Raw genomic sequence first — 144,179 nt, 5'->3', positions numbered from 1 at the left:
GGAAGTATTTTTAGTGTTGCATTGAAGAGAAAGCAATAATCATTCCTTTCCTGGGTTTGTTTCCTGTTGCCTTCTGAAGTCTGTGATTAGAGCATTACTGCAAACCCATGATGACAAGCCTGGTCATCATAAGTATAACAAATGTCAGGAAATTCAGTTAACCCCATATCCTGTTCTTCCTGTTAGATACATTTCTATTATTTTAGGTGAGTACTAGAAATTTTAGAACTCAGTTCAAGTATTACTTACATACTGTGGCCAAAAGTATAAACTGAATAAATTTTCTATAAGGCAATTTTGCAAAACTTTGAATTTTTGCAAACTGTTTGAACTAATAATTTTCCTTCCTGGAACCATGTATATTCAAACATACTCATCTGTAAAGATATTTATTGTGACAACAGCAAAAAAAATAGAAGAATTGAACTGCCCAGTGATAAAGCAATAGTTTAATAAATTATGGCAATAATAAATGTGCATCAATTAAAAATAATGTTGCATAAAACTATATTGATGCAGAAAGAGATTCTTAATCTATTAAAAACTTTAACTGCTATTACCAAAAACTAATGTGACCCCATGTTTTGTAAAATATAAAAATAAGACACAGTCATTGACAGAAAAATACTGCAAGGATATATACTAAAGTTCTAATAGTACTATGTCTAAATGTAGTGTTAGAGGTAATTTCCATTTTTTTCTCTTTTTCTCTAGGTGCATTTTCTAATTTTTTAAAAATGTATTCCTGGTTTTACTTAGAAAAAATAGCAGATTCTTTTTTCCAGCTAAAATATAACAACATAGTTACAACATTAAAACTTAGTTTACTAACATCATTGCATACTAATAAGCATTCAAAAGTAAGAGAAATAAAGAAAAATAAATTAAAATTAATAAAAATATACAATTTACATTTGTTCAGATTCAGTCAAATATTCAAGACATATTTTAGTGGGGTCAGGAATGAAAAGAGCATTTATACTGCTTCCAAAGACAACAGACAGGTTTATAGCTCTGGTACCATTATCATCATCATCATCATCATCATCATCATCAATTAACATTCACTGAATCAATTCTCTAGGGATATAAACCTATTTCTCAGAAATAGGGCACATCTGGAAGTAAAAGTCACTTCTTCAGAGTTCAAGAGGACTACTTAGGAATCTCCTGATTCAGAACGTTACACAATATCTAGTCTCCTGAAAGAGTTAATGTAGTTTCCAGAACAGTCCAGCATATTAAATAGTGTCAACAGAAAACGGCTGGATTATAAAACATAATTCCTGAACAACTGCACTGGGAATAGCATGGCTCAAATAATATATTACCTTTAAAAAAAACTGTTGCAGATGCCCATGGCTGAGGAGACTTCTATCCCAAGACACAAATGCTCTCAGAACACCTGACTAGGTACCAAGCAAAATTTAAGACATGAAAATTGAGATCCAAGGTAAATAATGTGCCAGAAAAAGAAAGAAAAATTAAATCAAATTTAAGTAAAAATTTAAGAAGTCTTCACATTATTCATTCAAAAAACAGTTTCACTCTCAAAATGTGTATAGGTACATAAATGAGCTTTGTGGCCTTTGAAGGTATGTCTTCTTCCATTTTTTTCACAACAGTTTTTTAGTTTAAATTATCTAGATATTTAATGAAATCACCCCAATTGAATACATAATGTGATTCATTCCCAAAGAATAATATCTAGGCTGTATTTTTCAAAAGGAAAAAGGAAGCTCCCAAATGCTCTATGGTAAATATGCAATGGAACATATTAGTTAAGAATATTTTATAATCTGTATGGTATGTAATCTGTACAAATATCGAATCACTATGTTGTACACCTGAAACTAATGTAATATTGTAAGCAAACTATACTTCAATTAAAAAATAAAATAAAATAAATAGATAAAAAATTTAAAACACCCTCAAACAAAAAAGAATACAAGGTCTAAAATCAAACTGCTTGGGGTCAAATTCCAACTCTGCCAATTACTTAACATCTTTATACTCCAGGTTCTTTACCTGTAAAGTGGGTATAATCATTAATTATAACACCTACTCATAGGTATACCGTGAGGATTAAGTGAGTTAGTACATGTAATAGCATTTAGAAAAGTGCCGGGCACCTAATAACTACTCAATGGTGTTTATTATTATTTGTTTGCTATAGTATATAATCATGGAAGCAAAGTAAGTCCTCTTTTAAGTTACCATCCTGAATAACTTTCTCTGGAGAGGAATCAGTGTCTCCTATCAACTAATGTGGGGCTTTTGGTGAAGTACCACAGTGCTCTTCCCTAGCTGTCTCCCATTAGCACTTTCCCCTTAATTCCAACAAAGCCTAAGTCATGCTTTTGAAATCTACACATCACTAAGCACAGAGAGAGAGGAATATGTTGAATGATAAACTCAAGATTCAAAATAATCATACATCAGAAAGCTGAACTATAAGTACTATGACAGAATGTCTGGTTCCATGGAAAAGTGCTCCATTATTTTGCTTCTATTTTTTAAAAGTACCAAGAAATTCAGGGGCCATTAAGAGAAATGTATACAACATAAATTATACCCTGTAAAAAATATATTATTCACTATTTAATATTTATTGAAACCATGCCATCAGTTCAAAGACTACACTGTGTATTTTCTACTTCACTTTCTGCATTCTTCTTTTCCAGAGAAATCAGACACTAGTTACTGGGAAGCACTCTTTTTACAGCTTGTTAGAAGAGGGATGAGACAGAAAGGAAAATTATTTATTTCCTTATTTCCATGTTTGTCCTTCACAATAATTCCTGACTGGAGACAAATACTGCACTGAGAACTTTCCTTGTGGGCAGCAGAGCAGGATGAAAAGAACGAGCAAATGGGAGCCTGTATAAGAATCTGTTTTCCATTTTTAGCTGAGAGCCAGTGAGTGAGCATCTTTAATTCTGCTTATTTCTTTGACCTCATTCTTTCCTTTGTTAAATTAGGGGCTCTGACCAGCTGATTTCTGAATTTCCTTGAGCACTATCTATAATTTTAAGAAATAAAAACAGTATGTATTTTCAGACACTCTAATATGAAAAAGCTATGACATCAAAATCACTTAATAACCTAGCTAACTCATTTTCAACAATGGGTCATCAGTTAAACCAAATGTTTCTTATCCAGATTTTGGAACAATGATCAATTTTCAACTAATATTGACTATCTGGGATTTTCATGGCCTTCCAGAACAGCACCAGGCTATAATTAATGAATGATATGATATGAGATAATATGATAATTATACATTTGCCCCCTTAAATTGAGCTAGCAAAACTCAAAACCTTTCAGATATGGCAAAAGGATCTGTTGAGAATAACTGGGTCTGTTTGGAAACAAGAACCATCTTCATTACCTTTAGCACAGGTACATAAAACAACACTTTTATGCATTAACTCCCAGCCCTTTATCTTAGCCTCTAACTTTCCCGTATGGCTTGCAAGCACATGCTTTACGACACGACCTGGATTCATTTTAAAGTACAGGATCCTGGGCTTCTTTGGTGGTGCAGTGGTTGAGAATCTGCCTGCCAATGCAGGGGACACGGGTTCGAGCCCTGGTCTGGGAAGATTCCACATGCCGCGGAGCAACTAGGCCCGTGCGCCACAACTACTGAGCCTGCGCGTCTGGAGCCTGTGCTCCGCAACAAGAGAGGCCGCAATAGTGAGAGGCCCGTGCACCGCGATGAAGAGTGGCCCCCGCTTGCCGCAACTAGAGAAAGCCCTCGCACAGAAACGAAGACCCAACACAGCCAAAAATAAATATAAAAATAAATTAAATAAATAAAAATGCAATAAAATTAAAATAAAACAAGTAATGTCTGCTCATTAAAAATTAGAAAACAGGTAAGTTTATAAAAAAAAAAAACTATACAGGATCCTCTGGAAAACAAATATTTAATTTTCAAGTAATCATTTAAAATTGAGTATAAATGATTCTTGAAATTCTTGAATTTTCCAGAGGGGGGGAAATGTACAGAGTTAAACTTTGTCTAGTTCCTAATTTTGCTGTGAGCCACTTCCAGTTAGAAACAATGCATAACCCAAAGGTATAGCATGTATTTATTGTTGTTGAATATTCAAGAGAGAAACAATGGAATCAAGAAGTCAAACTGTATTCCTTAAATATATACAATTTTTATTTGTCAATTATTTCTCAGTAAAGCTAAAAAAAAAAAAAGAAGAAATAAGATTGAGCAAATCACTTCTATCTTACTTCCCAGATTATGACAGAAATAATAAAGTTTTCAAAAAAGAAAAAATCAAGAAACAAGAAAAAGTATAAGATCTGAAGAATTCCTAAATAAAGAAAATATACTGAGCCAACTCCGGGGGGAAATAATAGCCAGAAAAAAATCACAAACAATGACAATCAAGAAAAAATGTTATTGATGTGGGAGAGGTCTGCAAGAAATTCAGAGCTAAGACTGCACAGATTAAAAACTGCTCTGAGATAGTTTTTAGGAATAATTAATACGGTAACCAACAGAAGCTCCTCCACCCCACTGGTTCCTACACCATCTTCCCCTTTACTGAGCAAAGGTCAAGGAGAACATATGCCCTTGAGAAATCAGGAAGAAAGGTTCTCTGAGCAAGAGAACGAATGTGCCAGTTAGCTACATCAGGGAACTACCACACCCCAATTACCCTCAAACATTGACACCTCACTCGCAGTCACTCACTCCCGTAAATTGAATGGCCTAATGGACAGGGATTTTTCAAAGGAAGAGATGAACTGACCATCAAAAATCCAAAAAGCATTTTAGTAAGCAGTGTGCCAAAAATAAAATAAACCCAACTCAAAGCATACCGAACTCAAGGAACTAACACCCATGGCAATCTAATTAATAAGTGTAATAATGACAAGGATCTTAGAGAAGATTGTATATATATGAAAAAAAAAACCTGTAGATCTCAGAAATTTAAAAAATACAACTGTCAAAATAATGAATAGATGAGCTAAAATAGTTAAATATACTCAACTGAAAAGCTCATTAGTTAGTTGATGTATTAAGAAAAAGATTTTTCTAGTAAACTATCCAAAAAGGCTGAGTATAGAATGTAGTAGAGCATCAGAAACATGAAGAAAATTTTTTAAAAATTAGAAATGGCTGGAGGAGTGTAAATAGGAAGCATAAGTAATTAGAAGGATGATAGAAAACAATTTCTAAGAACTGAAGATAACTCAGAATGATGAATGAAAAAAGCATATGTGTGTATGCATGATAGATATATAGTAAAGATCCATACACTGCGTATCAGGAGAATATTTGAAAGGATAAAAAAGCTAAACTAATAATGGTACCTCCAGGAAAATAAGTAGAATTAGAAAAAAATAGAAAGAATGAAGAGGGTCTTCAAATTACTTTATACGTATTGCTTGAATCTTTTATAATTAAAATGTCCACATGTATTACTTGGCTTAATTGGAAACATAATTTAAGAAAATGAATTAATACTATTTTTAATTGACTAATAATATTTTCAATGTTAACATAATAGAAAGTTTAAATTAATAATATTTAAAGTTAAAAGTATTTCACCTTATATTAAAATAAAATAACTAGTAATTTAAGTATAAGAAAACAATATGAAATAGTCAACAATATTTAAATTCATTTTAAATATATAAAGTCCCATAACTAAAAGGACTTTCAAAATTAGAGGAAGTCAGAGACACTTGGTCTTGCTACATAGTACATGCTTATAATGATATGCAAAAAAAATGGGTTTTCTGAAACTCACATTTACAAGTTAGGAATAGGAAATGCAACTACCACAGTCTTTCAGAGATATGTTGAAGATGGCGCCTCCACGTAGGAAAGGGAATGACTTAACGCAAAAGAAAGGATCCCTCAAGATAAAAATAAATAACTGGTATCAATTTCTCCAACAAAAATAGCTTAATAACAGGTAGGCCTGGTTTGCTCAGGAGGAAGTAACAGAGGGTTTGGATACCTTTTAGGGATAGAAGACATAAAAGACCATCCAGGCTGTTTGTGTATTATTTGACTATTTCACTTGCTAGCACTAGATCAACTTTCAGTGAGAGACAGGAGCATATTCTCACCCCTTAAAATTCAGGAATTAAAAGTGGAAAGAAAGACCCAAACCATTAGCCTCTGTTAGTTATAGTACCTGGACGCAGGTACTCAATAATATTTTTGGAATGAATGGATGAACTAGTTCTAATAAACTCCTAATATACCAAGACTGGGTTGTTATATGTTGATTCACAGGGAATGAGGAAAAATGTTTAATAAAAGTATATGTTATTTTGCTTTCAAGGTCATCTCCACCACAGACCAGCTATCAGATCCTGAGTACATAATTAATTCCCTTATTTTATTGCACTAATAATTGTCTTGCTTCCCCTATCCAGTTCAAATTAGCTGTTCAGATGAAGTGCATGTTAGCATTTTAAGTAAAAGGTATATTATCCAATAATATGAATCATTCCAGGACAATACCAGAATTGTCATGTAATCCTCTTTTAAATATTTCAACAACAAAACAGAAATTTTTAGATGACTTTCCTCCATCAGCAGTGAGTAGTCAAGGTAACAAGTACTGACTCTCCAAATATTACATCACTGCCATGTAAAGCCACATGCATTAGGAGACCTCCTTGCCTTTAACTTAAACATTAGGGTGAGCTACCACAGTGCACGTGCACATCCAGCATGTAAGTATGGATCAATTCCTAATCACTCAGGTTAACCGACAAGATTAAAAAGAAAGAACGAACGAAGTGGGAGAGGGGAATTTAACCAAGAGCAGTGGATTCAGTGTGCCTGGGCCACAGAGAAGCTGAGGGAGGTCAGGGAAGAGTAACGCTACCAGTCGAATCCAACAGAAGGTTCAAATCTAAGTTTCTGACGACTAATGCTTCATTTGCTCTCTATACACTAAGCAAGGAAATTAATCTCTTCTTCTTAGCAAAAGATTAGAAAATCTAACAGCTAATGAAAAGAAAAGGAATGTAGTTAGATCAGTAGGTAGTTTCTTTAATCCCATTGTAAACATACAAACCCTAGTTATTCTTTCACACTCATAAGTCTTCACATTTCGTATGGAAAATATACCTTTAGTTATAAAATAACTAAGTTTGAAAAGTAAGGTAGATGAACTTTGTACACAAGTGGAATTGAAACGGCACACAAAAGGCTTGTTTTGTATGGAATTAAACTTATTTTGTATGGAAGGATGTTAAAGTCCTAGTTAGTAATTCTAAAGAAAGTGATAATATATATTCACTAAATTTTGGTGAGTTTTACAGTATACAAAGATGCCGATTTACAGAGGTGACTAATAAAGTAATGAGTATCTCTGCCAACCATATGTAAAAATTCATGTAATATTATTCCAAGTATTAAGCACTCCTCTAAGCACTTCATATATATTTACTTATTTATTCCTCACAAGAACCCTAGAAAGTAGTTGCTATGATTATCTTCATTTCAAAAATGAAAAAATTGAAGCATACAGAAATTATACACTGAGTGTCCAAAAAGCAGCTGTGAAGATGTAAAGTCTGAATTCCAACTATAAACTGAGCTATTAACTACTGCAAGATATTTTGCCTCATGCATCATAAAAACCTGTATCCCTATTCACATATACAATTCACACTATAGGGCACCAAGAAGAATGTTTACTGAGGTAGGAAGGGTTAAGACTCTAAGAAGAACAGATGATCAAAGAGTGACTCCCTGTGAACTAAATAGACCAAGTATGGCTGTACCAGATATAAATAAGGTTATTAGTGAGACTAATATGGATGCAACAAGATTAGGCTGAGATTAGGATCCAAGTATTGACATACTGAACAGAAGACTTGGGTTGACATTTTTTAAAATTTATCTGAAATTCAAGTAGTTGCAAAAGATTAAATTTCCAGCATATTTTAACACTGAAAATTTTAAATAAAGGGTTAATTTACACATTTAAATATAAAAGAAATTAAAGTACCATATAAAATTTATACTTATAAATAAGTTTAACAGCCAGAAATTTTGCCTTGCTCTCTTTTTAAATTAATTTTCATTCTCACAGAATATTATTTTTATGTAATGTACTTATGCTTAGGAGACTTTTATTGATCACCCAATTATATTTTTCAAACAAGGTTCTAAAGATATATTGAAATTTACTACACTTATTTTATGTGACCATAAGTTTCCAAGTGTCTAAAGTTTCTTCAAGATTGAATTTTCATTACAATAATTATTAGAACACAGTTGAAAAATATATATATGTATTCAAATTTTTTAAGTAATTAATAAACCTAAAATCAATTTTCATTGCAAATGTATCTCTTAATGAGATGGGTAGAGCTGGGTTTATTTATTTTTTCAATTGGGTCATATATCTGTGGATATTACTGCTAGAATGAAACGGAATTCAGCATCAATTTTACTCTCACTTTTCATTTTTATAGATGTAATCTCTGAAAACCTTGTTCACATAAATAAGTAGATGGAAATTGAGGGAGTTTGATTATAGTAATGCCACTCAATTTTTAAAAATCCTTCTGAATTGAAGATTTAAAATTCCATAGTCTTCATCATTAAAAAAAAAAAAAAGTCATTGTTAGTAATCTAGCAGGTTCTCCTGCAGAGCAAAGGAAAGGAAACAACCTGACTTGAAAAAAAGTATTTTTACCAAGTCATCAGAACCATGCACGCTCTCACCACTAACAACAATATTTCAAATCCCCCCTTTATGGCTGCCCCAGTGTTTTATATCTTTGGGTCACATGTATGGAAAGATTCATATGTGAGGAGAGATGTACTTTCCTATTGTGAAAGAGGAAATCGGAAAAAAAAAAAGACTAGCTCTTTCATCTCTGGGATGTTCTCAAGGAAGATCAATTTTAGGAAAAACTAAAAAATAAAGTTAGAATCTGGAAATTATTTCCTTTAATACCACCAAAGTCTAGTACCTCTTGGGAAGTCTTTGTTTGCCCTCCGGATACACATGCTCCAGAAGAGAGACCACTGGTCTAATATGCAAAGGAATATTTAGATAGAAATACATTAATGTGCTTATTTATGAGTGTGTGTATGTCTGCAGTATGGGAGTGTGTGGGGCAAGTTACTTCACCAACCAGCCTCAGTTTCAGCTTCTGTAAAACTGGAAATACCTTTTTTAGAGTTCTAATGAGAATTAGATATAACGTGTGCCAAGAGCCTGGCACCCTGCTTGACAGAAACCAGACATTCCATAAACGCTGTTTATCAATTTTCATACAGCATTTTGCACTTGTGGCTCTCACTATCTAGAGTCCTTTTCCCTTGAATCATCTCAAGCCTGGCTCCTTATTATCACTCCATTATAAGCTTTAATATCTTCCTCTGACTTTCCTGAAAACCCAGTCTAAAGTAATCCTCTAATCACTTGCTATCCCATTTCTGTTTTCTTTCCATCATAGCTCTTAATGCTACCTGATATTGTCTTGTTTGTTTACGTCTTGTTTGTTTGTTTGCTTTTATTGTTTGTTTTTATGCACTGGAATTTGAGCTCTGAGAGAGCGGGATGTTATCTACACCTCCAGTGCCTTAAGCAGTGTCTGGCACAAACTTTGTTTGCTATAAATGATTGTTTAATGAATAAATGAGTCTGCCATAATAAAATACCACAGACTGTGTGGCTTAGAGAACAAGAAATTTATTTTCTCATAGTTTTGGAGGCTAGATGTCCAAGATCAAGGTGTCAGCAGGTTTGGTTACTTCTGAAGCCTCTCTCCCTGAATTGCAGATGGCCACCTTCTCTTTGTGTCCTTATGTGGTTGTCCCTTGGCCTGCATTGTTCTGTACTAATCTTCTCTTATATGGATACCATTCATGTTGGAGTAAGGCCTACTCATCTGACCTCATTTTACCTTAATTACCTATCTAAAGACCCCATTTCCAACTACAGTCACATTCTGAGATACTGGGGGCTAGGACTTCAACATATGGATTTGGGAGGGATACAATACAGCCCATAACAGTGAGTGAATACTCTGAGTTTCAGATTCTAACCTAAAGCAGCCAAACCATTAGTCCTGACGACTAATTTCAGGAACCTCTACTCACCAAGTAATAGTTAGGTGATGTCTGGCAAAAATCTAGTAAGCAAAGTACAGCCTCCGAAGTACAGGCTAAAAACAGAGCATACTATATCTACATAAAGTCCTATAAAAATGTTAATGCCAGCATTATTCATAATAGCCAGAAACTGGACACGACCCAAATGTCCACCTACCAGTAAAGGGATTAACAAACTGTGATATATCTATACAATGGAATAACACTCAGCAATAAAAAGGAATGACTGATATATGAAACAAACATGGATGAAACTAGAAAGCAAGATGTTAAGTGATAGAAGCCAGACAGACTCTGTACTGTATAGAACCATACACATAACATTCTAGAAAAAGCAAAACTTTAGGGACAAAAAGCAGATCAGTGGTTGCCAGGGACTGGGGGTAGGGAAGAAAATTAACTTCAAAAGAGTTCAAGCGAACTTTATAGAGTGATGAGAAAATTCTAAATCTTGATCGTGCTTGTGGTTACATGATTATATATATATTTGTCACAGCCCATCAACTATAATGCTCAAAATGAGTAAATTTTATTATATGTAAACCATACCTCAATGCAACTGATTTCTCAAAAATTGGAGCATATCAAGAATACTTGGAAATCCATGTTTTCATCAGATAGATTACCATAGGATTTTTGCAAATATCTTTTTCACATATATTTTGGGAAGAAAACAAATATGCACACATACAAATACACACACGTTTATAGTAAAACTAGGCAAATAGAAATGTAGATTTCATTTGTAAAGTTCTGGAGAGAGCTAGAGGAGCACAGAGCACTGTCAGTGTGAACCTGGAATTTTCCCTGACAGCTGCTGAGATAATGCCTCACGCATTTCCTCTTGTTTGAATCCCCAAATCCCAAAACCTTCCCTGAGCAGTCAGTGAGGATGTTGGAAGGACCCCTCCAAGCTATCATGACTCGTCTTCACTGACTGGAACAGACTTGAAGATTTTTATACATTTTTCTATTCCATATCATTTTAAAATTTCCTATTGAAGTGCTTCTCCCAAACAATAAAAAAATACTGATGCTGTAGATAAAGTAGCACTCAATGGAAATTAAAGCAATTTGAGGGGTTTAGAATACTTAAGCTCCAACTGGAAAAAAGGAAGAATTTGGGGGGAAAAATTGTCTAGAAGGACTATTCCATAGAGGACAGATGGAGAGGATATTTGTGTTTAATTTAAATGTTCCGCAAAAGTTAACACTTGCTGCAGCAAAGAAACACCCCCAGGTTCCTGGCAAATGACAGGAACACTTTATCCTGAATCCTCAGCAGGATCTGAGACCTAGGGATTTTGAATCCATCCGGAGCCAGAGTTCTCTCTTTGAAATGATGCAAACCAGGAAAGGACGCTGAGGAGACTTCCACACCTCCACTCCAAACATATGTGCAACCCTAATCCCCCAAAGTTTCATGTTCTGATTAATTAGAGATACCAGGTTTTCATAATCACTGACTGCTCTTTCTTTGGGGGCTGATTTGGTTTAACGATGCCTGACATTTCATCCACTACACTCTGAGCTTTTTTACAGCAATAAAAAATAACAGCCTCTCTCTCTGACAGCAAAGAAGGTTTATTCACTGCTGTCAAATAGATGAACAGTTATAGCTCTCCTCCGTACTAACTCACAGCACAATAGGTGGAACATCAAGAATAATTATATCAAATGGCCACGGAAACTGATTCACAGGATGTGCAGGTGAATGCTGTTTCACACTTGACACACTCTTGCGTCTTGTGCTGCTTCCATCAGCGAAGGGCTTCTCGAACCTTCCTCTGCTCCTCATTTGAGTGTGGAAAGCTGCCAGGAAGGTTCCTTTTGAAAAGCTGTGATCTAAGGGACCATACCCACCCTGGTCTTCGAGGACCCGCCTCGGGAAGTGGCCTCTTCACTGCCTCAATGGAGGCAGCTGCCATTAGTGGAAGCGGCACCTGGTGTCTGGGGCCAGCATGGAGCTGTTGAGATCAGCAGTAAGAAATGTGGATAATGGCACAAGTAGCCACCCAGGGGAGTCTTGAGGGAGAAAAAGGATTAATGACCTCTGAGACTTGTTCTTTTTCTACTCTCTTCCTGAAATGTCAAACCATGGAGCCAGTTATCAATCAAGAGGGTGAAATATATCAGTGGATGGGTTTGGTTTGCTACAATGACAGTCAGCTCCACTTTTGAATACTCTTTGAAAACAAGTTTTACTGTGCAATGCTGGAGAAAGCCAACAAATAATAAACCTGTCACAGCAATCACCAAGTGCTCTTAAATACGAAAGTCTCTTCTGTGCAGCTAGCTGTAAAGGGAAGCCATTCCCAAGCTTAAAAAATTGTCAATGCTTAATAATTGCATCTGATATGATTCTCATTTAGGGCTGCTTTTTGGGGTGACGATCTTCCACCCTCTCAAGGCAGGAGCTTCCTGCCCCCACTGGTCAGTAGTTCAGAATGGAAGCGCAGCCATGGGATGGAGGCCCAGCAGTTCTTTGAGCTCTATTTATTTTCCCAACTGTGCTACAGTTACACACCAACAAGTTCATCTTTTCGTTTAATTCAGAAAACCATACTGAATTGTGCTTATCGTGCATTTTTGGTGGCAAAATTTCAAAGGCAATACCAATCCATTTAATGAAAACCATAGGCCTCCGGGCTCTGTTCAGCACTCCTCAGCCCTGTGGCCCTCCAGGTGGCCTGCCTGTGCTTCCTCGTTTGTCCTCCCCAAGTAGTTCTTGTTATGCATCATCCCCTGAAGACTTTGTCCCTGTGTCTGTCCATTTCTAGCCTCCTCTTTAAAGTGATCAAACCAGACCTTGACAAAAAAAATTAAATTCTCATACAAACCCTGACTTGAGAGAAAGGAAGTCTCTATTAGAGAGCAGACTGCTGAGTGGACATTTTTCAACAGTATCTTGTCACTTTAGTGGGGTTTGGCTGGAACAAACTTTGTGGCCAGATTCTTCAAAGGAGGGCCAGGAAAGCTGCCTGCTGGGTACTCTGGTGGGTTCACTGTGAACAGGAACAAGTTGCTTCCACTAAGAAAAGTGCTGTCTCTAATCAAGGTAGAATTCCTAGGTATTCAGAAGGCTCGCATTTCCTAAGAGGAGCCAGGTCACACATTTTTTGGTGTTGAAACTAGTAAGTTACTAGATTTGGAAGTGACAGCTACAAGCTCACATCCCTCAGGAAGGTGTAGAAAGAGGGGTTTTGTTAAATGAGTTTTCTTCTTCTATGTTAAACTTTTCCTTACCTGCACTGTATGGGGGTACAGAGGTACAGAAAGCCTCTTGCTGGCTTCCCTTTTCTGTGATGCTACTGTGGGTCATCTCCAGCGTTCCTAGGGAGCATGTCCTTATTGAGTGTCCATTTGTAGTTATTTTTAGAAAACCTGTCTCTCCTGAGCCCCTCTGAAGAGAGCAGACAATTACATGCAAAGGTGGAGATTCGTTAGTGTGGTCAAGCAGCCATGTCCAAAATGGCTTTCTAGGGTTAAGAACAGATAAATCCTCCCAAGAAAGACATGGAACTAGATGGTCCATGGCTTCCCATCTAGTAACATGAAAACAAGATCCCCCAGACCCAGAGTGACTCCTCACAGAGACTAACTGCTGACATAACAGGATACCCTAATGGCTGTGTCTCCTAATTTATCATTAGACCATTTTCAGTGAATGGTTCAACAAATGAATACTCAACAACACTAACAACAACAAAAATGTGTTTCCCTGATAGAAAAAGTGATGTTACTTTGCCCAGACTTACCATGGAAACACTGGTTTATACACTCATTACCAAAATATTCATCTCATTAGAAGATACGTAAAATTGAGTTATATGTTATACCAAAACCATTCATTTTTCTCCATCACTACATCAAAATAATTTAATCAACAAATATTTTTAAACTGATTTTGTCAGTTGCTGAAGCCAAAACATATTTGGAGTCATACTTGAACTTTCTCACATCTAATCAGTCTAAAACCCAGTCAACTCCACATTCAAAATACACCTCGCATTTGACCAGTTGTCACAATTCTACCAATTCTACTTAGCCATCTTTTGACTATATCATTTTTAGTAGTCTCCCTGCTTCTGTCTTCCCTTCTTTAGTTCGTTCTCCACAAAGTAGAGATGTTGGTAAAACATAAGCCATATCATATAAGTTGTCTGCTCAAGCACTACAATGGGTTACCCTGTCTATTACAGAGGTTGGCAGTTTTTTTTTCTGAAAAGGGGCAGGTAATACATAACTTAGATTTTGTGGGCCATATGATTGATCTCACAACTATTCAAACTTGCCAATGTAGCAGGAAAGCAGCCATAGATAATGCATAAATGAATGGGTGTGGTTGTGTTTAATACAAACTTTATTTAAAAACAGCAGAAGACAACATTTGGCCTTGTTTGCTGACCCCTGGTATATAAGACCATACACGGTCGGCTTCAAGTTCCCTGTGCTAACAATCTCCTTCTTAATAACTCCATTTTAATCATGGTGGTCTCCTTACTGGTCCAGAAATGTGCCAAACACAGCCCCATCTCAGGCTCTTTGCACTTGCTATATTTTCTTAAAATGTTTAATTGAGATATATATTGTTGCATAACAAATGATACTAAGACTTAGTGGCTTAAAATGACAAAGACATTTATTTGCTTTCATGATTCTATGTGTAGACTGTTCTCAGCTGGGCATTTCTTCTTCTACACATGATGTCAGCTAGAGACGCAATTACCCAGAAGCTCAATTGAGTGGGAACATCTAAGAAGGTTTATTCACCTGCTAGCAGCTGATGCTGGCTGGTACCTGGGCACTCTGCTAGAGCTAGTTCTCCTCCACAAGGTTCCTCCATTGGACCTGAGCTTCTTAAAATATGGTGGCTTGGTTACAAGGGGGAATGTCCCAGGAATACAAAAGTAGAAGCTCCAGATCTCCTAAATTCCAACTGTGGAACTTACACAGCATCACTTTATTTATAGGCTAGTGGTCAAAGCAAGTCATAGGGCAAACCCAAATACAGGAGAGAAAAAATAGACTCCATCTTTCAGTGGGAGAAGTATCACAGAATTTGCAGCCATCCTCATTCTATTACAATGCCTTCCTTTGCTTGTACTTTATTTTAGGTCTTTATTCAAATGTCACCTCTTCAGGGAGGTCAGTTCTGGCCCTGCATCCAAAACACTTTCCATTTTCTTAACACTATTTTATTTCTTTCTGATTGTAATTGTTCATTGTATACCTTTATGTGTTAATTTGCTTATTTTCTTTTTCCCTACCACTAGACAGATGTGTGTTGTTTGTTCACTATTCTCTCACTGTTTCCTAAAATAATCCCTGACACAGAGAGGGCATTCACTATTTTGTGAATGAATGAATGGAAGAGTGCCAATTCTGTACAAGGCACTGTGCCAGCCATTAAAGATAAAACAATTCAATAGATAATGTCTGCTCTGAAAAACTCATAGCCTGAAACTGAGAGCCTGTTAATCTAGAATTGATTTCTCTTTAACTCCAATAATGTGAAAGAGAATCACAAAATTGTGTAATTTACAAGCAAAATTTATAGCCCTCAAAAATGAAAAGGGAATACTAAATATTTAAACAAGTGAGAATACACTGCTCTCCTCTCCTCGGCCAGTGGCAGGGGTTTCCAGGCACCTGCAGTGACAGGACTTCTGAAGCCATTTCAAAGTTCTACAGGGAAGAGTGTCAAGACCGATAACTACTTTCTGCCAGGGGTGTTGAAGGGGGTATTTACCAGATGGTTTTTATTTAAATACTGGAATTAAAGAATAAAATACTGATGAAAAATGGCTTACAAATATCTTCAAAATACAAAGTATGATCTATTTTTTAATCTACTTGCATGTTTTACCATTTGCTCTGATATCTATATCCTAAAAGATGTCAGGGAGAGAGTACTGAGACTGAGGAAATGTATTAGACCACACTAATATGTTGATTATTAGCATTAATATTTGGAATAATTCTATTTACTAAGTAGGGAAGCTCATACAGAGCAATACAAAACAATAGCAATAGTTAGCAAAATTATTAGTGAAACCTAGATATCCAATCATTCATCTCTCAATTCAGGAATTTCTTGACATTCAGAGTAAGAGACGTGTTCACTGTGTATATGCATTTTGGAAAGTTAGAATAAGATGATATATAGGTGTATAATAAAAAAGTGATGTTTTTCTTCAGGATTCAATTTTGTTCCAGTGTCTACCTTAGACCTTAAGTCACTGTTGTTGAGAGAGAAATTACCCAAACAACTATTACAACCCTGGCCATGTTGCTGCGATCTTTCAAATGGGTCAGAAGTATCTTGGGGGGCCTAGCCTATATTTTCCAAGAAAAGAGAAAGCTTATGGGATAGCAAGCATGGTTAGAATAGTGAGTCTTAGAGTACAGGTTACCTCGTATAATAAAGAGAACTCAAAGATAAAATGACTCGAACAAGACAGAAGTTTGTTTCTCTCTCGTAAAAGTCCAAAAGTTGGCAGGCAGCCTAAGGCCATTCAGTGTACTTTCTCCATGATACTATCTAGGTATCTAGGTTACTTCTATATTGTTGCTTCACTCACTATTCTTGAGTATGTCACCCTCACCTGCACATTCAAACTTGGATCACCATCACACTTCTGCATTCTTGTCCCGGAAGGGGAGAAAGGATGTGTGGAGGGTAAACAGCTTATTTTCATACACTCAATCTAGAATTTGCACATATTACTTCCACTTACATGTCTGTCTCCAATGTTTACACATACAGTTCAAAATGTAGTCTCCAGCTGAATGACCATGAGCCCCACAGCAACTCAGAGGATGACAGTATTAAAAGGAAGAAGGGGAGAGTGAAGACTGCAGAACAAGTAGTGTCCTAGACATAGTTGACTAGTTCTTCCAACCCCAAAATTAACAGATGAGCTTCCCTTAATCTGGATGAGATAGTGTTCTTAGGATCTGAAGAATTTAATATTGGTTTAATTATTGTTTCAGAACAGAAAAATAAATAGAAGGGAAATTACACAAGAAAAAATAACATTTTTTCCCTCTCAAAATGTGGAAGATAACACGAGTCATATACACACACACACACACACACACACACACACACACACACACAGTGAATACAGGAGAGAAGGTAGTCATTACTTTCTCTAGTGTCTCTTGATAACAAAAGAGATAATCAGGTCAAAAGCAATTATTCATTTTTATATCTGCAATATAAAAGGGGAAAAAAAACAAAAAATAAACAAAAAAAAAAAGCCAAGTGGAGAACAGAGATGACCAAATTCTCTCACCAGAGAATGATCTTATTTTGAACTCCCACTGAGGAACTGCAGAGCCTGAGTAAATTGAGTGATTATATATAATAGCCACATTTTAATGTTCTTGAATTGAGCACCAAGAACAAAAACTAAAACATTTTCCATTTAAGAAGATATCCAGAGATGATTGTGGAGTAACATCACTACTACCTACAAAATTTCATCTTTATAAAAGAATCTAAGGAGAGATTATACTTATCTAACAGAATGTTCAAGGAGAAAATGAAAATGAAAGAACCAAAGAGAATGACAAGTATAGTATGATGCAAAATATGTAATAAATGAATCATAAAAACTAATAATTAAAGCTGTAAAATCAGTCTCCCAGATATACCTCTGCATCTGTTGAATTAGTTTACTTTTTCATTTTGTTTTCACAATGATACACATAATTCCACATAAATGAAAAACTATTTTTGCACATAAAGACCAAAATACTGTTTATTAACTGTCATTAGATTTGTTCTAGAAGAAATTATTAAAAAAAAAAAAATCAAGACCCCATGTAATATTCTATTTCCCTTGGCCCTGGGAATTATGAGAAAACAAAAGGAGGGAAAATGTTGCAAAAAAGGACAAAAACTAAATGAATTTATATAAATTGTTGCCAATAAATTTATATTGCCATCATTCATTAAATAATTAGGGCTAAGATCTTTTAGGAATGTAATTTTTTTCTATAGTCATATGTTGATAGTCTATGTAAGAAAGGATTAACTACGAAAAATTATCCAATCATTAAAATTGATTAGAAAAAAAGACTTTTAAAACTAAAGAACACTGCCTAAGGTTTTTCTGCATCTCTGTGATGATCTTATTTGGAAATATTATAAATTAGTAAATAAATATGTGCTGTGTTGCTTTGTTTTATAGTAAACTGAGAAGAACTTCCACTGACCACACGTAGAAATTGACCCAAAGTGAGATGAGTTTAGACTCAGGAAATTAGACAAAGCTAAAGTATCCAAACTCAGAACAGGGATCGGTACTCTTTTGCTGTAAAAAGTCAGATAGTAAATATTTTAAGCCATGTGGATCACATACCTTCTCTGTCCTGTATTGTTATATTTTTTTTCTTTTTATAACTCTTTAAAAATGTAAAAACCATTATTAGCTTGCAGGCATAAAAAAAGGCCAAGGGTCTTGCTTGCTGATCCCTGCTCTAAATGACTAACCATGTAATGAGAATAATGCTCAGTTTATATCTCTTCTATGAACATGTAATTTCCTATAAACATACTTATATATTTTTTATGGTAAAATCCTCATGTTCATTGCTAGAAATTTATTTACTATCCTTTTTAACAAGACTCCCATTCCCTACTTTAACTCAACTGCTAATAATCAGGCTGGGATAGCCTTTGGTTTTACTATGAAAGTTTTATAGTTTACCAACATGCCAAAGCTCATACATATTTGTAACTGTATTTGTATTGAAGGAAAGATCAACCTATTATATGATACTGACAAATGTGCTGGGCTTTGCACAAAGCATATACATGCGTTATCACAATGCTATTTCTCACTAACATGCTATGAGGTAGCTACTTATAATCCACATGAGAAAACTGGGCCCAGAACAGCTAACTGACTTTCCCAAGGTCACAGAGCTACTATGCAGTGAAGCCAGAATTTGTATCTTTCTCCTAAATTTAAGACAAATCTACTCTATCTCTTCTTTGAAAATCCCCACCCACTTCCTCAGGAGTCTTATACTTTATGAACCAGGAGATAAACTAAATCTGGTCCTCACCTGTTTTTGTGTGGCCCAGAGCTAAGAATTGGCTTTATATTTTCAAATGACTGGAAAACATTCAAAATTCATGACATGTGAAAATGATATAAAATTCAAATTTTGGCATCTATAAATAAAGTTTTATTGGAAAAGAGCAATACTCATTCATTTTTGTGTTGTCTGTGTTGCTTTAGTTCTATAATGCCAGAGTTCATAGTTGGGGCAGAGACCATATAGTCTGAAACCCTAAAATATTTACTATCTGGCCCTTTATAGAAAAAGTTTGCCAACTACTAGCATAGATTACGACTTCTCTTTCTTTTATATCCAACCTATCCTTCTAACTAGATATTTACCCACTGTTCTTAATTATATTCAGGTCATTTCCATTTTTAAAAAAAAGAAAGCAATAAAAAGAGCCTTACTCTACCATTTGTTCTGACCACCAGCCTTACTCTCTCTTCATGGCCAAATTAGTCTGGAGGGTTTTCATTATTAGTCTCTCACTCACTCATCACCCACACCAAATTGTCTTTAGGGACTATCACTTTAACAAGTAAGCTTTCAATAACGTCACCACAGATTATAAATATACTAGGTCTCATCTGACTTGTCTGTTTGGACAGATTCTATACTATTGACCATTCTTTCATTCTGAAGCAAGTTCCTTTCTTTGCTTCTATGTGCAAAAAATGTGCCTGCTTTTCCTCCAGCTTCTCTAGTCACTCTTTATCTGTCTATTGTTCAGATCCATTTTCCTCTTACCAGAATTTAGTAGTGTAATTACTGAGCCTGAAGATTCAGGCTCTTGAGTCTTCTCTTTTTTCAAACTCTGCATCCTCTACATGATTCTTATACATTCACAGCTTCAATTCCTACCTAGAAGCAAACAACTCACAAATTTATATCTCCAGTTCAGACATCACTTTTTTTGCTCCAGAGTCATAAATCCAATTTGATATCACCCCTTAGTGACTTAAATGAGCCTTGACATATACAGAACCAAATGATAATCCTTCTGCACATACCCATTCTTTTTCCATCCCACCCTCTAATTTCAGACACTGGCACCATCACTCATACAGCTCCTTAAGACTAGAAACCTTAGTACTTGACACCATTTGACACCACCTCTCCCCAGCTTCCCATATCCAGTCCATTAGCAGATCCAAATCCTTCTGGAATCCATCTCCTTCTCCCCATTTCTCACTAGTCCCTAAATTCACATCAGCATAACCTTTTACCTAACCTGCCTCGGTGTACCCCTCACTGCTCTCAGGTCTCACTCTGGCTCCTTCAGCCTACTCTCTACGCTGCAGCCAAAGTGATCTTTGATTTGGTACCAGGACAAAAGTTTCCAGAGGGAAAGAAAAAAAAAAAAAAAGAATATTGACAAGATAAAAATCAAGTTGGCATCTGCAATCAGCAATGAGGAAAATAAGTTTTCAACCTAGCAAACTATATGTAGCCAAAATATTACTATTGTTCGATGGGAGAAAAAAAGACATTTTTAGATATTCTAAACTTATGATATTTATCTTCCAAATATTTTGGTGGAAAAAAATGATTACTTAATGGTTTATTCCAAGAATATTGAAAAAAATTCCAAGAAAGAAGGGTACACAGTATATCAGAAACAGTGGACCTGATTTAGATGCATAATGCCATCCAGGATGCCCACATGTGAACAGTCACAATACCTGGAAAGATCACTTCAAAAAGACAGTGGGGTTTTTAAAAATCAATTCTATGCTGAAGTAACAAGATGATGTTAGTGATAGTGTGAAGGCATATTATTATTCTGCAAAACAAGAAAGAAAAGATGTGATGAAAAACTCCAGGGAAAGCCACAATAAAACAGTACTAAAAAGACATGGTCCTCAAGAAAGAAAATAAAATGTGATGTGATCTTTAGAAATTAGCTAAGTGTAAAACATGACAAATTTTAAGAGGTGGAGGATAGTGGAAAGACATTGAGGGATGCTAAATTCTAAATTTACAAAGTGGGTATACTGCTTAAAGCTGCTGGATAAAGAAACAGATATTTGAATATATTTAATTTAAATATAAATATATTGATATTATAAAGATATCAAATGGAGAGAACTGACTAAAATTCTATCAAATAATGGCAGGAGAAGGAAGAGATGAGGAAGTGAGTGGGGGTCAGAGTAAGTGAGCTAAGCTTGTCATCTGTTGTAATAGTGATTTCCTATTACATATAGCTTTTAGTTGATGTAGTAACAAGTTAAGGTAGAAACATCATATGGAATATAAATGTGACTCCCAGGAGAAAATAAAATAGGTGAGCTCTGTGGAGTGGGACGGGAGCTAGATGGAGGAACTTTGCTCTTTCTTTTTGTATTCTGAGCTCCTTGAATTATTTATTTACTAAGTGAGTATATTACTTGTGTAATAAAAGAAGATAATTTTAAAAAGTAAACTGGAGTTTGAAACCATTCAAATATTAAACTTTAGAAGGGACAAAACTAAAAGTCCTGAGAAGGAAGAACAGAAGCCTCACAAAAATAGAGAAACTAAAAATAATTTAGAGAGATATTTATATTCTTGTATATAAAACATCTTGATCTTACTGCCAAACAAATATGATCCTTAATATATCTCTCATAAAAGAAATAATATGAGAAGGCTATTAAACTCAAGTCACACATACACTGGAGTTGGAAATATACAGAATTACAATGATACTTGTTATTTCACATCAAGCAACAACAAGTTCAAGTAATTCAAGTAAAACTATCTTCAGCGGACTTCTAACTGTGATAATATGAGGCGAGAAAATTTAAGGGTTATATATTCTTTGTTTTTTCACATCTTTATTGGAGTAAAATTGCTTTACAATGTTGTGTTAGTTTCTGCTGTTATGTAATCTCCATATATTACAGAGTTCAGTGTGAAAGTGCTCCCTCTGTCTGTAAAACACAGCCTGGCAGCACAATGTACAATGCATATCTATAATATTTAGCAATGGCAAGGCACTCCATAGATTCCAGCAGGTACCTGCATTCCTCCCACAAGATTTTAAGCACCCATTCCTTTCCATCTATGTTCTCATGAATATCTTATACCGTTTTACAGCTAAGGAGAGATAAAAGCATAATAATTATATTTAATTATTAGAATAGCTTTTTAAAATCACAAGTATCTACTATGGAATTTGAGGGATATTTAATGCAAAACTGAACATATCCTCCATAGTCATTTTCTTTTTGCAGTTATCTTATTTCAACATGCCCAGTAGTGATGAATCCATTTTCATATTACACAACCACAGAATCTAATATTCAAAAGGCCACCCAAAGAGCACAGTCTAAATCACACCAGGTACACAAATTACTTCTCTCTTATCCCTGAGAGATTGCTTGCACAGTTCCAGTGACTGGAAGATCACTTCAAAACACAGGCAGATTTACTACTATCAAAAAAGGCAGAAAATAACAAGTAATAGTGAGGATGTGGAGAGGTTGGAACACTTGGGCACTGTTGGTGGGAATGTAAAATGGTATAGCCCCAATGATGGTTATTCAGAAAGTTAAAAATAGAATTACCGTATTACCTTGGATATATACCCCAAAGAACTGAAAGTAAGGTCTTGAAGAGACCTTTGTACACTCATGTTCACAGCAGCATTATTCACAATAGCTAAAATGTGAAAGCAACCCAAGAGTACATTGACAGATGAATGAATAAGCAAAATGTGGTATATACATACAACGGAATATTATTCAGCCTTAAAAAGGAAAGAAATTTTGACATATGCTACAACATGGATGAACCCTGAGGACACTATGCTAAGTGAAATAAGCCAGTCACAAAAAGACAAATACTGTATGATTCCACTTATATGAGAAACTTAGGGTAGTCAAAATCATAGAGACAGAAGGAATGGTGGTTGCCAGGGGCTGGGGGGAGAGGGGAAGAAATGGGAAGTACTGTTTAATGGGTACAGAGTTTCAGTTTTACTAGGTGAAAATAGCTATGGAGATGGATGGTGGTGATGGTTGCACATTATGAATGTATTTAATACCACTGAACTGTACACCTAAAAACGGTCGAGATGGTAAATTTTATGCCGTGTGTATTTTATTACAATAAAAATTATAAAACCAGCCTGATTTATGGTTAACAAGCATTCTATCTTATATTAAGTTGAAACTTGCTTCAGTTTTACCCCATTAGTCCTGGTGAGATCTGACCATTAAAGCAACATAGACTAACACTATTTTTGCTTGCACATCACACTTCAAACATTCAAATTTAGCCATACCATATTGTAGGCTTCATTCAATGCAGTTAAATAAACTGATTTTATAATTTTGGTTCAGGGCATAATTTTGAAATCAGATGGACAAGAGTTCAAGTTCTATATCTGCCAATTACTAAGTATAATGTTTGGGACAGGTGATTAACCCTTTTAAGCCCATAATGTATAGAAATAATAGTAGTAAATGACATGTAAGTTAGTTGTGAGATAACACACATATAAGGCACTGATAAATAACTGAGGTATTTGAGTCATTTATTATTTTTATAAGATTAATATTTCACAGGGTATTATGAGAATGAACTGATACAACCCACAGAAAACATTTTGCCAATTCTAAAGCATTATTCAACAGTAATTGTTGTTTCTAACTATGTTTGATCCTTCAATTATAATGGTCAACCTAAGGTAAGACAATATTAAGCTTGTTTCACTCATGAACTAAGCATAACAAACTACTAGATATGCTGCATTTTCTATTTTTACAGATGCGTTGTAGTGGTTTATAACCAGGCATTAATTCTAAAATAACCTTTGAAAAAGATTTTTATCCTTAACATCTATTAATTCTATATATAAACTATGATGAAGCTGAGCCAGGCAGAATTGAACATTCAAGATAAACAATTCTTGACTATTCAATAACACGACTGTAGAACAAAAAATGCTATTGAGGAATGAATGTTATTATTTTGAGTGACTACTCATGAACTTTATGATTTTCAACATTAAGCATGCCATTTTGTGTCTCTTGCCTTGAAGCTGAATAGGCTAGCCACAGTCCATCGACACTGGAATAACCCAGAGGCCAGTAAATTGTAGCATTATGCAACTCATATCCCACAACTGAGAGTCAGCTTAAAGAAAGAGCAGGCGAGTAGAATTTCACCATAACATATTTTATCAAAACACAGTTCAGTTTTTTAATTAGTATTAATGAATTAATGTGCTACAAGAAAGATAGTATCCCATGAATCACCTGGAAAATTCATAGAAGCTACAAGTGTTTATTAGGAAGAAGGAAAGAAATGAATAAATGAAAGGGAAATACAGTGCTTTATGGAATAAATCTACATACAAAATGAAATCCCTTGTACTTTCTAGTCATAAAAGTGTAAACCATTCTTAAACAAGAATTATACTATGTAGTTTTACATTTAACTTAAGACTTTATTAATACTTTGTAAGAGTATCAGTATTCACTTCTTTGAGGCTTAAATATTTGTTTCCAAATCTGCAATAAAGCATACTAAAAAAAACAAAGCTATCAAATACAAAAACACATACAATCAACTTTCTTCTTATGGAGTTTATACTACAAAAGTTTCTGACTAATCAAATGAAATCAGAAGTGTTTAGTGACTAACTTAATACCCCTGGTATCATTTAGCGTGTTTTAACTCACTGATATGAACAACAGGTCAATGTTTGGATCACTGGCAATCATTATGTCATTTTTTGAAAGTTCAGAAATCTAAAAGCATACAAACTTAGGAACAATTGGGAGAATATTAGAAAACAAAATTATAATTTGGACCTTATTGTTTATATTAGTTGTATTATATCTTTTTTGATTGTGTTGTCTAGAAGAAGTGATTAAAGACAAAGGGCCTACAAAATAGACCCACCTGGAGGTGGCTTCATTATATTAGATTAAGATATTTTGCTTTGGAAGTCCTTTACTACATTATATTGGAATAAAGTAAGACATATATTGTAAAATAGAGCTTCATCCTAAATTAAACAAAGATGTATCGTGTGACTAAATTTATGAGCTATGTTTATTATTATGTATAACAGCTTATTCTCTTTGGCAGGCAGAAAAGTAAGAAAATAACTGGAAAATGATACTTGAAAGCACGTACACTTTTTCAAAAGAAAATTTTAAATAATAAAAATAAAAAATAGGCAACATTTATTGAGCACTTACTCTATTACATAAATTGCATCAAATTTGTATGCTTTATATGTATTATCTCATTTAATTTTCCCCCAAAACTATTTAAAATAATTACTTTTATTGACTCCTTGTTACAGACAACAAAACAGCATTAAAAAGGTAAAGTGATTTTTTCAAATTCAAATAGTGAGTAAACAGCTGAGTCAGGATTCAAATCCAGATCTGTCCTGAAGCAAAATGCAGACTCACAACTGTTATTATACATACCAGTGATTTTCAAAAATGAGTTGTAACACCAAAAGCAAAGGCAACAACAGCAAAAATAAACAAGTGGAACTGTATCAAACTAACAACCGCACGGCAAAGGAAACCATCAACAAATTGAAAAGGCAACATATGGAATGGGAGAAAAGATTTGCAAATCACCTATCTGATAAGGGGTTAATATCCAAAATACACAAGGAACTCATACAACTCAATAGCAAAAAACCACAAATAACCCAATTAAAAATGGGGTACAGGACTTAAGTAGACATTTTTCCAAAGAAGACATACAAATGGCCAACAAGTACGTGAAAAATTGCTCAACATCATCAGGAAAAGCAAATCAAAACAACAAGGAGATATCACCTCATACCTGTTAGGATGTCTATTACCAAAAACAAAAGAGGTAGCAAACACTTGTAAGGATGTGGAGAAAAGGGAACCCTTGTACACTGTTGGTGAAAATGTAAACTGGTATATCCACTATGGAAAAAGTATGGAGGTTCCTCAGGATATTAATAATAGAATTACCAAATAGTCCAGCAATTCCACTTCTGGGTATATATCCTAAGGAAATGAAATCATTATCCTGAAGAGATATCTATTCTTCTAAGTTCATAGGAGCATTATTCACAATAGCCAAGTTATGGAAACAAGTTAATGTCCATCAACAAATGAATGGATGAAGAAAATTCACATATAATGGAATATTATTCAGCCTTAACTAAGAAGAAAAACCTGTTATTTGTGACAACAAAGATGAAGCTGGAGGGCATTATGCTAAGTGAAATAAGACAGCCAAAGAAAAATACTACATGGTATTGTTTATATGTGGAATCTTAAAAAAAACAAAAACAAAAAACCCCCCATCAAACTCATAGAAATAGAGAGTAGAAAAGTGGTTGCTAGGTGCCGTAGGGTGGGGGAAATAAAGAGAGGTTGGTTAAAGGGTACAAACGTTCAGTTTTAAGATGATGAACAAGGTCTAAGGATCTAATGAATAACATGATGACTATAGCTGATAACACTGTAGTGTATAACTGAAATTTGCTACAAGAGTAGAACTTAAAGGATCTCACCAAAAAAGAGAAAAAAGTAAACACGTGAGGTCATGGGTGCATTAATTAACTAGATGAGAGGAATCCTCTCACAATGTTATACACATATCAAATCATCATGTTGTACACTTTAAATATCTTACAACTTTGTTTGTCAATTATACCTTAATAAAGCTGGTGGGGAAATGAGCTGTAAATCAATTTAGTTACTAATGACCAGCATTTATTTAAAAACATGAAATAGAGTAGAATCAAACAGAAACTATCAGAATGCATTGCAGAAGGGTAAATAGTTTCAAAAAACTTTTATTTCAGAAGACAGATGATAGGTTAGGTAGATAGATAGGCAGACAGGTAGATAAGAGGTAGGTAGGTAGATAGATACATAGATATACACAGATAGATGCACACTGACAGAATGGAGGTCATGTAAAGGCATTTCCTACTTTAGAAACACTGTGTGTCAAAACTTAGGTGGTAGAATAATAATAATAATAGCACCAATAGGCATTAACCCACTGGACTGTTTCAAGCATTAAATGAAAGAGTGGACAGTACCTGTGATATAGTGAGTGTTCAATAAGCTTATGATTAGCCTTCAGTAAAAATAAAAGCGTTTTTAGTATTTCCACCCCTACCACCGATAAAAGAGCAAAGGCTGCCTGCATCTTAAGAGTTTTACGAGCCTTAACGATCTTTCCATTTTATCTAATCTAATAGTTTCTAAGACTTAAACTCCACTATATAAAACAGATAAGTGCAGACTGGATGAAGTGAGGCACAGTTCTGGTCTCTGAGCTCAGCCTGCCCGTTTTGATCATCCAGGCATCAGGCCCAAGTTCACTTAGTGAGCTCCTCCCTGACTATCCAATCTATACCCGTACTTACCACTCTGTTTATATCACTACTTGATAATCTCTCTCTTCTTTTTTGAAAAATTTTAACCACCAGCAACAAATGTTAGGTCTTTGAAAGCAGAACCTAATATCTTATTCACTAGGTAGAACTGTGCCTGAAACATAATAGACTATCAATAAATACTTGAATACATATAGACAAAATCAAGAAGTCAGTGGAATTTACTTCAGTGCCCATCCAATCTTTCTTCAGATCCTCGAGTCCTTGTTCTGGATCATCCTAATCCTCACTAAGAGATAATCAATATTATTTTAAGGTGTCTGCTCCTGAGTGTATAAGAATTTGAGGAGGAGGTTACCTCTGAAAGGCCTTGCAACCAGAGCTCGGGAGGGGCTGGCTGGGGACAGCCAGGCAGAGTCACCATTACCTACAGAGTATCACTAACTAATAAGTACTGAATCTCTCACTTTCCCTCTCCTTCTTTCCCAGTATTCTCCCAGTTGTACTGACAGTGAATCTGGGTCTTGTGTCAGAACCAGAAGAAGTGGGAGCACAAACAAGGGAAAAAAAGCTCTCATGAAAATATGACTCTTTGTGTTACATGAGGAAGTATCAATTTATGTGTAAATAAACATTACTTTATTTGTACATAAATCCCTTAAGCATAAGGTATGTTTTCTTATATTAGCAAGGAATGTCTGTTAACCAGGCAGTTGAAGAATCCCAATGCAGACTGTGAAATTTATTGAGATTCAGAAACGATGCTTTCCTGTATTTTCCAGTAAAAATAACATTAGGTTTTTTAAAAAGTACCCTTTTAACCAGAATATAACCCTTTATCCTTATTGGGGTAAGGGAACATTCAATTTCTTCATTTAGAAACAGTCTTACTCTCCCCTCTGAGCAGTATAATCTAGTTTTTAAAAGCTGGCCTAACCCTTGAATGGAATATGCAAAGATAGAGTACATGGGAAGATGAGAGTCTTAAAGGGGGCAGAATAAAGAAGACAAAAGGTCATTCAGAAAAATCACCTTTAACACTTAGGAGTCAGGCTGCAGGTGATCAGAGTGGCATGTGTGAAACAGCTCCCACTCCTCAGGGCAGAGCAATAAAATCCTGCTCTAAAGAGAAATGTCACAAACGTCTTACACAGACAAATAAACACTATTTTTTTGGTTTCTTCCTTTCTTACCTCCTTTCTTTCTTATCTTCTTCATTTTCACGAGACTGATCCTCCCCCCCACCTTACTTTCATTCTGAATTTAAATAGTCACTTAAAGATCTGTAATGAAGGGCCGCCCATCCCTGGAGCAATGTGCCATCTTATGCCTAGCTGAAATATTTGATGTTGTTCAGACATGACCCTACTATTCAATTTTTACAGATTCTTTTTTATCAAGATTATAATAATGAGTTCCATTCTAGGGCAAGCAAATAATTTGTCAGAGAGCATACTTTATTCCTCCAAGGAATAAACTCTTCCAAGCAAATGGGATCTCATTAACTAACTTAACTGAGAACACATATGCATAATGGCATTAGGCATTTCAAATGGCAAGGTGCCAATTCTAGATTCCAGAAGAATCTAAGAAATAGCACATTAGCCTCTCTGCCAAATTTAAACCACATACACTATAAAATAAGAACACAGAATACAACAGCTATGACATTTTAGTTAGTATGATGGTTAATTTTGTATCAATTTAACTGGGCCATGGAGTGCCCAGATATTTATATTTGGTCAAACATTATTCTGGGTGTTTCTGTGGGGACTTTTTGGATGAGATTAACACTTGAATAGGTAGACTGAGTACAGCAGATTGCCCTCCATAATGGGGGTGGGCCTCATCCATTCAGTTGAAGGCCTGAATAGATCAAAAGGTTGACCCTCACCTGAGTAAGACATAATTCTCCTGCCTAATGGCCTTCAAACTAGGACACCAGCTTTTCCTGATTCCCGGCTGTAACTAAGACATCAGGTCTTCCTGGATCTCCAGCCTGCCAACCTTCAGACTGCAGCTACACCGTTGGCTCTCCTGGGTCTCCAGCTCACTGACTCACCCTGCAGATTGTGGGATTTGTCATATATATATATTATATATATATATAATACACACACATCCTATTGGTTCTGTTTCTCTGGATAACCCTGACCAATACAGAGGGATAGAGTAAGTTATATTACAAAACATAAATCTTTTACTTCTGTTTAGATTTTCAAAAGATGGGGTAAATTTTACTTGGTAGTCAGTTTTGGTGAAGTTTCTGGATCCTCCTCTTTCTGTAATACTCCCTTCAATTTCTAATAGGTAACAGTTTAATATTTAGATATTACATTTTTTAAGGAAAAGTGAATATTCTCCCAGTCAACAGAGTATTAACAGTATCATTTCCTGACTCCTAGAATTTTAGTTGGAATGAACTTAAAAGAGAAGCTGATCCACAGCTTCTGTGTTTGGAAAAGAAAAGGGGCACCAAAAAGGTGAATATGTCTCCTAGGCAATACAGCTCATCAGAGGTGATCCTCAGGCTCAAGTGCAATACGTTAATTCAAATCAGAATTGTGCTGCTACTATGCACAGTTTGATGTTTGATACATCCAAATAAAATTTACAAACCCATCTGAACTCTACCCCATTTCAGAGTTCCATGACCATAAATGAGAGAAAAAAATAAAATTACGAAGAGAAATTCTCCCTTGGAACCTTTGAAATCCTCCCTCCCAGCAAAGCAAGGCACATACCCTGAGCAGCGTGAGATCACTGTCTCTGAAGTTGGTTAGAAATCTATTGATAATCTTTCATTACCTCACAAATGTGGAGAAACTGGGTTCTTGTGGGTATTGATTCATTTACTTCACCTCCTCCTTGGCCCTTTTTCATTTGGCGGGATTGATTTCCTTTCTCCATATAATTTCACTTGTCATATTCATGACTTGAGAATTGACCCCCTTCTCTTTGTACTTTCCTTTATGAGCCATATTTTTTTCTCTTAAACAATTGAAATGCACATTAATAAAAATTATTGAAGATGGCATTTATGAAAATGCTTGCTTTGGATTATTTTTTCTTACTAACATGAATTACTGTACTTCCTACACCTTTGAAGAAATATCAAATTAACACCAGCACTTAAATAGTGAAACAAAAATTCATGAGGTGTCCAACTCTAGCCCCATCTTAAACACACCCCAGCAGCAAATTTAATCTTCAGCTCTCTTTTTTCCTACAGAGGAAAGAAATGGGCTCTTTGCCTCCCGGTTTCTAAGGTGATGCCTAAGTTATTAAATTAAAAAACAAAAACAAATCCTTAAAGCTCCCTTAAGAGCTGTAGGAAAATGAGCCTTCTAAAACGCTGGCACACTGGAAGGACCCTGCTTTCTACCCTAACATGAAGATTGAGTCTTCTTGGACCTGAGTTTGGTTGAAATAAACTCAGGTCCAAGTAAAGTTTGATGCTTATAAAATTTCCTTATGTCCAAATATTATTAGTGAATATTGTTCCAAACTAATGATGTAAGACCTGGGAATGTAAGGGCAGAGCCAGAGCATGAACCAAGCCTTCTGGGTTGGGCAAGCCTCTATCGTGTGCAAATACTGACACTGGCCGTGTGCCCCGTCACAGACTTTAGGGAACAAGGAAAGCTACATGGAGATTCACTGCTTTAGCTGTGATCATTGTCTTCTCTTTCTAATTTATCAGATTACTTTTTCTGGTATGGGAGTTCTGAGGTTTTTCTGAGGTAGACATTCCAGTTCCTGGCATCTACTGTCTTCAATTATTAAATAATTGAACAAATTTATTTCTCTCTTTCTTTCTTGGCATGAACATGAGAACAATAAAAACCTAGGCAAAGCCACAGAGATCTTAATATTTTTCTAAATTGCCTCATGCAGACAAATCAACTGTCAAAAGCATAATATTCCACTAAGAGTACAAGTGCACACAGTAATGAAGTATTTTTTTAAATTTTATTTTCCAGGCCTTAAGTGACTTGAAGGCACATTACCTAAAGGAGGCTTGAACTATCAGGAAGAGGAAACACTGGTTTGACTGACCTAAAAATCAGGTTTAGTATGTATTTACTGTAATTTGCATAAGTTATTCAAGTATCTTGAGTGTCAATTTCTTCATTGGCAAAGTATGGAAATAATACCAACTCAGTAGACTTTCTGTGAGAATTAGAGAGAATGAACATAAGGTCTTAGCAAACTTCTAGACACTACATGGAAACACAGTTTTCATTTTTAAGAATGTATTTGCAAAATTCGTAGAGAGAAGAGTCAGTGCAAGGCTTAGGCTAGATAGATTGAAGTTAGATATTGTACCTTTCTGGAATCTGAGAAGAATGGAAGACCTGGAGCCAGAACCAGATTTAAGGGGGATAAGAGACATGTTTGGATATTTAAACACTACAGAAGGTCAGCATTAAAAAGTACCTGATGATTTTTTGGTTAGATGGAAATATAAGAAAAAGCATTCAGTTTGGCTGCTAGCATCCCAATGAAATGACCAAGTGAATATAAAAATTGGATAAAATGGGAATCTGTGCTGGGAAACCAGAAGAAATGCCAGCTATGTACCAGAAATATAAAAAAAATTCCTGCTAGATAGAGTGCAAACATTAAAAATAAAACAAGTTAGAAAAAGATATTCTTCCTGCCCTCATGAGAAAAGCACAGCATTCTGGGAGCTCCATATTGAACCTCCTGAACACCTGAAACCACACCTACCACCGGCAGTGAGAGGAGTTAGACGTGCTATTACCCCTAGTGCATTCAGGAATCACACCACTCAGAATCCTTGCTAATTATGAAGAGCAGCCAAAATTGCAAGCAGATGTAATCAGTGGGTCGGGTATCCACAACAGCACAGCCAGCAGGAATTTAGACCACTGGGACCTCTCCATGGTGTAGACAACATAGGACATAGTATAGACAACAGTTTTTCAGGGCATAGCCACAACCTGTGCCCGGCTTAGAGAATTTATCTCTGGATTTATCAACATGGGAGTTTTTTGAGAACTTAAGCAGAGCAATTTCATTAAAAATAATATCACTATCTTTTTAAACTTAAAAAAATAATTTTAAGACCATATTGAAGAACTTAATAATATCCCGTGTTGGTGAAGGTATGGGAAATCGGTAGTCTTATTCATCAAATATAAAGAAGGAAAATTTTTGTGGAAGGCAATTTAGCCTAAAAACTGTCCATAATGTTTCAATAAATTGAAACTTAGAAATTTCTCAAAGGAAAAAGATATGGATGCACACAAGAATTTATATCCAGGTCGTGTTCATATTTGCCTGCCTTAAAGTGGCAAAACACAAATGGAATATTATCTGTCAGTCCCCTCCACATATTGCCACTCTATGTACTACTTTACCTGCCAAAACATCTCCTCCTTTCCTAACTTGGGCTTCTCCTTTCTGAGTCAGCTCATGCCTCACCTACTCTAGAACCTTTTCCTGACATCCCAGGCTGGATAAGAGGTTCCTCCTCTGAACTCCTATAGAGGTCTCTGCATATTTTTTCATCACTGTGCTTATCACATTACATTAAATCTGTCTGAGTGACTTTCTTCGATACTAAGCCACAAAATCCTGAAGTACTCAAAAACAGTTTTTGAATTGAACTGAAGTGAACTATACAACAGAATAGGGAATACAGAAGGGACAGTTTGGAGGAAGTCATGTGTTCACTTTTAGATATACTGAGTTTGCAGCAATGGTAGAATATTCAAATGGAGATTTCAAGGAGAACTTTGGAAAACTGGCAGGTGGGAATTCACATCTGAGGATCAGGAAAGAGGCCAGGACAGGACATATTATACATGAACTCCAGTTATTTATTTAGAGGTAACACTTTAAATACGGATGAGAATATCTATCTATCTATCTATCTATAAAGAAAAAAGAAGGCAACAGAAAGAAACTTTGTGAATGCCTGCAGCCAGAGGATTAGAAAGAGGCTTGGAAAGGACAGTGTCACCAAGGCCAAATAACAGAGAGTCTCAAAGAAAAGTAATCCATTTGTCATTTTGTTGTTGCTGTCTATGGTTAGAGCAGTGATTCTCAGCCTGGGATGATTTTGTCCCCAGGAAAACATTTGGCAATGTCTGAAGACATTTTTTGTTTGTCACAACTGGGAGAGTGGGGATGGAGGGCAGGGGACGCTACTGGAATCTAGTGGGTAAATGCAAGAGATGCTCCTTCTATTACTTTGCTATGACTGCCCTAACCAAATAGCACAGTCTGGGTGGCTTGAAGAACAGAAATTTATTTTCTCACAGTTCTGGAGGCTGGAAGTCCAAGATCGAGGTGCTGCGAGAGTCTAGTTTTCCCTAAGGCCTCTCTCCTTGGCCTAAAGATGGCTGCCTTCTTGCTATGTTCTCACATGTCCTTTTCTCTATGTGTGCACTCCCCCAGTATCTTTCTGTGTGTCTTAATCTCCTCTTTTTATAAGAATACTAGTCAGATTGGATTAGGGACCACCCAAATGACCTCAATTTAACATAATTATTTTTAAAGACCATCTGCAAATCTAGTCACAATCTGAGGTACTGGGGGTTTGGGTTAAACATATGAATTTGGAAGGGACACAATTTAGTTCATAACACTCTTTTCTTTGGTCCCTTCAAATCCATGTCCTTCTTACAAGCAAAATATATTCACTCCTATATCAAAAGCCCAAGTCTTAACCCATCCCAGCATCAACTCTAAATCCCAAATTTCAACTAAATATCATCTAAATAAAGTGTGGATGAGACTCAAGATATGATTTATCCTGAGGCAGAAATTCCTCTCCAGCTATGATTCTGTGAAACCAGAGACGTAATATGCTTCCAAAATGTAATGAAGTGGCAGGCATAGGATAGAGTTTCCCAGTCCAAAAGGGAGACAACTGAAAGAAGAAAGAAGGCAGAGGCCTCAATCAAGTGTAAAACCTAGCAAGGAAAATTCCATTCAATTTTAAGGCTCAAGAATTATTTTCTTTGGCTTGATGCTCTGTCCTCTGGATGCACCAAGGTGACAGCCCCGCCTTCTGGGCCCCCTGGAGGGCAGTGTTGACCCCTGAAGCCCAGGGCGGTAGCGTGGCCTGCTAAAATGGAGGACGTCTGCGTTGGGAGTGACGGTCCGGCCAACCTCGCAATTGCTTTCGGGCTCATTATTCCTTTTTCTCGAAAAATAACTCCTGTTTTCAGTCAGACAGCTCTATTGGTCCACACTGGAGTCCAATAGCCTTTCATTTTGTCCCATCTCTATTCCCTTTAGTCCAAGCTGGCAGTGTCTCTGTGGCACAGTCCCATCTGTATTTCTGGCTCCTGCTGAGATGGCTGACTGGATCCATGGGTCACATCTGTAGTCTCCTTATGAAGTGACTGTCCAGCTACATCATTGCTGTTCTTTCCGGAATATGCTTTTTCATTTTTTGCAATATGGATAGGCTAAGAATTTTCCAAATATTTAAGTTCTGGTTCCCTTTGGCTGAACAATGCCTTCAATTTATCTCTCTCCTCTCAAATTTTACTGTAAGCAGCAAAGGGAAACGAGATTGACATTTCAGTGCTTTACTTATATATCTCCTCAACTAAATATCCAAGTTCAACATTCACAAATTTTACCTTCTACAAGACATTAGAGCACAATTAAACATGTTATCTGCCACTTTATAACAAGGATCACTTTTCCTCCAATGTCTAATAACATGTTCCTCATTTCCATCTGAAGCCTCACCAGAAACACCCTTACCATTAATATTTCTAATAACAATCTCTTGAATACAATCTATACTTTTTCTAACATGTACCTCAAAACTCTTCCAACCTCTACCCATCACCCAGCTCCAAAGCAACTTCCACTTTTAGGTATATGTTACAGCAGCACTCCACTTCTTGGTACCAAATTTTATATATGTCAGCATTCTCCAGAGAAACAGAACCAACAGGATGTGTATATGTACATAGAGAAAGAGAGATTTAGGGAATGGCTCACAGAACTGTGGAAGCTTGGCAAGTCCAAAATATTACAGGTCCATAAGATAATTCTTTTCAGACTGGAGACTCGGTTGCGGTTCAAGTCTGAAGGCTATCTGCTGGCAAAATCCTTCTTGTACTCATGAGGTTGGTCTTTGTTCAGTTAAGACCTTCAACTGGCTGGATGAGGCCCACCCACATTATGAAGGGCAATCTGCTTTACTCAAAGTCCACTGATTTAAATGTTAATCTCATCCAAAAAATACATTTACAGAAACATCCAAATAATATTTGACCAAATATCTGGGCTCCATGGCCCAGCCAAGGTGACACATAAAATTAGCCATCACATGGCCTCATCCTACAATGCACAAGACAGTTACCTGCAACAAAGACTTAACTGGCCCAGTACTGACACTGAGAAATTCTGGTCTGGAAAGGTGAAGAGAATATTAGAATGGTCATGACATAAACAGCAAAGCCCATAACAGAAAAAATAGAATTTAGACACCTTGAAGGCAAAACTGTTGGTACATTCTCTTTTCAAGTTACTCCCACAAAGGTCTCAACAGAAGTGCTCACAGAACAGTGGGTAATCAAGAAATGTCACTGACTGACAATAAGTGGACTCCGTGACTGGGAAAATGAGAGAAGAAGTAACGCCAATATAAGTTTTATTTGGTTTCATAATATTCCATGGGAGAATTTTTTTCTTGGCCATGGGTTTAACATATTCATTTTAAAAGCTGACTGTTAAAATAACAGACTTAGCTTATTTTCAACCTTTTAGCCTATGCCACTTTATAGTGTGGTTTTTTGTCATTGTTTTAATCAGTCTTAGAATCTACTATTGCCTTAAAGCTAAATTAGGGGCTTTATATTTGGAAAAAGGGCATTTTGGCCAAATATATGTAAAACAACAAAAACAGTAACAATACCTATATAAAAACCACACATTTTATAAATTTAAGAATTCCTAGTCTTACAAACCAAGAAGATTCCTCTTTAAAAGGACTTGGATTTAGTTTTCCAAACTAAAAAAAAAAAAAAAAAAAAACTTAAAAAAAAATTAGTACAAGCATGAGTTGGTGCTATTTATTTGGTTTTCTCCCATAATAGCATTGCTTTATAGTGACTTAAATTAAAAAAGTGTATCTATTATTTTAAAAATTTATAGCTTGAATATCTTAATTTCCCCTATACAAAAATTGAATAGCTCTTTCTGGTCATTTTTAGTAGATACAAATTGATTACTTTATGTAATCAAAGTCCTTCCACTAGGAAAAAAAAATATGTTGTGCTGCATTCTCTATACAGTCTTTCATAATTCATCCTGATCGACGTAGTAAGCAGAGCTGAGAGGATGCTGAGGCTTCACAAAGCAATCAATGAAGTACCAGTGATGCATCAAAAATAGCTGCAAGGCTATCTGTGGTGCTTTATAGTTACAAATATGCTGTCAAAGAATAGATGCTCTTTTTTTTCCCTGAGTATTAAGCACTTGTTTCTAGATATTTAACTGATCCCTTAGTTCTGCATTCTGTTAAGTTTCACTCACAGAGAAACTGTTCACTTTCTTTAGGGACCGACTGCTGGCCATACCTTAAGCTATCACTTCCTACTAAATATTTACTGCAATAATCCTCACATTCTTCCCTGAGTCATTCATATACTTAAAGACAAATCCTAATTTCAAAGAACATTCCTCAGGCTGGTTAGTCATGCCTAAGTGGTTCTTCTTTGGGCTGAGCAGTGTGAGATGACCATGGTTAGCATTTCCATATTTTTTAAATTAAAAAAAAGTTGCATAAAGTGCATTGCTTTCCTTATAAACTTTGAGTCACGTACTTTTAGTTAAAGAAGACGTAAGAAAAAACTACTTTATTTGCATCTTTTTTTTCTTTTTTTTAACAATCTTGACTGGTTATCATTGATGTAACCTTAAGAGATAGGGAAGCAAAACAGTGTAAATTTATATTCGATTGAAGGTCAAGGAATACTTTGTCTAAGTGTCACTGACAGCACTGGTTAAGACCACTCACCTTAATCAACTACAAACCAGACGGAAACTACTGGAGCTCTGAAACACAATGAAAACCCAAGTATGTGAACTTATTGTTTCAAACCTGGCACTTGCCATATCAATGTTCCCCATTTGAAAGATTTCTTTTCCAGAAATGCTTGTTTTTATTTGTGAGATATTTAACAGCATAGTAGTCGTATTATTCAAAGAAATATTAAGTCTGACTCATAACAAAGTAGAAGTAAAATCTATACCTTTCTTTGAGTTGAACTGTGTTATTTTAATAAGCTTTTTATTTTGGAATAATTTTTAGACTTACAGAAAGTTTGCAAATATAGTACAGAGAGTTCCTGTATACCCCGCATCTAGTGCCCCTATAATTAACATTTTACCTTGTCGTGGCACTTTATTCAAAACAAGCAATTGACATCGGTATATTTATCAGTTTCCTAAGGTTGCTATAGCAAGTTGCTACAACCTTGGCAGCTTAAAACAACAGACGTTTATTCTCTCACAGTTCTGGAGGCCAGAAGTCCAAAATCAAGACATCCCCAGGGCCATTCTTCCTCTAAAGGCTTTAAGGGAAATTTTGCTCTTTGCTTCTTCTGGTTTCTGGTAGTTGCTGAGATTTCTTGGATTTATGGCTCCAATCATCAATCCCTGTTCCATGATCACATTGCCTCCTCTTCTTCTGTGTGTCTCTCTGTGTTTCTCTTATAAGGTCACTTGTCACTGGATTTAGAGCTTCCCAGATAACTTGGAGTGATCTTATCTCAAGATCCTTAATTACATTTGCAAAGATACTTTTTCCAAATGAGGTAACATTCACAGGCTCTGGGGATTAGGACAGGGACATATCTTTTGAAGGGGCCAACATTCAACACACTACATTATATATTATTAACTAAACTCCAAAAAAATTGTTCCAACAATGTCATCTTCCTGTTCTAGGATCCAATCCAGAGCACCACAATGCATTTAGTTGTCATATCTCCCTCATCTCCTCTTGTCTGTGACAGTTCCCTGGACTTCCCTTGTTTTTCATGACCTGGGGAGTCTGGAGGTGTACTGACCAGCTATCCAATAAACTGCCCCCTCACCAATCGCGGTTTTTCTGATGTCTTTCTCTAGACTGGGTTTAGAGGCTTGGGGGGAAGAATATCACAGAGATGAAATGCTTTTCTTGTCACATAATATTAGAGGTACATGATATCCACAAGACATCACTGAGGATGTTAACTTTCATCACTTGTTTAAGGTAGTTTTTGCAGGTTTTCTCACTCTAGCATAACTATGTTTATTTTCTTCCCCTATTCTATTCTATGGAATCAAGTCACTAAGTATAGCCCATAGTGGTTAGGTGGATGGGGGGCAGGGATTAAGTCTCACCTTTATAAAGCAAAATAACTACATATATTATTTGGAATTCTTCTGTAACTTCTCCCCCACTTATTTATTTTTAATCATTTATTCATATCAGTATAGATGTACATACATTTATTTTATACTTTGGGTTATAATCCAATATTATGTTACCTATTTTGTCACTGAAATTGTTCCAGCTGTGGCCACTGGAAGTTCTTTCAGGTTGGCTCCTGTGTCCCTTTGACAGGCCCCAATCCTTTAGGTTTTATTGAACACTTCTTTACTTTCTGGTACTACAAGTTATCCCAGGCTTATCTTGTATTTGTGGTTTACTTTTTAAAGTCAAATAAAATATTAAATACGCAAGAGTTTAGTTGCTTATCTGGAATGAGGAAGGGCACTCGCCTTTTAATACCTCTTGGAATCTAGTAAGTGAAAACAGTGGCACAGTTTCATAAAGTGATGATTAAACAAACAGCCAAGTTAAAGAGTTACGTGAGATAAGTTAACTGCTTTTCTTACAACTAAATGTTCATGCCTCAAGCAGAAGACAGGGATGAAACACTGACTTCTAATAACAGAGTGAGGAACTCTTGAATCCAGCACAACCTCAGCTGAGACTGTCAATTCCCTCATGGTGCAAACCTCACTGGCTGGAGACCTGGCACTCCCTCCTTACTTTCTTTTAACTTTCCTCAGTGTTTGTAAATGGAGCAATGGTGTTCTCTCATGAAATCACCAATTGAATAATACATTGTTTTCATATAAGAGTTTTGGCCCTGGAGAACCCAGAAAATTTTACAATGTAGGTATAGGTCATGTACCCCAGAAATGAAGTGAAACAGCGCTGCCTGTAGAAGTCTGTGAGTACACACTTGGAATAAACAGCACTATGCAGGATTTCAACTTGTGTATTTGTTTATACTCTCCCTAGAAGAGGAAAGGGAAGAAATACCTCCCTGATTATTGTTGGACTTTCTGGGAGGCAGGCTATACTTACCTAACACTGCTTGGTCAACTGCACAATAAAACAGGCCACAATTAAGGTACTATATAGCAATAAGGATAACTTCAATAACATATGATATTTTACTATTTTCAACACACACACACACACACACACACACACACAATTTCATTACCAAACAGCTCTGCCAGATGGGCAAGGAAACTATCCAATATATTATCTCCACCCTGGGGATGAAAAAGCCTGCAGGAAGACAGGCTGAATTTCTTGGTGCAATCATAGTTATTTACTTCAGAACACGAGGATTCAGGAATGTCTTCTGAATCATTTTGTATTAACGATATATGCACAGAAAATCACAAAATGTGCTATATATCTAAAATGCTCTTTAATGTTCTTATGGAACATATGAAGTTAATCCCAATGAGAAATATAAAAACAGTTACTAAGCAGTCAACCTTTCCTCTAAACACAAATTGCGTTTATGTGACCCAATGTACTTACAGCCTAATTAACCAGATAGTTTTCCAAAATTTAGTCTGGCATAAATCCTTAAAACATCATTTCAAGGAAATTATGTGTGTATTAGTGTCAAGGTGGGAAAATATAGTGTTTCTTCCTTTAAAACAAGAAGTTATTTCAATAATACATATTTTAGAAAACGTGCATTGTAAGATTTTAAATGAAGAGATTATGACATGTGCTCTTTTGCTTTTTGGCATGGAACATTTTAAAAATAGTGTATTTTGCCTTGTTATTTCTACAAAAGCACTTAGCAACCTTTCATACTTTCAACATCATTTCTTGACAAGACAAAGAGAACTGTAGTCTGTGGGTGGCACTCTGAAGTAATAATCAGAGGACTGTCATAAGAAAGAACATCATGTCAGCTGTTAGAATGTTCGCCAACTATACTTCTCTGAGAATCAGAAGAAATGTCTTCATGATTATTTATGCTATAGAGTGATTTTACTTTTGATAAACAAATGAAGTCGTTAATTCTAAAGGGTAGGGCTTCACTAACGGAGTCAGCTTTAAAAGAGTAAAGGAAGGAGGAAATTAAGCAGTCCGCTTATTTAGGATTTTTTTCCTCTGCTTGTCACTGGTCTTCTTTTATCTTCTCTTCAAGACAACTGTGATCTAAAATATCACTGAATATGAATTGTAGGGAACTCTCGGAAGAATTAATCAAACATATTTTGATGTTTGGTTTTTAAGTGCAGTTAGGAAATTACCATCCCCAAAACTGTTAATTAACGCTAAAACTGACAATTATTCCATTTCCTTTTCTCATCAAAGTGTGGGTGAGTGCTTGATTCTCTTTGGATTTTCAGAGGGTAAAAGCAACAGCATATAAATCTGACTTCACTTCTTTCACTTCTGCCACAGATGAAGCATAAGGGTTGTCATGGTACATCTTCTTGCTTCTTTTTACTTCTCACCTATTTGAGTCTTTATATTTAAAACAGGATTCAAGTAGACAACATAGTTGGGTCTTATATTTTTATCTATTCTGATAATGTCTTTTCATTAGTGTATTTAGACCATTCAAATTTAAAGGGAGTACTGATATAATTGGATAAGTGTCTACCATATTTGAAACTGTCCTACTTCCTCGCATTTGCTCTTTGTCTATTTTTGTTTCCCCTCTTTTTCTGCCTTCTCTCATTTTAATTGGGCATTTTATAGGATTCAAACTTACCTCCTCCCCTAGCATATCAATTATACTTCTTTTTAAAAATTTTATGGTTTCCTTACAGCAATATATTTTTTAATTAAGCTAAGTTCACATTTTAAATACCATTCAAGTACCTTATCACAAAGTATTCCCAATCGTTCCCTTTTATCCCTTATGACATTGCTATTGCAAAGCATTGAGTTGTTATCTCCTTAAAATTCGTATATTGAAGACCTAACCGTCAATGTGATAGTATTTGGAGACAGGGCCTTTGGGTGATAGTTAGATTTAGAAGTCATGAGGGTATGGCCCTCATGATGGGGAAGAGAAGGAAGCTGGTAAAAGACCAGAGCTCTCTCTCTTTCTCAACCATGTGAGGACACAGCAAGAAGGGAACTGTCTGCAAGCCAGGAAAAGGGTCCTCAACCAGAAACTAAACTGAACTGCACATTTGTCTTAAACTTACCAGCCGCTAGAACATGAGAAATAAACGTCTGTTGTTTAAGCCACCCAGTCTGAGCAGACTAATACACTATCATCTATTTCACTTAACTATATATATGCTATAATCATAGTGTTATTATTATTACTTTAAAAAATGTTATCTTTTAGATCAATTAATAAGAAAAGTAAAAGATTTTTTTGCCTTCCTTTACTCCTCCAGTGCTCTTCCTTTCCTTATATAGATCCAAATTTCTGACTTATATCATTTTCCTTCTTCCTGAAAACTACTTTAACTTTTGTTTCAAAGCATATCCGGTGATGAATACTCTCAGTTTTTGTCTGAGAAAGTCTTTATTTCTCCTCCACTTTTGAAGGATAATTTCTTTTGACACAGAATTTCAATTGGTAGGGATTTTTCTTATTTCTTTCTTTCATTTCTCTCTTCACTCCACTCTCTTCTTGATTGTATGGTTTCTGATGAGAATTCTGTGGTTCTTATCCTTGCTCCTCCCTAAGTAAAATGTTCTTCCACCTCTGGCTCCTTTCAAGATTTTCTCTCTGCTTTCTAAAGTTTGAATATGATATCCCCCTGTGTAGATTTTTTGATATTTATCCTTCTGGGTGTCTCTGAGTTAAACAAATTTGTGATTTGTTGTCTATCATTAATTTTGAAAAGTTCTCAGCCATCATTACTTCAAATATTTCTTCTGCTCTGTTCTCTCTTTTTTCTCCTTCTGGTAATCCAATTAGATAGATGTATGTTATACCTTTTGTAATTGTCCCACAGTCTTTGGATGTTCTCATTTTTTTATTATTTTCTCTTTGTATTTTAGTTTAGAACATTTTTATTGACATACATTCAGTCACTAATTCTTTCCTCAGCTGTGCCTTGTCTACTGATGAGCCCATCAAAGACATTCTTTATTTCTGTTGCCATATTCTTGATTTCTATAATTTCCTTTTGATTATTTCTTAAAGTTTGCATTTCTCTGCTAACATTATCTACCTGTTTTTACATGTTGTCTACTTTTTTTTAATCAGAACCTTAACATGTTAATCATAATTATTTTACATTCCCTGTCTGCTAAATCCATAATGTGCCATTCTGAGTCTGATTCTGATGCTTGCTTTGTCTCTTCAGACTGTTTTTATTTGGCATGCCTTGTAATTTTTTAATTACAAGAGATTAACTTTTTAATTAATAGGGATAATCTATCTTATCTCTGCCTCTATCCCTATATCCATGGCCTTTAGTGTGAGGATTTACAGTAATCTGGCTAGGAGCAGAGCTATGTTTAATGTTTACTGTAGCCATGGATGCCAGAGGCTTCAAATTACTCTAGTGTCCTCTTTGTGTGTCTGTAGTTGTCTTTGTGTTTCCTTAAGAACTATTCTTCAGACAGAGTCTGTGTCTTTCAGCCCTTTCATGTGTAATCCACCGTTACTATCCTGGAGTCCTGTGTGCACAGTGCTAACGTGTGGTGGGTGGGAAGCATTCTAGAATCTCATGATTAAATCTCAGTGTTTTAGTTGGCTTATATTCCTGACCATCACAAGTGTTTCTTAGCTTTTCCTCCCTCCCTCAATGGTAATACATGAAGGCTAGAGGGGGCTGGAGTCAAAGGAATACCTTTCCCCCAGGTGGGATAAGTCCCTGGTAGTCTTTTCCCCTGGATTCTGGGCTTTTGTTACAGAGGGCTCTGAGCATATTTTAAAAGGATTACTCTTCCCCTCCCTCTGCCACAGCCATAAGAGGCTCTCTCTCAGCCTTTCATCTTGAGATACTGGTGGGATTCTGAGTTCCATCTGGAGTGCAGGGGCTCCCAAAGATTAGGGTCCCCAGAAGTGTCTCACTTTCAAATCATTCCACACTCCTCCTCTAGCAACTTATCAACACTACCATTTAAGTGTTCCTACATGTTTTTGGTTCCTACTGCCTCTGCTCCAAGTATGTTGGTCTTGGCTGTGATTCTATGTATTTGCCTATGATTCTCTGTATTCACTACCTCTCCAGATTTCAGGATGGTGGTTTGCCCTATGACCTCAGTTCTCTGCTAGATCCAAGAAAAGTTGCTGATTTTCAGTTTATTAAGCTTACTATTTTATGGACAGATGACTACCAAGTTCTTTATGTATCAGGGGAAGCTGTTACAGGAAGTCTTTAGATTTAGCACTAGACTATTTTTACTCAGTAATTTCCTCACTCAGGACAGTCCCTGGAATGTATCACTATACTTCAATTAAAAAAAAAAACTGTATTAAACAAAATCATTTAACATTTAAATAAGTGATAAAATAGCCCAGGATTCTGGATGTGATAGCTAAAAAAACCAAAAAATGACTGCATTAATTTTAATGTATGAAAAATTATATCCCAATAAATTTTAAGAAAATTTTATTTTATTTTTTGTTGTTTTTTAATCATTTAATACATTTTAAAGTGTATTCAATTTAAAAAATATATTTATACATCACTGTTGATAGGATTCTCATAACTCAAAGTTTTTCCTTATTTTTTTTTCTAATTTTAGTATTTTTTAAATTTTTAAATTTTTATGCAATTTCTAAAGGTTACTTTGCATTTACAGTTATTACAAAATATTGGCTATACTTCCTCATGTTGTACAATACATCCTTGAGCCTGTCTTATAACCAATACTTTGTACTGCTCACTCTCCCACACCTATATTGCTCCTCCCCCGTCCCCACTGGTAACCACTAGTGAGTCTGCTTCTTTATTATATTCACTAGTTTGTTGTATTTTTAAGATTACACATATGAGTGATATCATACAGTATTTGTCTTTCTCTGTCTGACTTATTTCACTTAGTATAATGCCTTCCAAGTCCATCTATGTTGCTGCAAATGGCAAAATTTCATTTTTCATGGCTGAGTAGTATTCCATTGTATATATGTACCACATCTTCTTTATCCATTCATCTGTTGATGGACACTTAGGTTGCTTCCATATTTGGTAATATTAAATAATGCCACTGGGGTGCATGTATCTTTCATAAAATATATTTTATGAAAACTTTAAATCATATATTAACTGAAAACAGAGAGAAAAGAGAAATCCTTACCCTATATTTTGTTTCTACTCTTACTATGAAGGGATATTTAGTATACTTAACATTGATAGAAAAGAATAAAAGTTTGGCAAGAAGATTGTACAAAAGCTCTAGTTCTAAATAAGTTCAAGTTTCAAAACACAGAAATTATGCCCTATGTATTTTGGTCAAGGTTCTTCGTTGTCAAAAGCAGAATCCATTCTAATAGTTTAAACCATGCTATGGACTGAATTGTGTGCCCCCTAAATTGCTATACTGAAGCCCTAACCCCTAATGTGACTGTATTTGGAGATGAGGCCTTTATAGAAGTAATTAAGGTCAGAAGAGTATGGCCCTGATCCAATACAATTAGTGTCCTTATAAGAAGAGACACCAGAGAGCTTGCTCCCTCTCTCTGCCATGTGAGGATGCAGCAAGAAGGTGGTCATCTGCAGGCCAGAAAGAGAGCTCTCACCAGATATAGATGCTCCTGGACCTTCATCTGGAACTTCCCAACCTCCAGAAAATAAATTTCTGCGTTTAAGCCACTTAGTTTATAGCCTTTTGTTATGGCAGCCTGAGCAGATTAATACAAAACGAAACTGCTTTATTAAAGCGCACTAGATTGCTTACAGAATCTCTGACAGGGCAAGGAAACCAATTTTGGTTGCCACTCAGGGATCTGCCACTAAAACCTCTACCAGAGCATCCCAGAGAAACCAAGTATCTCCAGCACGTTTTCCAGAGCCAGCCTTCCCTCCACATGGTCACTGCCTCAGTTACCTCCTTTCATTCTTCCAAGTCTCCCATGGGGGTAGCTGCCTGGCAGAGCCCAGGTGGGCCAACCCACAGAATCCACCCCACCCATGTGTCCAGATCCCTGTTGGTAAGACCTCTGAGCTGCTGTCAGGGCACTTCAAGCAGTTCTTCAAGGAAAAATTGAAGAAAACCCGAAAATATTTATAGCTGAAAAGGGGACCAAAGAATCCCAGAACAGACCTATGAGTCTAATGTTCCTTTGTCAAATTTCAAAGGAGACTGTTAAAAGGATGATTTTTGAGTCTTTAATGGAAAACAGTAATAATCACTGAAGACTATACAGTTTCATCACGAACTAGGTTTCTCAGAATGGTATGACTGATCTCAGAATGACATTCGAGCGTTTCCCATACTATAACTTGCACAGGATTAAGAAATGTGAAACAAGTTCAAAATGGAAAAGTAGGTAATTGATTGATAGCATCCTAAAAGGGAATTTCTAGGTACCTGCCAGGAGAAACATTTTTTAATATGAACACACACACACCAGCTTGTCGAATTTGCAAATGACACAGTACAGAGGCACAGGTTAAAGAGAGAGCCTCTGACATTATATTTAATTATTTTCCTGCTGCTTTTGCTGGTGGACTTCACTCTTGCTCCATTACCCCCACACCTCCCACCTTGAAACTTGTTAAGAGTGCTGGGCTTGGATGAAAAGATCACTCCCACAATGTATCTGTTTGATCTTAGCCAATTCATTTCATCTCTATGGACTTCTGGTTTATCATTCGAACACAAGGATCATTGCCAAGGACCACTGCAGCTCTCAATCCCCACGATTCTTATGAAACCTCTTGTGTTTGGCAGCACTTTTGTCCTTTTCTGAAAAAACAGCTTTTAATCTGCTCTTACCTATGAGTTTCATGAGGCTGTCCTATTAATATGTTACTGAGTACTTGGAAATTGTTGGTTACAAAGGACAAATAAAGAGTAAAGTATCTTTTCTGAAACATCTTTGTTCAAGACCCCAGCTCACAGCACTGTGCCTCTTAGTATACCCAGGGAATGATTTAAAAACAAACAAAATCAAACAAACAAAAAACTGGAGGAAGGAGAAAGAATGAGGGAGATTATAAATTGTGTTTGAAATCTTCTAGTGATTAGCCTACTCCTGGAACTTTTTAACAACAAGAATGATCTTTAAATTATATTGTGTGTTCAAATCCCTCTGATTGAAATACCAGAGCAGCTTAAGCTGAAATGAATCTAACGAGAGTGGAAGAAATTCTGGTAACCTCTCAGACTGTGTCCATGGCTGGTAGGAGAAAGTGTCACCATCCAATTTTCCTTTCTTTCTCACTACAATCCTCATCACAGTAAGTGCTGCCTTGATATTTCACCAAAGTGCATACTACACTGACATATTGGGGTCTCTGCAATTAGATCAACTGGCTATTTTTATTACTTCATTTTATGGCTTTCAGAAAAACCAACTCACCTGTGACATGTGGAGTTTTAAAAGAAGTAAAGCAGTAGATCATATGGGAAGGGGCATTAGCCATGAGTAATTTACATCTTGATATCAGGTATACAACAATAATTAGAAAATTTTATTAGGGTGATAGAAAGTGAGAACAGAGTTCTTTTTAGTTTCAGTTTCACTTCTTTCACAGATTCCAAATCTTGAGGTTCCAATAAACACCATTCCCTTTAGTCATCTCTGCATGAGCACAGTCATGCCGGTTCAAAGCTAATAAAACACCTATGGTCTACGTAACTTGTTTAAATGATGCATTTATTCTCAGGCTCATTGTGAGATGTTGATAAGCCTCATTTCATAACCCAACAGAGTCTAGGCACTGTGAGAAAATTAATCAGAACAAGTAGAAATGCCGAATCGTCAAATTCATTTCCAAAATTAAAAACCATCTACCCACAATTTATATTCTATACATCTGTATACTTTCTGGCAAACTACTTTGTACAGTAGTCCCCCCTTATCCTTGGGCGATACATTTCAAGACCTCCAGCGGACGCCTGAAACTGTGAACAGTATCAAACCATATATACGCTGTTTTTTAGTACACATACACACCTATGATAAAGTTTAATTTATAAATCAGGTACAGTAAGAGATTAACAAGAATAAGTAATAATAATATAGATTATAACAATATCCTGTAATAAAAGTTATTTGAATGCGTGTAACCGAGCAGGACCCTGGGAGGCCTTCCCAGAATAGACCCCCACCCCTGTCCTCTGCCTGCCTTTTGTCTGCAGAAACGCTTTAGTCAAAGAATAAATTTAATCAGAGAAGTGAGAAAATGCAGAAAGAAAGGAAAACAGTCAAGCAAGACAAAATAATAATACTTTAGCCATTAAACAAAGTCAAGGACCTTTAGTTCCTCCTCAAGGACTATAGATACTGTTCTGAGCCGCGTCCTGTGAGCTGTTTGCCAGATACTAAAACCCCCGCCAGGTGGGAGAAATAAACTGCTGCCCACAAGCACGTAGACCCCAGACTGATTGGAACCAGGTTGATGGTGTTGACTCCTGATTACCTCACCACCAACCAATCAGAAGAATGTCCACGAGCTGCTCACGCCCTGCTCCTTGAACACGGTAAGATTCCTCACTACCCCCTCCAGGGCGGGACACACAGTCTTGAGGGCATTAAGCCCGCTGGGCCCCCTTTGCCTGGCAAAGCAATCAAGCTATTCTTTTCTAACACTTCACCCAAAACTCTGTCTCTGCGTTTCTATTTGGCACCAGTGAACAGAGGCCGAGTTTCCGCAACATGTGCTCTCTCTCAAAATATCTTACGGTACAAATATAATGCTTTTTTCATCTTAACTAAGCACTTAAGCACTTGTCACATAACTTTTGCAGTCTGAGGTGTGACAACAAAACTAGCACAAACTTCTTTTTCTTTCTTCACAATTTCAAGAATAGATTTGTTCTTACCGTAGGTCTTAGCAACCTCGTCAGACGATTTCTTTTTCCGTATCAAGCCACCTCTTCACTTAAAGGAAGTACTTTACGACTTCTCTTTGGCATATCCGAATTTCCAGAATCACTATTCTAGCGTTTTGGCGCTGTTATCAAGTAAATAAGGGTCACTTGAACACAAGCGCTGTGATACCGTGACGGCCGACCTGCTAACCAAGCTGGCTGCTAAATAACTAAAGGTCCGGATTCCCCGGACAAAGGGATGATTCACGCAAGTCCGGGCGGGATCACGCGAGATTTCATCACACGAGATTTTATCATGCTACCCAGGTGGTGCATAGTTTAAAAGGTACGAATTGTTCATTAATGGAATTTTCCATTTAAAAATGTTTGGACTGTGGTTGACTATGGGTAGCTGAAACTGTGGATAAGGAGGGACTACTGTAAAATAAATTCATAAGTAATGATCCCTGTGCAAAGGCTGACAAAACTCTTTCCTGAGGCCATTTGATTTCTCAGATTTGCAGAGGGAAGAAATGATGGATATTAACAGAGAATTTCTAGATTTGGGGCACCGTGTTTGTGAAGAACCCCAATTCATATTTCCATAGAACCAATGGGCCCCTTTTCCACTAACGTGAGAAGCAGTGGGAACTGAGAACTCATCTTGAACACCAAGTTTGTTCTCTGATAAGCATAAAAAAGACCTTCAAATCCTTTTCCCCAGAATGCTGCACATTTTGATGTAAGACCTCTTCTTACTGAAGCTTGCTAAAACTGTCGAGTCCCTCGCTGTCTGACCTGCTCTTCATATTCTGCTGAGGCCAAAATGTGTCAAATGGACAGATTGCTCTGCCAGAGACAGTCAGATTTTGTCAAACTAAGAAAATTAAATCCAGGCCCTGCCATAAAAACACAGCTTATGAATCTGCTGGATGCACCAGCGAAACTGGTCTCGCTCACAGCTGCACTCCCTCCTTGCATTTCAACATTGGCCCAATGTTGATTCAAAGCATAACCGAATCAGAAATCTCTCAAGCAACCTCTGCTTTAGCTGACACAGCCGACTGCTTTTGGGTAAGTGGTGTTTGTCAACCCCCAGTCTGAATTGCTGACCATAAAACATGAGATAATAAACAAGAATTAGCTCCAGAAGAGAAGCTCCAATTGTCTGAATTTGTCTTTTCCTGTTTTTTGTCCCCTGGGAAAAATAGGAATTCTTTACTTCATCTTTCATCATGTTTTAGTATTTTAGGGGGGTCTGTAGTCTCTAAATTGGTTTGGTTTTCAGGTAGGATTAGAATTCTAGTTGCATTATCATTAATAGTGTGATTTTGCAAGTTAATTTATGATGGTTAAGAACTCCCTATTGAAGAAAATGGTCAAAGATTAGATACATAGGAACACAGCCAGGTATTCAGGGGAGATATACCGTCTGGAGCACTTCCTTCTGGGGTGTTTCTGGTTTGCCTTTGTCCTGGGGTATCTAATGTCTGTCTGACGTGCTCTGAAGGCTTATGGGTGAGCTCTGGATGGATTCTAAGGTTTCTGCATAAATCTCAGAATTCTTCATTTCCTCCACATAAATATTCCAAAGAACAGATGGCTTGGAAATTATTGCATCACAAAGTGAGATAGAAATAGGAATGACCTTTCTTGCTCAATTACTAATCATCATTTGATTCTGGCTAGTTTGAATGTAGCAAAATGGTTGCATCTACCTTTAGTCATAACTCAATTTCCAGACAAATTATATATTGCCAGAAAAGTAAAACCTACACTGATACTCCTGTATATGAGACAAAGTTTTTCTAGAAAGAAAAGAAATGGCCAGTTTTTTAAAGTATCATTTTAACTAATTCTACCTGTGTTTACGTTTTGCTTCCAACCAAAAGGTTAATTTGGATTCAATCTTCCAGAGCATTGAAAAATTGTGTTCATAATTATTATTTTATTCTTCCTGGTTTTAATGTGTCAACCCTAACCCCTACTCCCAATGAGGCTCAGTTGTTTATTTATTAAGCAGTCAACTACTGGGATGGAGAAAGAATGGTCCTTACAGCCTGAAACTATGAATGCACTGCTTATTATAATTGCTAGAATTTAGTATGAACACATATATATGCGTGTCAAATTAAACAGCTATAAAATTACTGTAGAGTTGGAATATGAAATGAAAAAACATACTTCAAGTATCTCTCAGAGTTCGTTCTTCCAAGAATAATTCTCTTTAATTAATTGGTCAGGTGCTTACTTAAGTCATGTCTTTAAATCTCAGAGCAGAAGCAACAATCTATGTTTAATCTGTTTTCCCAAATGCAAGTGGACTTGAACTGAAAATTTAAAGGTGAAATAAAGCTGTCAAACCTATTTTATGATGATTTGCAATTAACATAAATAAAATGAATACTATAGAACTTTGAGGTTCAGCTATGACTGAGACTTGTGTTATTCCTATCTGTTTGCTGATTTTCCTCGTTTCTAATCTTTAAATAATTTACTCTCTATCCTTTTCATCTTTTTTTCCACCTGTTGAAATAAAACAGAAAATCTGTTTCAAAAACTTATTTGTTCTAAAATTAAAGCTACCCAGCTATTAAACAGTGCCTCCTTTGTCTACACTTTGCCTTTTAATTCTCTCAAGGCATCTAGGTAATTATTCATTTGACCTTGAAGTTTTGACAACTTTTATTTGTTATGAGCCTATGAATTCAAGATCTAGAAAGATGGTCATTACCCCTACATTACATTCAACCAAATTACAGAAACAGAAGTGGTAAATATAATACAGCAAAATATAAAACAGTGGTAAATATAATACAGCTTTCTACTGAAGGGGCCCAGACAATATCAGGTAAAGCACGGGAAGGGAAAAGAACTTTGAAGTGGTCATAGATGCAAAGAAAATATGTGAATGTAAGTTCTGATCTATGGAAGCTGAAGGAACTAGCAAGGACATAAACCTCATTTTATAGCTTGAGCATTTAAGGTATGGAAGATAAAGCAGAACTGTGATTTGTAGCTACCACAAAATATACCTTTGCTGCTAATATCTGGCATCTTAACTACCTTACTTGGAAAACACTTTCTGTACTTCAAATTTTTTGTATTTCTATGCTATTGACAATTGAGTAAAGTGTCTATTAACCTCATGGGAAAAGGATCTAACCCAATTTTTTTTTTTTTAGTAAAATAACCGTTAAAGAAGTGACAAAGTGTTTTTATTTCTCTTGTTTACTTAACAGAGTGAATGATTAAAATATTCACCTTAAAAAGTATGTAAACCAATAGAACTCCAATCACCCTAGGCAGTTTGGGTGGTGTTCTGTCTAGTTTTTAAACAAGTCTTTTAGCAGCTGAGCCTCTTCTTCAACTGAAATCACACACAAGACTTTAGTTTGTAGAACTGATTAAAATAAGGTCAAGGCCTACCCCACTCTTCTCCAGGGCTTGTAATGGACCACACACACACACATACAGAGTGAGTGTGGTCCCTGAGGAGATCCAAGGAGCCCACCCAATTTAGGGTGGTTATTTAGAAAATAACCCTACTAAATGGTCTCTCAAGATGTATTCCAGCCATTGGTTAAATGGTTTTTTCCTAAAGTGCTGCTAGGGCTAAAAAAAATCATCTTTTTAAGATTAAATGGACAGTACTTTTCAAGTGTCATTTGTTATTGCCAATTTTAATTTTCTCTCTGAAGACACAATCCCATGGTCCATACTCTGGAGTCAGACTGTCTGATTCCAAAACTTAACTGTGACATTTACTAACTGGATGATCTTGGAGAAGTTTCTTAACTTCTCTGAGCCTGTATGTCCTCATGGATAAAGTGGTATAATAAGTGTAATTACCTTCTTAGAGTTTTTTTTTTTTTTTTATAAGTTAATCCATATGGAGCCTTTACAAAAGAGCCTGGCACATAGTAAGCACTAAGTATAGGCTACTATTATTCAGTTCAATAAACCAAGTACCTACAATGAACAAGGCACTAAGAGTTTTAAGACAATGAAAAAGGCACTAAGAGTTTTAGGCAGTAATGAGAATTGGTAATACAAAATCCTAACCCACACTAAATTCCCAACATGCCTAGATAAGGATCCACGTGAGTGCTTAACTTATAAGCACTTATATAGCTAAAGAAGAGTTTCTAAGTCTTATGAGGCTCAAGATACCCAAAACATTCACCAATTTACTTGGACCAAGCTAAAAGAGAACAGATGCAAGATGCTAAATGTAATTCCAGGGTCCATTTCATTAACAATGACAGGTAAGAGCTCAATTGCTCCTAGGCTGTGGACTCTCTGATACTCTAGAACATAGAATGGGAGTCCTCTGCCCTCCCTCCACAAGCCTATCAACAGGACCTGTATGAGCCCAGGCAGAGACATCGCTGGCCTGCTGTACCAAAGCATAGAGCAAGAAAAAAGAACAAACAAATAGGTCCTGCCTGAAAAGTGTGTTTTAGCTGGTGAGAATGCAAAGTGGTGCAGTCTCTTTGGAAGACAGTTTGGTGCTTTCTTACAAAACTGAATGTACTCTTACCATACATGTCATCAATCACACTCAAAAATAAAGTCTTAATTTTTTAAAAAATGAAAAAAAAGGATGAATGATTTAAGAAAAAGTGTTTTTATATATACAATGGAATATTATTCAGCCTTTAAAGAAAAAAGGAAATCTTGCCACTTGCAACAACATGAATGAACCTGGAGAACATTATGCTAAGTGAAATAGTAAAATAAATCAGACAGAGAAATACAAACACCGTATGATCTCACTTATATGTCTAATCTAAAAAAGTCAAGCTCATAGAACCAGAGAGTAAGTAGAACAGTGGTTGCCAGGGATGGGGGTGTTGGCAGTAGAGAGAAGTTGGTTAAAAGGTGTAATGTACAGTATAATAACTATAGTTAATAATATTGTAGACTTGAAATTTGCTAAGAGTAAATCTTAAGTGTTCTCATCACACACACACAATGGTAACTATGTGAGGTGATGGATGTTAATTAACATAATTGTAATTATTTTGTAATGTACATGTATATTAAATCATCATATTGTATACTCTAAATATATATATATAGTTTTTATTTGTCAATTATACCTCATTAAGATGGGGTGGGGGGAAGAAGTGAATTTTGCCATCTCAACGCTGCCCGTTAGAGAACTGTGGCTAATGAATGCTGGGCTGTCATCAACCTCACCAGGTGAATCAGTCCATCTCCCAAGAAGAGGAGCAAGTAAGGAGACTCAGTGGTTCTCAAGGGGGTCAGATAGCACCACTGGGGGAAAGAAAGGGTTTAAATAAAGGGAGTGTTTTGGGTTCACACAATCAGCAATCGCAGGGAAGCTACACTGTCCTGAAATGAGAGTCACAGTTCTATACAATGAAGAATTGTCAAGCTCAATGCACCTCCAATAAGAAATGGTAGAAAGGTAATAGAGACAGCTTCTCAACACTTCCACTATGGACTAAAGGTAATGGCAGAAAGTCCTTTCTCTGTGACCTTAGGAGGAAAGTAGGGAGAGGAGGAGAAGTATCCTCCATGCCACCTCTAACACACACACACAACAAAGGTGGCTTTCAGCTGGGATCACAGAGGTCTCCCGAGGAAAAAGTTAAGTACCTAGAAGCACCAATTGTTTTTATAAATGTTGATATGCAAGAGGCAGAGGGTATAGCATGGAAGAGGAACAGGGACAGAAAAACAGAAAACAGTTGAGAAAGGGTGGATGGGAAATAATGTGTAAGTAGGTGCCAGAGCTGAAGGAGCACAGGGGTCCTGGTGGGGTGGAGGGATAACCACTCTGTAAAGTTGAAACCCAGTCTGTAGATAATGGAGAGCCACTGACCTCTTTGGGTTGGAGAAAGTATACGCTCAGAGAAACAACAGATAATATGGATTCAACAGGTAATAGCACAATTTGGAAGGTTACCCTAGCTGTCTCAACAGAAGGTATCACAGCCTTTCTTCCTTATCTGCCAACCCACATCTCCTGCATTCTGCAAGACTCAGAGCAACACAATTCTTCATAGTCGTTAGCATATAAATATACAATTTGCCTTATGATTTTTGTAACCATATCGATCTGAAATTACTCTCAACCCTGAATTATAGAGCTGAAGCAAACCTTGGCAGTTATTTGGTCCAACCCTCTCATTTCTCATAGGAGGGATCTGAAGATGAGGAAGTTGAAGGCATTTTTAACAAGGTCATACAACTTCATATGCATAATTTACTTCTCTAATTAGTCAAGTTCCTTGAAGATACATACTATACCTTGGGGTTCTAATATGTGGTTATTCAACTTTTTTAAACACCACTTAATCCAGTACTTTGTAAGTGACCAGTCTTCATGGGAATATGTGTTGCCCATATTGAATTTTGGTGAAGGACATCTAGTTAAAAAAAAAAAGTCAAAAAAAAAAAAAAAAAGATTCAGTATAACAGGATTCCAGTTCATTCTCAAAACCAATCCCTACAGAAAATTCTAAATTCTTGTGTTTTCTATGTGAAAATGTTTATAGACACTTCCTAAATAGCCTAACTAGATTTTCATAGTCATGTAATAACAAAAAAGTCAACCTGACTTCTTCCAATCACAAAGATTCGCAACATCAAGAGAATATTTCCCACAAATATAGAAAATATTGAATAGAAAAAATAAATTCGTGAACAGCAGCCATGGAGCTAGCATATTAAATCTAAGATATTCGGTTCTCTTTGCAATACTTGCATTAGTGATGAACTATCATTTCTACCCTGGGTGTAAATTTCAGCCCTCCTTTCCTTCTGAGAATTCTGTATTACTAGTACTTAACTTTAAGAAGCCAATTCTTGGGCTTCCCTGGTGGCGCAGTGGTTGAGAGTCTGCCTGCTAATGCAGGGGACATGGGTTCGAGCCCTGGTCTGGGAAGATCCCACATGCCGCAGAGCAGCTAGGCCCGTGAGCCACAATTACTGAGCCTGCGCAGAGCAGCTAGGCCCGTGAGCCACAATTACTGAGCCTGCGCGTCTGGAGCCTGTGCTCCACAACATGAGAGGTCGCGATAGTGAGAGGCCCGCGCACCGCGATGAAGAGTGGCCCCCGCTCGCTGCAACTAGAGAAAGCCCTCGCACAGAAATGAAGACCCAACACAGCCATAAATAAATTAAATAAATAAATAATTAATTAAAAAAAAAAAAAGTCAATTCTTAGGATAAAACTGTAGCAATGAAATCTTCAGCCAACTTTGCAGAGCCTCTGGGAGATTTGCACACCTAAAAGTTACCCAGACTGCAGCTTCTTCTAATTGCCAGATTATACCTGCTGTTGAATAGCCACACCTCTTCAAGAATAATCTCTGTAAACCATGACAGACACCTTGGAATGTGACTTTTAGATAAAGCTTAAATAGGAAGTTTCATTAACTAAGTATACAATGTGCTTTAAATATCTGTCTTGGTTTTATCCTACTTCCAAAGTGAACTCTAATCAAGCTTTAGTAAAAGTCTTTAAATGTTAATTATTTGATGCATGAATGCATTTAACTGGCTGCCATCCTGATTTGGCAAAGAAAGAAAATGTTTAGATGATTTTCCCAAACCTGTAGGCGAAAACCTCTGTTGCTCCTTCAGTGTTCCTAAACTCTACATTTTGGTTTGACGATGTTTTAGAATAACAATATCGTGGGGTTTTTTTTCTTTCTTTCTATTTATCTTGATTTAACTATTCAGAGGCAATATTTTGTATATTCCATGACTTTTCCTCAATTCTAATGATAGAGATGATTTCCCACTTCCAGAGGTTTCCCAAGAAGGGTGAAAAAACTTCTACCCCACTCCCAGCTGAGAAAAGTGTAGGAGGAACATTGCTCATCTTTCTCCAACTTACTACTTTACCCCAGGGAAGCAGCAATGACTAATAACTAGGGCCCTGGAAAAGAAACTCTTGAGTTTGCTCTTTTTTTTTTTTTTTTCTCAAATCACCTTGCTCAAAGGAGGAAGTCTCACTAATTGAAGAAAAACATACTTGCTAAAACATAGTCACTTTTCATTGTTATTCTATCTACCCTTTCTCAGAAGTAAGATTGAAAGAGCTGAGTGACTTTGTAAAGCTAAACACAACTCAATGCAAAGCTGACACAGACTCATACAGAACACTGCATATGACATTGCCTCTGCTCGGATAGCAGAGACACCTAAAATTCACAGGTGTAAAAGTGAACTCTTGTTCACACCACCTTTCAAACAAGCTCCTTCCTCTGTGTTCCCCAGCTCAGGCAATAGCACCACAAACTACCAAGCAGTGGTAGATTTCTCTGCCCCTGCTGCGGTATAGTCGAAGTAGGTATGGCCCCCAGGCCAGATATGTCTTCTTAAATGTAGTTACCAGTCCAGATTAATCAGCATATAGAGATATTTTGATCTCCATCTATATAATTTCTCCTTCCTTATTCTTTTCCTTCTCCCTTACATTTTAAATGGTTTACAATTTGGAGATATACAGATTACAGTACAGTGAATTTAATAACAACTTTACAAGGAAAAATAAAGTACCAAATTAAAGACCCACTTTAGTTTAAGACATATTTCAATCTAAAAATGTTCAAATGTAGGGGCAAAGGGAGCCTGGAAAATACAGTACTTTGGAAAATATCTACCAGTCATATATGTTTACTTATCTATTAGCAAAAGAAGTATCTAATTAGTAATAAATATTTATTGTCTGAGAAAAGATTATATTTGAATTTTGTTACAATATATTACTGTAATAATAGAACCTTCTACTACTGAAGTCACATGGTTTCCAGAATTATCTTTCTCCTAGCACCATCATGCATGGCTAAAACTTTGAGCACCATTGCATCATTTCTTCTGAGCTGACACAACACTGCTCATCAAGCTTCACTGATGCCATCCCAGTCTACTGGGAACAAAGTATCTTATTGCAGAGATGGAATTGTCATGCAAAAAGCAAGTAATTAAGCACAGGTGGTCCTTGGACTATGGAGAAAAGGTAGAATTGGGTCAGGACCAAACGCTAGGGGATGTGACCACTGTGGGGGGAAAAGCCTCAATCATTCACAATCCAGAATTTTCCAATTTTCAGCCCCACAAAAAGGGTGACTGCAAAGTTTTGTATGATTTGCTATACGGGAAGAAAAGCCTCTACAGGAGTTAAGCTTACAAATTTATCTTGCAAGAAGAGTTGTAACAGTCTAGGATGCTCTAGTGTTATATAAGGATACATATTTTTAAAGAAACTATTTATTTAAAATGTAAATTTGTATCCCTCAGAAAAGGATTTAAGATAGCTAACAATTATAATTAGCTTCAGGAACAAACAAATAAACACAGAATAAAATATAAAATTGTCAATTAATGACCCCATAATAAATAGCCAGCAGTTGAATAAAATTATCCTTTAGGCTGAGCCGTAAAGTATCAACACAGGCAAAGTTAATGAATATTTTATACACTTTAGTTAATAATGGACTTTAGATGTGACAGGTATGTATTCCAGAAACAAGCAGAAATTTGAGTATTGTAAGGCTCTCTATCCCTGTTCACTGATATTATGTCAGCTATGGGGCCATTTCCAATGAAGGTAGCTGCATGTCTTTTGATTGATGATTTGAAGGTTTTCAAATTTATTTGTATATATTGATGACTCACAATAGTTGTTTTAGGCTAAATAACACCCCAAAGAAAGGTAACAAGTAGGATAAGATGCATAACTTGCTCATTGAGGGTTTGGGCTCCACAATCAGATAGGTTGGATGGGAATGTCTAACTTGCACAGCTCTAGGTCCTTAGACAAATTACTGACTCTCTGTCTCAGTTTTTTCACCTGTAAAATGGTCAAAATAATGGTACCTATTTCATGGCTTACTGTGAGGGTCAGTTCATGGAGGTAATGACCTAAGAATAGTGCCTGGCACATATTAAGTCCTCGGTAAATATAGCATTAGTAATATTGTTGATATTAGTATTAGATTTACCATACCTCTTGCTCAGCTAGAGAAGGAACAAAAGAGAAAAAAGTGTCATTCTGTTTATATTCAACTTTGGTTGATATGGAACAGAATCCATCCAGTTGCAAATAATATGAAATAGTAAGTAAACTAACTTGCTAACACTTTGGTGTTTAAGAGTGTCAGTCAAACATGTCCAGTGGGATCTTGATCATCTGAGAACACTCTTGTTTTTTGCCATTATTTCCTTTAATACTGTGATATAGGAGGCATCATTTACAAACTACAACGAGATGCATAAATCAAAAGACCCTGTTTTTCAACGTACATGTTTTCTGGCCTTTCCCAGATCATGGCATTCTTGGCTTGACAGCAATGTAATTTCTCTCCTGAGCATTTCTGTGTATACTTCATAGCCTTCATTCCTTGTCAGGTTTGCTGTTGCAGTTTCCACTAATCCCTGTGAGCACATTCCCTGACAAGGAATAGAGAGTCTGGGTCATTAACCCAGTCAAGGGCACTGGGCCACATTTTAGAGATTTTTTTAATCACACACCTTTGATCCCAAGCAATACTTCTCAGCTGACAGTTCACTGAGCATTTAATACATATTAAATGATCTTGACAGAGAAATGTCCACCCCAGCTGCCCAAAAAGGATTCCCTACCCCTGAGATTATGGTTGATCCCAGGAAAGCCTGTAGCCTGCCAAGAATGGAACTCAAAAACATATTTTCCATACAGAAAGTGGCTCAAACATGTTTCTTTTCCTTGAGTAGATTATATGGGCAATAAAAAATAAACAGAGTAATGCTATCCTGAATTAGCCTGCAGCTTAGGTCACTATCTTTATGCTATACGACCTCTTCACTCTAAACTTGAAGAAAGACTCATCTCCTATCTTTTGCAAATGATTCTAGAAAAAATAGACTGAGCTTGAGTTGTGGAGCTGGTTGGTCCAGATCTCGGAGGTGTATCTGAGTACACAGTTTTCCCTCATTAATGAGCAATCAGAGGCCACTAGATCTATTTATCCTTTACTCATTTATTCAAAAATCAAATGCCTACTATGTGCTAGGCACTGCTACTGGGGCTGAGAATACAGTAGTAAACAAAAAGGAGGCTTGGCTTTCTAATGCATTTTGCCTCCAAGAGGTGGGTTTTACGGACCTGATAGTTAAGCTTTTAAAACATTCTGACAAAGTCTGGGCTTATAGATGAAGAAGAAGAAGAAGGAGAAGGAGAAAAGGAAGAGGAAGAAGAAGAGGAGGAAGAGGAAGAAGAGGAAGAGGAAGAAGAAGAAGAGGAAGAAGAAGGAGGAGAAGAGGAAGAGGAAGAAGAGGAGGAAGAGGAAGAAGAAGAAAGGAAGAAGGAGGAGGAGGAAGGGGAGGAGGAGGAGGGGGAGGTAGAGGAAGAAGAAGAAGAAAGAAGGAGAGGAAGGAGAAGGAGAAGAAGAAGGAGGAGGAGGGGGAGGAGGAGAAAGAGAAGGAGAAGGAGAAGACGAAGAAGGAGAAGAAAAAAGGAGAGGAAGAAGAAGGAAGTTAGCTTGAAAATGGGAAGCATGCAGGATTTCTTCCCTCATGCTCTTTTCCTTAAAAAAAAATAGCTAAAAAAGGGAAAGTGCAGAAAAAGAAAAAAGAAATAGAAATAGTAGCCCTTTCAGAAAAAAAAAAAAGCCTATTCTATATTTTATAAGAAATAAAGAACCTTAATCAAAACACTACCCATAAAGAGAATAATTCAGGATCAGGCAGAACACTGAGAAATTTAGTATTTGAAACATATTCAGGGTTAAGAATACTGATTTTCATGAGTTGAGAGCTATTTTTCTTCAATCAAAATTTCTAAAACAATAAGTAATAGTCTATCAACAGATAGGAGTCAGCATGAGGTACAGTTGTTATTTATACTTTAAAATGCTAAGTTAGCTGAAATCCAGGGAGTGTTTTAACTGTCGTTCCTGCAGAGAAAAATGTCAAAGAGAAAACCCTCAAGTTACTCAGAGGCTGTGAGGGCTGTAATACATGATTGGAACCCAAGCTTGTCCATCAAAGACACCCTGTGGCCCAGAGTGAGAGCTCTGGAGAGCTATACCAGGTTTGCTGCTCACAGGCACTGTTTTCAACATCAGGTAAAGTAAATTTAAGAATTGCAAACTACGAAAATAGACGTGGACAATAAGTCCCCCATTTTTAATCCAACAAGTTGTCATGCCTTTCTGTGAAGGCACAGATGGTAGTAGTTAACAGATTTCTTCCATAATCGTTAAAATGAAGGCACAGAGCCAGATTGCACTAACTGAAGAAAAACATGCTTGCCAAAACATAGTAACTTTTAATTGTTACTCTATCTACCCTTTCTCGGGAGCAAGATTGAAAGAGCGAGTGACTCTGGAAAGCCAAACACAACTCAATGCAAAGCTGAAACACACTCATACAGAAAATTCCATAAGACTTGGAATAGCAGAGACATCATAAATTCACATGTACAAAAGTGAACTCTTGTTCACACCACCTTTCACCCAAGTTCCTTCCTCAGTGTTCCCCAGCCCAAGCAATAGCACCACAAACTACCAAGCTGCCTGAGCTACCATTCTGGCAATCAACTTCAGTTCCTCATATTCTTTGGCACCTGGACACCTAACCCATCATTCACCCAATATCAAATTCTGCTGATTCTATAACAAGAAAGCATCTTGAATCCATCTGTTTTCCTTGCCACTACATTAGCATATTTCACCTAAAAGAAGAAAGAGTAACATAGATGTATATTACAAGAGTATCTGGATGAAGATAACATCATATGGAGATGCTACAATTATTTTATGCACAATAAGTGGCACTCAATTAAAAAAATACTAGGAAAGACAAGAAACAGGATTTTATAACTAAAATCCATAAAACTACCATAATTTCCAAGTAGTGATTGATGGGCATAAATAATATTCGGGGATATCAGCAACAACTGTAATGTGATATGAAAAGATCCATGATTCGATTGATGACAGTCACAGATTCTGCTAAAAACCACTGTAGTTTGCTGTCTACATTCATCATTGAAGGAAAGACTAGCTTTGCAGTTAGAGTGGATGTAAATAAAGATGTCATTTAAAAAAAAAAAAAAAGACAAAGAAATAGACCTACATCTAAATGAGATATTGGGCTTAGACAATGAAAAATCTAAAATAACTGTAATTATTATGTGTAGAAACTAGAGGAAAAGATGATGGAAATAAATTAAAAGATGAATTTCTTCAGATTGTGGGAGTCACTAATAAAGAACACAATATAAATCCTAGAATTGAAAAATACCGTAACTAATATGAAATCCTTAATAAATGGATTTGTATATTTGTTATAGAAGAAAACAGACTTTCCTCTGAGAAGCATCACATGAAAACCCTGGATTAGGACCCTCCAAGAGCTAAGGAATCAGTGGCACACCGCTGAGGAAGCTCAGATCTGTTTGTGTGCAAACTCAAGATGTACAGCCCAGGCCCATCCGTATTTATTATTTACAGCATAACAGTTTCTAACCATAAGTAGTGATTCTCTAGTAGAGAAGAAATAGGCTACTTCAGTGGAGAGAATATCCCATTGCTTCTATTAAACCTACTAAATAATTTCAAGCAAGTTCTGATTGACCTTGAAATATGAGCATTTTTCTCTTACAGGACTGTGAGGAGACATTGTTTTCTATTTGTTTGTTTAATTGTAGCTCCTGGGTTGTCACTGTGTAAAGAAACTTATCTCTCAGGCACTTTGCTGTTTGTCTTGTCTCTGTGACACATTCAGATCAGGTTCCAGATCCTTGTAAAAATGTAACTTTTTTAGTCTTAATGAGCCCCTTGAAATGGAAGCAGGGACTACAGAGGCAGATGATTTATACATACAGCCTACAACCACACTGACAGAATACAGAGCACATATTTGTTGAAGAGGCTCATTCTGTCCACACTCAGCTCCAGACCAATCCCTGCAGGTGCTAGCTGAGCACTGGCGCTCACTACCTGTAAAGGGACCCAAAGACGGGAAACACAACAGTCAAGGGAGAATAAATGGGGTAGAGGACAGGTTCCCAGAGAAGAAACCACAGCGAAAAGGTGCATATATACACATACAAGAGGTGATAAGGAAAAGGAGATGAGGCTAGTCATTCATTTGTCACCAAGCAAAAGGAATAAGATTGAGTAACAAACTGCATTGGAAAGGATCTTCATAGATCGTTTCAACCCTACTCTGATTAAGAAAAGAATTGTTCTGTTTGTTCCGTTTTGGTTTTGTTTTTTCAAAATATTAGTCTAGGCTAATACTGAACGTGAACAACAAGCATTTTCATTTTTGTCTCATAAATTTGCCCTGTGATAGCTCTTCTATACCTAACATCTCGGAATACCTCCTCCTGCTATCAGAGAATTCAGAAGTCTGAGATTTGGGGTATTTTTTTTAAAACTTTTATATATGTATCATCTCATCAAATCCTCAAAAAGGTATTTCTTCTAGTTTCATAGATGACTAAACGAGGCAGAGAAACAAAATAATCTATTATGGACATTCAGAGTCTTCCTCATTTGTCCCTACTCAACCGTAGCTCCCGTGTCTATTTTGGTCAGGTGATCCCAGTGACCCTGGTATCACTGGGACTGAATTCCTGTCTTGTCCCTCCTATTTATGGTAAATATTGTAGGGGAGTTAATGCGGCACCCATCTAAATCCATTGTACCCTTGTGTTTTTCAACTATCAAGACTGGAAAGTTGAAAATGCATCCTCCCCAGACTTTCTTTATTGACTATGTGACACAATTCTTACCAATGAGATCTATGCAAACACCCAGAAATTTCTGTGAAAGAGTTTGCTTTTCTGATAAATGGCAGGGGGGTGAAGGTGGGGAACAGGGTGTGTGGGCAGAGGTCCACCCCACTAGGAATATTTTATCACCAACGTTTTTTTAAATTGCCAGCTTGTGGTGATAATGAAAAGCCCATGGACTCTTAGTTATATTTATTATTTTTAACATTATGCAGACAATGTACCCCTCATTGCACCTGGGCAGACCACTTCCTTCACCCCCCTACCTTGGTATGTCTCTGCTCCTGACACAGGTATCACTCTTTCCTCCTCCTTGCTGCCTGCAATCTGACATTTGGCTGGAGCTGGAGCTGCAATTGCCATTGCAATTGCCTTATTGTAACCATAAGGGAAAAGCCAAAAAATCACAGACACTACCCCACTGACATCCTCTATCCTCTGAAATAATACTAGCAACCATCCTCCCAAGACATCTGATACTTGAAAAAAATAAAACCTCCAACTTTTATAAGGCACTAGATATTCAGATTATCTGTTACTCATAGTTATCTGTTGTTACACCTAAACGTGATCCTTACATTTCAGATGTCTCTTGTAAGGTGTATATAATTGGGTTTTACTTTTTATTCAGACAGACAATTTTATTTTTTAATTTTAATATTTAATCCATTAATACTCATGTTATTATGGCTCTATTTGAACTTGTATCTACAATCATACAACTTGGTTTCTGTTCTGTTGTTGTTGTTATCCTTTGTTTTAGCCTACCTAGATGACCTCCTTTGGTTTTCCTAATTAGTTTTATTCCTTTATTATCTCATTTCCAAATATATTAGGCTGTGAATTATAAATCCTTTTACTATTCTTTCAGTGGTTACTGTAGAGATTACAACAGACATCCTTACCTTGTTAGAATCAACTATTAATTAGTGCTTCTACCACTTTTCAGACAAGTTTAGGTTCTTAAATTTCTTTAATGCAGTTCACTGCATTCTCCCATTTTGTGTGATTTTGTCATTCAATTTGATGCTACAAATACTTTACAATATTGGAATATATTAAATATTTTCACAAGGCATAATTAGCATCATTTAATATAGTCAATATGCATTCATTTATATGTAAAAACATATTTACAATTTTTCTTGCTCCCTTCCCTCCCTTCATTTTTGTTTTTCTGTTGGGGAAATTTCCTCTTTGTCTGAAGAACTTCCTTGTAATGCCAGTCTACTAATGACAAAGTCCCTTTGCTTTTGCTTCTCTAGAACTATATTTATTTTGCTCCCACTTTTGAAAAATATTTTGCCAGGTATAGAATTCTAGGTTGACAGATGTTCTCTTTTATCTCTTTCCTACCATCTTTTTTGAAAAGAGATAGTAAAAAGATGCAATATTAACACTATTAACACTATATAAGTTAAAAAAAATCCTTACATGCTATCTTATTTGAGAAAACTTGCATATAATTTTGTTCTTTTGAAATGTGAACCTCAATGGAATCAGAGACAAGAGCAAACCTCCTGCCTCCCTCTCCAACCCAGAAAAGCTCCAGATATATACCATCATCCCCCCATGATATGTATACACTAAATTTCATTAAAGCAAATTTCGATTTACCTTTTTATTATTTTGTGGTTGTAAGAACTCTTATGATTGGAATTAAATACTGATATCCAGGATAATATGTTTTGTTATCAGAGTGCCTTTACCTATTCCTTGTTTCCAGCAAATCTAAGTATATTTGTTAGTTAACGGTCCTCATACCAAGAAAAGTGGGCGGGAATCACCCATGTCTCACTTACGAGTAGTCAATCTGCCTAGTTCATTCTCAGGCCGATGAGAGCACTTGAAGTCCAAATAAATATCTTCCAGAACTAGAGTGAGATAAGGCCTAGGCACAAGAATTTCTAACCTTGAATACAGAAATAAAGAGAACACATCTGTATTTCTACTGTGTTCTCGTGAGAATGCCAGATGATTGTTTCTGGGCAACTAACCTATTCCTACCTATGTTTACATACATACATTGTTTTTCCCCACCTGATCTGTTACTGAATAGTTTTGTGAAAATCAAAACACATTTCCAATTATCCCAATGAGAATTCTATTTAAATGAACCATGGGTTAAATCATTTTCTAAATGAAAGAGGCTTTCAAATTAGTTTTCAGACATACAGATGGCCAGTAGTATAGCAGATATTAGTCACGTTAGTGAGTTCTGGGCTTTCCTTTACTCTTTCTTTCCCTTTCTATTAGTATTTAATCAAAGGGTTTGAAAGCATTATTCCTTGTTAATATATTAAACCAAGGCTGATTGACAACTCTCCGTGGGAACATTTTTTTTTGCAAGTCTTTCTCACTAGATTACACCTTGCCAGGTAACTTATCCTAGCAGATAAGTTATCACTGAAACTTGCAATATGAATAGCAACACTTGACCTCTCTGTATTTATATTAACCAATCTGCCATCCTTCCAGGCAGTGCACAGGGTACCAAAGTGAAGAACATCACAGCTTCCCCAATGCTTCAGCAAGCAAAGTACTAGGCTTAATCACTATACACAAGTGATCCCACTGGGCTGCCTTTCTCTAGACAACCCACCCAACTTGGTCAGCATTAATTCAAGAATGCATAGTGTAGTGGGACTAATGCAGGACGCGAAGGCTGACAAGCCAGATCTAATTCTTAGCTCTGTCTTACAAACTGTGTGGTCATAGGGATACTTCTTAATCACCTAGACCTCAGTTTCCTTACTACCAAAATAAGCATTAATATATGTTATATAGTTTTTGAGAATTATTTTAAAATTCTATGTGGATCTACTTATAAGCTCTAAGTAATGTAAAAAGTGAAGAATGGTATTTATGTTACTATTATTCTTATTATGTCTGCAAGGTTAATATAAAAGTACAGCTAGTTATCTCAAAGAGTTATATAGTATAACTATGTCTATGCTACAACCAGTTACCCAGTTCTTTCAAGAAATATGCTATGTGAAATAGCTCACTGCAACAAAATAATTCAATTCCTATAAGCTTTATAGAAGGTATATTTCTATTTATGAACCTAATTTAAATCCTGCTGTATTTAAATTGTGGTTAACTGTATTCCAGGAAATAGCCACTTTGAAAATAGGTAGGTGTTCATTAAGGAAACAAAACTGCATTAATCTCACCATTACTCTTACACTGATTTCTCATCTGTATTCAAAGCTGTGTTCAAAGGATGTCAACATGGTAAAAATGTACTAGAAAGTGAGAATTGAATAAATTAGGTTCTATGACCCAAACCATGCCTCTAAAAGTGATTAAGGTATCTTGTACTCACAAAATAAACTCTGGGATCAAAAACGAATACTAAATCACCTGCATTATTAAAGACTGGCATCTAAAGGCTGAATGCTTTCTTCTCTCAAACCAAAAAATGATATTTTCTAATTCTTTCTTTCTTCCTTCCTTCCTCCCTCCCTCCTATGCTTGCTTGCTTTCTTTCCTTCTTTCTTTCTTCCCCCTTCTTTCCTCCGTCCCTCTGTCCTCCCTTCCTCCCTTCCTTCCCTTAACAGTTCTCTTTCTTAAAGCTATTTTACTCAACCATTCATTATCTGACTTTATCTATAAAGTCATACTTGACTCCCAGAAGGCCAAGTGCTATCTGCTACAGGAATCTGAGTTTGCACAAGGGATTTCCTCTATGGCAGTGACAGGCAACAGATTGCAGTATACCAACCACTGATTGGTTAAAACATCTGTGGAGAGTAAGTTCATTTACACCACACATCAAACCCCTCCAGTGTGTGAGAAAATGTGAAAGTAGAAGAGTGTCTAAGAATAAAGTATTGCTACAAGTTGGAATTGCCAAAAAAAAAAAAAAAAAAAAAAAAGGATTGTATCAAAGCCTGATCTACTTGACCTTGCCTAGGGCTGCTGATGTCATTAACATCAGAGATCATAGATTGTTAATCATAGTTAAGCAACATGTTATATAAGAGAAGCTGCTTAGTATCTTTGAGCCTTGGTTGCCCTCTCAGTAAAAGTTTCTGAAATCTCTTCCATGTGTATAGCACTCCATATGCCTTATCTGGTATCCCTCTATCTATTTAGGGTTTGTTAGAGTCAAATATATATGTTGGTATATATTCTTAACTGTCAATTGTTACCAAATATAAGTAGTAAATATTAAGGGTAGGGATGGGGAAAGTTTACCAGCTATTAAAATATTAATGAAATGACCAGTATTTTTTTCTACTTTGGCCTAACTAAAATATAAAGAACTAGTATAGTGTCTACAACAGAATAGATACTGGATAAATATTTGTAAAATCAATTAATGTATTTATTAACTAGAAAATAATGCCTGGTCAAAATATTTCAATAGTAATTAAGAATGGCACTCATCAATGTTTTTATTATACAACAGGTTAGTTCATATTGTGGCAAATGCTCTTCAACAGTGAGTCCACAGACACTATTACCTATATTTATAGCCACAGGAAAATCTCTGACACCTTTAAAATATTCCCTGGAGTCAATGGTAGAAATAGTCACACGCTCATCTTACATAAGGCTCAATATATAGCCTCCACAGTGGTGTAATATCAGGGATTGAAAATCTCTGAGTCGTTCTCTTTTCCTGTCCCCTGTATCTCTGCAACCTGCAAGTTAAATATTTCAATTACTTGTAGTAAAGGCGAAGCCTTTGATTCCACAGTCAAAAAAATAGTTTAAGATATTACTAATAGAAGTACTATCGAATTAATTCTATAAGTCATAAGTTACTAAAACAAGGGTATTTATTAAATTATACTATGGGAAATAAATTCTGCCTCAGATTAGAAAATTAGCAAATAAATTTCTATTAATAGAGATTTTCAAAGCCATAAGGCATATATAAAAAGAATATGTTTTGTACTTCTCAAGTTGCAAATAGCAAAATATGCTGGAAAATACTTTACCAGTAGAGAAAAACAAGAAATGAGCACATAATTTTATTAAGCAAATGCAACTTTCAGAGATTTATTCAGTAAATATTAGGAAGGGGCCCACAAAGGCAATAGTGACTAGGAGGAGGAGACAAGTTGTAGCATCATGAATTTCCAAAATGAAATGAGAAGAATTACTCCCCCACAAAAAAATGGATACAATTTGAAAAACAAGAATTACCTTTCTAGGTTCTTTCTATGAGGTCTCATTAATATTCACAAAAAACAAGGCCCAGAAATGTTAAGCACCTTTTATGCAAGTCCATTCAACTAAAGACTGGAAGAACTAGGTTTTTGTAAGACAAAGCCCAAAGTCATTCAGTCAAGCCACCCTGTTTCTCTCATCCTTCAATGAGAATTGAGGGATTTGGCTTTGTTTTGCTTTGTCTTATCTTAGTTTGGGGATTAACAGAAATACCAAGAATACAGTAAGCCTCTTCTCTTGCTATTTTTGCTATTTTAAATAATATAATTTTCCTGGTTATTAAAAAACGTATACTAGAGAAATAAGGAAAATAGTGCAACAGAAAGAAAAATGATTGGAAATGCCACTATGTAGATATAATCAATATGAACATTTCAGTACCTGTTCTTCTCTTTTTATGTATATATATATATGTGTATGTATATTTGTTTATATGTATATATATATATCTTTACTTCTTTAAAATGTTGTGACCTTTTTATTTACATTTTCCTTTGTGATTACATTTTTTAAAAATAGGATTTCTAATGGAGGCCTTACTTCTACTTTTTTGTTATACTACCATTTCTTTAACCATTTTCCTTTACTTTGTTTCGAACTTTGTTTACATTAATTCTCTTGTCTTCATTTTTCAAAGTTATTTCCTCACCTAGAAGTCAGCAACTGTGCTATTTAATCCATGAAAATATCAATATTTTTGAAGAAAATTCTCCTGCAAAAAATTTAAAGAAAAGGTGGAAAATGTTTGTTATTTCTCACAACTCATTAGTTGTGAGTTTGATGAAAAGGCACATATATATATATATATATATATATATATATATATTTTAACATCTTTATTGGAGTATAATTGCTTTACAGTGGTGTGTTACTTTCTGCTGTAAAACACAGTGAATCAGCTATACGTATACATGCGACCCCATATCCCCTCCCTCCCACCCTCCCTATCCCACCCCTCTAGGTGGTCACAAAGCACCAAGCTGATCTCCCTGTGCTATGTGGCTGCTTCCCACTAGCTATCTATTTTACATTTGATAGTGTATATATGTCCATGCCACTCTCTCACTTCGTCCCAGCTTACCCTTCCCCCTCCCCGTGTCCTCAAGTCCATTCTCTATGTCTGCGTCTTTATTCCTGTCCTGCCCCTATGTTCTTCAGAACCATTCTTTTTTTTTAGATTCCATAAATATGTGTTAGCATACGGTATTTGTTTTTCTCTTTCTGACTTACTTCACTCTGTATGACACACTCTAGGTTCATCCACCTCACTACAAATAACTCAATTTCATTTATTTTTATAGCTGAGTAATATTCCATTGTATATATGTGCCACATCTTCTTTATTCACTCATCTGTCGATGGACACTTAAGGTGCTTCCATGTCCTCGCTATTGTAAATAGAGCTGCAATGAACATTATGGTACATGACTCTTTTTGAATGATGGTTTTCTCAGGGTATATGTCCAGTAGTGGGATTGCTGGGTCGTATGGTAGTTCTATTTTTAGTTTTTTAAGGAACCTCCATACTGTTCTCCATAATGGCTGTATCAATTTACATTCCCACCAACAGTGCAAGAGGGTTCCCTTTTCTCCACGCCCTCTCCAGCATTTATTGTTTCTAGATTTTTTGATGATGGCCATTCTGACTGGTGTGAAGTGATACCTCATTGTAATTTTGATTTGCATTTCTCTAATGATTAGTGATGTTGAGCATCCTTTCATGTGTTTGTTGGCAATCTGTATATCTTCTCTGGAGAAATGTCGATTTAGGTCTTCTGCCCACTTTGGGACTGGGTTGTTTGTTTTTTTGATATTGAGCTGCATGAGCTGCTTGTATATTTTGGAGATTAATCCTTTGTCAGTTGCTTCATTTGCAAATATTTTCTCCCATTCTGAGGGTTGACTTTTTGTCTTGTTTATGGTTTCTTTTGTTGTGCAAAAGCTTTTAAGTTTCATTAGATCCCATTTGTTTATTTTTGTATTTATTTTCATTTCTCTAGGAGGTGGGTCAAGAAGGATCTTGCTGTGATTTATGTCATAGTGTTCTGCCTATGTTTTCCTCTAAGAGTTTTATAGTGTCTGGCCTTACATTTAGGTCTTTAATCCATTTTGAGTTTATTTTTGTGTATGGTGTTACGGAGTATTCTAATTTCATTCTTTTACATGTAGCTGTCCAGTTCTCCCAGCACCGCTTATTGAAGAGACTGTCTTTTCTCCATTGTATATCCTTGCCTCCTTTGTCATAGATTAGTTGACCATAGGTGTGTGGGTTTATCTCTGGGCTTTCTATCCTGTTCCATTGATCTATATTTCTGTTTTTGTACCAGTACCATACTATCTTGATTACTGAAGTACAGTCTGAAGTCCGGGAGCCTGATTCCTCCATCTCCATTTTTCTTTGTCAAGATTGCTTTGGCTATTCAGGGTCTTTTGTGTTTCCATACAAATTGTGAAATTTTTTGTTCTAGTTCTGTGAAAAATGTCATTGGTAGTTTGATAGGGATTGCATTGAATCTGTAGATTGCTTTGGGTAGTATAGTCATTTTCACAATGTTGATTCTTCCAATCCAAGAACATGGTATATCTTTCCATCTGTTTGTATCATCTTTAATTTCTTTCATCAGTGTCTTATAGTTTTCTGCATACAGGTCTTTTGTCTCCTTAAGTAGGTTTAATCCTAGGTATTTTATTTTTTGTGTTGCAGTGGTAAATGGGAGTGTTTCCTTAATTTCTCTTTCAGATTTTTCAATATTAGTGTATAAGAATGCAAGAGATTTCTGTGCGTTAATTTTGTATCCTGCTACTTTACCAAATTCCTTGATTAGCTCTAGTAGTTTTCGGTAGCATCTTTAGGATTCTCTATGTATAGTATCATGTCATCTGCAAACAATGACAGCATTACTTCTTCTTTTCCAATTTGTGTTCCTTGTATTTCTTTCTTCTCTGATTACCATGGCTAGGACTTCCAAAACTATTTTGAATAATGGTGGTGAGAGTAGACAACTTTGTCTTGTTCCAGATCTTAGAAGAAATGGTTTCAGTTTTTCAACATTGAGAAAGATGTTGGCTGTGGGTTTGTCATATATGGCCTTTATTATGTTGAGGTAAGTTCCCTCTATGCCTACTTTCTGGAATGTTTTTTTTATCATAAATGGGTGTTGAATTTTGTTGAAAGCTTTTTCTGCATCTATTGAGATGATCATATGGTTTTTCTCCTTCAATTTGTTAATATGGTTTCTCACGATGATTGATTTGTGTATATTGAAGAATCCTTGCATTCCTGAGATAAACCCCACTTGATCATGATGTATGATCCTTTTAATGTGCTGTTGGATTCTGTTTGCTAGTATTTTGTTGAGGAATTTTGCATCTGTGTTCATCAGTGATATTGGCCTGTAGTTTTCTATCTTTGTGACATCTTTGTCTGGTTGTGGTATCATGGTGATGGTGGCCTCGTAGAATGAGTTGGGGAGTGGTAGGTAGGTTATTACATTGCTCCTTCATCTGATGTGTGTTTCTCTGTCTTCTCATTTTGCTTAACTTACTATGTTTGGGGTCTCCTTTTCCAGGCTGCAGGTTCATAGTTCCCGTTTTTTTCAGTGTCTGCCCCCAGTGGGTAAGGTTGGTTCAGTGGGTTGTGTAGGCTTCCTGGTGGAGGGGACTGGTGCCTGTGTTCTGGTGGGTGAGGCTGGATCTTGTGTTTCTGGTGGGCAGGACCACATCCGGTGGTGTGTTTTGGAGTGTCTGTGACCTTATTATGATTTTAGGCAGCCTCTCTGCTAATGGGTGGGGTTGTGTTCCTGTCTTGCTAGTTGTTTGGCATAGGGTGTCCTGCACTGTAGCTTGCTGGTCGTTGAGTGGAGCTGGGTCTTAGCGTTGAGATGGAGATCTCTGGGAGAGCTCTCGCCGATTGATATTATATGGGGCCAGGAGGTCTCTGGTGGACAAATGTCCTGAACTCGGATCTCCCACCTCAGAGGCTGAGGCCTGACAGCTGCCCAGAACACCAAGACCCGGTCAGTCACATGGCTCAGAAGAAAAGGGAGGGAAAAAAAAAAGAAAGAAAGAAAAAGAAGGGCTTCCCTGGTGGTGCAGTGGTTAAGGATCCGCCTGCCAATGCAGGGGACATGGGTTCAAACCCTGGTCCGGGAGGATACCAGATGCCACGGAGCAACTAAACCCATGTGCCACAACTACTGAGCCTGCGCTCTAGAGCCTGTGAGCCACAACTACTGAAGCCTGTGCGACTAGAGCCTGTGCTCCAGAACAAGAGAAGCCACTGCAATGAGAAGCCTGCACACTGCAATGAAGAGTAGCCCCTGCTCTCTGCAAGTAGAGAAAGCCCACGTGCAGCAACGAAGACCCAACACAGCCAAAAATAATAATAAATAAATAAAAATTTAAAAAATATAATGTTAAATTAAAAAAAATAAAAAGGTAATAAAAAAAATAAAGGAAAGCAGAGAGCAACCAAACCAATAAACAAATCCACCAATGATAACAAGTGCTAAAAACTATACTAAAAAAAAAAAAAGGACAGACAGAACCCTAGGACAAACGGTAAAAGCAAACCTATACAGACAAAATTACACAAAGAAGCATACATATATGCACTCACACAAAGAGAAGAAGGAAAATATATATATATATATATAAATAAATAAATAAAGGAAGAGAGAAACCAAATCAATAAACAAATCTACCAATGATAATAAGCTCTAAATACTGAACTGAGATAAACATACAACCAGAAACAAATAAGATGCAGAAAGCAAACCCCAAGTCTACAGTTGTTCACAAAGTCCACCGCCTCAATTTTGGGATGATTCGCTGTCTATTCAGGTATTCCACAGATGCAGGGTACATCAAGTTGATTGTGGAGATTTAATCCGCTGCTTCTGAGGCTGCTGGGAGAGATTTCCCTTTCTCTTCTTTGTTCGCACAGCTCCCAGGGTTCAGCTTTGGATTTGGACCCACCTCTGTGTGTAGGTTGCCTGTGGGTGTCTGTTCCCCCACCCAGACAGGTTGGGGTTAAAGTAGCAGCTGCTCAGGGGGTTCTGGCTCACTCAGGCCAGGGGGAGGGAGGGGTACAGAATGCGGGGCGAGCCTGGGGCGGCAGAGGCCGGCGTGACGTTGCACCAGCCTGAGGCGTGCCGTGCGCTCTCCCGGGGAAGTTGTCCCTGGATCATGGGACCCTGGCATTGGCGGGCTGCACAGGCTCCTGGGAGGCAGGGGGTGTATGTGGATAGTGATTTGTGCTCGCACACAGGCTTCTTGGTGGCGGCAGCAGCAGCCTTAGCGTCTCATGCCCGTCTCTGGGGTCCGCGCTGATAGCTGCGGCTCATGTCCATCTCTGGAGCTCATTTAGGCGGTGCTCTGAATCCCCTCTCCTCGCGCACCCCAAAACAACAGTCTCTTGCCTCTTAGGCAGTTCCAGACTTTTTCCGGACTCCCTCCCGGCCAGCTGTGGTGCACTAGCCCCTTCAGGCTGTGTTCACGCCGCCAACTCCAGTCCTCTCCCTGCGATCTGACCGAAGCCCGAGCCTCAGCTCCCAGCCCCCGCCCATCCCGGCGGGTGAGCAGACAAGCCTCTCGGGCTGGTGAGTGCTGCTCGGCGCCGAGCCTCTGTGCGGGAATCTCTCCGCTTTGCCCTCCGCACCCCTGTGGCTGCGCTCTCCTCCGTGGCTCTGAAGCTTCCCCCCTCCGCCACCCGTGTCTCCGCCCGTGAAGGGGCTCCTAGTGTGTGGAAACCTTTCCTCCTTCACAGCTCCCTCCCACTGGTGCAGGTCCCGTCCCTATTCTTTTGTCTCTGTTTTTTCTTTTTTCTTTTGCCCTACCCAAGTACGTGGGGATTTTCTTGCCTTTTGGGAGGTCTGAGGTCTTCTGCCAGCGTTCAGTAGGTGTTCTGTAGGAGTTGTTCCATGTAGATGTAGAAATACATGTATATGTATTTCTGATGTATTTGTGGGGAGGAAGGTGATCTCCACGTCTTACTCCTCCGTCATCTTGAAGGTCCCCCCGTGCTTATATATTTTTAAGCTCAGATACAATCAGACAAGTTTTTCCAGCTCAGAATGTGTTATTATCATTTCATCTGTAACACCTTTCATTGTTTTCTTTGGATGCTGTTGATTTCCTTTTATACACTTTCAAGTGAGTTAGCTAAACAAAATAACCACACACTGAGATGATAGGTAGTAAAAGCCACTCAAAAAATTACTTGTAAAAACTGCATACAGGTTTGGCATGTCTGACATCCAAAGAGTAATCAAGCTAAACACTGGGGCTCTAAAATGGTACATGATAGTATATCGTCCAAACATTTACAATCATCAAAAACATCCTTGTGATTTTGAAATGTAAAGCAAAAAGAGTAGATAAATGCAAATAATTTCACTGGCCTTGAGTGCCTTAAAGTAAATTAGTCTCTTTCTTAAGCAAAAAAAAAAAACAAAAACAAAAAAACAATTTATGATAATCAAGAGGATTTCATTATTTTTATCATGGGAGAGGGAAACAATAGGACCCAAATCAGTGAGACCATTTGAAAAAATATATAAAGATATATTTGGCAGATGATAGTACTGTGCTAACAAAAAAAAAAGGGGGGTGGGGGGAGAAAATTCAAGTACAATGAATGGTAGCTTTATGAAAGGATTAGCCAGAAACTGCAATTCATTTTAGGTCCTTATGGTTAAAACATCTCTCAAGTTTCCATTTTTGACCCCAGTACACACCCTAGACATGGAGAAAAGAAACTAGAACTAATTGAAGAAGGTGGAGTTGAGAGAAAGAGTTTGAACAGGTTACAAAATAAAAGGCACAACTAATCAAATATTGATGCATCTTTGGCATCAATGTCATTTTATGAACACTGGAAGTTCAAAGAAGAAAAAAGGTTACAAGACCTTCAAAGTCACTCAAATACTCCATCTCATTTGGAAATTTTAAAAGCATAGATCCTTTAAAAAAAACTATCATTTAAAAATTAGAGGCCAGATACCTAAATGAACACCAAGGAACAATACAAGCTGAGTGACCAATGCAACACCCTATTTCATATTTTGCTTTGAGTGTTCAGAATGCCAAGAAAGTTTGCAAGAAACAGCTTAAAAATCTGTCCTGTTCCAGAGATCCACACTGGCAAAGGAAAGATTTCCAAGGCCAAATTTGGAGAATTTGATATCTAAAGAACAACTGCAATATGTGTCCCTTTGTTTGGGCTTTCTATAATTTCTTTTACTCCTGGGACTTTTTTTAATATCAAATTACTGGTTGTTCTTACATCCTTTGCAAATCAGATATATGATTTTCTTCCTTCTTTCCTTCTCCCTTCTTCCCATATCTCTTCTCTTCTTTTTTTCTTCTCTCCTGTGGTGGTCTTCTTCCCCTTCTCCCCCCAACCCTTCCTCTTCTCCTTCATCTCCTTCTCCTTCTTCCTCTTCCTCTTTTTCTTTTCTCCTTCTCCTTCTCCACTTCCTCCTCCTCCTATTCCTCTCTCTCTTTCTTTGCCTGAAAACAAAATCATACCGGAATTGTCCATATTGGTGTGGAAAGGTCATGTAAATGGTAAGATATTGGCTGATAGTTGTCAATTCTGACAAGATCCTTTAGGGTGGGCTTGAAATTGGGTTTGTGACTGTAGCACTCCAACTTAAGAAAGCACAAATAAAAGGGTTTCTTTCTGGGTGAGACTATAGGTGAGAGCAGTGCATCTACAGTTCCAGATCATGCCATTCGGATTCTTCTGGAAAGGAACAGAGGTGATGAACAGGAGGATTTACAAACACTAGTATTGGAAGTTTGCCTATTTTTCCTTTGCTAGTGGCATTATTTCCAATGTAAAATCACCATGAACAATTAGGAAATATTTTATGCAAATAGCATTCAAGATGAAACATTGTTTTTATTATGTAACTTCTGAATTCATTAGACTAAAGAAAAATGCAAATTGATTGCAAATGAAGCTGCCAATTAAACTTAGAAAATATTTTTTAAATATTCTCTTGGTGACAGAAGCATTGTTTTTTTCTGTTTACCCAGATTCTAAACATGATAGAGGCCAACTTATAGAGAAGCTTTAGGAAATAGTATATAGGAAAGACATAGAAGGTAAAGTTAAGGGTCTGAAAATCAATCTGTTTCTTTCAGGGATCAGTGATTTCCTTAATTCACAAGTTGGAAAGAAAAGTATATTTACAGTAAGTTACCACTGTTACCAGTATTTTGTGTAGAATGACAATATTCCATGTTTTAAATTCAGAATATAAAACAAAACTATGATGTTCACAATAAAAATCAAATCACATATTCATAATTTAGCTGGATTTTTATCTTTCGAATTTACTAAAATATCTCTTCATCTAGATGCAGGTGTCACTCATTTTCAAGTATTTCCAGGATTGAACCCTTTGGCTTTTTAATCCTAGGTCAATAGTGGAAATGTTAGCACAAGGAACGTTAATACTGATTTTCTCACCTTAGACTAACAAGATTTCTGGACTGCATTGGCAAACAATTCAATAGAAATTTAGAAAGGATATTTTAAGAGCAGGAAATCCCTTGTCAGGGAGAAAAAAACTATAGGCAGACAAGTCTCATGTCCAATGACTTCTACATTAAAAACAAATGTTTCATACTATTGAAATCATTTCATTACCCAGCTCATTCCTCTTATCTGGAGGTAATTTTTTACAGATTCCAGCCTACTTTGCAGACACAAATTTCCAGCCACTCTCCTTCATGCCCCAAGAGGCCATTTCATAAGCAAGCTAACATCAATTCAAACAAGGTTCGTTTTTTCCATCACTTTACACCCTAGAAAACTGATACAGACTTACCCAGATGAAGTTTAATACAGAACACAGCTTTATGAAGTGTGGAACCTCATTTCAAATGTACACATAATATATCGATATAGACTTTGGGAACATTTTCAAAGAATACAAATGTGCTGGGTCCAAGGCTTAAATGGTCCTTTTCGCAGAAATAAAGTTCATAAAAGATTTCAGAAGTCCAGAAAACTTTAACAGTTAGTGCCTTTTTCTTGAGATGTCCCAGAATATTCTAATTTAGTAATTAAATTGTATATCCAGCGTGCAAATGTGTAGTATAAGCAATTCATTATATTAAACAAATTTGACAATTGAGGACCTGATTATGAATTTCAAAGCCTGGATACTTAGAGAAAAGATGCATGAGTAAAAACCATGATGACAATAAATAATATCTAATACTCTATGAACAATAAAGTGGCCTCCAAACTGAAGAACGTGATTAGTCTCAGCGAAGAGCAATGCCTTCAGGGATGTGGTCACTCAAATTCTGTATCCTGTCTGAGAAACTTCACTAAGGGATGTGATTTAATAAGTAGAATTGTCTCATACATTATATCTTTCTTAAAAGCTTGGAGATACACCCTCAATCACTCCCAACCTTCCATATGGGTATGATATCTGTTATCATAGCCTTCCTACATAAATTAATATTTTATCCTGAGTAATGAGCTCCATAATTGAAATAGACTATGCAAAAATAATACATCTTTTTACTTAGCCCTAAACTGCTTTTTCTGTTTGATGGTTTCTCACACTTCAAGGTATCCATCCCACCTCATTCATTGACAAGGTGTTTATTGGGTGCTTATTTTATGCTAGGGGTTGAGACACAAAACTGAAAAGAAAATTACTTTGCCCTTCAGAAGCTAACAATTAAGAAATCCAGAATTAGGTTTAAAAAATGGGGGGGGGGGATGGGCTTCCCTGGTGGCGCAGTGGTTGAGAATCTGCCTGTCAATGCAGGGGACACGGGTTCGAGCCCTGGTCTGGGAGGATCCCACATGCCGCGGAGCAACTAAGCCCGTGAGCCACAACTACTGAGCCTGCGCGTCTGGAGCCTGTGCTCCGCAGCAAGAGAGGCCGCGATAGTGAGAGGCCCGCGCACCGCGATGAAGAGTGGCCCCCGCTCGCCGCAACTAGAGAAAGCCCTCGCACAGAAACGAAGACCCAACACAGCCAAAAATAAATTTAAAAAAATTAATTAATTAATTTAAAAAAGGGGGGGGGAATATTCAACCCTCCATCCATACCTTCCATAATACGTTTATTTTACTTATGTCAACCATAATCATCTCATGTTGATTTATAAACATGATTCCTTTTCACAGAGACAAGTCTAAGAAGAAAACACAATCTATGATTTTACCACTCAGAGACTCTCTATGAATGCTTTGTGTATTCTCTCCAGTGTTCCCTCCCCACCATCACCATGATGTTTATAAGTTATCTAGTCACAGGGTAAAGAAGACATGAACATGCTTAGAATAAAACCATCCTTCTGCCAACTTCCACGGAGAGGGGCCGAAGAGGAACCAAGTCAAAAGTAAATTGACCATCCTTCCACTGACCTCCAGGTCTTTATTAGTAGAAGTGAAATGGGACACTCAGAGTTGTGCAAACTCCTGGCAAGATCTCATCACCACTGCATGCCTCGGCTCCATCATGACTAATTCTCATTGTGCCCTGTACCCCTATTTATTTCAGACACACAAGAAGCCCAGCCCTTCCTATTTTTCTTCTAGTCTCCCAGCCGCTAATCTGTTTCTGGACATCTTCTCTCTCTGCCTGGAATTTATACGCTTAACTTATTCTTAACTTATACTTTCCCATCTCTTTAAATTTGTGACTCCAGAAACTCATTCAGTCTCTCATTCATTCCCTATATCCTTAATATGTAATAGAAGTAACTTCCTTTACTTTTTGCTCTGAAGACACTGCTTCCTAGGCAACCTCCTTGGAACTGAAAAATGTGTCTTCCTTAACCTCATTGTTGCTTCTGAATCTTTCTCCTTCCCTTCTCCCTGTAAACACTGATATTTGAATCTCATGTGATTAGACTAAACAAGGCAGTACACCTCTAAAACTTGAGTCACCTCCCCTTATTCTGAAGGAGGCTAGGTGTTCCCTTGACCTGCAGTTCACAACATGCTCCTGGTTTTCCCTCTAATTCAATGGCCACTTCTCAGCCTCCTTTGCTGATCTGCCCCATTTGTGATCTCCAGACTTTGGAGGTCCTTGGGGCTTAGTCCTTGGATCCAGGTCTAATCGTAATAACCTCCCAAAGATCCTTCTCAAATGTTTCCATCTAAATTAAAAGTGATTCCATCCTTTCTGTTGCTCAAGCAAAATTCAAGTCATCTTGTAGCTGTCCTTGACTTCTCTATTCTGTTTTCCTGCTCACCCCATTCATCAACAAGTCTACCTCCTGAATACTGGGTTCCATCTCTAAGATGGACCATTAAAAAATGGGGGGGGTGGGAATTAGTCCATTTTTCACATTTTAAGATTCTCTGAAATGTGCACATGACATAAAACAAATGGCAGGTCATATTTTAATTGGCAGTTCTAATTTAGAACCTAAATTATGTCATTTCTTTCTTGGTTAAAATTTATATTAAAGCATGCTTCTGCCCTGCCTAAAACCTTCCAGTGGGTTCTATCTTGTACTAGATAAAACACAAAGTCATTACAATAACTAAAAAGGGCCTATAATTTTGGATGCCCTTAATTCTCTAAATTAATCTTCCCCTTGCTCAGTCTGTTCAGCCCTCTTGGCCTCTGGGCACTCCCGTCTCAGGTACCTAGCACTTACTGTTCCCTCAGTTTGGAATGCTTTTCTTTCAGGTATTACACATGCATCACTCTCTCACTTCCTTCAGACCTTTCAACAAATATCACCTTCTCAAATCAAGTCTTTTCTGCCTGCTGTATTTAAACTGCAACATCCGTCCCGCCAACATTCCCTATTGCCCTTCCTTGCTGTATTTTTCACCATAGCATTTATTACTCTATGACATATTATAAGGGGCAAAACTTTCTTTCTTTTTTTTTTTGTTTTTACTCTTTCATTCATTTCTATATCCTTAGTGCTAAGTCTGTACCAGGCCCAAATTTGGTGCTCAATAATTAGTTATTGAATGAATGAATATATAACATAGATGTAATTTCTCTTTTATAAAATTAGACCCAAGTAGAGTATATGTCTACTCCTCTTCTTCAGTAGTAAATTGGGCAACATTCATGTTCTTGTCTCTGATATAAATTAAACAAGTATTTTCATTTAATGTCTATTAACTTAAACATAACTATTATTAGAGATGGTATTTATTGAGCAGTCTTTATATACTAGTCATTATACTAAATGTTTTTATGTATTATTTAATTTTCATTACAAGCCTATGAGTTAGGTAATATTAGCCCTATTTTACAAATTAGGAAATCAATTCTCAGAGAAATTATAATTGTCTTAAGGTCTCCTAATAGTAAAGAGCTACAGAGCTAGGATCCAAATTCAAATAGTCTGATTCCAAAGTTCATTATCCTGCCTCTGAAGGCCAAATGTGGAATTTATGGAGGAAATCACACTAGTTGTATTTGCTATACTTATTTAGATTTACATGGCTTTATTGCTTATCACAGGCCTTTTATCCAGAGGCATCCTTGTTCACGGATTCTTTATTTGAGTTCTGTCACCACCAGCCCTGTGATTTCTTTTAAGGAACTATATATGTGTATGTGGCATTCACCTTTGTAGAAGAAAAGCTGGGATCCAACATCTTTATGATCTTTTTAAATAGTTTTTTAGGGTCCATGTTTGGAATTGAGGATGGGGTGACCTTCCAGAGAAAAGACATGAGGTATGTGGTGGGAGAGAGGAGGATTACTTAACAAAATTAGAGCTATTTTAGGGAGGAGAATGTAGTAAGGGATGCTGGATGGACAACTGCCAATGTACATGGAGGTAAGAGCTCTGTGCTTCTCTGGACTTAGCTTATGTCAAAGAGGAATTGAGGGTTCATTAGTCAGAGATCAGTATGGACCCCTGTTTATTTCATTCAGATGCAGCTTCCAGAAGAACGGGAAGTTTAAATCTACTTTACATTTTCATTATCGTTTGAATATTTGGTAGCCTTCAGGGAATAGCGAGGAAACCAAAACAGGAAAAAAATCATAGCAAGAATTTCAGGGTCTGTACTGAACTCTCTCATCTAGGTTTGGTGCAGCAATGAGAAGTTAGTTCCATCAGTGTCCCACTCTTTTCTCAGTACAATTTTCAATTCCTGGTGTATGCAGTTATCTCCTGCTTTTCAAACGTTTGCTCTATGCCACTTTGCTTTTATGAAAGACCTACATTAGTACCTGTTTTTCAGTAACCCAAAGAAATCTGAAGAGAATTTTCACTTTTACAAAAAAAAAAAAATGTGAAAAGGGAAATACTGTTTAGCATTTGCTTTTCAGCAAGTTGTTTCAGAGGCAGTGGGCACTCCAGTATCTGAAGTGGCGCTGCCAAGCTCCTTCCCCAGAAACTGCACTAAGCATCTTAGCATCAAGCTGCCATTTGAAGTGTCTGTGAGCAATGGTGCTTTATCTCGATTTATTTTGTGCGTTCCTTAGCAAGGTGTGTCCTAAGGCAGTTGCTTCTTTGCTTTACCGCATTTGTGCTTAAGAAAAGTTTTCATAGGAACGCTCTACTTTCGGATAGCGCGGGAAAACCTGTATAATGTTGTCCCCTGCCAGGGTCCCTGATGTGCTCATGATAGCAACAGCACGACCCCTCTCTCTGGTCCAGTCTCCTCAAGTACCTCACCGCTCAGAGGTAGAGGGTATTTCCAGAAGCTTGCTTAGGCTTCCTCCACTAATTTTCCCACTTTTGGATTCCTCAGAATGCTTTGTGCTATCCTGCTCTATCTGCCACATATTTAGCAGAAATTCTTAAGTTTCTACCATGTGTACAATGACCTTTACTGGGAACCAGCAATTCAGAAAGTGGTCACCGCTTCTTCCTCCCTGTCTAGCCCACTAGTTGTGCCAACAAAAAACTGAAAAAGGAGGAGGAAGAATTGGAGAGCTCAGCCCAGGGGAACCGTGTGGTACACTGGTAAGAGGGAGTCGCTGGAACTAAGAGATAAGGTCAAATTGCAGTTCTGCCATTTACCAGGATGGACAGTCATTTAACCACTGGGGCTTTGTGACTAATTCTGTAAAATGGAAATTATAGTAGTACCTACTCCACAGGGTGGTCATCAGGATTAAACAAGTTCACACATCATAAAAGCTCTTAGAAGTGTGACAGACCAAACAATGAGTTTTGGATATTGTTATTATTATTATGTCACAACTGAAAATAATTTCAAAGGTTTTTTTCCTTAAAGTTTACATTAAACAGTATGACTCTGTTTCTTATATTATTTTTGTTGGCCTTTCCTAACCTACTGTAGTTTCCATAGGCCTTTTGTGATATATGGCAACTGAAATATATATGATATGCCAGGTGCTCAACAGTACTCTAAGATACCTGCTTTGTTTCTAGTTTTATTTTGTTTCTAATTATTTATTACACTTTTAAAATACCAGGTATGGTTATCTTGAAATAATTAATAATTAATTAGGGACATCAGATATATGAATAAATTGGATATCTGAAAGCTAGTTGTTTTTTTTTTTAGTTTGGTTTATGTAGCAGTATTGAAACATAGCTCTAAGTTCTCTGACACACCTCCCATCTACCTCCTATCAAGAAGTGGGTCTATGCTTGATTAACAGAATAGTGTACAATTGATGATGACCCAGACAGCTTCCACTTTCTACTTCTGGGAAAACTCACTCTCAGAACCACCATGCAATAAGAGAAAGTCCAAGTGGCCTGTGGCAAAACATGTGAAGAGAAATAGAGACCCCAGCCCACAGCCCCAACTGACCTTCCAGCCACCAGCCAGCCCAAACTTGCCAGCTATGTGAGTGCCATACTGGAAATGAATCCCCCAGTGCCCAGTCAATATGTTCTAACAGATGGTACTTGGAACAAAGACAAACTGTCTCTACCAGCCCTGCCCATACTGCAAATCCATGAATACTATAAATGACTGTTGTAGTTTTGGTACACAAAGTTTTGGGACGGTTTGCAATTGAGAACTAGAACATATTATAATGTTTTATTCCTACCTAATTAAACCTTTGATATATAATCTTAAAATACTGCCAATTATTGCAAAAGTAACTTTTTTCAATCTCTGCTGTGCCTCTCTACCTCAGTGCTTTCCAACGTAGGATCTATAAAGTGAAAGAGCCAAAATAAGGGCACCAAGTCTGATGCAATGCCTAGACAATCCACAGACTGGATAATCAATATTGTGTCATTGAGATATAAATATAATTATCCTGAAAGTCAGCGTGTGAAGAAATAACAGCAGACATTATAGCACTGCACATGCTTCAGAGAGCATACATTTTCTGGTAAGTCTTAGAATCAAAGTTGTGCTCTTCGAGTTGTCAAACTACTTCTTAGAAGCAGTACAGTGGATGCTGGTCATTGAAACTCAAGCTATTAACAGGCTAAAATCTTAACTATTACCAGATCACAGAGCTAAAGTTTTGATTCATGTAAAATATACTAAACCATGGGGCATGCCAGCCGTCAAGTTGCATGCTTCCCCATGCATCTTTGTTATATAATTTTCTTAGGGTGTTGTGTCATCTCATAAAATCTTTGCTTGCAGGGAGAAATGTTCTCCTTTTTGCCTTGAATTTTTTCTTGCATAAACATGAAAATATAAGGACAGCATAAATATTTTCCAAACCAAGATTACTCTGCTTTGCAATTTGGAAATAAAGTTTTGTTTTGACAGTTACTTGACTATGACAATCATTCTGTTATCCAGGTACATTTGATCATTATTTTTTACATGGTAATGATCACGTGACTAAATGACTTCAAAAGAGAAATTCCTTTTAGAAAATGTCATCCTAAGAAGCACTCATACTGCAAAACAAGGTACTCAGGATGGTCTATTATTTCCTTCAAGACAGTAGGTGGGGAAAACAAAATTATACTTACCAAAGGGAAAAGGGGGGGAAGGGATTAATTAGCAGTTTGGGATTAACATATACACACTACTATATATAAAATAGATAAACAACAAGGACCTACTGTATAGAACAGGGAACTATACTCGATATTTTGTAATAACCTATAAAGGGAAAGAATCTGAAAAAAAATAGATATATATGTATTTATAACTGAATCACTTTGCTGTACACCTAAAACTAACAGAACATTGTAAATCAACTATATTTCAATTGAAAAAAAAGAAAAAGAAGAGTAAGAAAAAAAGTCATTGTAAAAAAAGACACTAGGTGGATAAGGGTTAGTAATGACAGCAACAAAAGTAGTAGTAATAATAAAAAGTTAATGATTTATTCATAGACATAACAAGTAAATATTTAAAAGGTAAACAGGGACTCCCCTGGCGGTCCAGTGGTTAAGACTTCACCGTCCATTGCAGGGGGTGTGGGTTCTATCCCTGGTCGGGGAGCTAGGATCCCACATGCCTTGTGGCCAAAAACCAAAAACATAAAACAGAAGCAATATTGTAACAAATTCAATAAAGACTTTAAAAATGGTCCACATCAAAAAAAAAAAATCTTAAAAAAAAATAAAAGGTAAACATATTAAATTTAAAGTAACTCAGATATAAGCTTATTGAATGTTTTCAAATAAAGGCAATAATTAATAAATATAAGGCCACATATTGAAAGTGATTATATTTATGAATTCCCATAAGCCAATTACACTTTATTCCTGAGAATATATATAAAACCCCCTGAGGATTTAACCACTTCTGACCCTGGGAGTCTAAAGACCAGCAAGTTCTAACAAAAAAATATGACTTAATATACAAGCTCTCTGGGAATTAATAAATAAAAGTGAAAGTTACTATGGTCCCATCTACATTATTTACTGAATCCTTATCTAGAGACTATGCATATTTTTAAAAAATGATGCCCAACTTGGATCTCATTTTCTACAAGTTCTCATAAATTATATGTCTTCAATTCATTATATATCACAAATTGCTTTAGCTATTTTTTTAAAGACCTCCAAGTTCAAAACAATAATATTTGAGAATATATGATTCAGCACCTTTCATGATGGGGCAGCTGGAAAAATAAAAGATGATTGATGAAGTGGTGAGGTCCATTTAAGTCACTGGTAAATATCATGTTATCCCTTGAGATAAGTGGCATTACCACCTTTCTCATATGTATGCAGAGTCACAAGTACACATGTGAGCAACTAACAACGTATGTAAAAAATAAAAAGAATGTCCTTTGGGTGTTATTAAGTAAAGAAAAGCCATTAAACCATAAAGCAGAAAATAATTAATTCTGTAATTTACTAGTAAGCTTTCAAACTGGCAAGATATGATTCTGGTTAATATTATTTAATGTGAAAATTAATTGGAGAAGCCATTTATCAAAGACAAATTTTGAATGTGTATCAAAAATGTATGTAAATCTGTATGAGATACAAAAGCATACATGCATGCTTACTTTGAAAATAGCTTAATGAAAATAAAATCAGTGGTTCCACTTATAATTGTTAATTATTTAGTTTCTTTTTTTTAATAACTTGGTTATCTAGTTGATTTTTATTTTCCTTGATTGCATTCACTAGAGTCAAATTTTACTGCTCTATAATTTCCCTTCTTAAAAGCAATGCTAATTTAGTTTTGCTCCTTTGTAGACCTAAATTTTTCTGAGTGTTTCATATTACCAATCCATTATTTTTGTACAAAGCCCACAACAGCTATCACTGTAATAGAGCATGTTACGAGCAGAAACTTGAAAGACAATGTGGGGTGGGGGAGAAAAAATATAGGCCTTAGAATCCGAAAGAACAGAATTGAATTCCAGTTTTTCCTTTACTAGCTGTGAGACCTTGGGAATATTTAATCTCCCTAATCTCTTCTTCTTCATCTCTAAAATGGGCTCCAAACACCTACTTTGAAAGTTCTAAAAATAACTAAGTGGACTCAAGTTTGCTAAAATCTGAACTGGGACCCTAGCACATAAGAGTTGATGAATACATTTAATTGCTACCATTTTGATAAATATGGTATTAATTCTACTTTAGTATTAATGTTAACAATAAGGCAGTATAATGTCAGTTAAGATCATAGATTCTGCACCCAGACTGCCTGGGTTCAAATCCTGGATTATCTACTTACTAACTATGCAACCTTGGGAAAATTACTTTCTCCATGCCACAGTTTCCTTATCTATAAAATGGGAATAATAATAAAGCCTATCTTATAGATTTGCTTTGAGGACTAAATGAATTAATAAAAGAAAAGTATGATGAGTAGTGTTTATTACATAGTGACCCTTAATAAGTGTTTTCTATTATTTTTATTCCAAATTTTGAATTTTATTTTATTTATTTTTTTGTACAGCAGGTTCTTATTAGTTATCTATTTTATACATATTAGTGTATATATGTCAATCCCAATCTCCCAATTCATCCCACCACCACCGCCCCACCCCACCACTTTCCCCCCTTGGTGTCCATACATTTGTTCGCTAATGTTTTCTATTATTATTAAGTAACTAAGGCTATTTTAATTATGATGTTATAGATTGTTAATTGACTGACTGGGCTTGAATCCCAACTCTTCTTTCCACTTAATTAGTGGGTAACCTTGGGTAATATATTTCTGTGGCTCAATTTTCTTATGTGTAAAATGAATATAATAATAAACCTCAGAGGGTTTGGGATATACATATACATATATGTATACCTATAAGTATATACATATATATGTTTTTAAGATATGTATGTATATTTCATGTATGTCATATATCTGTATCTATATCTATATATCTTGAACAACTGCTGGCAATAAGAGGTATTACATAAATGTTAGCTATTATTCTGAAAATAAAGACAATTTTATCAGTAAAAATATTATTAAAATCATAATTATATATAAATCGAACCCCTCCCACAAACTTAAAAAATAAATTGGTTTATTAATGATAATTACAGTAATAAAGTTGATCATTTGGCTTATCATTTCTTTGAGGCAGGGCCTTAGCTTCCATATTTTTATCCATGGGTAAATGAGTTAGAAATTAAAATATGGATTTATGTCTAAATAATTCCTTATGTTCAGTAGCAAACCTTTCCCCAGCCTCTTGACAGGCATTAATTAAGTGCACGGGAAAAAAAATGATTTCTTTAAACTTAGCCCATGTTTAAATTCTGAGCACTCACAATTTAATCCACCTCTGCAGTTGTATGGAAATCCAGTGCAAGTGTTGGGATTAGAAAACCAGATTAACTGATTGTCTCTGCTAACTACAAACCCATTTCCTCAAGGAAGATTTTCTTCCAGGTTGTGAGAAGTACCATATGCCCAGAGTAAATAGCCATTAGCATAAGAAATACCCCATCAGATTTTATTAACGCTGTGACATTCTAGAAGGCCTTTTTTAACATCAGTGAAAGCCATGGCTCCAGTCTTTAGGACACAACTTGGAACCAGACAGTAAAGAATAAGTAGGTAAAAACCAGAATGCTGGAAGTCAAGTCAAAACACTCACTCCAGTGAGATGGAATGCTGGAAGCCATCCACCATGCCCGGACTCGCCCCCTTTGCTGAATTCAGTCTGAGAATTCTATGCACTCAAATCGGAAAATGGAGAAAATGGATGGGTTTCTTCTATTGCTTTCTGTGAGTAAAATGTTTAATCTTCCTTTGGCTTTTTAACTTTTTGCCTGAATTATTATTTTGGGAAATCTAAGCAGTTTCAGAAACAGTTATTTCTGGTAACGAGAACCTAGAATAGACATACTCTAAATTCCTGGAGCATTGTTACTACTTGGAGTGTAAATTATACTTGTGGACACTTTTAAACATGTGTTCCTCTTTTTATAGGTGAGCCGGAGCCTATCATGTAATTGCTTTACTTTAGCAATTGCTAAATGCATAATATTTGCTGCCCAGACCTAAGGCTTTTATGTTTTACTTTACAATATAAGTTATTATAATAAAATAAAAATTTTAAGCCTAATATGTAATCATCAAGAAGAACATAGTCCAACAACTAAATATCTCAATGTATTTCATTCCTTTCAAAACTAATTTAAGTACCTTATTTTTTAACCACTTGATAAATTTCCTGATTTACTTTTGATCTAAAAAGTTCTCTTCAAGCATACTAAGTTAAGTAGGTGCTTGAAAGCTTCAATTTTTTATTTTTTTTAATTTTTTTTAATTTTTTTTAACATCTTTATTGAAGTATAATTGCTTTACAATGGTGTGTTGGTTTCTGCTTTATAACAAAGTGAAGATGTGACAGGGTGAAAGCTTCAATTTTGAAGTGGAGTTTTCTAACAATTTTTTTAAATGGTGAATAATGATGGAAGATACTAAATAAAAACATCTCAGCCTAAGAAGCTAAGAAGCCATAATGACGTCCCATATGCTGCCCTAAAATATAATCAAATGTCATCATGTCCAAAAGCATCAGCAAGAACTCTGAGTTATAGGTTAAGGTTTTTAAAATCATAACTCTCCCAAATCCAGATATGAAAATAGTTATAGATAGTTCAGATAGATGATAGACAGAGAGAATAGATAGATAGATAGATAGATAGATAGATAGATAGATAGATAGATAGATAGATAGATAGATAGACGGATAGATAGACGGATAGATAGATAGATAGATAGATAGATAGATAGATAGATAGATAGATAGATAAAGTGGTGGGTAACTAGATTTACTGACAAGAAGTTGCACCAGAGAATCGATTCTGAGGAACTGTTTGTAAGACAGACCTTCTTCAACCTATTGGAGCTTTCCAGGTCATCCTTGTATGTTCAACATACAACATAGAAGGCTTCCCCATAGATCCCTGGGTTTCTAGGAGGGTTACAAACACTGAGATAATACAAATTGGCTCTGGGTTTTCCAATTCATGTTAGTACATATTTCTATATGGTAATTATGGCGAACAGTGAGTGATAAGGGACAGAAATAGGTAATACAGACTAGTTTGTATTCAGAATCCAGGTTAGCATTAAATCTGGAAAAACACTGGTAATTACTGGAGTCTAAATCCAGGTACCCCAAGCAAAAGAGCACAGGCCAGTGAATGATCTGAGTATAGAAGCTGGCCATGAGAAACAAGGCAAGGAATAAAATCCTGTATATGAGGAGCCTGAAAATATTAGATCTGGGCATTTCTGCCAATCTCAGAATACAAGATATTTGCCCAGTGGCCCACTAAGGCCAAGGAAAACTATGCTGCTGCATAAAGTGAAGCCAGTTCTTAGAGCCAAAGGGCAGGCGAAGGAGGAGATAGTCATTGTAACTTTACAACTACGGAAACCTGTCGTTTGCCATTGTAATAGGAGTTTTAGCCAGTTCTTAGGGCCACAGGGCAGGCGAAGTAGGAGATAGTCATTATAACTTTACAACTATGGAAACCTGTCGTTTGCCATTGTAATAGGAGTTTTAGCCAGTTCTTAGGGCCAAAGGGCAGGCGAAGTAGGAGATAGTCATTGTAACTTTACAACTACGGAAACCTGTCGTTTGCCATTGTAATAGGAGTTTTAGCCAGTTCTTAGGGCCAAAGGGCAGGCGAAGTAGGAGATAGTCATTGTAACTTTACAACTACGGAAACCTGTCGTTTGCCATTGTAATAGGAGTTTTCTTATGTGGTGTTTCCAGAAAACTGAGAGAAGAAATTACTCATTTGTATGCGAGGCTAGGATTTACCACTCTGTGATTCTCCTGGGTCACATGCATCTGGGGTAGGATTTACAGTTTTATGCAGGAGGAATGTTCTATTTTAGAGAAATGATCCCTCACTTTTATATGGCACTTTAGAGTTTATAAAGATAGTTTACATTCATGATTATATGTGGTCGTAGATAGCAGTTTTAACAATAGCCCTAAGATGACTGGATTGCAAATGAAAGAAAATCCAGCTCAAATAAATGGAAATTTATGTAATTATGCAAAAAAAAGGGAGTTTCTAATTTCAGGCAGAGGTGGCCTTCAGAGGCTAAACAGTGGCACCAGGATATAGTTGCTCTGTCTCTCTGTCTCTGTCTCTCTGTCTCTATCTCTCTGTCTCTATCTCTTGACTCTGTTTTCTCTCCACTGTGTTTATTCTCAGTTAGGTTCTCCCTGTGTGGTAGCAAGCATGGTCACCAATACTCCGGGCTACCAAGCACTCCACTTAATAAACCTATCTTGGAAGTGGAAGAAAACACCTCTTCCTTGAGAGCTGCAGCAAGAGTTCAAGGTGTGGTCAGGCCAGGGACATGTATCCATCCTCAACCCATCTCTGTGGCCAGGGGCATGTAGAATTCCTGTTGGTCAGGAGCGGAGGTCAGCTCCTCCCAACCCACAGAGACTGAAAATGAGAAAGGCTTAATCCCTAAAAAGAAAAGAAGAGATGCTGGGCAGGCAAAAGACCAGATGTCCACTATAAAATTATAATGATCTTCTTCACACGCGAAATTGAGGCTTGCTCAATATTACACAGAAAACCTAGGTTTCTGACTGGCTAAGACAATACTTAATTCCAAACCCATTCTCTCTAGCCTACTCCTAGTAAAGAAGCTAAATACCTGCCTCCAAGTCCTCTCTTGGAACTAGGGATAGCTTTTTGGCACTTCTGGTCAATACAGATGAGGTGAAGACTGCTGGGCTCTTCTAGGGCAATGTTTGCCTTCTCGATACCAGGGGCAAGCAAAGTAGGGGACATCCTTTCCCCTTCGTCCTGTCTTTACTGAAGACATGAGACCTGGGGTTGCAGCATCACAAACTCGGTTATGAAACAAGGAGGCAAATCAACACTTAAGACAGCAGAATAGAAATCTAGAAGAAAGCTGGGTTTTAGTAGCATCATCAAGGCACTCCTAACCCTGAAGTGTCAGTCTAAACTTTTTTTTTTTTAGGCCACGACACATGGCTTGCGGAATCTTAGTTCCTGAACCAGGGATGGAACCCATGCCCCCTGCAGTGGAAGCGTGCAGTCTTAACCACTGGATCACCAGGGAATTCCCCAGTCTAAACATCTTGTTGTGACAGATTGTTAAATGGCTTTATTGCCATTTTAGGCCACTTTTAGGTGAAGTTCTGGTTTTTGTTTGTTTTTAGTAAAAGCATTCCTAATATATATTTCTATCAATAGCTAATCTACAGTTAGGAAGCTGATACCTTGGGCCTAGGAGAAACTGTGTCTTTTTATACCTTAGAGACTTAATTAGTTTAACTCTTTCAGAGAAATTGCATTTCATGTATTTCCAAATTCTTAGATGAATTCTCACTGTAACTCCCATGTACTAACTGCATTACCTGCCTTAAAGGCTTATTGTAAAGGTGAAATTGCATTTTTTAAAATGCCTTAAAGCTATAAAAATCTTTACAAAAGAAAAGCAGTCTTATTATGACAACCATCTGTAACATCTTCCAATTCAAGAGGATATAAGAGAATGTGAGAAATCATTTCTGGCTACCTAAATTAAACAATGTTTTGTAACATCCGGAAATTGCTGTTTTAATTTAATTCCAAGATTTTTACATAGAACTTATATACACTAAGAAATCATTAGCCACTTTAATTTTACCTTGCATATTTTTAAATGTTTTAATATGAATAAATATTTAAATAAAAACAAAAAAGGCATATCAGGGTGACCAACCCACTGTATTTCCCAGGACTGTCCCAGTTTTAGCAACAAACGTCTCATATCCTGGAAACCCCTGATTCCCAGGCAACCCTGCTGGTTGCTCTCCCTGTGACCCTACCAATTTTGTTATCTTTCAGTCTTTTAAGTTATGTTGACTCTCACTGTTTCTAATGTTAAAGGTCCAATAATTCATCTACAGGCATACCTCTTTTTATTGCACTTCATTTTATTGTTCTTCGCAGACATTGCGTTTTTTACAAATTGAAGGTTTGTGGCAACTCTGCGTTGAGCAAGTCTATTGGTGCCATTTTTCCAACAGCATTTGCTTACTTTGTCTCTCTGTCATATTTTGGTAATTCTTGAAATATTTCAAATCCTTCACCATCAAAAAATCACAGCTCACTGAAGGTTCAGGTGATGCATTTTTTAGCAATAAAGTAGTTTTAAATTGAGGTATGTACATTATTTTTTAGACATAATGCTATTGCACACTTAATAGACTACAGTATAGTGTAAACATAACTTTTAAATGCACTGGGAAACCAAAAAATTCCTGTGACTCGCTTCATTGTGAGATATTTGCTTTATTGTGGTGGTCTGGAACTGAACCCAAAATATCTCTGTGGTATGTCTGTATTAATTCACTCAACAAGCATTTGCTGAGCCAGCTCACCGATATGGCAGGCTCCATGGATACATCCAAAGAGCTCACAAGCCTAGTGGTACGACCTGACCTCAACACATAATTGAGTCACTATAATACCGCTTCAGACTGACCGTAGCAAATTTGTTCACTAACATCTATGGGGTTATATATCTTTTGAAAATATCTGTTTTCTCCAGCAATAGGAGGCAGGTAGGAACTATTATTTTAACCAGGTAAAAAATTACATTTAAGGCAAGTTGCAGACCAATCCTGATGCAAATTCAAACATTTAAAACAAAAGCGCTTAGAGTCTGTCATACAGAGTGAAGTAAGTCAGAAAGAGAAAAACAAATACCGTATGCAAACATATATATATGAAATCTAAAAAAAAAAAAAAAATGGTATTGATGAAACTAGTTGCAGGGCAGGAATAAAGATATAGACGTAGAGAGTGGACTTGAGGACACGGGGAGGGGGAAGGGTAAGCTGGGACAAAGCGAGAGAGTAGCATTGACATATATACACTACCAAATGTAAAATAGATAGCTAGTGGGAAGCAGCTGCATCGGCACAGGGAGATCAGCTCGGTGCTTTGTGACCACCTAGAGGGGTGGGATAGGGAGGGGGGGAAGGAGACGCAAGAGGGAGGGGATGTGAGGATATATGTACACATATAGCTGATTCACTTTGTTATACAACAGAAACTAACACAACATTATAAAGCAATTATATTCCAATAAAGATGTGGAAAAAAAAGAATGATGGAATAAGTATTTAGAAAAAGTCTTTCACTGATAAATCATTTCTAAGCATTCTGCAAAAAACAAACAAACAAACAAAAAAAATAAATAAAAGCAAAGGTGCTTCAAAATAGTCATGCACTTAAAAAAAATACTCGGTGATGCCTGCAATCTGTCCTAACCACTCTGACAAGCACTTGACGTGAAAGGTTTCTCTAAGAGGAACACAGTTACATTCTAATGGCAAGATCCACTAACCTTTGAGTTAGATTAGACAGAACAGTCCTGGCAGGAGTGGGGTGAAAAGACCAAATGGGCATTGAAAACTTGGACTCAACACTAAAGGTATGACCCTGGTGAATTTGCCAGATTCCAGTACTTCATTCACACAGTGGCAGCAAAGTCCATAAATTATTTTCTAGCTAACTATTTATCTTGGGAACTGTTAATTTCAACAAGGAAATAAAAACCCATTTCTAGTATTCTCTATGCTGATTAACAAACTCTCTGCTGTGGAGTTAGATAATACTTGAACTACTTGCCATAGACACCTCTAGAGTGTGAAATTCTTACTAAAGTCCTTCAAATACAAACTAACAATTACTAGAATATGGAATGAATTTAACACATACACACACACACACACATACAAGGGAAAGATATAAAATCCTAAGATATTTTAAAATAAATTATCTTGCAACAAATATGAGCGATACCTAGTGATTATTCTTTTAAAATGTAGAAGAAATCCCTATCACCAAACAAAATAGTTGGGTGTCTCAAGGACTTGACAAGGTGACCTGTGAATGAGGTCTTGAAAGGTTAATGTGACTTTGCAAAATGAAGGGAGGAAAAGTGATGTTAGGCAGAAGGCAGAGCACTGTTCAAAGGTATCTGTGTGAAAGAGCTTGATACCGTGAGAAACAATAGGATGTTTCTGAACAAGTTCAGAGAATCTTAGGAGTGGTACATTCTCAAGAAATGTACTGAAAAGGTGATTGGAGAAGCCAAGATGGTGGCAGGATTTGCAGGTCGTGCTAAGTAGTTTGGACGGTCCACTCTAAGTACTGGGATGATAATGGGGTTTTTTAGATAGGGGGGTGACTTGTTGCTTAGTTAGCAATGGGAAGAATGGATAGAAGAGGGAAGGGGGGTCAGGAAAACAAATCTGAAGTAAGAAATGATGTAGATTTGAACTTAGGTCTCAAAATTTATCTATTCAACACCCAACACAATATTAATTGAGCATGTACTAGGCACCATGCACTAAACTAGACACTGGAAAATAGTATTGGTAAAACAGTCAAAATCTCAGCCCTCATGAACATAAGTTTGCATAAAACAGTTGTTTAGTGTAACTATAAATAAAAACCATTGCACTGTCAAAGTATTCCAGATTACGTAATATGTCATACGCTCATCCAACTCATGGAGATTCAGTTCTAGAAAAGGAGACAGCCATTACACAAATTTTAAAAAGAACATCTAAATCAGTATAGTCTGTTTAATGAGGATAGGTGCTCTAGAAATAAAGTAGGGAAAGAGCCTAGAATGTGTGTGTGTGTGAGAGAGAGAGAGAGAGAGAGAGAGAGTTTTATCAGGGTGAATGTGGAAGGTGGCATGCAAGGGAGTGAGCCATGGAGCAATCTGAGGGCAGAGTTTCAGGCACAGGGAACAGCTAATGCAAAGCCTCTGAACAGAAGCATGCCTGGTGTGTCTGAGGAACAGGGAGGAGGCCTGTGTGGCTGGAGCAGAGTGAGGCAAGGGGAGGATAATAGGATAAGAACAGAGAACTAGCAAAAGACAAGATTGTGTCAGCCCTTGAGCCAGACAAGAAATACAAACTCATGTAACTTTCGAACTAGAAAGCCCATCAGAGGCTCTCAACTAATACCCACCAAGGTGCCAATGAGAAATCTAAGGACTTTTGAATGAAGCTCGTTTATACTTAACGGGTTGCAGTTTTTAATTGCATTTTTTATGTCTTCATTTACTTAAAAAGTATTATGTCTTATGTTTCCCATAATCGTTAAAATGGAATATTTTTAATTAAAATTTCAAGATAAATTCGATATTGTGATTTCCCTGAAAACTCATGTTTATGAAAAATACTTGGCCTTATCCATTATGAAAAAGCGACTTTGGCTCCACTACTACATGGCACTGGTGTATGCGCCACACTCAAGCCATGAGAAGGGCGTGAATCTGCCCTCTAAGACAAGAAAACAAGGGACTAACAAGCAGTGCAGCCTGGAAGGAAAAAGCAACCACCGGGCCCAAAATGCTTTGGGAACTGTTATGAAACACGGGCCAGCCTTGAGCTCAGTATTGCTGAAGACCTCTTGTCATATTTCTGATCAACGCTTTGCGTCTCAAAAGACAGTTACCTTTTAGTCAACTTCCTACTTTCACAGAAGCACCCCTTTCTTTCAAAAACTCCACATTACAAATATTTTCTTAGTAATCTCCTGCTTTGTACAGGTGGCTCCTGCCTCCTGGCTGGGCCTGAAATGCAATTTTTGGCTGAATGAGGAAGCCAGAGCCCCTTTATATCACATATTCACCGATAATATTTTTCTGCTCTTCTCCCTTCACCCTTCGCTCTGCAGATCTTGCCTATGCTGGACTATTCTCGTTCAATCTGAGTTTCCACTGGTGACCCCTTTACTGGTGCAGATGAGGATATGGTCATCAAAGCTAATGAGAGGTTTGAGAAGACCGAAATTCACTTCCAACAGTGGGACCAATTAATGCCAAACGCAAACATTCATTTTAAGTAACTTGACAACCTGCACTTTCCTCTCCACCGTTTTTTTTTTTTTTTTCTCCTTTGTTTCTATCCCAGCCATAGAGAGCAGCAGGGTTTGCCCTTACACACTCTAACATTTTGCCTGTATCTGCTTGTTCCTTTGCTCAGGACGCCTTTCTGCCTCTTCTCTGGGGAGCATCTTCTCCACTGCTCAAAAAGTCAGCTCTTCCACATACGCTACCCAAGCCCCTCCAGTTGTTGGTATTTTCTTTCTATATCCTCAAGGTCCGCGTCACACTTTTATGATAGAATGTGTCATGTTATATATTTTTATTTTGAATTATGGTGAAATACATAACATAAAATTTACCAGCTTGACCATTTTTAAGGGTACAGTTTAATAGTGTTAAATGCATTCACATTGTTGTGCAACCAATCTCCAGAACTTTTTCATCTTGCAAAACTAAAATTCTATACCCATTAAACAGTTCTCCCATTTCCCCCCCGCCCACACCCAGCAACCAGCACTCTACTTTGTTTCTTCACGTTTGACTCGTCCAGATAGTTTATGTAAGTGGAATCATACAGTACTTGTCTTTTTCTAACTGGCTTATTCACTTGGCATAATATCCTCAAGGTTCATCCAAACTGCAGCATGTGTCAGCATTTCATTCCTTTTTAATATTTCACTGTATGTATGTAATACATTTTGTTTACTCATTCATCCATCAGTGAATACTTAGTTTGCTTCTACCTTTTGGCTACTGTATAATGCTGCTATGAACATGAGTGTACACATACCTCTTTGAGACCCTGCTTTCAATTCTTTTGGATAAATATGCAGAGCTGGAACCTCTGGATCATGTAGTAATTACTTAAAATTTTTTGCGGAACCACCATATTGTTTTCCATAGTGGCTACAGCCTTTTATATCCCTACCAGCAGCACACAAGGGTTCCAATGTTTCCACATCCTCACCAATGGTTTTTATTTTCTGGCTTTTCTGATAGTTAGCTTCCTAATGGGTAGGCAGTGACTGTCACATATTATTTTAATTATCTGTTGTCTGGCACTGACTTCCTTTTCATCTTTATGTTGCTAGTGTCTAATCATAAGCATGGAACATAATATGTCCTCAAAAAAAAGCCCATTCAAAGAATAAATGCTATAAAATCTCAAAAGAGCCTTAGGCTTCTTCAGAAACAGAAGGACAGGTGACTGACTGCACCCTTTCCTCCAGTGGGTCAAGGAGTAAAGAGTGCATTGCTGGAAGCTGCAGTAGCAGTGGTACAAAGAAGAGCAAGCAAACTAGTTCCATGTCTATTTTATTAGAAAAAATGGACGAGTGGGATGAAAACAGGGAGCTGACACAAGACTGAGAAATAGCCCTGAGAGTTCTTCATTAGAAGAAAATCCTATCCGCCCATGATCTTCAATCCCTAACTGGTAAGGGTCTCCACCTCTACTCACCTGGGGAACACTTGAGGCGCTCCTGTTCCTGGCCATGGGGGTCGTTGGATACCTAGGAAGGGGTGCTTCTGTGTTCCTGGCCCCCCAAGTCAGAACACAACCAGAGAAACTCTATACAATTCCTTCTAATTAGGCTTTAGGATCCAAACAGTCCTGGAGCATAGCCCACTGGCAAATTAGAGAATGCCATGGACTTTATCATAATTTTACATATGACAAAACCAAGATTCTTTATGAATATAAACAACAGCACAAGATCAAAGATTATATCCCAAAGGTCCTGATTCCTGCTCCTTATGGAGCTTGGCCTTATGAACTTTATCAGCAATTTAAAGGTGCATTTTGCATACTTCATTGTCAAGCTGCTAATATATTCCTTCCCCGGCAGCTCAGTTTTTCTAAGAGAGCCGAATTCCTTGCTTTATATTCCTTCTCTTACTTCTTATTAAAGAATCAGTAGATTTCTGTTGCTCAACGTTCTACACTTTCAAAGCACAGGTCTTCCTATTTAGTATATTCCCTATATAATTACAGTTCTCTTTTACAATAAACTCCTCCCGACTTGTTACTGGTCTACATATTTATCGGCTTTGGTTCTGCCTTTAGAGTTGTTTCAGCAACGCTAATTATAAAGAAAAAGATAAGGTTGAATTGTTTTTCTTCCCCACTCATAACAGCTCAGAATATGAACTGTAGCATTCTACTTTCTTATTTGTACAGGTAATGATGTATTCATTTTGGCAAAGTCTTCACAGATAATAAAAATGACTTGCTTTTTGTAGATGTGCTAATTATCTTTTCTTGATCAAGAAAAAAATATTGAATTAGCTTCCAACTACTCAGTTTAATTTACACCAATATTTGATGCTGGCAAGTGGCCTGGGCTATTTTGTGCTACTTCATTTTTTGGCTAGGAAATAAAAGTATTCTGGAAAATTATTATTAAGAAATGCGTAAAATAACTAATATATATGATTGAGTGTGGAAGGTCACCACCAGTTAAGCTATAATACTGATGTAAATGCAGAGAAATGGTGAGGAAGCCAAAGGACAAACAGGATGGATGGTTTACAATATCCAACTTGAGCAATGAGGACTAATTCAATATACTTTGGACATGCAGAGATAACTCTGCTATTAAATGACTATTTGTACCAGGAAGGAATAAGCTATACATTTTTAAGACATAAAAACTACATCATTTCCTGGTGGCAGAAAGACGCCAACATTTTCATGATGTTCCATTCATTTATTTCTTTTTACTTGTACAGCATTAAGACCAGAATTGTTTGTGATTGCAGACTAGGTTTAGCAGATTCTGTTACCTTTGATTACAGTTCTTTGTTATTTTCTGAAAGCCTATTTAGTTGTGAAATTTGATGTAAGACCATATTGTTGGCAGGCAAAAACCCTGATCCTTAACCTTAATTTACACATTTCAGCCTCAAAGCAATCACTCAGTATGAGTTATGTTTATAAAATAATACCTTTAATACTATGAAATATTACAACATAAAAACCAATATTATTCACTGTCAAAAGAAAGAAAATGAGAGAGAAAAAGAACTTCTCTCTTTATGTTTTGTTTTGTTTTAGTGAGAACCAGATTTTTCTTCAATTCCAACCAAAAGACATTTTCAAAATAAATAGAGAAAACTGGCTTGCCCTTAATTCTAACGCACAGAAGTCATAAGCCAAGTAATCCACACAGTTCTCATTCCCTTTCTCTCCTAATCTTATCTGTGCAGACATACAGACTTCCATAAAATGTTAGTGACATGTTTAATACGAGCCCACTGCAAGATCAGAGGATTGCTGAGCCCATTTCTCCAGGTTGGTCTGGATATTGGTGATCCTTGGTTAAAAAATGATGATAAGATAAAAGTAAGATATGGAGCTAGAATTAAAATTCAAGTCTTTTGATTCCCAGTTCAAAGTGCTTTTTACCAAAATACTGTAGCTCTGTGACCTTGGACAAGACTTTCAGCTTTTCTGAGTCTCTTTGTCATTATTAAAATTAATGTTTTAACACTACCCAAACCTACCCGTTGAGTTGTTTTGACATAACACTCACATTCACATAAAAGTACAATGTAAAATATAAATATAAGATATCCTGTCCTTGAAAATAATAAAAAATCTCAGTATCAAACCATTATGAATGTGCCACTCATACTATGCACTATACTTCTCTCTTACCTGATAAAAGTCATAACTTGTGAAAACCTCCATGGAGAAGAAAAGGGACTAATTTATGTGCCGGCCCAGGTATATGCATTTGGCTTGTATTCTGCCCAGAGAATCCCTGGCAAGAGATTGTGCTGGTGCCTTGATTCTAGAGCCAGTTGCTGCTGCCAACACAAGATGCAGGGCCCCCCTGTGTGGCTACACCACAGGCCTCATAGCAATCATGAACTACACCTGAGGGCACCCACCTGATACCTATGCCGTGCACCTCTTCTCTCCCTTGTCAGGGTTTTTGGTTGATGCTAAAGTGCAAGATGCCACAGGACTTTCTCAACATCTGCATATCTGGAACCCAGGATCGTGAGGGAGAGGACGCTCCATAGGGTGAAATTTGACCAACGGAAGACAGTTACTAGCAGGTAAGTTCTGGTGCTTTCTACTCTTTGGATGGACCGTTTGCAGGGGCAGTACCCTCTCATGGATTCTCTGATGATATTCTATGTGAGATGGCTGCGACCAGCTCTGTAACAACTCCCTTGTATTTTTAGTCCATCCTTCCCAGCCTGACTCACCTTTCCCCTCACTTTTGCATTCCTTGGGTTGCACTCATACTGAAGCATAGCCCCTAATATGTGCCTCAAGCACTAGTTTCTAGGAAACCTAGGCAGAGACACTATCCAACTAGGAACAAGAGAAAAAGCCTAATTACAAATTAAGGGCCCAGTTGAAGATAGAAATTATAAATTTATATTCAGTCAGTAAGTAGAGATATACGATGTTTTTCCCAGCATCCCAGGAATAAAAGTAGAGAAAACAAGGAGTTAGGTTCATTTATTCATTTAACAAATTGGGTTTTTCCTAAGTGTGAGTACTAGACTAGTCATTAGGGATTCCAAGATATAAAAAACTATAATCCATCGGGTTCTAGTTGTTTCTTCTTTAGGAATTAACTTTATATGGTGAAATTTAAGTTGAGATAATCCAAGACACAGGTGAAACAGTATTTGTGAAGAGTCAAGAGGGAAGTAAATAATACATTAGAAGACAAGGAGGGGTGAGGAAACTGAAGGTACAGATGAGATCAGAGAACAAGTCAGTAAGGAGGGGGAATATAGGCAGTAAAAGGCAGTGGGAGAAAAATGTCAGGACACATTTCAGATATTAAGCCATTCTGGGTGATAGCAAAGTCCAGAGTATAAGCCTAAGAGTGAGTGGTGCTTACAGAGCATGGATGAAGATTATAAAAGTAGAGGAACTATAAGACAAAGAACTATAAGACAGATGTGGTGGGTGCCTCAACAGTGTAAATTGAAAACATATAGGATAAACAAGAAGATGTTATATCCCACCTTAGTCTTTGCTCTTCCCTAAATTTGGCTAAGATAGGAACAAGCTGCAATTAAGAGGGGAAGACGCTAAACTCATCAATTGTTCAATTAAAATAACCATCAGTCCAGTAATGGATGAAATAAGATTTCACCGGTCTTTTCTGGATATAAATATCTTGACCATAGCTACGCTGTTAAGCCAATTCCCATGGTGAGAAGTGATACAAACAGGAAAAATAGCAGGTAGAAGTGAGAGAAAGGAAGGAAGAAATGATTAGGAAACAGAACAGAAAGTTCACCCCTATGTAATAAGTGCAATAAATGTGGTGGGGAGGTGAATCAGAGTGGGGAAGATGCAGGGAAAAGCAGCTGTACAGAACACTGTGTTCTATGGATGATGAGAAATGCAGATAATGAGAGCTATCATTACAGAAATGGTGGGTGGGCTTTCCCATTCTCTGACTAAATTACACCAGGAATGCAGTACCATGCAGGGTTAATGTTACTGCTTTCTTTAATTATGCCATTTCCTTCTGTAAGCAATGCCAAATCCCTCAAACTGAGAGATACTCAACTTTATTAGAAGATTCTAGAGTACTCATCTTGTGGCCACACAGCCCTGTCCTACCCCTCGGCAGCCTCCCAGCACCCCCTGCGTCCCCAGCTAGCGGAGTTGCCTATGAGAAGCCCTTGCGAGGACTTGGAATGGAGAAGAGAGGCAGAGGCCATTTGAACTTGTCTTTGGACATGGCAGGCAAACATGCAGGCATGTGGCAAATATGAGGTTTTTCTGGTGGCCTCCAAGTGTGCTCCTGAAAATCACCTTCCTAAATGTTGGAGAAAAATATGATTGTCGGCATTTCTTCCCTGGGTCTGTGACCCCTTGATTCTCTAAAAGCTAACAGTGCATCTAAGAGTTCATATAGATTGCCCTCACCTTCACTTTCCCAGCACTTCATAAAGTTTGAAAGCATTTAATTCCCTGAATTAAATACCATCCTGTTTAAAAAACTTGAAGTGACTTCTGGTTTTTGGATAGAACTCTAACAGATACGCTTTTTTCTTCTCCATAATACCCATCTTAACGTGGAAATTGGTTATTTTTTAGTGCCATGGTAAGTTTTTAAGACTTTATTTTTTCGTAAGCTATAGGTTCTTTTTACTACTTCCAATGAAAGTGTCAGAGAGTAAACATAAAAATAAGATCTCTCTGAAATACTATAAAGATCATATTATCAGAGCTTATTGATACGCTATTTTGCTATTACAAAATCAAATGAATTAATAATATATTTGTTTCCTTGGGGCAAACCCAACTTTATAAGTTTTGGACCTGATTTTTTCAGTGAGTTACTTAATAGAAGCCATAAAATTCAAGAACAGTTTCCTCTGTAATAGGTGAAAAGAAAGAATTTAGTAACTGCACTGGCATAAACGGAATACTTTCCACCTCTTTCTAGGGAACATTGTTGTACTCAGGAAATAACCACTTAGTCATCTGATTAAGGCTAGAGTGGAAATTGTTAATTAACATTATAATAATTTGTATAATTTAATGCATAATTTTAATTCATTTTTATTGCTTAAGCTGAAAATTGCCAAATTATCCTTTAAACAGTTCTTTATTTTTTTCACCTTACTATTAGAAAAACGTTTATTATCTTTATTACCATTTCTGATATTTAAGAAGAAAGAACAGTAGTTTGTAAGTTTATAAACATCTTTAAAGCTACAGACCAGATCAATCATTTTACCTAGTTCAAACAAGTGCAGAGAAAGATGTGACCCATGCACACATAAAGGCACTAGAGGGCAAGTCTTCAGCCTCTGGAATAGATGGTGCCAAGGCAGACCCAGGAGCCTCTGGCCAAGAAAAATTCTGAGCTGCCTCCTTATTTCAGCCTCTTGCCTGCGTATCAGACCTACTAGTAATAATCATTCAGCTTTTCTACGAACATAGTAAGAAAAACCTAAAGAACAAAGTTGGCACAATGGGAATGGGGGAGAAACTGAGATAACCCATATTTCATTTCTGAAGGTGAATCCATGAGAATCTAGAAAGAGGGCAGATGAGAAAAGCATGCTGACCTGCCTTGGATGCAACAGCCTTGAAACTGTCACAGCCAGTTCTATGAAAAATTCCAAGGTTCAACACTTGAGAAAAAGAACTGATGATTTTTTGTGACTAGTTTTGTGTGCAATTCTACAACATTTGCGAAAGTCTAAAAATTATCTCCAGGTAAATTCAGAAAGAAAGGAGAAGAGCTAATCACACAAGCACATACACTTATGGAGAAGTTTCATCATTACTATGTGTGGTCGGTCACCTTTTCCTCTTCAAAGAAGAGTCACTATGAAAGTACTGTCATAGCAATGCTACTAGAACTAGTGAACCATCTTCAGAATGTAGACTGTGCTACCAGATCAAGTGACCGGAATTAGATCTTTCTTCCGATAGATGTTACTGAGTTTGAGGGTTACTAAAGATTCTAGTGATCAAAAACTTAAGGCAAGCCTAAGGCAGAACCCTTTCTATTTTATCTTCTCTGTTATCAACCAAATTATATATTTCTCACGCAGGTAGTTTTAAACAACCAGGTGTTCACTATCGTGGCTAAAGAATCTGTAAAAGAATAAAAATATCCTATACAGGGAGAATAAAAGGAACCACCAAAAAAAAAAAAAAACTCTTTCCATTTATGAGATCCCTGTTTATACAAAATTCATTTGTAGACAATATTTCATCTTTTCATGTTACTATGTAATTTCTATCCCACAGTTAACAAGACTCGAGCACTATGGTACCAATCTCCATCCCATGTAGAGCTGATGGGTAGAAGCTGGCCTGAGCAGTACCATTATGAGCATAGAGGCTCTATCTAGAACACAGGGAGTTCTTGGAACTTACCATATAATTACCTTTTCTACAAGGGTAAGTGTATAAGGAACTTTAAGAAACCTAATATCCAAGGATATGGGGATTTTTCTTCCCTTAACTCCGTTTAAATACGAACCCCCCCATAAGCCACAAAATATATATATAATCAGAGTTTCATATATTTATATTTAATTTAACAATCTATTTTTTTGCACATGGGTTTTACCTTTGATTAAAATTCCTATAAAGCTAGGAATTTTATTTTTTTAAAATTGACTATAGGCTTCCCTGGTGGCGCAGTGGTTAAGAATCTGCCTGCTAATGCAGGGGACACGGGTTCGAGCCCTGGTTTGGGAAGATCCCACATGCCGCGGAGCAACTAGGCCCGTGAGCCACAACTACTGAGCCTGCGCTTCTGGAGCCTGTGCTCCGCAACAAGAGAGGCCGCGATAGTGAGAGTCCCGCGCACCGCGACGAAGAGTGGCCCCCGCTCGCCGTAACTAGAGAAAGCCCTAGCACAGAAACGAAGACACAACATAGCAATCAATCAATCAATCAATCAATAAAATAAGTAAATCTTAAAAAAAAAAAAAAAATTGAACTATAGCCAGCCCAGCACTCCATAAAGATGGGCATTTAGAAAACATATTTGACAGTGACCAAGAATATTAACTTGTGAGATTTATGGTCAGACTTAACACATTAGTCTTCCTTATCCTTAGCCCCCAGTTTTATAACCTAGCTTAAGACTTCTCTTCCTTAACACCTATTTCAACAAATGTTAAATAAACAGATAAATGGATGAATGAATAACGGAGTCTATATCTTGAAATCTCATCCTATCCAGGCAGTTTTCCTCAAAGACTACTATTTATTTCTACACCTAATCTGATGTCCTGAAATAATTTTTGCTGCAGTACCCAAGGATGTAAGACAGAAGTCCCCTGCCTATCAAAGGATACCTTAGACTTCTCTGAGGTATCTTGTACTTACTACACCTAAGCTTAGACCATCTCAAGCCATCACAGCACACTCAACTGCATATTTTTTAATCTGATTAGTTTATAATAAATCACAAAGCCATGGTGGGACTTTTTTTTCTTCACAATTTCTAGATCTGAAGTATAAAAATTTATGCTTCTACGACATGAAATTGTACTAACACAATTTATTAAATTAGTTCAACTAGGCTTTCCTTCAGAAAGATTGACAATAAATTGAGTGCACCTCTTTTCTATTCTGTGTTTAACTGCGAGATCTGCTCAGCTTTCTGTATCTAAAACTCTTACTAGATGCTATTCCATTTTTATTAGATTCTTCTATTTCAGTGGACTGCATTAATTTAGAATATGAGATAGTTACCACTATCTGAAAGATACAGATAACAGCAAATATATAATTAACCTCTTTAAACTAGCATGACATAAATAGGCCATATTTCTAGAGTGACAGAGCAAGTAAAGGACTTCAAAGACGAATATGGAAAGGCAAAGTTAGCTAATAAATGATATTCATTCATTAACAAATGGTATTTACAAATCATTCAAAATACCCTCTTGCTAAATAAGTCACGGGATATGTTTTTGTTCTAAAACCAATCTAAGACAAGGTAATGAAGTCCATGTAAAAGAGTTGCACCAAATCACCATGATTTACCACACATCTTTAGAGGGCTGAGAATGAAAAAGATAAAGAGAATTAATTACTGATTTACATATTCTGCTAATAAAGTGGCAAGGTCTTATGAAACAAACACAACAGCTGCAAATTATGTAATTATGTATCTGTATGCAAATTTGCAGACATCTCATAAATGCTGGAACACTCTTTGCAATGCTAATTAAGTGGCTTTTATTGCTGCTGCATAATTCCTACATGTGATTTGGTTCCAGATGTCATTGTAGCCTGTGAAACCTTTATTGTCAGGTTAGCTGAGGTAGCACACATGAACACTACTAATAAAAACTCCATTTATAATTAAATTACTTGCAGTGACTCAGTGATTTTTCATCATCCTCTTGGCCATCTCTGTTACTCTTACAGTATTGTACATCGAGTTTGGGCCAAAGGGGATTTTTCAGTAGCTACATTCCCATACAAGTGGTTAATCTGTTTAATCTCATCCACATAAACTAAATTCAAGTGTCTAATGAGCATGCGAAAGTTCACATAACAGACTGAAGCCAATATGGGTCTTATGGCAGATGCCATATTCTAATATCAGTATTTTAATAGTCTGAAGAATTATTATTTCTTTTTTAATAGTACAAAATGTTTTGAGAATCATACAATAGGAATTGGTACCATACTTTGAATTCACATGTAAGAAAAAAAGGACATTAAGAAAAAAATGTATACTGAGCACCTACTATGTGCATAGCACTGCAGGAGCTCCAAGGAAGCATAATACATGGGCCCTCAAAAAGCTCATAAATAGTTGGGAAGGTAAGACATAAAAAGATTTACAATATAATATAAGAATACGAGAACTGATTGTTGACCTGGAACTAAAACAGATAAAAGAAATCAGAAATAACCCTCATAACTACTTGTTGGTGTTTTGATTGAAGTATAATTGACCTACAACACTAAATCAGTTCCAGTGATTAGATATTTCTATACATTACAAAATGATCACCATAATGTGTCTAGTCATTATGTCACCATACCAGTATATTACCATATAATTGACTATTATACCTCATGCTGTACATTTCATCCCCATGACTCATTTATTTTGTAACTGGAAATTTGTACCTCTTGATCTCCCTTACCTATTCCACTCATTCCCCCATCCCCTCCTCTCTGGCAACTACCAGTTTGTTCTCTGTATCTATGAGTCTGTCCTGTTTTGTGTCTGTTCCTTTGTTTTATTTTTTGGATTCCACATATAAGTAAAATAATAAGGTATTTGTTTTTCTCACTCTGACTTATTTCTCTAAGCATAATATCCTCTAGGTCCAACCATGTTGCAAAAGGCAAGATTTCATTTTATTTTTTATGACTGAGTAGTATTTCATTGTGCATATATACCACATCTTCTTTATCTACTTATCCATTGATAGACACTGAGGTTGTTTCTGTATCTTGGCTATTGTAAATAATGCAGCAATGAAAATAGGGATGCACATATGTTTTTGAATTAATGTTTTCATGTTCTTTGGATAAATACCCAAAAGGGGAATAACTGGATCATATGATAGTTCCATTCTTAATTTCTTAAGAATGAAACTCCATAATGTTTTCCATAGTGGCTGCACCAATTTACATTCCCACCAACAGTGCACAAGGCTTCCCTTTTCTCCACATTCTCTACAACATTTTCTATTTCTTGTCTTTTCGATAATAACCATTGTAACAGGTGTGAGGTGATCTTGTGGTTTTCATTTGCATTTCCCTGATGATTAGTGATGCGGAGCATCTTTTCATGTACCTGTTGGCCATCTGTATGTCTTCTTTGGAAAAATGTCTATTCAGCTCCTCTGCCCAGTTTTTACACACATTGTTTGTTTTCTTGTTGTTGAGTTGTTTGTACGAGTTCTTTATATATTTTGGATATTAACCGCTTATCAGATATATGATTTGCAAATATCTTCTTCCATTCAGTAGGCTGCTTTTTCATTTTGAGATAGTTTGCTTCACTGTGCAGAAGCTTTTTAGTTGGATGTAGTCTCATTTGTTTATTTTTGCTTTTGTTTCCCTTACCTTTGGAGTCAGAATCACAAAAACATTGCTAAGACTGATGTTACTGCTTATGTTTGTCCTAGGAATTTTACGGTTTCAAGTCTTAACATGGGTGACTATGTGTATTATTCTCCTTGGGAGAGTAGCATTCTAATTCTTAGTAAGGGAGGAGAGGCTTGATATTGATGGAGTGTGCAAGAGTAGAAATTTGGGATATCATTCTTTGGCTTTATACTTACACAGCTGGAGAAGCTGCAGGTCCAACTATTTGTAGTTTTGAAAACTATATGAAGTTTTGTAGACTTCATTGAAGCCATCTGGGGCTGAGCTTTTCTTCATGACAAGTTTTAAAATTACCAACTAAATCATTTTACTTGTTGTGTATCTATTTAGATTTTTCATTTCTTCTTGAGTTAGTTTCAGTAGTCATAGGAATTTGTTCATTTTCTCCAAGTTACATAATATGTTGGCACAGAGTTGTTTACAGTATTCTCTTATAATCATTTTTATTTCTGTAAGGTTGGTAATGATGTTCCCTCCTTCATTCCTGATTTTATCCAGCCACCCAAAGGTAGAGCTGGATGAGAGAGCCTACATAAGAGCTTGGCATCTGCACTGTGAAGTTGGGAGCATATGTGAACATTAAGATGAGTGTTCATCTCTCAGCCAGAGAATAAGCCAACAGGATTTGAAGGGGACGTGTTAGAACATACAGGAAAGAAAAAGATGGGGTCATTTTCCATCACAGTTCCCCATGGCACTGTGAGTACCTGGAAAAGATAATTAACAGTTCCATGGCACCATATGAAAGCAAAAGGATGCTAAAGGATAAGTTACTCTAGTGCTGCCTGGTAAAGAGAACCCAAACCCAAGGACAGGGACTTGGGAACATGAATCACTGATGATGCCAAAAGAAAACTAGGCTACCCTTTCCTTAGTGAGAATAGGGGCCAAGTTAAAGTTGAGCAATGGCCAGGGAAAAACATGAATGCCACCTGTGTAGACAACTCAATATCAACAAAAGCCATCAGCATCAGAAAAAAAGACTACACTAAACCAGAGCTTAAAGGTTAGCTACTCTGCATTGCCATGCACCCATTATTTAAAAATATCTTTTGATTTCAGTATCTTTTCTCTTTCCTGTCCCTGCTCCGACATCAAAGGAGCTAGCCCTGAAAAGAAAGGAGCAGGGTTGGAGGTATCTCAAAGCCAGACCATAACCAGCCTCCAGCTACACACACACACACACACACACACATTCACAGAGAGACAAGATCAAAGCTCTAGTTGCAAGAGGTGAATTTTAACTTGTGCATGAGTATGAAGGGAAGAAGGCATTTAATATGGAACGTTGGAAAACATGGAAAAATCAATTTTGTTTTATACCCCAATAATATGAGAATCAAGAATACTGGATATTCTAATTTTATACCTTCTAGTCTTTTCTAAACCAACTTCATCGCTACCTTTCAAATGCTCTATATTCAAGAAGAGCAGCAATGCCTCAGGCTTAAAAACCAAGAAAAAGCTTTGAAAACCAAAGGTCAGTATACTTTTCTAAACAAAAGTGAATACTTGATATACTTCACACACCATATCATTCACCCATTTAAAGCTCTCTGGTTTTGTCTGATTCTGATGCTGATGGCCTTTGTTCATATTGAGATGTCTACACAGGTAGGATTCATGTTTTTCTCTGGCCAATGTTCAACTTCAACTTGGCCATATCTCTCAGAGGAAATGGTAGCCTAGTTTTTCTTTAGTACCACCAGTGGTTTGTGTCCCCAAGTCCCTGTCCCTGGGTTTGGAACCTCATTACTTGGCAGCTCTAGAGAGACAAACAATTCAGCGGCTTTTAATATATTCAAAAAGTTGTACAACCATCACCACAATCACTTTAGAACATTTTTATCACTCCATAAAAAGACCCATGCACATTACCAGTCATCTCTACTTTCCCCAATTCTCTACTCTCCACCTAGGCAACCACTAATATAATTTCTGTCTCTATAAATTTGCCCATTCTGAACATTTCATATAAATGAAATCACACACACAACATGCGGTCTTTCATTTCTGGTTTCTTTCCCTTAGTATATTGTTTTCAAGATTCATACATATTATAGGATATATAAATATTTTATTCTTTTTATATTGACAAATAATATTTCACTGCATGGATATATCACATTTTACTTATCCATTCATCAGTTAATAGACAATTTATTTCCACTTTCTGACTATTATGAATAATGATGCTATCAATATTCACGTACGAGTCTTTATGTGGATATATGTTTTTATTTCTCGTGTGTAGATACCTAGGAGTAGAATTGCTGGATCATATGATAACTCTGTGCTTAATATTTTGAAAAACTGTTAAACTGCTTTTCAAAGTAGATGCACCATTTTGCATTCCCATCTGCAGTATATGAAGATTTCAATTTCTCCATAGCCTCATCAACATTTTTTACTGTATAACTTTTTAGCTAGAGCTATCCTACTACATATGAAGTATCTCATTAAAATTTTAATTTGCATTTCCCTAAATGACTAATGATCAAGCATCTTTTCATGTGCTTACTTGTGATTTGTATTCCTTTTATGAAAAAATATCTACTAAATCTTTTGCTCATTTTTAAATTGAATTATTTGTCCAGTTTACCTACTTACCAAATTACCAAGTGCCAAATTAATGTCCAATTACGTAATCTTTCTTTTCTTGCCTGTGCTTTTGGTGTTGTATCTAGGAAACAGTTGTAACTCACAGTCAAAAAAAAAAAAAATTACTTCTCTGCCTTTTTCTAAGAGTTTCATGGATTTAGCTCTTACATTTAGGTCTCTGATTTTTTTTTTCTTTTTTGTATGGTGTGAGTTAGTGGTGCAATTTTATTCATTTGCATGTTGATATCTAGTTGCTCCAGCACCATTTGTTGAAAAGATTACTCTTCCCCAATTGAAGCATCTTAGAACCCTTGTCAAAAATCAATGCACCACGAATGTAAATTATTTCTGCACTCTCAATTCTATTCTATTCAACTATTCCTTTATGCCAGCACCATACTATCTTAGATAATGTAGTTGGTAGTAAGTTTCAAAATCAGAAAATGTAAGTAATCAAATCTTTTTCTTCTTTTTAAATATTGTTTAGGCCATCTGAGTCCCTTGCATTTCCATATGAATTTGAAGATCGTTTCTCAATTTCTGCAAAAAAGCCAGATGGGATTTTGACAGCGTTTGCATTGAATCTGTAGATTAATTTGGGGTGTATGTTCATCTAAAATAATATTACGTCTTTAATCCATAAACTTGGAATGTCCTTCTATTTATTTAGGTTTTCTTTAATTTTTTCAACAATGTTCTGTAGTTTTCAGTGTGCAAGTCTTACAACCCTTTGTTAAATTTATTCCTAAGTATTTTCTCCTTTTTGATGCTAATATAAATAGAATTGTTTTAATTGTTTCATTTTCAGATTGTTCATTGCTAGTGTATAGAAATACAATTTATTTATTATTTCAATGCTGTATCTTGCAACATTGCTATCTTCATATATTAGTTCTAATAGCTTTTTAGTGAATTCCTTAGGGTTTTCTATATACAAGATGTCATCTGCAAATACAGATAGTTTTACTTCTTAAAATCTGATACCTTTTCTTTCTTTTTGTTCCCCTCACCCCCACCCCCGACCCCGACCTGACCCCTTGCCTATTGCCCTGGGTAAAACTTCCAATACAATGTTGCATAGAGGTGGCAAGAGTAGATAGCCTTGTCTTCGCCTGCTCTTGGAGTGGAAAAGCATCCAATCATTCACTATTAGGTATGGTGGTAGCTGTGTATTTTTCATAGATGCCCTTTATCAAATTAAGAAAGCTCCCATTTATTCCTAGTTTGTTGAGTGGTTTTTATCATGAAAGGGTTTTGGCTTTTGTCAAAAATTTTTTTCTGCAGCTTTTGTCATTTATTCTATTAATATGATGTATTACTACTGATTTTCGAAAGTTAAACCAGCTGAGCATTCCTGGGATAAAGTCCCTTTGATCATGGTGTAAAATCCATTTTATTGTGCCAGATTTGGTTTGCTAGTATTTTGTATTAGTTTTTTCATCTATATTCAAAAGGTCCGTAGTTTTCTTTACTCATAACTTTTATCTAGTTTTAGCGTATCACAATAAACCTGGTCTCAGAGAATTAGTTAGGAAAGGTTCCCTCCTCTCTCTCTCTTTTTTTTTTTTTTAAGAAGAGTTTGGTTTGGGTATTAATTCTTTTTTAAATGTTTTGTAGACTTCATTGAAGCCATCTGGGGCTGAGCTTTTCTTCGTGACAAGTTTTAATATTACTAACTAAATCATTTTACTTGTTGTGTATCTATTTAGATTTTTCATTTCTTCTTGAGTTAGTTTCAGTAGTCATAGGAATTTGTTCATTTTCTCCAAGTTACATAATATGTTGGCACAGAGTTTTTTACAGTATTCTCTTATAATCATTTTTATTTCTGTAAGGTTGGTGATGATGTTCCCTCCTTCATTCCTGATTTTATTAAGTTGAATTTTCTCTCAGTTTTTATTGATCAATATTTCTTTGTGTGAAATCAGGTTCCTATCTAGTGTCCTTTCATTTCAAACTGAAGTACTGCCTATTTAATTTTTTGTCAGACAAGTTTGCTATCAATGAATTCTCTTCAGTTTTTATTGATCTGGGAATCTCTTTAATTCTCCATTTTTTAAAGATTATTTTGCTCAATATAGAAGTCTTGGTTGACTTTTTTTTCTTTCAGCATTTTAAATATGCCATCCTATTGTTTTCTATCCCCCATGGTTTCTGATGAGAAGACAGCATTTAATCTTACTGAAGATCCCTTACACATGATGAATCACTTTTTTTTTGACATTTTTTCTCTCTTCTTCTGGAACATCCATTATGCCCATTTTGGTATGCTTGATGGAGTCCCACAGGTGTCTGAAGATGTTTATTTTTCTTCATTCTTCTTTCTTTCTGTTCCTCAGACTAGATAATTTCAACTGAACTATCTTCAAGTTCTCTCTTTCTTTTGGCATTTCACATAAGCTGCTGAGCTCCTCTAGTGAACTTTCCATTTCAATGATTGCACTTTTCAAATCCAAAATCTCTATTTTTAAATAATTTCTATCGCTTTGTTGATATTCTTTCCTAGTTGAGACATTGTTATCATACTTACCTTTAATCCTATAGACATGATTTCTTTTGATTCTTTAAACATATTATAAAAGCTATATGAAGTCTGATCACTGATTATTAATAAGTATTGGTTCAGTGCTTAACCAAGACTATTATTACTATTATAAAAAATAGTGAACTCATTCATGATTTACAACTGCAAAGCCATACATTAAGTAAGATCTGCTGTCCACATTAGAGACATTATCCTTCAGTAACTCTGATGTATTTGTCCCTCACCATTTCTGCCTGCATACATAACAAGTTCCTGAAATGTCAGCTGAGATTTTTAAGAGGTTTATATAAACCATATGGAAGTAGGTAATTCATTCTTTGCCCTCCAGTATATTCTTTGAGTCCACTTTCCAAAAGGTTTACTACTGCTTAGCTCTAAGCTAGTAAAGATAAAAGATGAGATACTTAAAGAAGAAAGAAAATAAGTGATAGAGATATTGGTGGATTATGAAAATTGAAGCACTTACCAATTTAAAATAGATGAAGGATTATCTGGGAAACTTATATTTGGTATGTATAGTTAGATCATCCTTGTCTTCCCTGGTTTTTGACACCTTACACAAGTAGCAGACAATTTCTTAATATAAGAAATAAATCCTGAGTGAGGACAAAGTAATATTGATCTGTGTATACTGTCTCTGTCAAACATCATAGTATTATTTGTCGGAGAGTGTCATTATGGTTTTCCATGATGTTGAACTCAAAAGATTAAGTTGTCTCCTGAGCATACTAAATGAAACTTCAAAAATTCCATCTAGATATCCATGATTTTATTTACATCTTTCTTAATTCTATAGCTGTTTTAACCCCCTTATGAAGTAAAATTCCATTTGATTTCAACCTTAAAGTATTCACAACTCTTTTAATGCTTAAACACCAATATGTCTCAAATATGGCCTTATATAATAACTAGTGATAAGGGGAGGGATCACTTATTTAGATCCTGAGCTAAATCCTCAAGACACAACCTTATCTTTAACCACAAGAACCATGAAAAAGACCACTGAAGCTATATACTAGTAGGCTTAGGGAATTACCAGGTTATCCAAGCTCCCCATTTCAATCTCATTTCTACTCAGGTTCCATATTACTGTTTTTGTAACTATTATATACCTCTTACCATTCCTTTTTAGAATGATGACTCCTTTGGGTGATATACCAGCTATTTTGCTTGCTTATTGCTTTAAGTCTGCCTTTTAGAGTACCTACTAGGCTCCCTTTTCAGTAGTTATGGTCTAGGAATGATATCATTTACTATTCCAACCTTTTTCACATGCTGTTGCTATACTAACTTTCTTATAGTGGTTTTTAATCTATCACATATCTGCTCATAAAGCTTCAATAACTCCCCATTTTTTTACTGTACCAACCCAGACCCTCCATGGCTTTCAAAGAGTTCAGATTCATGGTTGGATCCCAGTAATCCAACCTATTGCTTACTCCCCATAACTCACATCACCCAAAGCAGATAAACTGATCTTTCATTATCCTCCTCTGACTGACCTTAAAGCTATTCTTCATTTATGGTCGAGCTTAAAATAGTTCCCTCTTTGCTACTCTATAAATACTGTTGTTGATGTGATTGTTGGTGTGGATACTGGTTTAGAGTTTTATCTACCAGTGACGGATAAATATGGTGACTATAAATTTTATTGTCCAAACCAGGACACTTTTGAAAGTGAAGAGAGTGCTATTAACGATACACCTAGACAAGAGGCATAAACCAGAATGCTTCAAGCAAACTGGTACTGTTACAAGCAACCAAAGTCTCACAGTCACCTTATAAGACAATTTTCATATAAAATTTTAAGAATAATATTGAACTTTTATAAATTAGAAAATTATTCACCAAATTATAACTCTACTTTGGACTCAGATTTAATTACCAAGGAAAGGGGAAAGCAGCTATAATCTTAAAAACTTAAAGAAAGGCAAACCTGATTTTAAAAATAGCTATTTCTCAGCCATATGTTTCCTGTTTGGCTCATCATGGAAAGCCACTGTCTTTTTTTTTTTTTTTAATTTATTTACTTATTTATTTTTTGGCTGCATTGGGTCTTCATTGCTGTGCATGGGCTTTCTCTAGTAGCAGGGGCTACTCTTCGTTGCAGTGTGCGGGCTTCTCACTGCGGTGGCTTCTCTTGTTGCAGAGCATGGGCTCTAGGCACACAGGTTTCAGTAGTTGTGGCCCGCAGGCTCTAGAGCGCAGGCTCAGTAGCTGTGGCGCACGGGCCCAGCTGCTCCGCAGCATGTGGGATCTTCCCGGACCAGGGCTTGAACCCGTGTCCCCTGCATTGGCAGGCAGATTCCCAACCACTGCGCCACCAGGGAAGCCCGCCACTGTCTTTTAAGTAGATAAGAAAATTAAATATAATAACAATTTATATATTAATTTGAACATAGTTGGTGAGGTTTTTTTTTTTATAAACTAGTGGGAAAGTTGTGCTACTTTTATTCTTATCTCATAAAATTTAGCGGTCCAGAGAAGTTCTTCAAAGTTCATCTCATGACCAAAGGTGAATTAGCCAAATGTTAACATAAATTTACAAACTCTTAAAGGTTAATTCAATTAATCAAAACTAATCCAATTTATTTGGTCTGTTTAAGTTTACAAAACACTGATAGAAATGTCTCCTTAATTCGTCTTGAGACATTAGGCATTGTTATTTAAAACATTTTTTAAAAATTTGTTTAAATCACATGGATGGTGCCTGTATGGCTTCCTCTTCCCAAGCCACCCATCCCAGAGGATTCAGGAAGAAAAAGGAAGGAAAAGCTTCATATGAGGCACCCACCAGAGCGTTTCTGTGAAAAGGACACAGTAAGGGAGCATAGTGCTATCCAGCCACTGACAGCCCAAGGAGGGAGACTTCACCTCTTTACAGAGAACAATCAGAAGAAAGCCAACTCCAAGAGAGAAGTGATGGCCTCAGTTGCGGTGCCGATGGCCCCTCTAATTAAAAAACAACAACATCTTTAATAACAATGTTTAACATTTATTAGGCACTTAGTATATATGAAGCAATACTAAATCTTCAGGGTTTCTTTTCACCATACCTAATTATTGTCTGAAATTCTACTTTATCAGTTCAGTACCTGGAGACTACCTTGATCAACAGCTATTTTAGTAAGTTGATGGAAATAAGTTAGTGAGAACACCATGGAACACCTGTTTACACAGCTCTTTAAACAGTGTACATGATTACATGTCCTTAGGCTTATTAGTCCCTACCCAGTAGGGATGCATTTTGCAGAAATTATGACTCTGAGGTAAAACTAGTTTAAGATGTTTTATAAACAGCCTGGGAGTTCCTTTCACTGTTACTCAGGCGCTGTGCAGTGTCTTTATTTCTGTAATGTGCTCTGCTCTCACTAGCTTTCATGTTCTAACAGAAAACAAATTTTCCCTGTTGTGGATGAAATGATCAGGTGAGAAAAACTATTAATTTTGCATGAAAGAATGGGAATTTTTTTAAAAAAGGTTTAGCTTTTAAAAGTCAGTGCTTTGTATTCCTCTGGCATGCTGCACAAGTTTTCAGGCATCCCCAGAGAAGATTCATATACTTGGAGCTTCTTTATGCAGATTCGAGAAGAGTCATATACTTGGAGCCTCTTCATGAAGATTCATTTTCACCGAATGCAGCCGAGCAGAGACACCATCAGTTCTTTCTGCCAACATCTTGGCTTCTTTATAAACAGCAGAATCACAAACACATAGGACATGCCTCAAAGAGCAGACACCTCTCTCTTCTCAAGGCAACCACTTTCTTTCTTTGTCCCAAGGGAGATTTACTGCAATGACACTCCATTCTATTAAATTCAACCAGCACCTACCTTCTGAATTCAGTGTGTTACCGTGGAGTTTGTAATTCTCAACTCTGGTCCTATCTCTTAGTTAGAGATGGAAGAAATCAGCAACCAGAAAAGGGAGCTGAGATGACAGTAACTGTAGGAGCCTACCCCGAGTCCTTTTCTAAATCCACACTGATATTTGAAAGAGCTAGACCAGAGGGCAGACAGCAGAAGCAAGAAGAACTATGAACCTGCAGTCTGTGGAACAAAAACCACATTCACAGAAAGATAGACAAGATGAAAAGGCAGAGGGCTATGTACCAGATGAAGGAACAAGATAAAACCCCAGAAAAACAACTAAATGAAATGGAGATAGGCAACCTTCCAGAAAAAGAATTCAGAATAATGATAGTGAAGATGATCCAGGACCTCGGAGAAAGAATGGAGGCAAAGATCGAGAAGATGCAAGAAATGTTTAAAAAAGACCTAGACGACTTAAAGAACAAACACTTAGAAGAATTAAAGAACAAACACCTAGAAGAATTAAAGAACAAACAAACAGAGATGAACAATACAATAACTGAAATGAAAACTACACTAGAAGGAATCAATAGCAGAATAACTGAGGCAGAAGAACGGATAAGTCACCTGGAAGACAGAATGGTGGAATTCACTCCTGCTGAACAGAATAAAGAAAAAAGAATGAAAAGAAATGAAGACAGCCTAAGAGACCTCTGGGACAACATTAAATGCAACAACATTCGCATTATAGGGGTCCCAGAAGGAGAAGAGAGAGAGAAAGCACCAAAGAAAGTATTTGAAGAGATTATAGTCGAAAACTTCCCTAACATGGGAAAGGAAATAGCCACCAAAGTCCAGGAAGTGCAGAGAGATGCATACAGGATAAACCCAAGGAGAAACATGCTGAGACACATAGTAATCAAATTGGCAAATATTAAAGACAAAGAAAAATTATTGAAAGCAGCAAGGGAAAAATGACAAATAACATACAAGGGAACTCCCATAAGGTTAACAGCTGATTTCTCAGCAGAAACTCACAAGCCAGAAGGGAGAGGCATGATATACTTAAAGTGATGAAAGGGAAGAACCTACAATCAAGATTACTCTACCCAGCAAGGATCTCATCCAGATTCGAAGGAGAAATCAAAAGCTTTACAGACAAGCAAAAGCTAAGAGAATTCAGCACCACCAAACCAGCTCTACAACAAATGCTAAAGGAACTTCTCTAAGTGGGAAACACAAGAGAAGAAAAGGACCTACAAAAACAAACCCATAACAATTAAGAAAATGGTCATAGGAACATACATATCGATAATTACCTTAAACGTGAATGGATTAAATGTGCCAAACAAAAGACACAGGCTGCTGAATGGATACAAAAACAAGACCCATCTATATGCTGTCTACAAGAGACCCACTTCAGACCTAGGGACACATACAGACTGAAAGTGAGGGGATGGAAAAAGATATTCCATGCAAATGGAAATCAAAAGAAAGCTGGAGTAGCAATACTCATATCAGATAAAATAGACTTTAAAGAATGTTACAAGAGACAAGGAAGGACACTACATAATGATCAAGGGATCAATCCAAGAAGAAGATATAACAATTATAAATATATATACACCCAACATAGGAGCATCTCAATACATAAGGCAACTGCTAACAGCTATAAAAGAGGAAATCAACAGTAACACAATAATAGTGGGGGACTTTAACACCTCACTTACACCAATGGACAGATCATCCAAAATGAAAATAAATAAAGAAACAGAAGCTTTAAATGACACAATAGACCAGGTAGATTTAATTAATATTTATAGGACATTCCATCCAAAAACAGCAGACTACACTTTCTTCTCAAGTGCACACAGAACATTCTCCAGGATACATCACACTTCGGCTCACAAATCAAGCCTCAGTAAATTTAAGAAAACTGAAATCATATCAAGCATCTTTTCTGACCACAACGCTATGAGATTAGAAATGAATTACAGGGGGAAAAAATGTAAAAAACACAAACACATGGAGGCTAAACCATACATTACTAAATAACCAAGAGATCACTGAAGAAATCAAAGAGGAAATCAAAAAATACCTAGAGACAAATGACAATGAACACACGATGATCCAAAACCTATGGGATGCAGCAAAAGCAGTTCTAAGAGGGAAGTTTATAGCTATACAAGCCTACCTCAAGAAACAAGAAACATCTCAAATAAACAATCTAACCTTACACCTAAAGGAACTAGAGAAAGAAGAACAAACAAAACCCAAAGTTAGCAGAAGGAAAGAAATCATAAAGATCAGAGCAGAAATAAATGAAATAGAAACAAAGAAAACAATAGCAAAGATCAATAAAACTAAAAGCTGGTTCTTTGAGAAGATAAACAAAATTGATAAACCATTAGCCAGACTCATCAAGAAAAAAAGGGAGAGGACTCAAATCAATAAAATTAGAAATGAAAAAGGGGAAGTTACAACAGACACCGCAGAAATACACAGCATCCTAAGTGACTACTATAAGCAACTCTATGCCAATAAAATGGACAACCTGTAAGAAATGGACAAATTCTTGGAAAGATATAACCTTCCAAGACTGAACCAAGAAGAAATAGAAAATATGAACAGACTAATCACAAGTAATGAAATTGAAACTGTGATTAAAAATCTTCCAACAAACAAAAGTCCAGGACCAGATGGCTTCACAGGTGAATTCTATCAAACATTTAGAGAAGAGCTAACACCTATCCTTCTCAACTCTTCCAAACAATTTCAGAGGAAGAAATACTCCCAAACTCATTCTATGAGGCCACCATCACCCTGATACCAAAACCAGACAAAGATACTACAAAAAAAGAACATTACAGACCAATATCACTGATGAATATAGATGCAAAAATCCTCAACAAAATACTAGCAAACAGAATCCAACAGCACATTAAAAGGATCATACACCATGATCAAGTGGGATTTATCCCAGGGATGCAAGGATTCTTCAATATACACAAATCAATCAATGTGATACACCACATTAACAAAGTGAAGAAGAAAAACCATATGATCATCTCAATAGATGCAGAAATAGCTTTTGACAAAATTCAACACCTATTTATGATAAAAAACTCTCCAGAAAGTGGGCATAGAGGGAAGCTACCTCAACATAATAAAGGCCATGTATGACAAACCCACAGCAAACATCATTCTCAATGGTGAAAAACTGAAAGCATTTCCTCTAAGATCAGGAACGAGACAAGGATGTCCACTCTCACCACTATTATTCAACATAGTTTTGGAAGTCCTAGCCACGGCAATCAGAAAAGAAAAAGAAATAAAAGCAATACAAATTGGAAAAGAAGAAGTAAAACTGTCTCTGTTTGCAGATGACATGATACTATACATAGAGAATCCTAAAGATGCCACCAGAAAACTACTAGAGCTAATCAATGAATTTTGTAAAGTTGCAGGATACAAAATTAATGCCCAGAAATCTCTTGCATCCCTGTACACTAATGATGAAAAATCTGAAAGAGAAATTAAGGAAACACTCCCATTTACCATTGCCACAAAAAGAATAAAATACCTAGGGATAAGCCTACCTAGAGAGACAAAAGACCTGTATGCAGAAAACTATAAGACACTGATGAAAGAAATTAAAGATGATATCAAGAGATGGAGAGATATACCATGTTCTTGGACTGGAAGAATCAATATTGGGAAAATGACTATACTACCCAAAGCAATCTACAGATTCAATGCAATCCCTGTCAAATTACCAATGGCATTTTTACAGAACTAGAACAAAAAGTCTTAAAATTTGTATGGAGACACAAAAGACCCTCAATAGCCAAAGCAATCTTGAGGGAAAAAATGGAGCTGGAGGAATCAGACTCCCTGATTTCAGACTATACTGCAAAGCTACAGTAATCAAGACAATATGGTACTGGCACAAAAACAGAAATATAGATTAATGGGACAAGATAGAAAGCCCAGAGATAAACCCATGCACCTATGGTCAACTAATCTATGCCAAAGCAGGCAAGGATATACAATGGAGAAAAGACAGTCTCTTCAATAAGTGGTGTTGGGAAAACTGGACAGCTACATGTAAAAGAATGAAATTAGAACACTCCCTAACACCATACACAAAAATAACCTCAAAATGGATTAGGGACCTAAATGTAAGACTGGACACTATAAAACTTTTAGAGGAAAACATAGGAAGAACACTCTTTGACATAAATCACAACAAGATCTTTTTTGATCCACCTCCTAGAGTAATGGAAATAAAAACAGAAATAAACAAATCGCAAATCGGACCTAATGAAACTTAAAAGCTTTTGCAAAGCAAAGGAAACCATAAACAAGATGAAAAGACAACCCTCAGAATGGGAGAAAATATATCCAAACGAATCAACGGACAAAGGACTAATCTCCAAAATATATAAACAGCTCATGCAGCTCAATATTAAAAAAAACAAACAACCCAATCCAAAAATGGGCAGAAGACCTAAATAGACATTTCTCCAAAGAAGACATACAGATGGCCAAGAAGCACATGAAAAGCTGCTCAACATCACTAATCATTAGAGAAATGCAAATCAAAACTACAATGAGGTTATCACCTCACACCAGTTAGAATGGGCATCGTCAGAGAATCTACAAACAACAAATGCTGGAGAGGGTGTGGAGAAAAGGGAACCCTCTTGCACTGTTGGTGGGAATGTAAATTGATACAGCCACTATGGAGAACAGTATGGAGGTTCCTTAAAAAACTAAAAATAGAATTTCCATATGACCCAGCAATCCCATTACTGGGCATATACCCAGAGAAAACCGTAATTCAAAAAGACACATGCACCCCAATGTTCATTGAAGCACTATTTACAATAGCCAGGTCATGGAAGCAACCTAAATGCCCATCGACAGATGAATGGGTAAAGAAGATGTGGTACATATATACAATGGAATATTACTCAGCCATAAAAAGGAATGAAATTGGGTCATTTGTTGAGACATGGATGGATCTAGAGACTGTCATACAGAGTGAAGTAAGTCAGAAAGAGATAAACAAATATTGTATATTAACGCATATATGTGGAACCTAGAAAAATGGTACAGATGAATCGGTTTGCAGGGCAGAAAAACAAAAGAAAGAGCCAAAGCCAAAGCAATCATTATCAGAGTTTACTTTGCATAACTGCCTTGGGAACCATGAGATTCTTGGGAACAGATTTGCATATCTGTCCTTGAGCTCTGGAAGAATTGCAGAGTACTGCCATGTTCTTTAGACCACTGAGTTTGCAAACTATTAGCTGAACGTCATAGGCTCAACCATGTCATAACCTAGGGATGTAACAGCCTGAGGAGCAGGAGAGGAAGACCTGCTGAGGGAAGTATGGTTCCATTAGGGCAGGATGAAAGGATCTGTGGAGGGAGGAGAGAGAAGGGACATCCTGGTATTCAGCACACTTCCCTAATGCACCCCAGAGGGCTGTAAATAGGATTCTTGGTAGACCCAGTCACTGGAAGTCAGGGAACTCCGCACCTCTGCTGGCACATTGCTGTGACTGCTGTCCGGAGGGGTGTTGACGGTGACCCAGGCACTAGCCTTGGCTCAGTGAGATGCCAGGGAGCAGGACCAGAATATCCACACTTCAACATACTGCCCTATCTAAGAGCACCAGTACTTTCTGATGCTTCCTTCCAGTACAAAGAGAATAATCTGCAAGGGCCTTTGGCCAATAGGCAACTTATGACAATAGAACCCACGTTAGCAAAGCACGTCCTCACGAACACTCAGACGTGCAAATCAGGATCCAGTGGCAACCTCTTCCGAGGGTTTAGGGACCCTGCTACACTGTGGTTTGCCTGACTCCGGTCCCCACTCTGCCCTGCTGCTGGAGGCTGCTCCACCAGAGCGCCTCTGTCCCTGAAGAAGCTTAGAAATGAAAGCCACAGGCTGCTTCTTAGACTAAGGAGATTTCACTGAGTAGCCTCTTCCACCATCACTCATCATCCCAGCCTCTGCAACCTTCGTTGTCCATTCATTACTGAGCACCTTTTCAGTGCCAGGCACTGTGAGGGGAGCAGCTAACACAACCACAGCAAAGAACAAAGCGGACATGTCGCTCTCCTGGGGTGTATGTCTAGAGGTAGAAGCACACAACAAACACACCAACAAATAAAAGAGCTACACGTGGTAATGAGAGCTGTGAAGGAACAAATAAAGCTCTGAGATAGAGACAAATATTGGGGCAGAGGATAACTGCCTTGAATAGGGTGGTCGGAGGAGGTCTCTCCGACTAGTTGAGATTTAAGCTGAGACCAGAAAGATGAGAAGCCACCGGCCACTGGAAAAGTGTGTGTGTGTGTGTGTGTGTGTGTGTGATAGGGACGGGGTGGGGTGTGATGGAGGTGTGGTGGGGTGCAGTGTTTCCCACAGGGAAAAGGGTTCAGTTCAGAAAGGAAAACTGTGCCTGAACAGCAGAACTAGAGAGATGGCATAAGGTGGAGTTAGCAAAGTAGGCAGGGATCATATCATTGTATCCATGACGGTCGGAGGGAGAAATCTGTTTTACACTCTAGGTAAAAAAGGAAACCACTGAAGGATTTTAATCGGGAGAGGAACAGGATTAAGATAAATATTTGCTGAAGGAAGAAGGGAAGGAAGGAAGGGAGGAGTGAATGGAATCATCTCCTCTCAACCCCACAGCTTTAAATAGTCTGTGCCGCCTGAGTCCTGTCTCTCCCCAACTTCCTCTTCTCGGTATTACTGTCTTCTTAAAACACTTTATGCGGTATGAAAACCAACCTTTTTCTCTCCCTTATAACTTACTTCTTTCCACATTCAGACCTCACTGGGAGAGGAGAGACATGTGCCAACATAGTTACCCTTTGAAATATATGCAGACACACAGAATTTCTTGCTGACTTTGCATTTGATAGAAAAGGCTCTTTCACGATTTGCTCACCCTCAGCAGCTGGTCTCCTCCCTAGGCATGGGAACACTTATCTATCTAAGGGTTTAGATCTATACAGAGCATTTACGGTTTCAAGAAGATTTTTTTTGACCCAAGTTTGTTTCCCAAGATTGGCATGGTAATCTCAACTGATCATAGCCTTTCTGCATTTTTAAAGCATCAAAGGTCTGACCTTGTCTTTCGATAGCCCAAGAGAAAGTCTTGTGGCTTCCATCTAACACAGTTCTTCATGCAATGCATTTTGCATAAGTTAAATAGCTAATGGGCTGCTCAAGGGTTGTATAATGTTCTGCATTTGTTTTTCTTCTCTTTATCCTTTTTTCTATCTCCTCTAGGTGATTCATCAGGCATACTTCCTGAACCAGCTGTGAGAGATTAAGAACTGTTATTTGCATTCAAGGGAAGAATTCTCAGGCAAGGAACAATCTGCCTGTTGAATACATTCGTATAAATAGAGCAAACGTTTTAAAGCTGAGCAAAACGAAAGTAAGGGGCACATGGGAGGAAAAAAAAACTACCTCTCAGCATGAACCATGCAGAACTTTGATCATTACTTCAAATGACACTAGCTCTCACCATGTATGACAAGGCTCTGGATCCAGGATTTCCACAGTTCTGAGAAGAGTTCAGGTGCTAAGAAGCTTTCCCCTTTTTGCTTTCAACTGGGCCAATGATAACTATAATGATTATTAATGAGTTTAAAACTTAAGGCATAATTTTAACAATAAAAGACCACATTCACTGGGTGCTTCATACATGTCAAGCACTAACTATATTAGGTATTTTATAAACATGATCTTAAATCTTTCCAATAGCCCCTATGTATCTTTTTAACAAATGAGCAATCTGAGACTCAGAAAAGGTAAGTGATTTGCCCACAGTCATTTTGCTAACTAGGGGATTTTGATCAACCAGTTAAACTTTTCTGGACCTTAATTATTTGTTATTGTGAGGTTTTTTGTTTGTTTTTAGCCTGAAAAATGCAGAGTTGGAATAGGTGATCTCTAAGGTACTTTCTATCTCTACCATTATTTGATCTGACAGGTTCTCTCAGCCCTACAAGATGTGTTGTCTCTCTGCCATTTGAGTTCTAGCAAACTAGTTCTGCTGTCCCATTTCCCCAATCTCTATCACTGGGCAAGCAAAAAGAAAGGAAAATAGAGCAGTCGTGATGTAAGGGAAATTTCTTCAAACTACAACTTCTGGTACTATAGCATCTGCGACAGAGTCAGTGTTCAGTGCTGGCTACAATATCAGTTGGTGTGTGACTTCAGTCAACTAGCTTATTCTTAATTTCCCACCTAGTTCCTAACTTCTTCATTTTCTGAAGGTGTAGGTCTAGATGATCTCTAGAGTACTTATATATCCTAATATTTTATATCCAGGAAAACCAAAATTATGATGCCATGAAGTATCCAATAATCAAAATCAGACTCAGACCAGGAAAAAAACATTCATTTACTCTGTGTCTCCTTTCTAGTTCCTTCCTCCTTGCTTTGCCTTCCAAGGGAATCTATAAACCACATATGGACATTTTTGTTCTCAAAGCCTAACATGAAGGAAAATCATAGAAAGGAATATACAATTTGGCAAATTTTACTGCTCAAGTAGAATTTTTGAATTATCTTTGAAATCCACTTGAAAGCTTGTATAAATGTGAGATTACAAATGTAGGGATGAAGAGCGGGGACTGGGGCCAGTTCAGTTCTAAACTTTCAGAAGATTATTATATAGCATTCTGATCTACTTTCCACTCATAAGCATCTTAGAAGAAAATGGCAGCTCACCAAGGAACAAAAAATACAAGTGAAGTGTTGGGGGGTTTTATATGTATAAAGGTATGAATAAACTATTTGAAATAATGGGTAAATATTAGAGGTTTTTAATTTGTTTTGCTGTGTGTTTTGTTATGCTTATGGAAGAACTTAGATGCTACACAGAACTAAATTGTCAGGCAAATCCCGCAAACTCCCATGGAAGAGAAGAGTTTTATTTTCTTGAAATTGAGAATAACTCACGTCCTCAAAGATTGCAGATTAATCTTTGATTTGCTGAAAGCTTACATAACAATTGAAGAGCTTCAGAACATGAAGGTTCATGAAGGTTCAGACCTGTGGTTGAGTTTTTGTTTGCCAGAGTTCAGAATTGGGTCAGGGTAAAATCAAAGCCCAGTTCCTGCTCAGTAACCTGAGCTTTATCCCATGAACTCCATGCCCTCAGTCTGTCCCTTCCATCACAGCTTTTCTTCCCTGATGAAAGTACTCTGCCTAAATAGTTACCAACTATTTACTTTATACTGTAAAAATACAGCTGAATGGTACAAATAATTCAAGACATGTATGTTTCTTAAATGGAAACTAATTTTTAGGTATCTTAAAAGGTTTCAAATTTGTTCCCAGGTATTTTAATAAAACCTTAGAATTCCAGTTCAGAAACTTATTTCTTTTTTACTTGGAAATCATTTCAAACTTAAATGCTGCAAGACCTTATTGTCACTCCCTCTCTGGTAAAACTAACTCAGAGTGAAGTCAACTCAGAGAAAAGCAGAATCAGAAGAGAGACAAAAATTACTAGTGATATTTTACCTAGAGTCATATTTAAAGTTTATCCCTGGACTTATCAATTACATGAGTCAATAAATTCTTTTTTAATTAAATAAAGAAATACCGAAAGAATAAAAATAGTACAAAGAACACCCAAGCACCTGTAACAAGATTTACATATTATTAACATTTTACCCCATCATTTCTTTATTGTTTACTTTCTCTCTGTCTCTCTAAAGAAGATATACAAATGGCTAACAGGTACATTGAAAAAGGTGCTCAATACAAAGGGAAATGCAAATCACACCTGTTAGAAAAGTTGTTATCAAAAAGACATGAGATAACAAATGCTACCAGGCATGTGGAAGAAAGGGAGCTCTTGTTGGTGGAAATGTAGATTGGTGCAGCCACTAGGGGAAACAGTATGGAGACTCCTCAAACAATTAAAAATAGAATTACCATCTGACCAAACATTTCTACTTCTAAATATATTGATATATCTGAATAAAACAAAATCACTATCTTGAACAGATTATCTGTACCCCCTTGTTCACTGCAGCATTATTTACAGTAGCCAAGACACAGAAACAACCTAAGTGTCCACCAGCGGATGAATGGATAATGAAAATGTGGTGTATATATATATATATACAGTACAAACAATGAATATTATTCAGCCATAAGAAGAAGGCAATCCTGCCATTTGCGACAACAAGGATGAAACTTGAGGGCATTATGCTAAGTGAAATAAGTCAGACATAGAAAGACAAATACTGTACAATCTCACTTATATGTGGAATCTAAAAACATCAAACTCATAGAAACAGAGAATAGATTGGTGGTTGCCAGGGGCAGGGAGCAGTAAAGTTGGTCAAATGGCACAAACTTCCAGCTATAAGATGAGTAAGTTCTGGGGAATCTAATATACAGCATTATAACTATAGTTAACGATACAATAACAATACTATATTGTATTCTTAAAAGTTGCTAAGAGAGTAGATCTTAAAAGTTCTCACCACCCCCCAAAAAATGGTAGCTATGTGAGATGATAGATGTGTTAACTAATTTTATTGTGGTAATCATTTCAGAAAAAATATGCATATATCAAATCACCACCTTGTACACTTTAAACTTACACAATGTTACATGTCAACTGTATCTCAATAAAACTGGAAAAATTTTTTAAAAATTTTAAGTCATGGGATTAAGTGGATAAGAAGAAATAATTCCATAGAAAACACATCTGGATTCACAAATCTTTGTTTCTTCATGGGATGAGGAATCTGCCCTTCATTTTGGAAGTAAAATCAAAGTTCCATAAGACAGTTTTGTATTTGGACTCCTGATTAATACTTTCGATATTTCTTCAATTGAATGCCCTCTGTTCAGTCATTAAGAGTAATGATGAGTCTCCACACATAATTTCTAAATCATTTAAATTAGTCCTTTGGAGAAAAAAATATTCCATAAAAGTGGTAAGGGTCTCCCATACATGAAACTCTAAAGGACTTTCTAACCAAAAGGGTGAAGCAAGAACACACATTTGAAACCTCCTTATACAAGTGTTCTAATTATCATGGCTACTAACCATGCTGACCCAAATAATCTACAGTATAGACAGATAAACATTATATTTAATTTAAAACACAGTTTAAGGTAATCTATTTTAAAAAAAGGAAGTCTAGAGTCAGGATAGGTTAGCATTATCTTCAAGTCATCAAATTAAGAAACAACAAAAGTTAAAGAAAACTTCATTGGGGTAATTTGTACTTTTCTCTCCAATTCCAGGGGAAAGACCCTTCACCAACTTTGGTTTAGTATCTGAAAAATGGCTTTGACTTACCTTGTAAATTTCAATGATATGGACCATCGGCTCTATGTGATAATATGAAGGTGGTGATTTATTCCAGTGCCTTTATCATATGAATAAACCACAACTCAGATTTGCATCAAAGAGCAAAACCAAATTAATTATACAGTGAGATGAATATAAACACAAATGTTCCAACATCTTAACGAAGAAGTGGTAGGCCTCAACTGATTACATTTCAAATCAGATTCAAATCAGGTTGAGTAGGGTTTTTATAACTTATATGAAATTAAAACAAAAAGGTAAAAATTCTAATGAGATTCTACAACAGAATAAAGTATATGTCAATCTGTGCCACAATCACTAAGTTATAATTGGATGAAATAGTCAAATAAAAACCAAATCATTTAAAAAGCACCAAACAATCTGGGAGGAAGCACTGGAACCTCTAATAAAAATGTTGGGTGCTACTCTAAAAAAAAGGAAAGAAAGAAAGAAAGAAAGAAGAACTTTAGTTGAAAGGAAAGGTTGCTTTGCAGTTTTCTGAACATCCAAGGAAACTATGGTTTTGTTTCTTTAACTTTGACTTTGAAATTTTTCATATTGTCAGATTCTCCACACACCTGCAAGTTTTAATACAATCAAGTCACAAGAAATACACATGTTTGGAAATTTCTCCTAATGTTTGGAAGTCAATAGCTAAATGAAGTAAATTTAGTGCTTTTGTCCTGTCTTTTTTCTCTATCTCAAATACTACCTCTCTGTTTCTCTAGATCAAAGAAACAATTGAGTAATTCCAGGAACTTGAAAGTGAATTATTGATCTACTGCTGACCTCATAATGGTAGTGTCCAGGTAGTTTCTAGCTCATCCAATTAAAAAATCACTTTTGGTTGAAGTTCAATCACCTCAGACTTTCAAGATGTAATATGCTTTCTTTTGTATAAGAAGATGACAATTGATGCATCAATAGTTCATCTGTTTGAGAGTTGCTTTTCCAGATGGATGCACACCTAACATCCTCCTAGTTGTTTTCATGAAAAATTACTTACTTTTGGGGGATGGCTATTTCAGTAGCAAACTAACTGGGCCTCTTGAACAACAATATTCTCAGCATTTGTTTTTCTTCAGTTAAAACTCAAATAATGCCTAATTTCTAAATTTTATCTGGATTAAATCAGATGTATTAATGTACAGACTTGAAAGATGGAATGGTGCTGAACTCACAGTAAAAAGTGTTTATAAATATTTGTTGAATTTGAATATCTTGGTCTCATTAGTAACTAATCATGTGCCAAAGCTGGAAAGAAAGAATTCATTCTTATTAAAAATAGATTAGCAGGTTTTAGAGACAAGTTTAAGAAAAGTCTTTCGTTCTTTTAGATTTTAGAACAAAAACTAGCCTAAAAAGAGGTCATGGAATTATTATTATTTGTTGTTGTTGCTGTTTTTCTTTAGGGGGGAAATTATAGCTAAGACCTAAAACTGAAAATCAAAGCCACTAATCACTACACATTCAGAGTTCAAATTCTGCCAACAATTTGCCCAATTCACTGAGAAGTGCCAATTCAGAATGGCCCCAACAACCACCACCACTGCATAGTCAATAAAGATGAAGACATGAACTTGTAGCTAGAAGAATCATTAGAATAAACTGCTTGTGGAGAAACTCTTCACTTTCTTCAACCACAAAGATGGAGACTCCAAGAATCAACTGTAAAGATAGTGATGTGTGCAAGAAGAGGAAATCGGCATTTCATTCTCTGGTTACAGGTCATTTAGCCAGTGTATTTGCCAGTCATCCTCTGTGTTACCACACTTGGGAAAAGAGAATCTGAGAGTAGATGGAGATGACAGGACAATGTAAGTACTCTATGAGTAAAATAGAGCCACACAAAGTAGCTGCATTTGAGGATTCTTGCCAACATTCCACTCAAGATGTCCCTTTAGATAAAGGATTCTAGCACCAAGAAGATGATAGTGGTGTGTGGGGAAGAGGTGAAGAAGACAGAGAGGCAGAATATGTAGAGGGGGAGGGGAACACAGAAAAGGTCAGTCTTGAGCTATTCAGTGGGGAGGTCCTCCTCCCAAAGTGGCCTCTGAAGAGTCTCAGTGAGAGAACCAGCATTTAGGTACCTTCTACCCAGATGTCCCAAAGGCCAACCAACACTCACTGAGAAATGATGAACAGCAACAACCAACCCACAAGAAGTCTGCATCCTTCTTGGTTAATTAAAATATTTTCCATTTTCCTCCTCCCTATATTGCCCTTAAACACAGTGAAGGAGGGGAGCTATCACCAAAACGGAGAGAAAGGGAATGTATGAAAAAACAACTGAAATTCCCCTTCCTTTCCCCAGACGTATACTCTGAACCACAATAGTAACAGACAGGTCTAACCGCACTGGAAAGAAGAGGAGTTTCTTCAGTGGAATATCACAAACAAATCCTAAAGTGTACATGTAAATGCAAAGGATCAAGAATAGGGCAATCTTAAAGAAGAACAGGGATAAAAAAGAACCGGGGTACCCATCTCACACTGTGCACAAACATTAATTTGAGATGGATTATAAACCTAAATGTGAAACCTTAAACAATAAACGATATTCTAGAATTAAGCTGTTTGTCAAGGTGCCTTGGGGGTGCTGCAGCAAACGCAAAGGGTACCATAGGATAGTTTACATTGTTGAGAGGAACAAAGCAATACAAACTCCTATCAGACCCTTCACAGGCTACCAGCTCAGTGTTACATTGTGCTACATTTCATTCCATGCAATCTCTGCAAAATTAAGTGCTCAATGGTAGCTGTTATAATAAGCAAGTACTGTGGGGAAATTAACATGGACAGAGTGTGAAGGTTTTGGTGTCCAATAAGTTTCCAAGATTTGAGGCACTGTGCAGGGCAATAGGCATACATCCCATTAGTAAGTAATTGTGGTTGTTTCAGAATAAAATAGAAATATTATTTTTCTTTTAGTTATATTATTTTTCACACATATACTGTGATTTGGGACATAAATCCTTATTAAGTTATTTGGACCTACCTACTGAATAAGCAGAATCGTTAGGTATTTCTTTTGACCTAGTGGCTCTCTTAAAAAATTACTAACATATTAAAGGCTCCATAAACCAAGGAAGTTTGGGAAAATCTGTTGTAGAAGAAAACATAGGGAAAAGATATTCACGACCTTGGGGTAGGCCAAAATTTCTTAAATTTGTTCCTACAAAAAACACATAAAAATTAATAAAATGGACTGCATTAAAATTAAGAACTTCTATTCACACAAGGCATTAAAAGAGAGAAAAGGTTAGCCACAGACTTGGAGAAGATATATACAATATATATACCTGAAAAAGAATTCATATCTAGAATATATAAAGAACTACTACAAATCAATAAGAAAGACAACTCAAATTTTTAAATGTGCAAAGAACTTGAGCATTTAATATCTGCTTAAGCAAAAAAAAAAAAATTGAATGGTCAATAAGTATACAAAAAGAAGTCATTTCATTACTCATAAGGGAAATGCAAATTAAAGCCTCAATGGGCCACTACACACCCACCAGAATACCTAAAATGAAAAGGTCTGTTGATGCCAAGTGTGATTGCAAATATAAAACAACAGAAACTCTAATGTGTTCTTGATGGGACCATACTTGGTTTGACCACTTTGGAAAATCGTTGGCTATACATCTAAAGCTAAAGCTAAACACACACCTACGCTATGACCTACAGGAATCTCATTCCTGGCCATATACGCAAGAAAAATGAATGCATATGTCCACCAAAAGAAAAACATCTATGAAAATGTTTATAGCAGCTTCATTCATAATAGCCAAAAACCAAATCAACACAAATGTCTGTTGACAGGAGAATAGATAAATAAGTGATGGTTCCTTAAACTGTAGAATATAATAGAACTAACTACTATTTCACACAACCCCGATGGTTCACAAACTATATGTTGCATGAAAGAAGCCAGGCACTATAGAACACATACTCTATGATTCCATTTATATCATGTTCAAGATCTGGCGAAACTAACTGATGATTATTGAATTCAGAATGGTAATTACCTTGGAGAGAGAGCTATTGGCTGGGAAGAGACCTGATAGTGGTACTGGAATTGTTCTACATCTTGATCTAGGTGGTGGTTACTTGTTTTGTACACATGTGAAAATCTATGAAGCTGCCATTTTATGTACTTTTCTGTATGTATATTATACCCCAATATGAAAATAATCAAAACTGAGTTTTAAATAACAAAACAAGACAATTCTAAACAAATTATTAGAGTATTATATAATCTGGCTGAAATATGATGTGCAAGATCATTCAACATAGCACAGTTCATAGCAGTTATTTACAGACAAAAAATCCATATGTATATCCCCCACTATGTGATATTCCTCCATACGGCGGCCAATAAGAACATTATAGCATTGTGACCAAAGTACGGGTTCTTGGGTTCTAGTTGCCCACTTATTATCTGTGTTACCCTGGTAAGTTACCTAGCTTCTCTTTAAAACCAAGATGAAAATGTCATCTACCATACTGGATTGTTGAAAAAATTAACGGGGATAATGTATCTCTTTCAGAGGGTAAGCACTAAATAAAAGATATATTTTATCATTATTTTCATTTCTTTTCCACAAATCCTTAGTAAGCTTGAATAGACTTTTTATCCATTTATGCAATGTAGCAGTATCACAATGTTGGTCACTCTGATTGAGATAGTGTTAAAGCTAAGAAACCAGATGAAGTTGGGAAGAAAAAAGGGGAGCTAGCATTGAATGGATGAGGGTGAGAAAGAAAGATTAAAGGCATCAGGAATACAGCTTTGAAGAAGGCAAAATAATGCTGAAGCATGATAATTCTATTCCTTAAAACAGCACACCAGTAGCTGTGAGCAGGAGGGCCAGAAGGCATTACAGTGGAACCAAAGCAACAAAACCCTATCTATCAGAGGAGATGCTTGAGAAATAGCTACTCCATTGGACCAACATTATTCATCTCAAAAGCCCAAGTTGGGCTTCCCTGGTGGCGCAGTGTTTGAGAATCTGCCTGCCAATGCAGGGGACACGGGTTTGAGCCCTGGTCTGGGAGGATCCCACATGCTGCGGAGCAACTAGGCCTGTGAGCCACAACTACTGAGCCTGCGCGTCTGGAGCCCGTGCTCCGCAACAAGAGAGGCCGCAATAGTGAGAGGCCCGCGCACCGCGATGAAGAGTAGCCCCCACTTGCAGCAACTAGAGAAAGCCCTCGCGCAGAAACGAAGACCCAACACAGCCATAAATAAATAAACACCAAAGTTTAAAAAAATAAATAAATAAAGTCCAAGTTATTTTAAGTCTCTGAAGCCAAGATGGTGCCAGACAAGTAGATAGGGGAGAAGTCATCATCTCAGAGTTATGAAATCACTATGGCAATGAATAACCAACTAGAGAGAAAAAATTTAATTCAATGTACATCATGTCTGTATCAAAGCAAAATTAATTCCAGTCATGTTTTTGAAACTGCAGAAGGAGAGTCCGAGAATTCTCTAGCGATTATTGGATAATAAATGGAAGTGAATCATACTGTACCCATTAATTTAATATGTGTGAAATGTTTTTGCAATCACTGTGCTATTTTATTGGTTTTCATAAACATAAAAATTATTCATAGTTTCACTCAAGACCTTAGGCTCTCAACCCTATTTTGTGCTCATACTGCTGTTAAGTTTCTCTACTGGGAATTCTCTTACCATATGATTATTTCAGAATGTTGATTCTCAAGAAAGGGGACATAATACCTTAGCAAAACATCATCTTGAGCCAACACCTGCAACCGTAAGATTTCTAAGTTCATCTGAGGGTCTATAGATTTTTAATTCCCTGTTATTTGTGTTGAAAGTATACCTGATTTTCCTTTTCTTTGACTACTCATCAGCAAGACAATTTTTTTCCTAAGATGAACTAGTTTTCAACAGTCAAAATCCCTAGCAAGTGTCTCTGTCAGCCTTAGGAGACATAAATGTTTCAGAGAGATGCTGTCTTCATTGTTTGAGGTAGAATTTTATGAGTAGTAATGATGAATGCGATTGACTGTTACCTCTGGGCAGTGAAAACTGGCTGATTATGTTGCCCTTTCAAATTTCCCCTCTTTGTGCCCCTAATCCTGGTCCCTAGTCATATTCCAACTATTTTTCAGCAGTTAGGATCATATCCAGTTGGAACTGGCCTCTAAGGCAAATATGGACAAATTAAAGGGTAAAAGATCTGGGAGACATTTGACACATCCCTCATGGGCCTGAAATAATAAAAAACAAAGAAACCTAAGAGACTGGCTCCTTGGGAAAGAATGCGAGGAGTGTTTGACATTGCCCAGGATGGCACAGCTGAGATGAATACACTTGCTGTTCTGGAACAGGCAACGTGGGATTGCAGCCCCAGCTGTGATAATAGGAGTACACTGACCCGTGACTACATCTTGACTAAATTGCGGGTCTTGAATCTAATTATTATGTTAAAAAGAGGTGTTGAGCCCCTGAAAGGAAAGCAAGTCTGGAAAAAGAGACATGGCACTATGTTAAAGCCAAGCTATAACCTAAAATCCACAAATACATGTCACCCCACCTGCTATTTGTTTCTGCCAGAGCTGTCATCCAGTGAGCTAGAGATGAGAAAGGGGAGCAACGGCTTTTACAAGTAATAACATGCGATGTGAAATTGTGTGTCTTGCTGAAAGGCCATACTCCTGTGTAGCATTATTTCCATCCCTTTAGGTGGGGCTCCATGAACTTCAACACATATCTGCGAAACACACCGGTTCAGCAAGCTAACAGCATGTGGCTTTATACTATTCTATTTGAAACAGGAAAAGTGATTCAGCTGTATTCCTTAAATCCTGAGCAATATCACACACTGAAAACTAGGACCTACTGAATACAAAAGTGTATTTTCCTACGCAGTAGGCCCTAGTCTATTAAAAGTGCTTTAAAAAATCTCTTGCTATGTCAGGGTCCCCAGAAGTTCTCTAGAACTCACTAGGAAGAGCAGGTGCCTCTGGGAAGTGAAATTGGGAAACTGAAAAACTGTGAAACAGCAGGCACAGAAGACTTGCGTTATGCACCTTTTTGCACCGTATGGATATTTTTCCACATGTATGAATTACCTCGTATTAGGCCAGAGTCTAGTAATTATAATATCTTACAAATATATAATACTCTGCAGTTCTATAAATCTTTTTTTTTTTTTTTTAAAGGAGAGAGGGCTTTTGAGCAGAAGCAATAATGTATCTAAGGAAAAGCATGTGTGCTTAAGGGTGCCTGGAAGGGAGAAGGAATAGCAAGAAGTGAACCCTGATTTGACTGTAACTTGGAGGCGCTGATTTTAAGAGGTGTAGCTTGCAGTAGTGCAGATGAGTGATAAATAGGGTGGAAAGGAGTTTGCATTCAATGAAATGCTTAAGTCAGAATCAACATGACAGGGTGAAAGACTGAAGGAGGGTAGGGGTAAGATAGTGTGAAAAGGTAAGTGTTAGAAGCAGTATAATCTAGTGGTTATTTCTATATGCCCTTTATTCATTATATGTTAATTATTTTCTACTATGTTATTTTTAAAATTTTATTTTATTTATTTTTTTATACAGCAGGTTCTTATTAGTCATCCACTTTATAAACATCAGTGTGTACATGTCAATCCCAATCGCCCAATTAATCCCACCTCCACCCCCACCCCCCACCGCTTTCCCCCCTTGGTGTCCATACGTTTGTTCTCTACATCTGTGTCTCAATTTCTGCCTTGAAGACTGGTTCATCTGTACCATTTTTCTAGGTTCCACATATATGCATCAATATACGATATCTGTTTTTCTCTTTCTGACTTACCTCACTCTGTATGACAGTCTCTAGATCCATCCACATCTCTACAAAAGACCCAAGTCCGTTCCTCTTTATGGCTGAGTAATATTCCATTGTATACATGGACCACATCTTCTTTATCCATTCGTCTGTTGATGGGCATTTAGGTTGCTTCCATGACCTGGCTGTTGTAAATAGTGCTGCAATGAACATTGGGGTGCATGTGTCTTTTTGAATTATGGTTTTCTCTGGGTATATGCCCAGTACTGGGATTCCTGGGCCATACAGTAATTCTATTTTTAGTTTTTTAAGGAACCTCCATACTGTTCTCCATAGTGGCTGTATCCATTTACATTCCCACCAACAGTGCAAGAGGGTTCCCTTTTCTCCACACCCTCTCCAGCATTTATTTGTAGATTTTCTGATGATGCCCATTCTAACTGGTGGGAGGTGATACCTCACTGTAGTTTTGATTTGCATTTCTCTAATAATTAGTGATGTTGAGCAGCTTTTCATGTTCTTCTTGGCCATCTGTATGTCCTCTTTGGAGAAAGGTCTATTTATGTCTTCTGCCCATTTTTGGATTGGGTTGTTTGTTTTTTTAATATTGAGCTGCATGAGCTGTTTATATATTTTGGAGATTAATCCTTTGTCCGTTGATTCGTTTGCAAATATTTTCTCCTATTCTGAGGGTTGTCTTTTCATCTTGTTTATGGTTTCCTTTGCTGTGCAAAAGCTTGAATTTCATTAGGTCCCATTTGTTTATTTTTGTTTTTATTTCCATTACTCTAGGAGGTGGATCAAAAAGATATTGCTGTGATTTAGGTCAAAGAGTGTTCTTCCTATGTTTTCCTCTAAGAGTTTTATAGTGTCCAGTCTTACATTTAGGTCTCTAATCCGTTTTGAGTTTATTTTTGCGTATGGTGTTAGGGAGTATTCTAATTTCATTCTTTTACATGTAGCTGTCCAGTTTTCCCAGCACCACTTATTGAAGAGACTGTCTTTTCTCCATTGTATATCCTTGCCTGCTTTGTCATAGATTAGTTGACCATAGGTGCGTGGGTTTATCTATGGGCTTTCTATCTTGTTCCACTGATCTATATTTCTGTTTTTGTGCCAGTACCATATTGTCTTGATTACTGTAACTTTGCAGGATATTCTGAAGTCTGATTCCTCCAGCTCCATTTTTTTCCCTCAAGATTGCTTTGGCTATTCGGGGTCTTTTGTGTCTCCATACAAATTTTAAGACTTTTTGTTCTAGTTCTGTAAAAATGCCATTGGTAATTTGATAGGGATTGCATTGAATCTGTAGATTGTTTTTGGTGGTATAGTCATTTTTACAATATTGATTCTTCCAATCCAAGAACATGGTATATCTCTCCACCTGTTGGTATCATCTTCAATTTATTTCATCAGTGTCTTAATAGTTTTCTGCATACAGGTCTTTTGTCTCCCTAGGTAGGTTTATTCCTAGGTATTTTATTCTTTTTGCTGCAATGGTAAATGGGAGTGCTTCCTTAATTTCTCTTTCAGATTTTTCATCATTAGTGTACAGGAATGCAAGAGATTTCTGGGCATTAATTTTGTATCCTGCAAATTTACCAAATTAATTGATTAGCTCTAGTAGTTTTCTGGTGGCACCTTTAGGATTCTCTATGTATAGTATCATGTCATCTGCAAATAGTGACAGTTTTACTTCTCTTTTCCAATTTGTATTGCTTTTATTTCTTTTTCTTTTCTGATTGCCATGGCTAGGACTTCCAAAACTATGTTGAATAATAGTGTTGAGAGTGGACATCCTTGTCTCGTTCCTGATCTTAGAGGAAATGCTTTCAGTTTTTCACCATTGAGAATGATGTTTGCTGTGGGTTTGTCGTATATGGCCTTTATTATGTTGCAGTAGGTTCCCTCTATGCCCACTTTCTGGAGAGTTTTTATCATAAATGGGTGTTGAATTTTGTCAAAAGCTTTTTCTGCATCTATTGAGATGATCATATAGTTTTTCTTCTTCAATATGTTAATATGGTGTATCACATTGATTGATTTGCGTATATTGAAGAATCCTTGCATCCCTGGGATAAATCCCACTTGATCATGGTGTATGATCCTTTTAATGTGTTGTTGGACTCTGTTTGCTAGTATTTTGTTGAGGATTTTTGCATCTATATCCATCAGTGATATTGGTCTATAATTTTCTTTTTTTGTAGTATCTTTGTCTGGTTTTGGTATCAGGGTGATGGTGGCCTCATAGGATGAGTTTGGGAGTGTTCCTTCCTCTGCAATTTTTTGGAAGAGTTTGAGAAGGATGGGTGTTAGCACTTCTCTAAATGTTTGATAGAATTTACCTGTCAAGCCTTTTGGTCCTGGAGTTTTGTTTGTTGGAAGATTTTTAATCACAGTTTCGATTTCATCACTTGTGAGTGGTCTGTTCATATTTTCTATTTCTTCCTGGTTCAGTCTTGGAAGGTGATACCTTTCTAAGAATTTGTCCATTTCTGTTAGGTTGTCCATTTTAATGGCATAGAGTTGCTTGTAGTAGTCTCTTAGGATGCTTTGTATTTCTGTGGTGTCTGTTGTAACTTCTCCTTTTTCATTTCTAATTTTATTGATTTGAGTCCTCTCCCTCTTTTTCTTAATGAGTCTGGCTAACGGTTTATCAATTTTGTTTATCTTCTCAAAGAACCAGCTTTCAGTTTTACTGATCTTTGCTACTTTTTTCTTTGTTTCTATTTCATTTATTTCTGCTCTTATCTTTAAGATTTCTTTCCTTCTGCTAACTTTGGGTTTTGTTTGTTCTTCTTTCTCTAGTTCCTGTAGGTGTAAGGTTAGATTGTTTATTTGAGATTTTTCTTGTTTCTTGAGGTAGGCTTGTATAGCTATAAACTTCCCTCTTAGAACTGCTTTTGCTGCAACCCATATGTTATGGATCGTCGTGTTTTCATTACCATTTGTCTCTAGGTATTTTTTGATTTCCTCTTTGATTTCTTCAGTGATCTCTTGGTTATTTAGTAACATATTGTTTAGCCTCCATATGTTTGTGTTTTTTACCTATTTTCCCCTGTAATTCATTTCTAATCTCATACCGTTGTGGTCAGAAAAGATGCTTGATATGATTTCAATTTTCTTAAATTTACTGAGGCTTGATTTGTGAGCCAAGAGGTGATCTATCCTGTAGAATGTTCCATGCGCACTTGAGAAGAAAGTGTAATCTGCTGTTTTTGGATGGAATGTCCTATAAATATCAATTAAATCTATCTGGTCTATTGTGTCATTTAAAGCTTGTGTTTCCTTTTTAATTTTCTGTTTGGATGATCTGTCCATTGGGGTAGGTGAGGTGAAAGTCCCCCACTATTATTGTGTTACCGTTGATTTCCTCTTTTATAGCTGTTAACAGTTGCCTTATGTATTGAGGTGCTCCTATGTTGAGTGCATATATATTTATAATTGTTATATCTTCTTCCTTGATTGATCCCTTGATCATTATGTAGTGTCCTTCCTTGTCTCTTGTAACATTCTTTATTTTATTGTCTATTTTATCTGATATGAGTATTGCTACTCCAGCTTTCTTTTGATTTCCATTTGCATGGAATATCTTTTTCCATCCCCTCACTTTCAGTCTGTATGTGTCCCTAGGTCTGAAGTGGGTCTCTTGTAGACAGCATATAGATGGGTCTTGCTTTTGTATCCATTCAGACAACCTGTGTCTTTTGGTTGGCACATTTAATCCATTCACGTTTAAGGTATTTGTTGATATGTATGCTCCTATGACCATTTTCTTAATTGTTATGGGTTTGTTTTTGTAGGTCCTTTTCTTCTCTTGTGTTTCCCACTTAGAGAAGTTCCTTTAGCATTTGTTGTAGACTTGGTTTGTTGGTGCTGAATTCTCTTATCTTTGCCTGTCTGTAAAGCTTTTGATTTCTCCATCAAATCTGAATGAGATCCTTGCAGGGTAGAGTAATCTTGGTTGTAGGTTCTTCCCTTTCATCACTTTAAGTATATCATGCCACTCCCTTCTGGCTTGTAGAGCTTCTGCTGAGAAATCAGCTGTTAACCTTATGGGAGTTCCCTTGTATGTTATTTGTCATTTTTCCCTTGCTGCTTTCAATAATTTTTCTTTGTCTTTAATTTTTGTCAATTTGATTACTATGTGTCTCGGTATGTTTCTCCTTGGGTTTATTCTGTAAGGGACTCTCTGCGCTTCCTGGACTTGGGTGGCTATTTCCTTTCCCATGTTAGGGAAGTTTTTGACTATAATCTCTTCAAATATTTTCTGTGGTCCTTTTTCTCTTCTCCTTCTGGGACCCCTATAATGTGAATGTTGTTGCGTTTAATGTTGTTGCAGAGGTCTCTTAGGCTGTCTTCATTTCTTTTCTTTCTTTTTTCTTTATTCTGTTCCACAGCAGTGAATTCCACCATTCTGTCTTCCAGGTCACTTATCTGTTCTTCTACCTCAGTTATTCTGCTATTGATTCCTTCTAGTGTAGTTTTCATTTCAGTTATTGTATTGTTCATCTCTGTTTGTTTGTTCTTTAATTCTTCTAGATCTTTGTTAAACATTTCTTGCATCTTCTCGATCTTTGCCTCCATTCTTTTTCTGAGGTCCTGGATCATCTTCACCATCATTATTCTGAATTCTTTTTCTGGAAGGTTGCCTATCTCCACTTCATTTAGCTGTTTTTCCGGGGTTTTATCTTATTCCTTCATCTGGTACATAGCCCTCTGCCTTTTCATCTTGTCTATCTTTCTGTGAATGTGGTTTTTGTTCCACAGGCTGCAGGACTGTCGTTCTTCTTGCTTCTGCTGCCTGCCTTCTGGTGGATGAGGCTATCTAAGAGGCTTGTGGTAGTTTCCTGATGGGAGGGACTGGTGTATAAATCTTTTTATACCAATTCTCCCATTTGAGACTTTGTGAGTTGCATGAGTTTGTACTCTAACCTCCATTGTACCAATGGTGAGATTTAAATCAAAGAGATTTATGGATTTTCAGTGAGTAAATTTAGAGTTTAGCCTAAAATACAAGGTTCCAAACACTATTCCAATCCTCATTCTATGACACCATGTGACTTTCAAGGAAGAGAGAGGGGGCCTGGAAATGAAGACAGAAAGTCAGATTATTTCCTTCAGAGAAGGGTAATCAGAATCAACAAATAAACCAAGGTGATACTGCTAAGGCTATTTCAAAACCTAATTCAAATTATTTAAATTATTAGATAATAAAACACTTCTTCCCCTTATATTTAGTTCACCAAGCACAAATAAAAATCATACATTGTAATTGTCTGAGAACAGCTAAGAACAAATTTCCCTTCCATCAGTCATAGGACCAAATCATATTTCTGAAAACTTTCCAGCAAAATATCCTTATAATTAAATAATTTTTAAAATATATTTTGAAAATAACAAGCTCTAAGCATCAGAACAGATTCTGATATTCTCTTCAGTTACTCTGATGGCTAAGGGAGCAACACTAACCCAGAAACTACAAATATAAAAGATAATAACTAAAGACATATAGATGCTGGTCTGCATAGTAAAGAGGGGCAACCATGTTTCCAAGCATGAGGGAGGACCACATAAGCATCCCAAAGACACTGACCACATGGAGCCAAAAAGCCCTTATCAGGTCTAGTGATCTGGTAATCCAATTTCCTTCCATTTCTTTCTCCAGTCCTTCAGTGTAATTTATGTGGCTTATTAACACTGTTGCTTTTAGCCCCAATAGTAAGACCCAGGTTCTAATTTCAGTCCTTATGTTGGAGCCCTTACTATAGACTCGAGATCAAGCCAAGTGCTAAACAGCTTCACAACTTCACACCTCGTTTAAAGACAGCCTTGGGGAGAGAGTGTTGGGGGAGCACGACACATCTACCTATGCAACTGGAGAAACCACTCAAGACCAAAGCCAGAGCAGGAATGTGCTCAGGTGTACCACATACACCTGAACTTGATTTTATACAATTATCTTCTACCCCTTAATAAACTTCTCTACAGTCAGCTAAGTGTCTCTGTCCTATGAGCAGAATTTAATGCCAGGAGACCCACTATACTTGGGGACTCTGAGAGGAGGACTTTCTATCTTGTTCACAGTTACATTCTCAGCAATCAACCTAGGATTTTATATTATACATCAGAGATATAAAATAAGTATTTCCTGAGTAAATGTTCTTGGCTGAAATTAACATTTGAGGTAAGAATATATTTAGAGGGAACCAAAAATATACACTTGACATATTTTAGATGGTTGAGGTTGTAGAATGGGGAAAATAATGAGATTTTACAACTGAATGGGTGTCATAAATGTTTTGTATATAATATTGGATTTTGTCCTTACCACAGACAAATAATGTAACCAAAACAGGTCTCCCTCAAAATGTCTTCCCAGACGTGAAAACAAACTATTTGACTTCATATTTGGCTTTTCGCCCCAAACTGCCTGGCCTTTCCACTAAAAATAGTCCAGGGTTGAATATTGTACATATATAATTGCTCTGAAATTCACTGACTATTATTTTCAAATACTGTGATTTAAAAAAATATTTAGACTTGCTTTGTCATGTCAGTAACGATTAACATCCTGAAGAAGTTTAGTGGGGAAAGGGCAAATATTTGCTTGTAACATACCAATAGGTTTTTAAAACAACCAGAGACTATGAAGATAATAAAATATTAAATATTCGGAGGCATGCTTATCTTTATATCTTTAAATATTGGAGGGGCAGATTTGAACATAAGAGCTATCATTGACATTCTAGCACCTATAAGAGGAGAATTTCTCCTGTACATTCACTTGTCTGATCCATACAAGTCACTGCATAAAAAACTATCATTCCCTTGACTCCTTTTAAATCATCCAAGAGAGTACTTCAAACTCAAGCACACACCATCGGTACTCATTTTGCACTGGACATCCGGGGAATGACCTTACAAGGAACTAATGGGCCTTACTTCCTAAGGATCTCTATCAGGGCATGTAACATAAGATAAATCATAGCAAAGGATTCCTCCAAAGTTTCCTGATCAGAGAAACATGACCTTTTCAAGTGTAAACTGATGGATTGAACAGGGGAAGCAATGTGTAGATTTTTTAAAACAAGGCTGACAAAAAAATAATGATGGATGTACAAAAGTTAGCTGGAATACCTCGCAGGTATCCTCAGTCAGGAAGCAAAAGGAAAAGGTTACACCTTTCCGAAACACAAGAATTTGTTAAGCAAGAAATGAAGTCATAACCAAGTTCACTCTAAGAAAATGTTATGTGGGCCAGTTCCTAGTTGCCACATCAAAAGTCCTCAGGGTTTCTGGAAAAGTGGGTGCCCAGGTGTTTGTACCACGCAGCCTGTCTGCTCTGGCTTGGGCCTCTGGACTTGCTGCTGCCGAGTAAGAAGCCTTTCAAGTCCATGTGAAGGAGAAATGCAAATCCCTTTAGACAACTCTCCGTGGTGTGAACTTATGGAGCCTCATGCAGACTATGACTTTTATAACAGTCACTTAGTTCGTTTCATGCATACATCACAAATTTCATTTCATGCTGGCCCTTACAGAGCTTTGTACTTTGAAAGAAATAGCCCAAGTTCTTTAGTCATCACCTGAGTACAAATTTACTACCTTATTGTCCAGAGGGCAGTCTGAAAACACGAACTGAGTTTATTACTCCATAGAAAATAAATAGTCACCAAGGCACATCTGCCCTAATTTTTTATTCTTATACAGTCAATGTAATTGTTGGTTGCTTTTTTTTTTTTTTTAACTTTTCCACAGGATCCAATCACAGCTTTCTGCTACATTCCAATCATGTTGGCAGTGAGAGATATCAGACATTCCAAATAGACCCCAGACAGGAACTGGAGACAGAGGAGTGGGTAGGGTGTGCCAGGCACAGCACTGCTGAGGCATCATCTCTGCTTGATATGTGAGCTGAGGTATTTCTATTCAAAAATGCCTATTTAGCTGCTCAGGTGAAATGAGGCCACCCAGTGACAAAGTTCCTTTTCTTCTGAGAATCTTAGATTCCCACAACGGAAAGAGTC

The 144,179-nt window shown here is 36.7% G+C and overlaps 1 long non-coding RNA gene across 2 annotated transcripts; it reads left to right on the top strand.

The window, feature by feature from the left end:
- The first annotated feature begins 78,477 nt into the window (after positions 1–78,477).
- LOC309619788 lies at positions 78,478–120,403 on the top strand. 2 transcript variants are annotated; one of them, XR_014239232.1, is made up of 2 exons: positions 78,478–88,292; positions 91,536–120,403. It is a non-coding gene; the product is annotated as an uncharacterized lncRNA (long non-coding RNA). The 2 variants fall into 2 exon arrangements; XR_014239233.1 differs by having other exon boundaries at positions 88,278–88,292; positions 100,350–120,403.
- Positions 120,404–144,179: the final 23,776 nt, after the last annotated feature.

Source organism: Balaenoptera borealis, assembly GCF_965194805.1.
Source record: "Balaenoptera borealis genome assembly, chromosome: 21".
NCBI lineage: Eukaryota > Metazoa > Chordata > Mammalia > Artiodactyla > Balaenopteridae > Balaenoptera > Balaenoptera borealis.
This window is presented reverse-complemented; position numbering and strand designations above follow the sequence as displayed.